At 45.2% G+C, this 144,179-nt stretch overlaps 1 long non-coding RNA gene across 1 annotated transcript; it reads right to left on the bottom strand.

The window, feature by feature from the left end:
* Positions 1-27,635: 27,635 nt before the first annotated feature.
* Positions 27,636-94,888, bottom strand: LOC149872011 (uncharacterized). Its single transcript, XR_016440573.1, has 3 exons — positions 94,750-94,888; positions 93,334-93,435; positions 27,636-27,763 (listed from the first exon to the last, which is right to left on the bottom strand). It is a non-coding gene; the product is annotated as an uncharacterized LOC149872011 (long non-coding RNA).
* Positions 94,889-144,179: the final 49,291 nt, after the last annotated feature.

Below are 144,179 nucleotides of genomic sequence, written 5' to 3'. Positions count from 1 at the left end.
GAAGATATTGAACAGTGTGGTCCTGAGGACCAAGCACTGTGGAACCCCACTGCCCAAGTCCCTCCAGGTCAAAAATGACCCATCCACCACCACTCTCTGTGTGTGGCCCTCCAGCCAGTTGGCGACCCATTTGACTGCGTGGGCGACGACACCACAGTCTCCCAGTTTCTTAATGAGAACAGGGTGAGAGACAGTGTTGAAGGCCTTCCGAAAGTCTGGGAAGACTATGTCCACTGCTACCCGTGCATCTAAGGATTTGGTGATCTGGTTGTAGAAGGCCACCAGGTTGGTCTGACAGGACCTGCTGTTAATGAACCTGTGTTGGTTGGCCCTACACATAATCTCCCCTGCTGGCCCCATTGACATGTGCCAGAATAATTCTCTCAAAAAGCTTACCCAGGATTGAGGCAAGACTAACTGGCCTATAGTTCCCCGGGTCCTTCTTTCTCCCTTTTTTGAAGATGGGAACCACACTGGCCCTCTTCCAGTCCTCTGGCACCACACCAGAGCACCACGAGTGCTCATAAAGCTGTGCCAGGGGTCCCGCAATGACCTCAGACAATTCCCTCAGTACTCGTGGGTGGAGATCATCTGGACCAGCTGATTTGAATACATCCAGTCTCTCCAGAAGTTCCCTAACTAACCCTTGGCCCAGGTGCACCTCCCTTGTGGTCTGAGGGGGGCCCAGAGGGGAGTTGGCTGTTCCGGTCCCTGCTTAGGAAAATGGAGGCAAAGAAATCGTTAAATATGTTAGCTTTGTCGTCTGGTGTGATGAACAAATTTCCTAGCTTGTCCTGCAGGGGCCCTACGCTACCCGGAACCTTCTTTTTGCCCCGTATGTATTTAAAAAAGGACTTCTTGTTGTCCTTTTTCCAGGAAGCTAGTCCCAGTTCTATGTCCGCCTTGGCCTTCCTGACTGCCCCCCTGTATCCCTGAACAACCACAGTATAATCCTCCCTGGTGATGGCCCCTCCCTTCCATTGGGTGTGTGCCTCCCTTTTAGCTAGGAGATATTCTATCCCCCTCCAGGTGACCCAAGGGGCCTATCAGGGAACACAGAGGGTGAGTTTCCGGGGCCTGATTGGTGAGGAAAGGGAGTCCTCCAATCATCTTTGCCCTTTCAAAACCCCTGGCCTAAGTCACTGCCAGCTAGCCCGTCACATGTGCAGGGACAGAGTCAAGATCCTGTGTTTGGGAAAGGAAGGTGGGTGATAGCTACCTATCCTGGACTGTGAGTTGATCCTTGATGGCCAGTTGGGGTCTTCTCCAGTGAGGTGTTGTCCAGAGGGGGTCGCCAGCAGGACCTCTGGATGGATAGGTGTTGTGGCATAGTGCTGGTCCAGATGGTGGGGGTGTCCCAAGGAGGTCAGACCTTACCACCCCTTTTATAGGGGTGGGCTACCTGTATCTCTTATGGGAGGGACATGTACAGGTAAGGACAGTGCTGGTGTACTGAGCATGTGTACTCTAGTCAAGGATGTGGAGTTCTAGGTGTCTGTGTTGCATTAGTGGGTTGACTGATTTCTGTAAGGTCTTTGTTTTTCAAATGCTGGGTTTCTTTTCTGTCCCTGGGTGAGGTCCAGGGTTCCTGGGTGAGTCAATGCAAGGCAATGGTCCAGTCATTGAGTTGATTATTCAGTAGAGGCTAGCTACCATTGTATCTCAAGCACCCTCCTTCATCCCTATGCATTCAGGAACCAATTTACATGAGACTGGTTAGACATGAGTCATAGGTTACAACATAGGTTATACCTAGGCAGAGGACGCAAGATGGAGGCTTGACATACAAAATGGAAACTTGACATTACTTTACAGACACAGGCCTAAAACATATCAATTCAATATAAAACAATAAAAATCAATGCAATCATAACAGGAACATAATATAATACAATATAAAACAGTAAACATCAATACAAACATAATAGAGCACTATTTACAATATCAAAAGGGGCTTATTAATATGTAGGAGTATAAGAACTTAGCTTACCTAGTATTACTTGTAATCACTTATAAAGGGATAGAGAAGGCAGAGAGAAAGTCAGAAATGGTTAGGGGAAGGAGTGTATTTTTAAATTAAAAAAACAAAAACGGCGGGGTTTTGCTACATACTGACTAAGAACTACAGACGGCAGCATTGAACAGATGGAAAACTAAATGGGAGATAAAATTCAGTGTTGATAAGTATAAAGTGGTGCATCTGGGCAAAAATAACCCAGACTATACCTATACTGTGATGAACTCTACATTAGCTGTTACCACACAGGAAAGAGATCTAGCAGTCATTGCGGACAGTTCACTAAAAACATCGTGCGGACAGTTCACTAAAAACATCGGGTCAGTGCCCAGTAGCTGTCAAAAAAGCATATAAAATTATTAAGAATGGGACTGTAAATACAAAGTAAACAAAATATTATTATGTCCCTTTATAAATCCATGGTGTGTCCACTAGGGCTGTGCAAAATGACACTGTTCCATTTTGACTTGCATTTTGATGTTTTGACGGAACAGCCTTTCATTTTGAATTTTGTTTCGATTCAAAACAGCTGTTCCGTTCCATTTTATCGAAACAGTTTTGCTGTTTTGACCGTGTTTCAATGTTTCGTCCATAGACTATAATGGGCAAGCTTGAAACAGCCTATAACTTTGTCATTTCTGGCCTGATTTGGATGAAACTTGCAGAAATGGTAGCCGTTTCTGAGGGCATAAAGTCTGCCTTTAAGGGGATAGGTGCAGGGGCTTCAGGGAAATTGCACTTCAAACTCTTGAAAGCAAAAAACTCATGCCAAGTGTATATGTTAAGCCACAGCAGGGTCAAAACTGCAGGTATGCTGGCCCCCACTGAGGGCACAAAGCCTGCCAAGTTTCAAGGAGATAGGTGGAGGGGCTTGGGGGAAACTGCACCTCAAGCTGCGGACAAGCCAAACTCGTGACATGGGTGACACTGTGTCTGTTACGGCGCAGCAGGGTTAAAACTGCAGGCCTGCTAGCCCCTGCTGAGGCCACAAAATCTGCCAGCTGTCAAGGAGATCGGTGCAGGGACTTCTGGGTTCTGGGGCCCTGCACCTCTGGCTGCTGACAGGCACAACTCATGACATGGGTGGGTGACACTGTGTGTGTGCTAAGGTTCGCCCTCACTCAGCTGACACCAAGGCAGAGAGCAGGGCAGTTCAAACAATGCTGCCTTTTATGCAGTTTTTCCATCCCACCCCCAGAGCACCGGGATTGGAAGAGACCTCAGGGAAGGAATACAGTCACTGGCCAGCTACACAGCCAATAATGAGAGCGGGTCTTCCCCCCTCTTTCCCCTCCTCCCCCTTACTTCAGTTTCTGTTTCCCTGCAGTGTCACCCTGCAGCTTGAGCTTCGAAACTTAAAATGTTTTGAAAATTTCAAAACATTTCAACTTGTCTCTTTTCGTTTTGAGGCTGTTTTGAAGCGCTCTGTTTCATTTCAGTTTCACTGTTCCGAGCTCAAAATGAGTTGAAACAGTGTCGAAACAAAACTGCCGGTGAAATTTTGCACAGCCCTAGTGTCCACACCTTGAATACTGTGCCCAGTTCTCATCCTCACACCTCAAAAAGGATATAGAAGAAATAGAGGTGTAGAGAAGGGCAGCAAGGATGATTACTGGGTTATGGAGGCACTTCCACATGAGGAGAGACTAAAGAGACTAGGCCTATTCAGTTTAGAAAAAAGACACTGGAGCGGGGGGACATGATAAGGGTTTACAAAATGCTAAATGGTGAAGAGAAAGTAAATAGGCATTTATTATTTACTGCCTCGCACAATACTAGAACTAGGGGTTATAAAATTAAACTAATAGGTAATCAGTTTTAAACTAACAAAGGGAAGTTCTTTATACAATGAGTAGCATGGAAATCATTGCCACCAGATGTAGTGGAAGCTGACATTCAAAAAGGGATTGGACAAATTGTTGGAGGAAAGGTGCATTAGTATCTGTAGAGTAAGGGAGTTAGGGATACAGCCTCTGAATCAGAACTTCCTAGACCTGAAATGCTGGAGGCTTCAAGTGAGAGAGGAACAGTGGAAAAAAACCCTGGCCATATACTGTTCACTCTCCCTTCCAGCATCTGGTCTCTGCTTCTGTGTGACACAGGATATTGGGCAAGATGGACCTGTTGTTAGAAATAGAATATTGCTAGAAATGCGCAGCTTGCATCTTGCACCTGATAAGTAAGAAATACTGCCAAGGACTTTTTCTTTCCCAGCCTTGCTACAGCCTTTCTTATGCTAATTGCAGTTTCTCCCCCTCACCTGCCTTAAGTCTTTATCATGCGGATTGCAGGAGCCAAAATTCAATTATCTGTGTCCTTGAAAAGTGGGGGGGAAAGTAAACTTTTGGTGACCTGTTGTAGTTTCTGAGCATGCTTAATTAGCTGATGCATATTTACTTCTCCGCCCTGCATACTTAAGTAGTTAATTATACTATACATGCGATGTATGTAGTGATGTAACTTACATGTATGTTTGTATGAAACGGAAGTAAGCTGTAAGAGTTCCTGTTTCTGCACATGTGCCCAGGAGAGAGAAGATAAATTTCGCTTGCGAATACCAGTGCGGGGTCAGAGTAATCTGAATACCTGACTCTGCTCTGACCTTTGTTTGCAAACAAATGCCACCTTTGTGCCGTTTAATATATGTGTGTCTGTGATTTTTTGTAGGCCTCCAGAGAAACGAACCGCTTTATGCATCACTGTGGTCTGACCTAGTAAATAGCATTTCTTATGTTCTTAATTGCTGTGGCAGTTCTGGTTGCTGTGTCCTTCTGGCCATTGAATCTATTCAATGATTTTAGTGCCAGGAGAGAATTAGTGGGCTGATTAAATTGACAGGGGATAGGAAGGAATGCTGGAGGACTGGTGAGTGGGCCTGGGGTGGTAGTTGGATTTGAGAAACGAAGAGATGTCTTCTCTTTCCTGCCTTCTGCTTTTTGGACTGTCAAACAGGAAGGTGTTGATTAGTTTTAGTAGAGTGACCAGCCTGTTATTAAAAAAGAGTAATTAAAACAGTAATCCCACTGCTACATGCCACAATATATTTGCACCTTAAAGCAAAGAATGACAGCATGAAGTGGACTATACCATGTGCTCTCTGCAAAACCAAACCAAACCCTGCAGCTGTGATTGGAAAGAAATCTCAAGGCAGTTCAAAGAATTTTTAAAAATCCATTTGGAAGGGAATCTTTTCTAGAGAAGGCTTAGTTTTTTGTCATGTTCCTTTGCTTTAGGAAAACTGAACCATCTCTTTACCACATCAATCATTTTGGAGACAAAAAAGGCCATTTCTTACACATTTAAATTCTATATCGGGGTTGGCAACCTTTTACTATACTACCTGCAACACAGCTCTTGTCACAGGCCATCCTGCCCCAGCACTCCCTAGGGCATTCAACAGATGTTTCTAGGAAGACACGACTTTGGGGATGCCTCCTTCGTCACAACACAGAGACTACACTGAATGCATTAGGCAATTGGTCTCTGGAGAAGCTTTTTCTGCCACTATGGCTGGAACATGCTACTAATTCCCTGAGCTGCTGCAGGCCAAATCAAATGTATTCGCATGCTAACACCAAGGCTGTGACATTCTAGAGTGTTATCCAGTTTTTCAGCAGCAATTTTCCACTGCAAAATATTGCATTTGCATTTTCAGGCATGCAGGCCTACATGAGAAGTATGTCTAACTACAAAAAATATTGTCCACAATGTATAGTAGTTCATGGATAATTTAGATGGTTACATTGTTGAGTGCCTCATGTGGGGATTATACCAGGGTCTCCAGAGGGGGAACCCCCCCCAAAACAGCACAAGTTGAGTAGCTGAGGGTTCTAGTTATGGGCAAGTACAGGCTTAGCTCCTCTGCTTCCACAGCTTGTGGGAACCAACATGCATCTGGAGGAAGGGAGTGGGAGGCAGAGACAGAAGAGGGAACAAGAAGGTGGAGCATGAGCCTGGGACAAGCTGCTTTTTAATGTGACCAGTTTATTTTGGAAACTAATCACTATTTCATGAAGGTCCAATCTGCAATATGGACTCAAACAAAAACCCAATTCTGGAACTGTCTCAGAAAAAACCAGATGGGTAGCAACCTAATATGCAATGGAGTAGTTAAAAAGGGTTGTTGTATTACTTAGCTGTTTGTGGTACAAAATACTGATTTGTTACAGCTCAGGCACCGAATGAAGGAGATCTTGGTCAAGTTTCTTGGCTTTGGTTGATTACTGAACAACAGGCAGTAACAGGAATCTAAAAAAATGAAGCAATGAAAAATTCTGCCAGAGCTGAAACCCCCTGGGAACCTGGAGAACAAATGGAGAAGAATTAAAGATGCTGAATTCTGTCTTTGCAAGCATGGATGCCAGAAAAAAAAGGCAGACTGCCAAAACCCCACCTTTTTCTGACTTGACTGATTTAGTTAACTTGGGCAGAGAAGGTTGAGAAATGCTGTTCTAGGTTATTCTCACTTTTGTGAGCGAGGTGTAAGAGGACTGGTCTTTACAGCAAATCCATTTTCACTAGACAAGGCATATGTGACATCATAATGTCTGATGTTTAAGCAGTTTGCAGTGAAATACAAGTTTAGTGTACTAAGAACTCTAATTATCCCCAAACCAATGAATTACTCAGTAAAGGGCATCAGAACAATACTGCCAGCGCCTACTGAAAATAGGTTGTGGAATCACACTGTAATCTGTGTTTAGCACTGTTTCAATCACAGAACTGCACCGGTGATGCATGAGTTGTCACTTGGTGACATTTTGTTTAGCTGAAAACCAGAATGCCTATACTATTAGAAACCAATGTCAGAATCACTGCAGACTTTCATATATATAAAGAGACAGAAAAGGCAAAATAAAAATCAGCCAGGAAGATTCAGGGTTGTAGAAGCTGTCACTATTTCATGAAAATACTGGGTATTTTTAGTTGAAAACAATGGCCACAAATAGCAGTGACATCATTAGATGGAGCCCTGCAGTCCTATGAGGCAAACTGCAGATGAATAGGTATCTCCTATTTTCAAATACCAGAAGGGTGGGAGATAAGTGGCACTGTCAGCAATTTTGCTTAGGAGTGTGCCAACAATAATTATAGAAACCACTAACCCTGAGGAAATTGGCACATCCAGATCTAATGGACTTGCTGCTATCTAACACAGGTCCTAAAGTGTCCTGGGGAGACCTGCAGGTCTGTGAGATGCCTTGGCCTAACTGAATGTTTTTTAGGTAGCAAGCTGTTTCACGTATTTTAAACTTCCATATGAAGATAATGTGATTGTTATGTTTGGCTGGGGCCAGAAGATGTGGGGAGTTTGATCTTTCAGAAGCTCTCACAAGGGAGTCATTTGGAAGTGATGTGTTGTGTAGAGCCTCACATTGCACAAACCTGACCAGCTAGAATCTAGACTTTGGATACCAAATGAACCATCAGACCTCTATAAAACTGCTTTGCTCTGAGTGATTACAGAACAGCTCGAGATGGATCAGCGAGTTCAAAAGTGTTTTCAGGAGTTTCAGATGTATCCCTAAAATAATAAACTGAAAGCTTGTCCCAAAATCTGAACAAAGATAATGTCTGATAACCTTTTCTTTTCAGGGAATCTAGTACCGGCCTAATTTTTCAGGTAATTGAGAAATTGTGTGAACTGAACTAATATTGGTTGCTAATACTGATGCCTGGCAGCTTATTGTCCATTATAACACAGTCCTTTCAGTTGTTTATAGCTTTGCCAACTTTTAACAGTTTGGGTTGAAATTTTCCATCCTAGGGATATGGGTGAGTTGAGGGATTTGTCCAAATTATAATCCTTTAAATTTCCATAGTTTCACTTAGACTTTGGCAGGCAAGTTTCTGATGATTTTTATCTATTCTGGGTCTTATTCCAGTCTAAAACTGCATGGACTTAGCAGAACTTTCCCTTTTTCTCTGGGTCAACACTGTGCTTCTGGGAACCATTAAGTAAAGGGTTTCTGACTCCAGCAGTGCTCAAAGAGGGTAATGGACAAGAGGCTAAAGCAGGGGTGGGCAATTATTTCAGGTGGAGGGCTACTTAACAAGTTTTAGCAAGCTGTTGAGGGCCACATGGGTAGCCCCGCCCCTTGACAAATGCTGCACCCCCTGGTCACCATCTTGGGATTGGAAGTCCCACCCTCTAACCCCCAACCTTTGCCACCAGAAGTCCCTCCCCTTGCTCCCAGAAATATTCCTTTCAGCAAGGGGTTTTGCCATGTTGGAACCAGAAAAATACAAATTTTTATTCTAAAAAAATGAACATGTACAAGATTCATTAATTTGATTAAAAAATATTTTTGTCCCAATTTACATGTGTTTGTCTAGTGTATAAAGAGGTGATTGCACAACAGCTTAAAATGAAGTCTTACTCTTGTATACTGTGGGAGGCATGGGGGTGGGTATAGATTTGTGGGGGAGGGTGAATAGGTATGGCAGATAGGTGTGGGGTGAGGGAGCATGTGGGTGTAGATATGTGGGGTGTGGGTGGGTATGGGGTTTGTAGGGGGTTGTGTGGGGAGGGAGGGTGGCTGGGGTGTGCGTATGTGGGTCTGTGTTGTATGGCAGTGCAAGGGGAGTGTGGGTACATGTGTATAGATTCATAGGTGTAGGGTCAGAAGGGATCTTCTAGTCTGACCCCCTGCCATGGGCAGGAGAGAAAATTGGGCTCAAATGACCCCAGCCAGGTATAGAAACATAGAATCATAGAAGTAGGGTCAGCAGGGACCTTGTAGATCTTCAAGTCCAACCTCCTGCCTGGGCAGAAGAAAAAATGGGCTCAAATGACTCCAGCCAGGTAGGCATCAAGCCTCTTCTTAAAGACCCCCAGGGTAGGATCCAGCACCATTTCCCTTGGAAGTTGATTCCAGATCCTAGCAGCCCTAACTGTGAAGTAGTTCTTATAGATGTCTAATCTAAACCTACTCTCCAACAACTTGTGGCCGTTATTCCTTGTTATGCCAGGGGGCACTAGGGACCCCTCGGGCTCTGCGGCCCCTCCACTGGGCACCTCAGAGATGGCCACCCAGACGGAGCCCATGGTTCTGGGCTCCACGCAGACGGAGCCCCTGGCTCTTTGCTGCGGGGGCTGCCTGTCCCTTTTTCAGGCTCTGAGGCCCGGGAGCATGGCCACCTCCCCTTGCGGGGTCTGCTCCCTACTGGGGTCTCTGGTGCACCAGCTGGAGGAGCTCCAGGCCACAGTCCAGAGACTGCATGCCATCAGGGACTGTGAGCAGGAGATAGACTCCTACTGCCAGACTGTCCCCCGGGAGCCGCAGGGGAGAGCTCCATTTCCCTCCGCGACTAAGGAGGACTCTGGGACCTCCCGCTCTGCCCAGTCAGGGGCATGGACCAAGGTGGTCAAGGGCCCCAAGGCCCGCCGCACCAAGGCCCCTGCCCTGCCGGAGCTTAGCAACAGGTTCGCACCTCTTGCAGCCCCGGCAGAGCCCACGCAGTTGCCAGCTCCCGCAGGCAACCCAGGCTCGACCGCAGCTACTGGCCCCGCTCTCCCTAAGAAAAAGCGTAAAGTTTTTGTTGTGGGAGACTCCATCCTGCGGGGCACTGAGGGGGCAATCTGCCGCCCCGGCCCCTTAGCCCAGGAAGTTTGCTGACTCCCGGGGCCCACATCCGAGACATTGCGGAGAGGATCCCGCAGCTCCTCTGGCCCACAGACCACTACCCCGTGCTCTTTATTCATGTGGGCACCAATGACACAGCTCGGAGCACCCCCAGCCAGGTCATGAGGCGCTACAGGGAGTTGGGAGCGGGGCTTAGGGGTCTGGGAGCTCAGGTGGTGTTTTCGTCGATCCTCCCAGTCTCGGGCTATGGGCTGAGGAGGGAGAGGAGGATCCACGCGGTGAACCAAAGACTGCGGCGCTGGTCTTTATCGGGAAGGCTTTGGCTTCCATGACCACAGCCTGCTCTTTGGAGAGAGAGGCAGCGAGCTGCTGGGAAGAGATGGCCTCCACCTCTCTCCCCTGGGGAGGAGGCTCTTCTCAGCCAGGCTGGCTGACCTGCTCCACCAGGCTTTAAACTAAGCCTGCTGGAGGATGGGGGGACTACTGCCCCTGCTGGCCCGCTGAACGGCCCTTGCAAAGCCAGTGGACCAAGGCACTTAAGGGGGCACTTAAGGGAGCCCACCCCTGCCCCAGCCCTGGCACAATCTGTGGGCAGGGCAAGAGCCCCCAAGGGCACACTTGCCTGCCTGTACACTAATGCCAGGAGCCTGGGCAACAAGCAGGACGAGCTTGTCCTCCTGCTCAGTGCAAAGAAATATGATGTCATTGGGATAACGGAGACCTGGTGGGACTCCACCCATGACTGGACCACGGGTATACAGGGCTATACCCTATACAGGAGGGATCGTGTTGGCAAAAGGGGCGGGGGTGTAGCTCTCTATGTGAAGGAAAGCTACATGTCCCTGCAAGCTGATGTTGGCGACCGGCATGGACAGCTAGAGACCCTCTGGGTAAAAATTCGTGGGGAATTCGGCACAGGGGACACAACGGTGGGAGTCTACTACAGACCTCCCACTCAAAGTCCCGAGCTTGACCAGGAGTTCGGCCGGGAACTGACTGAGGCCGCTTGCTCCAGGACCTTGGTTGTCATGGGTGACTTCAATTACCCGGACATCTCGTGGGAAGATCACTCAGCTAAATCTGAGCGGGCGCAAAGCTTTCTCTCATGCGTTGATGACCTCTACCTGACTCAAGAAGTCTATGGGCCAATGAGAGGCAAAGCGCTGCTTGACCTGCTACTGGCTACGGGGGACGACCTAGTGATTGATGGGAAGTTGGGTGACAGCGACCACGAGCTGATCACCTTCACCATCCGCTGTAAAGCTGGCAAGTCAGTCAGCAACACAGAAGTCCTTGACTTCAGAAAAGCTGACTTTGACAAGCTCAAGAGGATAGTCGGTCAGGCCCTCAGGGACCATGACCCCAGGGATTGGGAGTTCAAGAAGAGTGGTTGCTTCTCAAGGAAGCGATCCTCAGTGCACAAGCTAAATCTATTCCAACACGGAGGAGAGGCAGCAAGAAGGCACAGCAGCCCCCCTGGCTCTCCAGAGACCTAGCGGACCTACTGTGGCTAAAAAGGAAAGCCTACAAAGGATGGAGGACGGGATTCACCTCCAAGGAGGATTACTCCGCACTGGTCCAGTCCTGCAGGGACCAAACCAGGAAAGCCAAGGCTGCAACTGAACTCCAACTAGCTTCAGGCATCAAGGACAACAAAAAGTCCTTTTTCAGATATGTGGGGAGCCGGAGGAAAAGCAAGGGCAATGTTGGACCCCTGCTAAACCAGATGGGGCAACTGACAACTGACGCCCAGGAAAAAGCCAACCTATTAAATAGGTATTTTGCATCAGTCTTTCAGCAGTCCCATGGGACGCCCATGCCTGCTATGGGACAGGGAGATCCGGGTGATGGGGATCCCCTACCCTCCATCAATGCTGACCTCGTGAAGGAACACCTTGAGAAGCTGGATACCTTCAAGTCAGCTGGCCCTGCCAATCTGCACCCCAGGGTACTCAAGATGCTGGCGAGCGTCATAGCCCAGCCCCTGCCACGGATCTTTGAAAACTCCTGGTGCTCTGGTGTAGTGCCCGAAGACTGGAAGAAGGCCAATGTGGTGCCGATCTTCAAGAAAGGGAGGAGAGTGGATCTGGCTAACTACAGGCCCATTAGCCTGACTTCTATCCTGGGGAAGATCTTAGAAAAGTTTATTAAGGAGGCCATCCTTGAGGGACTGGCCCAGGATAACATTCTAAGGGACAGCCAGCACGGGTTTGTTGTGGGTAGGTCTTGTTTGACCAATCTCATTTCCTTCTATGACCAGGTGACCTATCACCTGGACAAGGGAGAAGAGATTGATGTCATATATCTTGACTTCAAAAAAGCTTTTGATCTGGTATCCCATGATCACCTCTTGGCCAAACTGGCCAGTTGTGGCCTTGGCTCCATCACGATCCGCTGGCTGGGAAATTGGCTTCGTGGTCGGACCCAGAGGGTTGTGATTGATGGCAGTCACTCATCGTGGTGCCCTGTGACCAGTGGGGTCCCTCAGGGCTCTGTCCTGGGACCCATACTGTTCAACATCTTCATTAATGATGTGGACATTGGAGTCAGGCGTGGACTGGCCAAGTTCGCTGATGACACCAAACTTTGGGGCAAAGCATCCACGTCAGAAGATAGGTGGGTGATCCAGGCTGACCTGGACAAGCTCAGCAAATGGGCAGACGAGAACCTCATGGTGTTTAACACCGAAAAATGCAAGGTTCTCCACCTTGGGAGGAAAAACCTGCAGCACCCTTATAGGCTCGGCAGTGCTACGTTGGTTAGCACTACAGAAGAAAAAGACTTGGGGGTCATCATTGACCACAAGATGAACATGAGCCTGCAATGCGATGCTGCGGCTAGTAAAGCGACCAAAATGCTGGCGTGCATCCATAGATGCTTCTCGAGCAAATCCCGGGATGTCATTCTCCCCTTGTACTCGGCCTTGGTGAGGCTGCAGCTGGAGTACTGCATCCAGTTTTGGGCTCCACAATTCAAAAAGGATGTGGAGAAGCTTGAGAGAGTCCAGAGGAGAGCCACGCACATGATCAGAGGTCAGGAAAACAGATCTTATGATGACCAGCTGAGAGCCATGGGACTCTTTAGCCTGGAAAAGCACAGGCTCAGGGGTGATCTGGTGGCCACCTATAAGTTTATCAGAGGTGACCACCAGGATCTGGGGGAACGTCTGTTCACCAGAGCGCCCCAAGGGATGACGAGGTCGAATGGTCACAAACTCCTGCAAGACCGTTTCAGGCTGGACATAAGGAAGAATTTCTTTACTGTCCGAGCCCCCAAGGTCTGGAACAGTCTGCCAGCGGAGGTGGTTCAAGCACCTACATTGAACACCTTCAAGAGTAAATTGGATGCTTATCTTGCTGGGATCCTATGACCCCAGCTGACTTCCTGCCCTTTGGGCAGGGGGCTGGACTCGATCTCCCGAGGTCCCTTCCAGCCCTAATGTCTATGAAATCTATGAAACAAGGTCTCTCCAAAAACGCTTCTGGTCCTGCCTAGTGAGTTTATAGATGGTCACCAGGTCCCCCTTCAGCCTTCGCCTGTGAAGGCTGAACAGGTTCAGGTCCAGCAGTCTCTCATTGTAGGATCTGCCCTGTTGTCCCCGGTTCATGCAGGTGGCCCTCCTCTGGACCCTCTCAATGTTGTCCACATCCCTCCTGAAATGGGGCGCGCAGAACTGGACACACTACTCCAGCTGTGGGCTGACCAGTGTCACGTACAGGGGGAGGATCACCTCCTTGGCCCTGCTTGAGATGCTCCTGTGGATGCATGACAAGGTCCGGTTAGCCCTGCCAACCGTGACCTCACGTTGTCGGCCCATGTTCATCTTGGAGTCAGTAATGACTCCAAGATCCCTTTCTCCCTCCATGCTCTCAAGAAGGGAGTTTCCCATCTTATAAGTGTGCTGCTGGTTACTACTGCCCAAGTGTAGTACGTTGCACTTGTCAGTATTGAAACCCATCCTGTTTATGTTAGCCCACCCTTGCAACCTAAATCAGGTCTTGCTGTAGTCTTTCCCTCCCTACTAGCATGCTCACCTCACCCCAAATTTTGGTATCATCAGCAAATTTAAACAGGTTGCTTTTCACCCCGTCGTTCACATTGCTGATAAAGACATTGAACAGTGCGGGCCCAAAGACTGAGCCCTGGGGGACTCCGCTGCCCACTTCCCCCACAGGTTGAATATGACCCATCCACCACCACCCTCTGAGTACTACCCTTGAGCCAATCTGCAATCCATCTGACTGTGTAGGCATCAATGCCACAGTTGCCTAGTTTTTTAATGAGGATGGGGTGGGAGACAGTGTCAAAGGCCTTGCTGAAGTCCAGAAAGACTACATTCACAGCGACACCTGCATCCAATGCTTTTGTGACCTGATCGTAAAAGGCAATCAGGTTGGTCTGACATGACCTGCCCCTAATGAAACCATGCTGGTTGCCCTTTAGCATCATCCCTGAACCTGGCCTATCGCAGATGTGCTCCTTGATGATCTTCTCAAAGAGTTTCCCTAGGATTGAGATAAGACTGATGGGCCTATAGTTGTCTGGGTCCTCCCTCCTTCCTCTTTTAAAGATGGGGACCACCTTGGCTATCTTCCAGTTATCTAGCACCTGGCTTGAGCACCACAAGCGCTTGTAAAGCCGTGGCAAGGGTCCTGCAATAACCCCTGCTAGCTCCCTCACCACCTTGGGGTGGAGAGCATCTGGACCCGCTGATTTGAACACGTCCAGCTCCTCCAGAAGCTCTCTAACCTGGTCCTCCCCAACCTGAGGTCTGGAGGTGTTACCCTTGAGTCCGTCTTGCATCACGGTGGGGAAGTCCCAGTCCCTGCCCAAGAAAATGGAGGTGAAGAATTGGTTAAAGAGTTCTGCTTTCTCCTCTGGTGCAACCACCAGATTGCCCAGAGAATCTTGCAGGAGGCCCACATTACCCAGTGCTTTCTTCATCCTACCTATATATTTGAAAAAGGACCTTTTATTATCTTTGATCTTGGACACTAGTCCTAGTTCTATGTCCGCCTTAGCTTTTCTGACAGCCCCCCTACAGGCCTGAGCAGAGGAGGTAGACTCCTCTTTGGAGATAGCACCCCGCTTCCACTGGGTGTATGCTGCCTTTTTGGCAATCAGGCATTCCCAGATGCCCTTGGTGAGCCATGGGGGCTTTTGGGCACTCTTGCCCCCTGTGAGGGAGTCGGGCCTAGGAGCGGCTGTGAACTCCCTAGCGCTCCCTACCATCACGTTACGGTGAGCTCAGCACCCTCAGAATCTCGCCCGCCATGACTTTGATGACAAATAAGTTGTATGGGAGGCTGCCTCTGTTTCCCTAGTTGATGGTACCGATGTTCCTGCCCCTACTCTGAAATGGGGTATTTCTATGCGCCCCACCTTAAGGGCTATGCGTGCCTCCAAACCTCCCCTTCAGCATGCCCCAAGCCTCACAGGTGTTCTGGGGGACGTTTGTATGGTCCCTCGCCCCTCGGGTGCCCTCGTTCTCTCTCTCGGGCACCCTGGGCTCCTCGCCCACCTGGCGCCCCCTTGGGCCAGGCTCCTATCTCCAGCCCGCTCCCTGTGCCCTGGGCCTGTCTCACCGGCGTCTGGCTAATAGCTGGTGCCCCTTGGGTCTGGCTCGCTACCGCCGCCTTAATCCCGGCGCCCTTGGGTCTGGCTCGCTACCGCCGCCTTAATCCCGGCGCCCTTGGGTCTGGCTCGCTACCGCCGCCTTAATCCCGGCGCCCTTGGGTCTGGCTCGCTACCGCCGCCTTAATCCCGGCGCCCTTGGGTCTGGCTCGCTACCGCCGCCTTAATCCCGGCGCCCTTGGGTCTGGCTCGCTACCGCCGCCTTAATCCCGGCGCCCTTGGGTCTGGCTCGCTACCGCCGCCTTAATCCCGGCGCCCTTGGGTCTGGCTCGCTACCGCCGCCTTAATCCCGGCGCCCTTGGGTCTGGCTCGCTACCGCCGCCTTAATCCCGGCGCCCTTGGGTCTGGCTCGCTACCGCCGCCTTAATCCCGGCGCCCTTGGGTCTGGCTCGCTACCGCCGCCTTAATCCCGGCGCCCTTGGGTCTGGCTCGCTACCGCCGCCTTAATCCCGGCGCCCTTGGGTCTGGCTCGCTACCGCCGCCTTAATCCCGGCGCCCTTGGGTCTGGCTCGCTACCGCCGCCTTAATCCCGGCGCCCTTGGGTCTGGCTCGCTACCGCCGCCTTAATCCCGGCGCCCTTGGGTCTGGCTCGCTACCGCCGCCTTAATCCCGGCGCCCTTGGGTCTGGCTCGCTACCGCCGCCTTAATCACCGAGCGCCCTTGGGTCTGGCTCGCTACCTCGCTTGTTCTGCCCCGCTCTGGGGCCTTGCCCTCTCTAGGGCCGCAACACCGAGCGCCTCGCGCTCTGTCTCTGCCTCGCTCTGGGGCTTGCCCTCTCTAGGGCCGCCACTGAGCGCCTTGCGCCCTCTCTCTGCCCCGCTCTGGGGCCTTGCCCTCTCTAGGGCCGCCACTGAGCGCCTCGCGCCCTCTCTCTGCCCCGCTCTGGGGCCTTGCCCTCTCTAGGGCCGCCACCGAGCACCTCGCGCCCTCTCTCTGCCCCGCTCTGGGGCCTTGCCCTCTCTAGGGCCACCACCGAGCGCCGAGCGCCCTCTCTCTGCCCCGCTCTGGGGCCTTGCCCTCTCTAGGGCCGACCACCGAGCGCCGAGCGCCCTCTCTCTGCCCCGCTCTGGGGCCTTGCCCTCTCTAGGGCCGACACCGAGCGCCCTCTCTCTGCCCCACTCTGGGGCCTTGCCTTCTTTAGGGCCGACACCGCGCTCCGCATGCTAGGGGCACAGGCGATTGCTGCTGTGCCTGTCCCCTTGACCCTTCTCTGGGTCCGGTTGCCACACTGGGCAAAATACCGCCCTTATGGGCTGGGGTCTGCAACCCCGCACACCGCTCCTCCCTGGCACAATACGGTGCCTCTCTGGCACCGACAATAGTGCCCCGCTGGCACTGTGCCCCTACTGGGCACCAGGAACCCCCAAGCTGCTGGGGAGCCCCTGTGAGGCCTCCTCGCTCCCCTACAGCCTTACCGGGTCCTCCAGTGCAAACTGTAACATAAGCTCAAGCCACCTGGCTATAACATAAATCACACAGAGTCTCCCTGCTCCGAACATAACACAAGCCCCACCAAGGCTCTCAAGCCTACCTCCCTTTAGGGCGTTCTTGTTCCCTGCATCATTGCAGCCGGTTAGCGTGGTAAGGCTGCAACCACTAACTCAGGCCACTCAGCTCAGCCGCAGAACTCCTGCTCCCGTGGCAGCCAGAAGGGAACTGCAAGGCAGGCTCTGGCCTAAGCTGTTTATAAAGGCCCGGCCCTGCCCCTTTCTGGCCATGTGACCCGCCTGGTCGCCCTGGTAACCGGCACCTGAGCTGCCTGGGTGATTGGCAGCTCTGCCAATCACACTCAGTCACGGGGCACTTACGTGACTCCGTGACACCCCCCTTGCTTCTTGTTGGGATGGTCACCCCTTGGGCCCTGAGTATCATCTACTTAAGGAACGACCACTCATCTTGGGGACTGAGTTCACCTGCTCTCAGGAACCCCAGCGCCTCTCCCACTAATCTGCTCAACTCGTTGAAGTTGGCCGTCTTGAAGTCTAGGGCTACCACCTTGCTGCAGGCCCTTGACACCCTGCGCTGGATGGTGAATTCCAGCAAGCGATGATTGCTATCACCCAGGTGGTCAAGAACCTGGAGGCCCCTTACCAGGTCATTGCCTGTGGCCAGGACCTGGTCCAACAGGGCATTTCCTCTGGTGGGACTGTGAACTTCCTGAATCAGGTAGAGGTCCTGTATCTCGGCCAGGAACCTCCTGGAATGGTCTGACCTGGCTGACTGTTCCTCCCAGCAGATATCTGGGTAATTTAAAACACCCATGACAACTACATCCTTTGCCTTAAGTGCTTCTGCAAGCTGGCCCAAAAATTCCCGGTCCAGCTCCTCCCCTTGGTTGGGGGGTCTGTAGTAGACCCCCACCGTTAGATCCCTCTCCCCACGGCCCCTTGTATCTTTACCCAGAGCACTTCAGCTTGCCCCTCCTTTGACTCTGTTCTTCTGGCAGAGGATGTGTATTGCTCCTTGACATAGAGTGCCACACCCCCACCTTTCCTTCCTTCCCTATCCTGCCTGTAAAGCCTATAGCCTCTAATGCTAACTGCCCAGTCATGGGATGAATCCCACCACGTTTCAGTAAGCCCTATTATGTCTGGGTCTGAACTGGATATTCTGAGGGCGAGTTCCTCCTGTTTGTTCCCCATATACGAGCATTGGTATATAGGCATTTAAGGCTTTGCCTACCTGTGTGTGCCACCCCCCAATTTGGGAGACTGTCTGGACCCCTTTTTCTTACCTGGGCACTCCTTGCATTTGTCACCTGTTTTGCTTGGGTGGTGTCTCCTCGTCTTCCTGCGGCCCCCTCCCCCTGGCGATGCTAGTTTAAAGCTCGCCGTATGAGATCAGCCAATCTGGAAGAGAAGACACGCTTGCCTTTGGGGGAGAGGTGAAGCCCATCCCACCCCAGCAAGTCCACCGCCTGAAAACATGGGTCATTATCTAGGAACCCAAGGCCTGCCTGGCAGCACCAACTGCATAAGCGCCGGCTGACCTCACCAATGCAGGCCTCGTGTCGCTGTCCCCACCTACTCACGGGGTGAGTGCTTAGCGGGGTGTGCTTGTGGGACTCACCCTATGCACACTCTCTCTCCTTCCCTCCTTGCTCCCTCTCTCCCCATTCCTCATTACAAAAACACACACACATGCACAGACACAGACGCACACTATCTCTCCTTCCCTCATTGCACAGACACACAGACTATCACACACACACACTGTGTGCCTCTCTTACTACACACACACACACGCCTGCTGTCTTCCCACTCCTGGCCCTGGGGTACTGGCACAGCCCCTGCAGGCAGCCGGGAACAGATAAATATTTTCTTTTAAACTTTTTAGGTCCCTCACAGGGTGGATAGTATGGCCTGGCAGGCTGAATCCAGCCTGCAGGCCATATTTTGCCTGCCCCGGGCTAAAGATTGGGGAAAGAAAGGGGAGTAGGATGGGAGGGGATGCAAAAAATCAGGTTGTGGGGGAATTTTCAGGGAGAGAAAGTACAGAGGGCAGTAAGCAGGAAGTATAAAAGCAAAAGGGCTGGGAAAATGGTGCAAGCAGAACTGGATTGATGCATTGTCAAACTAGGCCCATGCCTAGAATCCTGAGTGAAGAAGGGGCCCAACTGGGTTTATTTTACATATTATAATTATTAAGTGAAAAAATAGGGGCCCACAAGTTTGTTTGCCTGGGGCCTGTTAAAGGGTTAATCCGGCTCTGGGTGCAAGGGAGTGTGGAGAAGTAGATAGGCACAGAAAGGGGGTAGGTGCAGAAGTGGAAGGTGGCTAGGCCAAGGCATGGTTTCAAGGTCCAGGAAGCATGCACTACCATATGGAACTGGACTTTTGCTTCTATTGCAGAGTTGCATTGTGTGATGTTACATTACTTAGACTATTTGCGGTTGGCCACTAAAATTGTATTTCTCATTTTTGAGTGCCTAATTTGAGATATGATACTATACTTGCAAAAGCATTCAGATTTGCAGCTGAAGTCAAAGGGAGCAGCTGTGAACATATAATTGGGCTACAGCAGTAAGGACCAACTTTTTTGGCAGGCACGTCACGAACTACGGCACATGCCACAGGTTGGCTACCTCTGTCCTATACAAATCTGAATACTGAGACAAATCAACCTGTATGTCACAAGTTGGGCACTCAAAATAAATGGTCACTTCTGACAGTTTTGATTTAAATTCTTTGGCTTTTTTTTCTAGCTATGAAAAGAGGATGACATCAGCCAAGCTCACAGGAGCATGAATTTGTAATTTTGAAGTATTCTGATACTATGTGGGGAGAGCATTATTGCAATTCCCACGGGGAAATGTGCACGTCTGTTTTTGGTGCAGGGTTTGAATAGTTCATGAACTGTGCCTACGGGTCAGAAGATGGGAGTACAAAAAGAGACAGAAAAACAAAACTGAATTACTGCTCATTTACTGAATAAATTGAGTTATGTGAAAAAATACTATGTTGTTGTAAAAATAAAAATGGAATCCTAATATGCCTGTACAAGGGTGGGTGGATGGGTGGGGGAAATAAAGTTTCATGGGCATTAAGGTTGCTTTATTTGGCAATCTTAATGTTCTTGAGAGATTATCAGCGAAGAGCAGGGTCTTTAGGAGCAAGAAAGGGAATGAACCTTTCCTGGGGTCTAGTTACTGCTTCCAATAGCAGGAATCCTAATGACTGAGGTTTAGGGTGGAAGATTGGAGCACCTACTTTTTCTATCTCCCCCTTCCACATTCCTTATAGCTGGTAGGGTCCTTTCACAACTGTGGGAGTTTTATATTACATTAGTCATCTTTTTCCTGTGTCAGTATGCCAATAACTGTGGGGATATTTGTCACTGTATTATGTATGCAAGACAGGGTCATAGAGTAGACTACAGTATGATTTAAATGTATTTATTTTATTAGTGAATTTACTGCATGATCTTTACTTGCATACAAAATTAGCTGAAACTGCATTAACACCTGAGTATTGTTTTTAAAATTAAACTGGCCTCCATGCATGACTGCTAAGCTACTCACTGCAATGTCATTGACACTCCTTGGGAAAGTAAAATAGGGACAGTGGCATGCACAGTTTAATAAGGAACTGCCTATTTTTGTGACCTGAACATTTTCCTCTTATAGTTTTCAAAGTTTAAGAGGATCCTGAGGCTTTTCCAGTGCATTCGAAATCCTTTCTAGTTTTTGCTTTCCTTCCCCACCAAGAAAAAGCTGTGGTGAAGGGTAGTGGGAGGGGTGAAGGAAGGAAACAAAAGGCTTACAAAACTAGGATAACATCCACACTGCACCTGGATTGTGATTACAATGTATATTGATTGACATCTAAGATAGCTCCAGGTAGCTCCGGCTCGGGCCTCCGGAACTGTAGCACATAATCATTTCCTCACCACACCACAGCTCTGATTCCTAGCACATTTCCTAGTTTACAAGATCAAGCATGCTTCATTATTTGAATTGGGGGTTGCTGTCTAGCAGGGAAAATATGATTCTGTTAGTACTAAACAATGAATCACCCTTGGAAACCTTTATCTTAGCTGGACTTCTTAGCTGGGCTAGGCCTAGTGATATGGGAAGTTATGCATATTCCACTAATATTATAGAAAGTCCAAGACTGTGTAAGTTAATGATCAGTTAAAAGTTTTTTCTTCAATCAGCTGTAAACCTCAGTTCTTATCCTGTGAAGACTTAAGAATGAGCTTAACTTTACATGCATGGTAGATGCTTTAGTGCCCATTGAAAATGATGGCAGGATTTCTGTTGGCTTTAATAAGTATTGGATCAGGCTTGTGTGTAATCCTGCTGTCTTCAGAGTAAATAGTTAAGGGTGTGAAGTTCAGTATACATATAATTCTTTCCAGGATCAAGGCCAATATTGCCATCTCATTCATTATTATTATGGAGAGGAAGTGGAAGGTGTCCATACAATTGTTTTAAGACTAAATTTCAGTTGTAAAAGTATTTGTGGAAAAGCTGACTCTGGAACAAGCCTAAAATGTACAATAGTCTATGTAGAGTTTGAAGACTTTGGTTGGTCATAAATGTCATTCAAAGTCTCTCATATAGCAAATTTCTCTTCCCAGCAAATATTAATATGGAACTTTATAATATTAAAATATAATGTAAAACCAGAAAGAAGCAAATTTACCTAACAAGAACAATTTAAAATAAATATGCATTCATGGACCTGTACCATTCCAAGCTAGGACAAGAAGAGATTAGCTTATGCTTCTGGGACTATGGAAAAAGGACTGACCTGTTTTCTGCCAGTTCTGAGGGGAGTACACTGTCATTTAGGCTAGGGACCGACATTAAAAAAGCCTGAACTTGAATTGATTCAGTCTTTGCAGGTTAGTTTAACCTGGCTAGGCTAAACCAGTTTGTAACTGCAGAGACATCTCCTCTGGACTGAGGAAATTCAGGCACATGCCTGAAGTGGCTCAGGCTAGAAGCTGGGGGTAGGGGGGAGGACACTAGAGAAGCCCTCCTTTCCCTTGTACAGTGCTGAGCCGAGCAGGATGCAGGTGGATCCCCCCCTCCTTGATAATAGAGCATTTATCAGCGCTCTTATCAGCATGTAACACTTCTTCAGAAAACAAAGTCCCACTCATTAGTTCAAGCTCTTTGTAAACAACTTTTTGCAAGCAAGGATGGGAGGGTCCTTACCAGCTGGCCTGTTGACTAGCTCCAAAAAGCCCTAAAGACATTGTCCTGTCTGCCTTACACAAACACCTCTCAGCATGAGGTAGCATATTACATGCTGGCTATGGTCTGTGCTGTGGGAGGGATCCCTGCTTCAGCTGCGAGGAGCGAGGTGGGGGAGCAGGAGGAAGCCAGGCAGATGCTGCTCTGCCTGAAAGTCTCTTCCAGAACTGCAGCCAGGGAGCAGATGGGAAGGGCCAGCTTCGCTGTGGAGAAAAGAGTCCCACCCAGCCCAGAGACCATGCTGGGTTGCTGGGGGAGACTGGTTTGACTTAAACCAAGAAGGGGTCTGGGACAGACATTGCATAAACCAGTTTGACCCGAATCAGGTAAGTCTGGTACTACATTCAACCAGATTTATCTCAAACTGGTTTCAGCCATTTTCAAATTAGTTTATTTGCACTGAATGTCTGTTCTGTTACAGATTTAAACCCATTTCTGATGACTTAAACCAGTTTATGTGTAACGTCTGCCCCTAGCCTTGGATAACGAAGGGGGGGGTGTGAAAAAGGAGGAAGCTAGTTAAATTGCTGTTTGCACAGTCATGCAAATCTCTAGTCAGTGCTGGAAGAAATAAATGATTGGCCTGGTTAGTTCTCAAGGATGAGTTTGGTGAGGGAAGCCATTTGATTCTATATAAGGAAAAGGGAGCCGATAATATTTAGTCAGACCATGGGGGAAAAATGAGTTTAAGTATGTTTTGTCTCTTGAATAAAGATATGATTTCTGTGGGTGTTTGCCCTTCTCTTGTGACCTATATACCAAAGGCAAAGGACTGTTTTTCTGTGTTAGGAGCGTAAAAAGTAGAAAGAAAGTCAACTGAATCTGTGTGTGTCCATATCTCAGGGCACTTACCCCACTGTATTTTGGTGATGCGGGGTGGTGGAGATTTTTCATTAACAGTGCATCCTTTCAACCGTGACTAAGCATATGGTACTTTTTGTAGTGAGCTTGGCAAATGTTGCAAGTGCTGGCATGCATATTAACATGTAGGTATTTTGGGTTTTATTTTATTTGCTTGCTAGACAGCAGAAGACTAAAATTTTGGTTCTCTGCCTACTGTTGTACAGAAAAATCTTTCTGTTTCTGTCTTTAAGGTAAAAATCTTCTTTTCAGTGTACAACCCAACATTTTCTGTATGTTTTAGGGAAATTCATGAAGGGGTAGGTTTAAGCTCCTCTTTCTATTAACTGTTCCAAGGCTGCTACTGCCACACTGGTGTTATTGCCAATTGGTAAGTAATTTGCCAAACTGCCTATTTAATACTGTCTTCACTCAGGCATAACCTCTCAGCTGCAGGTAAAGGTCAGGTGAGTAGTAAGTAAGGGTGTGCAAAATGGACCATATTTGATTTGGATTCAGACTCAGCCCAAATTGGGGACAGTGATTCAATTAATTGATTCTGATTACTGTCCTGATTTGATTTGGCCGAATCCTAATCTGAAGATTTGATGCTGATTCGTAGAATCAGCAATTTGGCCACATACACAGCTTTAAATGTTTTTTTCTACATACCTTGAGGTACCAGGCACGGTTGATAAATGCTGTGATGATGGGGCACATGGAGCATCCCACAGGAGTGGCGGGGGGGCATGCTTAGCAGCAAACCCAGAAGTGCACTGGAAGTACTTCTGGTCTACTTTTGGGTCAGCCATCAAGCACATGGGGGATGCCACCCCCACACCTCCCTGGGTTGGCATTTGGCCACGGGGGGACCCTGGGTGCCTCTCCCCAGACTCAGGAGGCACCAGGTGCCAAGCTGGGGGGGTAAGGAGGTTCTCTGCACGCTCCCCGGTGGACCCAGAAGTGGACCAGAAGCACTGCCAAACACACTGGGGGTCCCCCCACCCCCTGTGCTCCTGTGGGACACTCCATCCACCCCAGCATTGCAGCATTCACGAGCTGCCTGGTACCTTGAGTTATGTAGGAAAAACATTTAAAGGTGTGTCTATGTCCATATAATTGAATATCTCTGAATCAATTTGGAAGGTTCTGTATTGATTTGAAGAGATTAAAGGGTCTCCTGATTCAATTCAGATTTGGAGATTCAGCTGCTGAATGGGGCCGAATCTCTGACAAATTGAATTAGTGACCGAAGCTTTGCACAGCCCTAGCAGTAAGTATCACAGAAGCTCCAAATTATAGATTCATAGATTGTAGAGGGCTAGAAGGAATCGTGCAAGATCATTGGATCCAGCCCCCCTGCACTAGGCAGGAAAGACAACTGGGGTCAAGTGACCCAATCGAAGTGACTGTCCAGTCTCCTTTTGAAGATTTCCAGCGTAGGTGGTTGCACTACCTCTGGAGGGAGCTTATGCTACACTCTGGACACCCTAACTGTGAAGAAGTTTTTCCTAGTGTTAAGCCTGAAACAGTTTTCCAGGAGTTTGTAACCATTACTCCTGGTTTTCCCCAAGGGTGCCCTGGTGAACAGTTTTAGCGTAAGAAGGGAGGATTGCCCAATAAAAGGTCATATTGTGTGATATAGAAATAGTTGAATTTTCAGGAGTTGTTCTTAATTTGAGAAGGCCTAATAATGTGCTAGGTGCTGTACACAGGTCTGCTCCCAGAAGCTTGATTATTGGGTAGAGGAGGACAAGTTTCACAGGGAGACTAGTGGGAATGTTCACTTTAAAAATATTTCCTAAGCAAATAAACAACAACTAGATGCTTCCTTCAAACCACAGACTGAACAAAGGCTAGAGTAATATTCATGTCTGTGGGAGGTTCAGTTTACCTTTCTTCAGAAGTTTCTTTGAACGTTCTGTGTTGCTAGCAGATGGATGGTGCTTGAACTCCAGGAGAGGCTAAGCTCATGGTATTCTCAAGTGAAAACAGGAAATACTGGACATGTAGTTTGCCAGATTTGTTCTTCTGAGACTTCAGCAAATCTTAGATTGGGTTCTGCCATTTTTAAACCAGTCTGTGTGCTGAACGTCTGTTCTGTTATAGACCAGTTTTGTGTGCTGAACTTTTGTTCTGTTATGGGCACAGACTGGTTTCTGATCGCTTATATTGGTAAAAGTGTAATGTCTGTACCTGGCCTATACCAGAGGGAATGATAAATTGTAACATGAGGTGTGTTTACATTGCAGCACTATGGTGCTTAGGTCATTCTGCTGAAGCAGTAAGTCTCATCTCTCTACTACTCTCTCTTTTCTGTCTTTTCTGTGTCGACCTTGGAAATGAGGGTGTGAAGATCATAGAATATAGAAGTAGTGTCGATCCCTTTCTGCCTCCGTGCTCTCAAGAAGGGAGTTTCCCATCTTATAAGTGTGCTGCTGGTTACTACTGCCCAAGTGCAGCACCTTGCACTTGTCAGTATTGAAACACCTCCTGTTTTTGTTAGCCCACCCCTGCAACCTAATCAGGTCTTGCTGCAGTCTTTCCCTCCCTACTAGAGTGCTCACCTCACCCCACATTTTGGTATCATCAGCAAATTTAAACAGGTTGCTTTTCACCCCGTCATTCACATTGCTGATAAAGACATTGAACAGTGCGGGCCCAGGGACCGAGCCCTGGGGGACTCTGCTGCCCACTTCCCCTCAGGTCAAATAACAAGATGCTAGAGGGCAACCCTGGCTACCACTCCTGAGTACACTGGAACCCTTGAGTATGCTGTCAGAGGCATCCCCAGGGGGTCCTCACTACCTCATTTCTGGGGTTGGTGTGGTTGAAGCAGAGGTGAGTGGGACTTATTGCTTTGGGAAAATGAGCTTGCTGATGTGCTGTGGCCAGGTCCTAGTAGGTTAAGTATAATTGGGGAGGGGTTAAAACTCCCACCTTGTTTCTGGAGAGTCCCAAGTCAGGATGTGCCTTGAGAGAGAAGGTAGGGAACAGCCCCTGCCAGGCATTTACCATTTCCCTCCTCACCACTGGAGTGGCAGAGGGTGTAGCCAGCCCTAGCAGTAGCCTCAAGCAAACAGAGATGGAGTGGGGTTTAATTCCCCCCTCCCTCCCTTGTCTCACTGGCACAGGCCCCAGGTCTGCCTGGCCTGGGAGGAGCATCCTATGTCAGTGGTGGCAGGGTCATGGCCAGATGCCAGTTGGCATTGTCCCCTGAGGCAAAGCGGGCAGGGAGGGGGTTTATTCCCCCTTCATCCCCTCTCTCCCTGGGAGACTACAGGTGGGGTCTTCCAGCCCCGGCTGCTGTCTTCACCACTCGCACCCAGTGAGACAGACCCTGGCTGGAGTTCCCTGGAGAGAGGGGGAAGTAAACCCCTGCCCTGCCCCTTTCACTTCAGGGAGCCATGCCAGCCAGTTTCTGACCATGTCTCTGTCTCTGCCCCTGCTGCTGGAGTGGTAAGGGGGGAGGGATCCTGACACAAACTGCTGTACCCTGCTCAGGCAGACTCTGCTACATTGGTGGGACAGGGAAGGAAGGGAGGGGGGAATTAAACTTGTATCTGCCATGTGTTCACTTGAAGCTGTTGCCAGGGCTGGCCATGCCCCTCACCATTTGAGCAGCAAGCAGGACAAAATGCCTGACATGGGCTGCTGCGCCCCTGCCTGGCAGACCCCAGCTGGGGTCTGCGCTGGTGGGACAGGGGAGGGAGGGGGGAATAAACCCCTTCCCTGCCCCTTTTGCCTTACGGGGGCTGGCATCTGGCTATGCCTCTGCCCGTGCTCTGGCTAGAGAGCAAAGGAGTGGGGCCATCCCTGCTTCACTGGAACAGATAGCACAGCCCAGCCCACAGCTGAAAAGCATGCTGGGATACTGGGGGATTGTGGTTTAGCTTAAACCAGGAAGGGGTCTGAGACAGAAGTTCCATAAACTAGTTTAACCTCAGTCAGTTGAGGCTGATACTACATTCAACCAGGTTTATCTCAGACTGGCTTTGGCCATTTTGAAACTGGTTTATGTGCACTGAATGTCTGTTCTGTTACAGGTTTAAACCAGTTCCTGATCACTTAAACTGGTTTATGTGTAACTTCTGTCCCTAGCCATGATGCTGTTTTGGCACCCTACTTTACCTGACTGCATGACTTCATCCTTAACCCACAAGGGGCTTGTAATAGTGCCAAAGCATACTTCGGGGCCACACAGCAGTAAATCTGAAGGGTCTGGAGCAGAACATGTCCTGTAATAGTGTGACGAAGAACCAACTGAAAACTATCTTCTTCAGGCAACCTACTCATCCTTGTCAAAACTCATGCAGTTCTAGCCGGGTGGTATTCATGTGGAGGAGCGTCATGGTATGTGTTAGAAGCATACAGAAAACCCCCTGCTGCAGTTTCAAAGTGAATAGAAAATTACCTCTAGAGCTGGACAAATACAACACTTTGTGATTGAATGGGAAAACCAAAGAAGAAAGAAAATAATTTGAAAAACTTTGCTTGTCCTAAAATATATTTTTTCATGTTTTGAAATCACATTAGTCTGTATTTGTTCCCAGAGCTGTGTTGGTGAGATTTAGTCTGTTGGGTGGTGGTGGAAATCACCTGCTGCTACTGACTAGGTAACAAAATTTTTCTAGATCAATTCAGAATTTTATGATGGCCTTGGTGAACATGAAATGATCTTTGGTGGGTTGTAACCCAAAATAGAGTTAGTTGCAGCCTCAATCTAGTATTGAAGGTGGGACTGGAGACAGGGGCAATAGAAAGCATTCTACAGTTGTAGATTGATCATTTATTTCAGTTGTTTGAATCTGAAGAATATCTTTCTTCAGAGATAAAAACTATTTTGGTGGTCCATCCTTAGAGGCTGATAAAACTTGAGGCTTTAGCAAAAATGCATGAAATTATTAGTCTTCCATTCTTGATAGATAGTGATCCCTGCATGTTCTCGAGTGGCTTCATTCACTTAGATATGAACTGTGACAGCTGTAGTGAAAGGGGAGATAGTCAGAGCATTAGTGATGGATTAATCTGACAGACCAAAGTATGCAGAATTTTAAAGTTATGTTTAGTGGCTAAGAGGAACGCAAAATGTTTCACTGAATCCAAAAAGCTTGTGTTACATGATTGCTGGTATATGAACCCTCAACACCTCCAATTGGTTACAGAGATTTTCTTTTTGTGAAAAGTTCTCAAATATAATGCTTTCTTCCAATAACTTCACTAATGATGTGAGCAGATAAAACTGAAAAACATCTTAAGTGTACTTGGCAAAAAAGCAGGTTAAGAATCCCATTTACCTACAAATAGGCAACATTATATGTTCTCTTCATTAGGAGGCCTATTCATTTCAGTCTGTTAGCAGAACGGCAACTTCAATTAGTCATTGCTGAGCTGAAGTACTTTGACAAAGTATCCTCTGCTATATTTGATATAACCATTTTCTTATCTGATTATTATCAGACATCCTTACTTACTGAAAATTAGCTATAAGCATTATGGATCTATAATCCTGTTAGCCAAAAATGCCCTGCTGCAATAACGTGCAATAAAGCCAGTAAGTCAATGAATGACTTCATTAGTTACTGGGGTCGCCATTACTGTCTGCTTATCATAAAGGCATTATCTAGTAATGGGAGCATAAAACTAGAAGATGGGAATTCCTGAGTAGTGTTACCTGGAAAATAAGATTTTCAGTTTGTGAAAAATCTGGAGGTTAGAATTTTTTTTCAATGAAAATGAGTTCAAGGAACTTGGCACTAACTTGGTCTCCAGTTTCAAGTCCCTGCTGTGGAACAGGACTATAGAATAAATATGGCTAAATATAGACAGTCAGAAAGCCCAAGGTGGAATCAATTCCATCCTTGCAGGTTAGTCTAAGCTGCATAGATTGAACTGATAACGCAAGTAAACAGACATTCACTTCTGCTTCCGGAAATTCAGCCACATGCCTGCATTGGCCTAGGCCAGAAGCTGGACAGCTCTAGAATATGTCTCTGTGCTCAGCCAGAACAGACACCTTGGGCCAAGGCTAGCCCACCCACCCTGCAACAGGCAGTTTTTAGGGGAGGTGCAAGGATCCGGGGATGCTTGGGAACAGTGAGTTAACTTGAAAACTGGAGGGTTTATGGAACAGAAGTTCCATAAACCCATTTTTGCTAAATCAGTTAAGTCTGATACTACAACCATCCAGGTTTATCTTAAACTGGTTTTGGCCATTTTGAAAGTGGTTTATGTACACTGAAATTCTGTTGTGTTACTGATTTAAATCAGTTTCCATTCACTTATACAAGATTGTGTCCTTAGGACACCCCATGTATAGTTCAGCCCCAGAGGACTTCCTTGTCTAGTAAATAATTTATGTAAAGCAGAACAGTACCACGGAAAGAGACTGACTGTATAGCCTGGCAGTTAAGGCATTTAACTACGGCATGGGAGACCTGGGTTCAGTCTTGGTTCTCTAAATCACTGATTCTCCGCCTGTTTTAGATTCTAGGAAATCCTCCATAACTTTTTGGAATTTAGTGGCACCTTATTTAAAAAGTAACTCATTTCTTATAGTGCTTACCTTCTCGTACCCTGTGGGACCCTTAATAGGGTCTTATGGGGTGGTAGAGCACCCCTGAGAGCATGATGAGAGATGGTACAGCTCAGTGCTGGCAAGGGCTGCTCAGTAAGGCAGGGGAGGCTGCTTGGGGAGATTGGCGTAGTTCATTAGACCTTTGAAGAAGGCAGCTGCCCCTGCAGGAGGCGGAAGTGGATGACGGTGGTTTCTGGTGCAGAGGCTGGTGCCAGGTGAAGGCAGGGGACTTGAGGCGGGACAATGCTGGGCCTCACTCCTACTTCTGTCTGCCCCCTCTCTACCTGAGGGGATGAGTTATAGCCCCTGCTACCAAGGTTCCCTCTAAGGTGCGCATGTGCGTGGCCACGCACAACTAAAAGTCAGGCCGTGCACAGCCTTTTCAAGGCCGCACACCAGGAGAGGCTGGGGCCCGAGCCTGGCACGGGCTCTGCCTGCTCCAGGGAAGTGCTCCACTCCCCTGCATCAGGGCCGGGAAGTGGATCATTTCCCCAGAGCCGGCAGAGCCCGCGCCAGCCCCCCACCCCAGCCTCCATCCCTGCCTTGCCTCACCTTGGGGAGGAGCCACTGCCTGCTCCGAGTGAGGCTCCATCAGCTCTGGGACACTGCTCCACTCCCCTGCATGGCTCCCAGATCCAGCCCCCAGATCCAGCCTCTGGCCCCAGCTCCAGCCCCAGCCTCTTGGCTCCAGCCCCTGGCCTCCAGCCCCCAGCCCCCTTTGATAAGTGTCCCACACTGAACTGAGGCAGTGCACTCATGAGCCGAGGTGGCGCACTCACGGACAGCTACCTCTTAGAGGGAACATTGCCTGCCACTAGGGCTGCTCCTTCAGGGGCTTGAATACCAGTGAGCAGAACCACCACCCCCTGTGGTCCTTCCCACTGGTTCTGGGAGCATGGAAGGAGCACAGAAACAAGCCAAGCTGAAAAACCCACAGCTCCACAGCCCTACACCTGTCCACCCTCTCACTCACAGCAGACTGCAAGGGCACCTGGACGGTTGGCACAACAGATGCAGAAGCTATGCTTTTCAGCCAGCTTTCTTTCCTTACTCGAGCCATGCTTCTGGAGCTGGTGGGAGGGAGCATGGGGAATGTTGCCAGGATGCTAGGAACCATGGTGCAAGGATGCAGGAGCTGCAGGAGAATTGATGCACCTTCTTACATAACAATGCAGGCAGGCAGTTCTTTCTGCTGCAGCTATTTCCTGGTTTATATTTGATGTGCCTCCTGAAAACTGAGGCACATGGGGCAGTTTCAACCATTGGGACCAGTGGTGATACCAGCATTGCAGCACCCTTACAAATTTTTGTAGCACCCTGCTTGAGAATTACTGGGCTATGCTAGTTGGTTATTTAAAAAGTGATGCTTCTGCTGAAGGGCCTCAGTGTGGTGGCCCAAGCCTGCTGCTGTGAAACTCAGTGAATGAACTGTGGCAGGAATCAAAGGAAAACGGAACAAGGCACTTCTCAGCTTGAGGCAATGCAAGGAAGATTAAAATTTAAATGTGCCTGTTAATTTTCTCTTAGGATGTTGGTGACACATCCTACACACACTATGTATTATGTTAGCAGCTTAATGAAACAAAGGGCTTGATCTTCAGCTGGCACAAAGAGTGATCTTATAGTTTTTACAAATAATTTTTTTTATTATTTTAGAGAATTAAGTTGTTTTATGGAATAACTTTCTGTTATTTAGATTTTTGTGTGGACAGTTCATTTTTTAAAAATCCTCAAGAACCTTTCAGATAAAAACCTGAACTTAATGTTTTTGTTCTCTAGCAGGATATTGAGCTGTCTGTCACAAAGGAATAAAGTATTCTCATTAAAATAAAATTATTTTAGATATTTATTCATTTTGTTCAGTATTTAGTACACTGAGCCACATTTATGAATTTCACAAATACCTTATTAATTTCTATCAAGGTCCATACTGTGCCTATGTTTTGAGGTCTACACTTCAGTTTGCAAAGGAAATCTAGAAAACTTTGGAAAATATTTTTGGGACTTTGAACAACATGGGTACATACAGAAATTTGGGGGAGTTTAGAGGGAGATTAGATCAAGTTAAAAATGGCCATCCAATCTAAGGTAAGTTGGGATGGTGAAGGGGCGAGTGGGGGAGCTTGGGGCAAGTGTAGGGCTTGGAGATTGGCACTTAGATCAACCTAACTAGAGATCTAAGTGCAAGGTCTGCCCCTGGGTGAACTAAGTTAGATTGAGTTGCAATTTTTAACATGAACTAACTTCCCTGAGCATCTGCATACCCCATGTGTGGAAAGTGGCTCATGATACAGGTGTATCATGGGACATGGTGACTAGATTGTGCTCGAAGAGAAAGGTGACTCTGGGTATTTCTTGAATTCATGCATCATGTGAAAACATAAGTTCTGACAAGTAAAGTGTTTATTTATAAAATATATTTTTGATTAAAATACTGTTGCATATTATGTAGGTATGGTATATCAGCAGCCATTCAATGTTAAAGTAAATCTTCCTGATATTAAAAATACTGAAAAGCACTAGATCTTAAATACCATTCATTTTAAAATAGTCACATTTCTGTGCCTGTATTTACTATTAACACAGGAAATAAATTGTGCCTTTGACCTACACAACAGCATTTTTCTCAAATGTTTTCATGGTGTAGTATTTTTAACTTGTATATCTTCCAAGGCTGAGATTTAAAATAGTAACTGGACATGATGCAACAGGTTGCCAATTAATTAAAAAACAGAAGTAGCCAGCATAGTGCAAAGGCTCTGCACAGAGTTGCAGAACTATTCTGTTGACTCAGCCTGGCATCCAGATCAGGTGGGTTCTATTAACAGCAGCAAATAATATTCAAAGATAAATGAATAGGTAGGAAGCCTAATGCTGAGGTCAAAGGTATATATTTGGAGCGTGAGTTCACAATAACAGCAAACTCTAGGTTGAAGGTAAATTTGGGTCATTCCTAGTATGAGATTTTCAGACAAATCCCTGTCCTCAGCATTTCCCTGTTGTTTAGCTGAATACACAAATACAGAATCTGGGTGATAAATGGCTAGGTTGTAGCACTCTGGGGAAGGATATTGGGGTTTTTCTGGATCAAAGACTCAACATCGGTCTGAAGTGTGATATAGCTGCAAAACAGGTGAATACATTTTTGGGCTGCATCAACAGGTGTATTAGGTATAAGAGTCAGGATGTGATAGTGCCACTTTATTCAGCAGTTTTTAGGCCTCATCTAGAGTATTGTGTGTAATTCTAGGCTTCACGTTTTAAAAAACAGGATGTGGAGAAGTGAGTAAAAGAGTCTAAAGGTAGGGAACAAACATGATAACAGGCTTGGAAGGCAAGCCAGATGGAGAGGTGAGAGAACTAACCATGTTTAGCTTGCAGAAAAGGCAGTTAAGGGGGACATGATAGCAGTCTTCAAATAATCTGAAGGCCTGCAAAAAGAAGAGAGAGAACACTTTTTTTTCTCCCTTGCTGCAGAGAGCAGAGACAGCAATGGCAGAAGTTGCAGCAAAGTAGGCTTAGACTGCCTAGAGAAGTAGTGAAAGTTTCTTCATAGTATCATAGTTTGTAGGGTCAGAAGGAACACAAGCAGATCATCAAGTCCGACTCCCTGCCTTGGCAGGAAAAAGTATTGGGGTCAAATGACCCCAGCAAGGTGTTTGTCCAGCCTTGTCTTAAAGACCCCCAGAGTAGGAGCCTGCACCACTTCGCTTGGATCCACGTCCCAGTTGGTTCCACATCCCAGCGACCCTGACAGTGAAGTGGCACTTCCTAATGTCTAGTCTGAATCTACCCTCTGCCATCTTGTGACCGTTATTTCTAGTCACTCTTGGTACTGCTTGGGGGAACAGGGACTCCCCCAGTGCCTGCTGGTCCCCTCTGACTAGTTTATAACAGGCCACTAGATCCCCCCTCAGCCTTTTCTTGTGGAGGCTGAACAGGTTCAGGTCCCATAGCCTCTCCTCATAGGGCCTGCCCTGATGCCCCCTGATCATGCGAGTGGCCCTCCTCTGGACCCTCTCCATGCTGTCCACATCCCTCCTGAAATGCGGCGCCCAGAACTGGATGCAGTACTCCAACTGCGGCCTGACCAGTGCCGCATAGAGGGGGAGGATCACCTCCTTGGACCTGCTTGTTTTGCATCTGTGGATGCATGACAAGGTGCGGTTGGCCTTCCTGACTGCCTCCCCACACTGCCGGCCCATGTTCATCCTGGCATCAATGATGACTCCAAGATCCTTTTCTGCCTCTGTACTGACGAGGGAGTTCCCCAGCTTGTAGGTATCAGTAGATTGTTCCTCCCCAGGTGCATCACCTTGCACTTGTCAGTGTTGAAACCCATCCTGTTCTCATCCGCCCACCCCTGTAACCTGTCTAGGTCCTATTGCAAACTATTCCTCCCATCTAGTGTGCTCACATCCCCCCACATCTTAGCGTCATCAGCAAATTTGAACAGGGGGCTTTTTACCCCCTCGTCCAAGTCACTGATGAAGACGTTGAACAGTGCGGGCCTGAGGACTGAGCCCTGGGGGACCCCACTGCCCACATCCCTCCAGGTCGAAAATGACCCATCCACCACCACTCTCTGGGTGCGGCCCTCCAGCCAGTTGGTGACCCATTTGACTGTGTAGGTGTTGATGCCACAGTCTCCTAGTTTTTTAATGAGAAGGGGGTGAGAGACAGTGTCGAAGGCCTTCCTAAGGTCCAGAAAGACTGTCTACTGCTACTTCTGCATCTAAGGATTTTGTGACCTGGTCATTTAAGGCCACCAGGCTGGTCTGATTGGACCTGCCTCTAATGAACCCATGTTGGTTGCCCCTAAGCATAAGTTCCCCCGCTGGCTTCTCGTGACATGTGCCAGAATAATTCTCTCAAAAAACTTAACCAGGATCGAGGTAAGACTAACTGGCTTATAGTTTCCTGGGTCCTCCTTCCTCCCTTTTTTGAAGATGGGAACAATGTTGGTCCTCTTCCAGTCCTGTGGCACCACACCAGAGCACCATGAGTAGAGCCATGCCAGGGGTCCCGCAACGACCTCAGTTAATTCCCTCAGCACTCTGGGGTGGAGATCGTGCAGACCAGTTGATTTAAATACGTCCAGTCCCTCGAGAAATTCCCTGACTAGATGCTCGCTGACCCTTGGCCTAGGTTCGCCTCTCCTGTGGCCTGAAGGGGTCCCAGTGGGGGTGCTGATCCGGTCTCTGCTTAGGAAAATGGAGGCAAAGAAGTTGTTAAATAGGTTAGCTTTGTCATCTGGTGTGACGACCAGATTTCCTAGTGTGTCTTGCAGGGGCCCACCTTACCTGGTACCATCTTTTTGCCCCCTATGTATTTAAAAAAGGACTTCTTGTTGTCCTTGATCCGGGTTGCTAGTCCCAGTTCCATCTCCGCCTTGGCCTTCCTGACCACCCCCCTGCAGCCCCGAGCAACCGCAGTATAGTCCTCCCTCGTGATGGCCCCTCCCTTCCATTGGGTGTATGCTTCCCTTTTAGCTAGGAGACATTCCCAGATGCTTTTGGGGGCTTTTGCGCCCTCCTGCCCCCTTTGATCCGTGTTGGAATTATTGGATCATCTCTTCAAGGAGCGACCATTCTTCTTAGACACCTGACTCCCTTCCCCTCCAGGACCTCAGTGCCTCCTTGACTATTCTCCTTAGCTCATTGAAATCCACCCTTCTGCAATCTAGGGATGCTGCCTTGCTGCAGGCCTTTGCCACCTTGCGCTAGATGGTGAGTTCCAGTAAGCGATGATCACTGTTGCCGAGCACTCACAGCCCCCTCACCTCTTCATTGCAAGTTTTCAAAAAGAGGTTGAGTAATCATTGGTCATAAGTAATTTAGGAATAGCAATGCCTGGAGTGTGCTATGAAGAGCAATAGTAGGAAGTCTAGAAGATCCCCATGCATGCACTTCTCAGAGACCATGAGAAGAGCTCTGCAGCTTAGATCAAGTGGCAGTTGGAGAGGGCTGTGTTCAGCAGTGAGAGACGGGGGTGGAGCACCACAACTGGTTTATATATGAAAAAGGATTAAAGGGATGAGCTGTACTTGTGGTCCCTAGTTTCAATACGAAATGGAGGGTGTTTGGTAGGGTGTACAAAACTGGCTCTATTTGATTCAGATTTGGCCTGAATCAGGGACAGTGATTTGATTCGTTGATTCAGATTACAGTTCCTGATTCTGTTTGGCGGAAGCCAAATCTGAAGATTTGATGCTGAATTGGAGAATCAGTGATTTGGACATAGACACAGCTTTAAATGTTTTTTCTACATACCTTGAGGTACCAGCATGGCTTGTGAATGCTACAATGCTGGGGTTGATGGAGCATCCCACAGGAGTGTGGAGGGGGGCACTGACATACTCGGTGGTGAACCCAGCAGTGGACCGGAAGTACTTCTGGTTCACTTCTGGATCCTCTTCTGCCCTCCCTCCTCCCCTGTTTGCCCCCTGGTTCAGCAGTCAGCCATGGGGGGACCCAGGATGCATCAGTTGCCAAGTGGAGGGGCATGGGGTGACCCCCCAGCGCACTCCCTGGCAGACCTGGAAGTGCTTCTGGTCCACTTCTGGGTCTGCTGCTGAGTGCACTGGGGAGTCCCCCACACTTCTGTGGGACACTCCATGTAACCCAGCTTCACACCACTCATGAGTTGCCTGCTACCTAGAGGTATGTAGAAAAAACATTTAAAGCTGTGTCTATGTCTGAATTACTGAATCTCTCCAAATCAATTCAGAGGGTTCTGATTTGATTTGGAGAGATTAAAGGTTCCTCTGATTTGATTCAGATCCAGAGGTTCAGCTCTGAATTAGTCCAAATCTCCACCATATCAAATCAGGGAACGAAGCTTCGCACAGCCCTAGTGTTTGGTTAGCTCATGTTTCTGGACTTTGCTGTTGCCACATGGGTCTAGGAAGGAATTTTTCCCATTCCTGTTGCCGTGGATATTCGGCTCTCTTTTCACTTTTCTCAGATGGCTGGGGATTTTGCCTGGGTTGTGTTGATGCTCCTGCTGGGGCTGAAAAACCCAGATGTCCTTGGCAAGATGGTCTTATACCTCCACTCGGGGATAGATCAATCACCACATTTGGGATCAGGAAGGAATTTTACCCAGAAATAAATTTTATGAATCTCACAGAGAGCCTAAGGCCATGTACACGACATGGGATTTAATGAAGACCGCCGCAGAATTTAAATGCGCCTTTTTTTGTTGTGGTATACTTCTGTTTGTATGACATGGTGTTCATGTTTGCATAATGTTTTTGGAATTTTTTTTCAAACAGTGGCTTGCTGTTTGGCTTGTGCCCCTGTTCTCCCCCTGCCCCACTCTCCCCCCCACCTGTGTAGCCCGCAAAGCAGAATGGGCTCATTCAGATGTGGGTGACAGTGCATAATGCTCTCCTCCCGCAAACCACTGTAGACAGACCCAGATTTTTTAAAGTGTAAAAGACAAAAATAATTTATTTTGAAACAAAGCATTCCCTAGCTGTTGTTCTAAGCAATGTATTGTGCAAAACAATATCGCACAAGGGCTGTCCGACCAACCTCTCCTTGAGGGTATCTCCTTGGTCCCTGTGCTGCTACCCCACGTCGCTGCTGTCTTTCCACCACTTGTAGCACTTCTTGTTCCCATGAGTCCTTGAAAACCTCTCCTTGGCGCTCACAGATATTGTGCAGCATACAGGTTGCCACAATAAAAGGCATTAGATTTCCTTCATCCATGTCGAGCTGGTACATAAGCACCCTCCATCGTCCATTCAGTCATCCAAACACACGTTCATCCACCGTCCTGCAACTGCTGAGCTGGTAGTTAAAAAACAGCTTCTGTGGGTCTGTGATGTTCCCTCCATAAGGCTTTGCGAACCAGGGCTTTAGAGGGTAGGCAGCTTCTGCTAGTATGCCAGGGGGAACGGTGACACCATGGATCACTCTCTCCTCCACGCTGGGTGCGTAGTGTTCTTTTTCCACAATGTCAGCCAGAGGTGAGTTTCGGAACACACGTGCATAATGCGCACTACCAGCCCACCCTGTTTTGTGAACTAGCCCCCGCGGTCCACCATGGCTTGCAGGATCACAGAGGCATATCCTTTCCTCTTAGTGTAAAGTCTCTTGCTCCCTGCAGGGCATAGCACTGGGATGTGAGTGCTGTCTAAAGCCCCCATGCAGTTTAGTAACCCCTTCTCATTAATGCCATCCATCACTTGCTGTGGATTCATCAGGTGGATAACTTTGATAGAAACTATGTTCATAAGCAGCTGGCATACCTCCTGCCACACTGTGCAGGCAGCCACGCCAAACTGGTTGGCAATGTAGCAGAGGCTGGCTAGCTTCACGATGGCCATTGCAACCCTTTGGTTTGGTGGGATGACCTAACACATGTTTTTGTCCTGCCTTGTGATGCGTTGGCCCAGCATTGAGATGATATGGTAGAATGTCTCCCTTTTCATTCTGCACATCTCCAGCCACTGCTGATCATTCCAGGTGGTCAGAATGATTCGCTCCCACCAGTCTGAGCTGCTCTCATGGGCCCACACTGTGTGGGTTCTGCTGGTTCTCCTGATCTGGACCTGAGGGGGCTCCAACCTAGCATGGGGGGCCCCACCTGAGCGGGCCTCCTTTGGCTGTCCCCCTCCCCCAGTCCTGCTGGGTGGGACATTTTCAGAACCCAGGAAGGGGGTTCAGGATGCCTCCCCCCCTCCACCCCTCTCCCACACCCACCCACCAGCTCCCTGGGGGCCCACTTCCTCCCACCTTCTGTACTTAAGCTCTGTGCCCAGGAAATATTTCAAAGATACAGTGCAATGGAGTGTGAGGAGCATGGCCTGACTCAGCCAGCTAGCTGAGTTGGACCACTGATCTGGACATGAGGGGGCCCCAACCTAGCGTGGGGGGCCCACACCAGAGGGGGGCTTCTTTGGCTGGGGTCCCAATGTAGGCCCCCAGCTGACAGCTCTCCATTGCATCTGTGTATCTTTGGAATCTTTGCTGGGGTGAAGCTTGCTGGTTGGGTAGTAGGCAGGTTCTTCAGCTTACTTCGTACCCTCCACCTGTTTACTGGCCATGTCCTTCATCAGCAGGAGCTGAGGCAACAGCGGTTGCCCTGTACTGTACTCCTCTCTCTTGCTAACCTTCTTTAGTTGCTGGAAAAGACCTCTGTGTTCTGGGTAGTAGGCTCTTCACCCCACTTGCCCTGTACCTTTATAAGACACCTCTTACTTTAGTATGTGTGCCTTTACTAATCCTTTACCAATCTTGCTACAAAGCCATGTTCTCCTGGCCATTCTTCTTGCATCCTTGTATCTCTGCAATCCCATTGGAAGAAAGCTTCCCAGCAGGCAGTTCTTAACTGCAGAAAATCACTACATACAATCCCAATAGACTACTGTAGCATGTGTGCTTTTACCAGTCCTTTACCAATCTTGCTACAAAGCTGTGTTCTCCTGGCCATTCTTCTTCTTGGTTCCTGGCCAAGATCTCTTCTCCCCACTTGCCCTGTGCCTATTATGACACCTCTCTGTTGCACCCTAGTAACTTTAGAATCCTTGCTGGGGAAAGGCTTGCTGTGCAGGCAGGGAATGGGGAATACCCTGCCTGCTCCCACCTTTCTTAACAGCAGTGTCAGAAGCTGAGGCTTGCCCTCTCCTCCATTGCATGCTTGGAACCTACTTGCCTCTTGGAATGGTGCTCTGGGCACACTACATCCTTAGCACCTCCTTCATGGTTACTGGCCATGTCGTTTCCCCCCCCCACACACACACATGTAAACACCATGTATCTAATAATAATGCTCGTAATAGATTATTGTAGTATGTACGCCTTTACATATGTGTCTTTAACAATCATTTTTGCTGCAGTGCAGTTTTTCCAATAACTGAAAACTTGTAGTAGGCTCTTCAGCCCAATTTTCTCCCTCCTCCTGCTTACTGGCTATGTACTGCATCAGTACCAGTCTTGTTCACAGTTTGGCACAAGCAACACCTCTCTGTTCCTTAATATCATGTAAAAAATTCTTCTTGGTTGGAAAAGACCTCCCCTCTGTGATGCTCATTGACTACTGTAGCATGTCTGGTTATGTGTGGTTTTAAAAATAATTCTTGCTATAGTAGTCTATGGGGATTATATTAGATTAGGCCACTGATGTAGAACTGAGGGGGCCTCAACTTAGCATGGAGGGGCCCACTTGAGAGGCCCTCCTTTGGCTGGGACTCCCCTTGCCAGATCATGATGGATGGGACATTTTCAGTAACCGGGAAGGGGGTGCAGAATACCTCCTTCCCTCCACTCCTCTCCCCTACCCACCCACATCCCTGGGGGCCTCCTCACTCCCTCACTGCCTCCCTATGCATGGCTGTAGTGTAAATTGTATTGTGATTTCTCAGTGGAATTGGTTGCAATTCAATTTATTGTGAAAATGGAATAAAGATGAGGAAGAAAAAATTATGATTTGTACTTTCTTCTGCTTGATTTCATGAACCTGGGAGGGAGGGGGGCTGGGGGTTTGCAGGTGGCCGGGGGGAGGTGGGTGAGTGCTGTTGCTTCCCTGGCTGGACACAAACACATATTTCAGAGTGGTTGGCCTCCCCTTCACAGGCACCTCTCAATAATATATCTGGGAATAGCCATCTGATGCAAAATGTCTGGGTAATCAGACACATATGTGTGGCTATGCATCCAGAGACAGAGTACCTCTGGATGTGCAAATACCAAAAATGCACTGTATGTCCAAAAAAGCCAGGTGATCAGGGAAAAAGAGAATCTGTCAAGGTCTAGGACAAGCAGGGCAGCTATTGCAATGCTTACAGAATGCTCTTTGCATGCAGCATGAGCAGTTATGCTATGAGGAAGTTATACAAAGAAGAAATGTCTAGACAAGGCCAGATACCCCCTCCAGCTTCTGCTCGGCTCCTGCTACTCTTCTGAAGGTACAAACCTGATTCTTACTAGTTCCCTTGTAAACATCTGCCTCTGCCTGCACACTTGAAATGACCAGGCTCTATTTGAGAGGAGGGAGAGGGTTGAAGTGGGAGGTGGAGTGGTCTGCAGGATTTATTTTTTAGAAAACGATGCACATTGCAAAGAAAACATTATTTGTAAAAAAACCCAAAAACTTTTTGCATTGCACCTCCCATAGCAGCCTGCCTGCAAAGAAGCTGTTTTTGACCCCCGCCCCGCCCCATGGCAACCATGCATTATAATGAACTTTAAGGACTTAATAAAGACTTGCTAAAGGCTAAAGGGGATGTCTTTTTCTTATAGGACATATGTTATGGGACTGCACCCTAGCTAGCACTTAACAAATACTAGCAAAAGCAACTCTTCACCCTGAAAATCTTTGCAAGTGGTTTGAGTAATATAATGCAACCTCCCCCCTCCCCCTCCCCGGCCCCAGGCACAGCATCCATGCCACTGAGGTGGGTGTGGTCAAACAAACCCAAACCTCCCAAAGAAAGAATGACACATCCATCATTGTAATAGTAGAACAAAAAGGTTTACTGAAATTATTATGAAACAAATATAAATAATAACTATGTGCAAATTGACATATTAAAATAAAATACATACAAAATACTACAGAAATAGAACAAAAGTCTTCAAAAAAATGTCAAAAAAGCCCAAATGGTGTTTAGTCGATCTCAGAAATCTCACTGGCCTGTGGGCTCTTCCTGGAAAGTTCCAACCATGAAAGCTTTCTGGTGGAGAAAGAAGAAGAGGAAGAGGGGGAGCTTGGTGTACAGCTGAAAAAAAATGGACTTTGCCAAGCCCCCCAGTCCCCCCCGCCACAGGATCAGTGGGACATATTACCAAAATATAATCCAGGATGCTGCATACCCTGGGTACCAAGTCTGGCATCTTGGACTCACAGCTCTGGAATGGAATGTGATGCAAGTTCAGGTTGCAATATTGAAGGAAGTCATATAACCACTCACTTCCTCCAACAAAGTTTGAAAAGATATAGTTGCAGAAAAATTACCATTTTCCTGGTACTACTGAAGCCGTTGCAGACATCAGGAGCCATGGCCACTGCACTGGCAGTCGACAGGGTGTGAAGGGGGCACAGCAGGTAGAGGGTACAGAGAGAGGTGAGGTTGAAGGACAGGAGGGTACGTGGGTGGTGGTGGTGGTAACACATAGACTATAGGTGCCAGAACAAGTAAGAGGAGGTAGAGAATGAAATTTCTCTGACCCATGATTTTTCTTTTGATTGAGAAAGTAATAAAAGTAAGGTTAAGGATAAGTGAAGTTGAAGGTTAAAGACAGGCAAACAAACAAACAAACAAGGGAGCACACATGTCCCAACATGACCTGCCTGCGGAGGAGGGAAGGGTGAGGGAGAAGGGAGGGGTGAAGAGTGAGGTGTGAAGGAGGGTTAAAAAAAAGCAACGAAGCACCACCTACAGGCCTCTCACGGCAAGTGGGATTAATTACAAGTCTTCGGAGTCTCTGCCTGTTTGTAGCAACAAAATCAACACATGGAGCGCCGTAGCATGAAAGTGACTCACACTGAGCCCCCTGTGAGCAGTGTTAGCGTATGGTGCTAAATGGACTTTAAAATGGCGGAAAATCCCTGGTCATGCGAACACAAATGCAGTTGCATCAGCATAAATGGGAAATTTCATTTCATGTACACACGCCCTAACTGCCTAAACTGGTTTGTACTATGGGAGCTGGGTACCTAAAAGTTAGTCATTGTAGTGGTTGGCTTTGCAGCATCTCTTTGGATCCAGCCCTTAGCCAGCTCTGCCCTGTCCCGTTCAAAATTGTGTATGTACTGATGCAAAGGATTAGTCACTCAAACAGTTTCTGAAAATTATTTCTGAAAGAAGTATTGGTTTATCCTTGATGAGAATAGTACTAAAAGTGTGAAATGAACCATACAGAGAAGGTACTTAATATTGGTCAAAACTGAACTATCCCCAGAGAAAATCAAATGTTAAAAATCCAATAACCAATTAAGGCTGTACATGCCAATCTGTAGCAAATGTTAATGGCTCAGTGTGATCTGCCCTTTTGCTCTGGTACCTGCATGATCTCAGGAAAAGCAGTGAAGCTCAAGAAGATGTGAAGTTCTAATGTGCCTAGCACATTTCAAGGTAAAATACCATACTTATTGTGGGTATGAGCCATATGGGATGGATCCAAATTGGTGTAGTAAATAATGGTGTAATAATAATACCTCATGATTTGTCACAAGGACAAAACAATGGTCAGTGAGATGTTTGAGCAAATTAAATATTTGCCCAGATGCTAGCTGACAAGGGGTTGACTGGAGAGAGGCAATTAGCCATGTTAGTCTGAAGTCAGGCAGTAGGCACAGTAGATATGCACCTTATATATACATATATGTGTGTGCACATGTGTGTATACATATATGTATATGTATATGTTAATGTGTGTGTATATATCTTAGTGACTCCATATATAGAGGACAAGCTTTTGTGAACTCAAGTTCACTTAGAATTATAGAAGCATAGAAAATTAGGGTTAGAAGGGACCTCAGGAGGTCACCTTATAGTCCAACTGCCTGCTCAATACAGGACCAGCCTGAATTAGATCATCCCAGCCAAGACTTTGTCTAGCTGGATCTTAAAAACCTCCAAGGATGGAGACTCCATAACCTCTCTGGGTAACCAGTGTTTTACTATCCTCCTAGTGAGAAACTTCTTCCTAATAGCTAACCTAAAACTCCCTTGCTACAATTTGAGACTGTTGCTCCTTGTTCTGTCATCTGCCACCTCAGAGAACAGCCTAGCGCCATCCTCTTTGGACCCCCCCCCCCACTTCAGGTAGTTGAAGGCTACTGTTAAATCCCCTCTAAGTTTTCTGTTTTCCAGATTAAATAAGCCCAGTTCCCTCAGCTTGTCCTCAGAAGTCATGTGCCTGAGCCCCTTAACCATTTTTGTTGCTCTCTGCTGGACTTTCTCCACTTTATGTACATCCTTTCTGTAGTGGGGGCCCCAAATCTAGACACAGTACTCCAGTTGTGGGTTCACCAGTGCTGAAAATAGTACTTCATCAGAAGCTGTGAAAGGACAGCATAGAACAATGTATGAAGTGGAGTGAGAGATGCGAGTACAAAAGGTGTGAGAAGAGGGAGACTTGGAAAGAAGGGGTGGGGAAAGTGGGAAGGAGAGGGACAATGCTGGGAGAAGTCAACATGCACCAGCGTACAGCATCTGCTGCCCCAGCAGAAGAAAAGGAAAATAAAAAAAGAAACAAATAAAGAAAAATCAACATAAAAAATTATGAGAGAGAGGGGTCATAGAACAGGAGCAAAAAAGAAGAATATTTCTTAATTGAGCCAGGCAAACAGAAACAAGATTAATGGCATTGCCTTCAACTCTATGAATATGAGCTCTCCTCCTTGCAGAGATCTATGCCTGTATAAGGTGACCATGTCAGAGTGAATAATAAATCTAACTGACATTATAGGCAGTTACTTTAGTTTACAGCTTTAATGGAATTGCCACAAAAAAGTAATATTATTATTGTGCTTTTCCTTTTGGAAGCAGACAATGCTGACAGCCAATTCATTGCTGATTTATGAAAGGTGCATGTAGAGAGGAGGGACTTGGCTTTGATGCCTTTTTTAGTTCTGGCAGCAGGGAGTTTAACAAATGTATCAGCAGCTCAGATTCCTTTTTCACACATGATTACTTTCTGTCCTTTGAAATTTGTATCTTCCAAAGGGCACAGGCCTCGTGTTGTGCAGGGTGCTTCTTTTTATACCAAAAATTGACTTTGCTCTTGCCTGCTTGCCTTTTCCCAGCTGATGTGCTGAACACTCAAAAGTAATTTTGTATATGCCCCCACATTGGCTTTTCCCAACAGTCACCAAAATTTGCCAATATGTTTCTTTTTACTTTATTTTAAACTATCTATTGGTGGTTCTCTATACTTTGCAAAACAATTAGGAGTTGTCTTGAACCATTAGGAGCAAGAGGTGTGTGTGTATGAATAAAATGATTAGAAATACATGGGTACATGTACAGGCAATCCCCGCTTAATGCTGTTTCGCTATAGCAATCATTTTACATTGATACCCGATTCCACTTAGTGCTCAGCAAGTTTCATTATCACACTCATGGGCATTGTACAGCTGGCACTGAAACTGATGCTAATCCTGGCAGCCTGGATTCTGGTGATTTTGGTGGCTTTAGAAAGTGAAAGTGAAAGTTGGTTTTGTTTACCACTTGGTTTCATTTAATGCTTGGTTTTTCAGGCACCAATTAAGAGTGCTAAGCAGGGGTTGCCTGTACACAAGCACAGAGGCTGCTCTGATATACTGGAATTCCAGTGTATTGGAGCAGACTTGAATAATCTAGGGTTTTTTAATCACATCTGTTTTAAAATCTCATTATAGACTGTGCAGTGTTTCAATGTAGTAAAGCCAGCATCTAAATTATTGAATTATTCTCTGTCTTATTGACTATGGCTGGATACCTTAGGAGAAATGAGACTCAGGGTGAATTCAGCTGTTTAATACCTGATTAAACACTACCACTTGGTACATTTAGATCACAGCTAATAGCCAGATTAAAACCAATGGCCAAGAGGTGAATAGACCTTTGGAAATGATAGTAAATTTATCTACAAAAAGGATCCAACAGCTTGTTAACAGTGATTTATTTTCCTTTGTATTTTCAGCAAACTGTGCATTAGAAAACTTCAGTAGAAAACATTTTTATCAGTTCTAAGACTAAAGCAAAGTTTTATGGCTGTGTTATAAATCACTGGAAATACTGTATACATAATACAACCCTTGGTATAGCAACGTGAACAGCATTCCAACACTACGATATTTGAATGTTTATTACTGGTGAAATATCAAGGTCATATTTAGATGCAGGAATGTTGCATAATGACTTTTGTCCCTTAGTGAAGCATGTTGTTCTAGCTGAAAAAAGAGAACTTTAGGAAACCAAGAAAATTGCTGGTGGAACATTTTCCGTTACTGGATGTCCAAATATGTTTGTTTACAACAAAAAAACAAAAAAGAACAAAACAAAACATGCTGCATGGGAAACTCCCTTCTTGAGAACACGGAGGCAGAAAGGGATCTTGGAGTCATTATTGACTCCAAGATGAACATGGGCCGACAATGCGAGGTCACGGTTGGCAGGGCTAACTGGACCTTGTCGTGCATCCACAGGTGCATCTCGAGTAGGGCCAAGGAGGTGATCCGTCCCCTCTATGCGGCACTGGTCAGGCCGCAGCTGGAGTACTGTGTCCAGTTCTGGGCACCGCACTTCAGGAGGGATGTGGACAACATTGAGAGGGTCCAGAGGAGGGCCACCTGCATGATCCGGGGACAACAGGGCAGACCCTACAATGAGAGACTGCGGGACCTGAACCTGTTCAGCCTTCACAAGAGAAGACTGAGGGGGGACCTGGTGACCGTCTATAAACTCACTAGGGGGGACTAGGAGGGTTTGGGAGAGACCTTGTTTCACCTACTGCCCCCTGGTATAACAAGGAATAACGGCCACAAGTTGTTGGAAAGTAGGTTTAGATTAGACATCTGTAAGAACTACTTTACAGTCAGGGCAGCTAGGACCTGGAACCAACTTCCAAGGGAAGCGGTGTTGGCTCCTACTCTGGGGGTCTTTAAGAGGAGGCTTGATGGCTACCTGGGTGGAATCATCTGAGTCCAGTTTTTTCTCCTGCCCAGGCAAGGGGTCGGACCTGAAGATCTACAAGATCCCTTCCAACCCTACTTTTATGATTCTGTGTATCAGTTCTCAATCCCTCTTCATTCATACATTTAAATTCATGGCTAACTTTAAGGCATATGGGAATACTTTACTTAGATATGTGGTTACGTATCTTCCTGAAAGGGGACATGAGTATCTATATCTTGTGATGAAAGATGAATGACATTTGAAGGTGAAATAGATCCCTCAATAGACTGAATTCAAGGGGGACTTTTCATGAATAAAGTAACTTATGTCGACTAACATTTACAGGATCATTGAGAAACATTGCAGCCTGTGGCTGGGTGATCTGAATGCTGGGAGACTTGAAGTCTGCTTACTCATTGTTTTACTGCTAACTCACTGTATGATATTAAGGATGTTAAGTTCACGTTTCTGTCTGTAGATACCACCTTTCTAAAGTGGAGGTAGTAAGACTTAGCTAGTTATCTTCAAAGTTTGCTGAAAGTGTCAGTATCTGCTCAGTGCTTTGAAGCGCTGTAAAAATATTTTTTTACGTTCTATTTTTTACATTTGAAATTTTAGGCCAGGTACACACATTATACATTTACTAGTATAAGTGATCAGGAACTGGTCTATATCTGTAACAGAACAGAAGTTCAGCACACAAAACCACTCTATGCCCATAAAAGAACAGAAGTTTGGTGCCTTCGAGATAAGGTCAGCACTCCAAAAATATTCAGCAATGGCTTCCCACAGGGAAGTGTTCTGGCAACCAACACTTTTTAACTCCCACATATGTGGTATGCCCTACACATCATTGTGGAAAACTATCTACACTGATGATATCGCTTTGACCACACAAGCAAAATCTTTTTAGGATACTGAAGCCACACTGAACTCTCATTTATCAGTAATGGCTATATATTTCCATATGTGTAGACGACTGTAAGCAAATGAGTTAATTTAATGAGATGTCTTGCTTACATTACCATTGGGATTTGGTGCTTACTAGCCTCAAGGTCCCAGCAGGTCTTTTAACTGAAGTTTCTCTCAGCACGTCTGCCCTATCTCGGCTGCCATAACTTGTACCAAAAGAATGAGGGAGGCTTGCTGGCCTAAAAGGCTGTTTATTTTTTCTTGGCTATGATTTCTATGCATGTCCTGTTCTGTTTGTTTGGGGGTTACCAATAGACCAAAGCAATGATCTGTCTGGCTAGGATTTGGTCCTGTATATATTATCATTCAGGGGATGACTGTCACCCTATATTCAGCTTTTGCTTCCTGGGAAGGAACAGCTTAATTGTCTCCAGCAATGGGGATCCCTGTCTCAGGTTTGCCCCTATTTATCCTTAATATTGTCCTTAGGTGGGCTGCAGGACAATTGGTTTCTCACAGATCCCCAGTCCTGCAACTCCACCACTCACGGTTAGTTATCTTCGGGCTCTGCAGGCTTTCTGGGTTTGAGTAACTGGTAACTCTCTGAGCCCTGCCATGGTGTTTTCATTCTTCCAGATTCAGGTGAGTAGAGAGACTCTTCTGAGCCTCACAAGGAGAGAGTTCCCTATTCTCCTCCTTTGCCCCTTCTGGGACATAGTCCAAGTATTTTTTGTTATTGTTGTTTACTCCTTCTGGTTCTCTCCCTGTCTTCATTGTTCCATAGTTTCATAGTAGGTAGGGTCGGAAGGGACCTAACCAGATCATCAAGTCCAATCCCCTGCCATGGGCAGGAAAGAATGCTGGGTCAAACGACACTGGCTAGGTAAATGTCTAGCCTCCTTTTGAAGACCCCCAGGGTAGGAGTGAGCACCACTTCCCTCGGAAGTTGGTTCCAGCTCCTAGCCACTGTGACTGTGAAGTAGCGCCTCCTGATATCTAGCCTGAATCTACTCTTGGTCAACTTATGACTGTTATTCCTTGTTACTCCCAGTAGCTCTTTGGGGGAACAGGAATTCTCGCATAGCCTGCTGGTACCCCTTGGCCAGTTTGTAGATGGCCACCAGATCCCCTCCCAGACTTCTCTTGTGGAGGCTGAACAGGTTCAGGTCCCATAGCCTCTCCTTGTAGGGCCTGCCTTGCTGCCCTCTGATCATGCAAGTGGCCCTCCTCTGGACCCTCTCGATGCTGGCCACATCCTTCCTGAAGTGCAATGCCCATAACTGGATGCAGTACTCCAGCTGCAGCCTGACCAGTGTCACATAGAGGGGGAAGATCACCTCTTTGGACCTGCTCATGATGCATCTATGGATGCATGACAAGGTGCAGTTAACCTTCCTGACCACGTCCCCACATTGGTGGCCCATGTTCATTTTGGAAACAATAATGATTCCAAGATCCTTTTCTGCCTCTATGCTGATGAGAAGGGAGTTCCCCAGCCTGTAGGTATGGTGCTGGTTCTTCCTCCCCAGGTGCATCACTTTGCACTTGTCGGTATTGAAACCCATCCTGTTCTCATCCTCCCACCCCTGTAACCTGTCCAGATCTATTTGCAGCCTGTTCCTCTCCTCCAGTGTGCCCACTTCTCTCCACATCTTAGCGTCATCCATGAATTTGAACAAGGTGCTGATGAAGATGTTGAACAGTGCGGGCCCAAGGACCAAGCCCTGGGGGACCCACTGCCCACATCCCTCCAGGTCGAAAAAGACCCATCCACCACCACTCTTTGGATGTGGCCCTCCAGCCAATTTGTGACCCATCTGACTGTAGGCATCAATGCCACAGTTGCCTAATTTCTTAATAAGAATGGGATGAGAGATGGTGACTAAGGCCTTCCTAAAGTCCAGGAAGACTATGTCCACTGCTACCCTTGCATCTAAGGATTTTGTGACCTGGTCATAGAAGGCCACCAGGTTGGTCTGACAGGACCTGCCTCTAATGAACCCATATTGGTTGCCCCTAAGAATGATCTCCCTTGCTGGTCCCTCGCAGATGTGCTCCTGGATAATTTTCTCAAAGACCTTCCCCAGGACCGAGGTAAGATTAATGGACCTGTAGTTTCCTGGGTCCTCCTTCCTCTCTTTTTTGAAAATGGAGACCACATTGGCCCTTTTCCAGTCCTCCAGCACCTCTCCAGAGCACCATGAGTGCTTGTAAAGCTGTTCCAGGGGTCCATCAATGACCTCTGCTAATTCCCTCAGCACTCTGGGGTGGAGATCGTCAGGACCTGCTGATCTGAACATGTCTACTCCCACCAGAAGTTCCCTGACTAGGTCCTCACTGACCCTGGGCCTGGCAGCACCCCACGCAGTTGTTGCTGGGCATGTTTTTAAACTGCTGTCTGTCATGCGCACACTCAACCAGAACTGAGAGGAGCTGATAAATCTTGGCATCTGTGATCTCCCTGTATCCTGTTCTTTCCCTTCTTGTCTGCAGTGAGGTAAGTGTTTGTGCTTGGAGCAATTTCTCCTGGACTCCTTATAGTCTTTGGGGCCCTTTTCCCAGGTCCATCTTTAGGGTGGGCAGCATGATTCTTGCTGTCACAGTGACCAAATCCAATCAAGTTCATCATCTCCACATTCTATCTTGACAATCACAGAGTACATAACACCCTCAATGTTACCTTCTGAGGAGAAAGTATGTCATGACTCAACTCCTAACTACCTTGGGGTGACCCTTGACCGCTCCCTAACCTACCGTTATCACCTCTGAAAGACTTCCATGACAACAAAGGTATAAGTGAACATGATCCAAAAGCTCACTAGCACAAGCTGGGGTGCAAAAGCTGCTGTCCTCCACACTTCTACCATAGCCCTGGTGTTCCCAACGACTGAGTACGGTGAAGCCATCTGGGCTTGAAGTTGACATACCAGGCTTATCAGCACACAACTCTACTCAGTAATGAGGATTATCTCTGGAACTTTGATATCAACTCCAGTGCAGTGGCTACCAGTACTTTGAAACATTGCTCCTCCCTCTATTTGATGGGATGCAGCAACATACTGAAGAATAATGCATTTCAATAGTAATCCACACCTTCCCATCCATAGAGACCTTCAATATTTCCCAGATCATCACACAATTTCACAAAAACCTTTTGGACATGAACAGAACACCTTCTATACCACAACACTGAAGTATCTTGGAAGAAAGCTTGGGCAGAAAACAGTGTCCCAAATAAACACCTTGTCTCTGACCCAATGATGCAACAACAAGGCTTCAATCTTCCACTTAATAGGATATGCACTGGACATGTTCGGTGTGGCCACCTGATGTACAAGTGTCACCAGAAACCTTGCCTGACTGCAACTGTGGAGACCCTGACCAAATCATGGAGCACATAATAACATCTTGCCCCAGATATAAGTTTGAGGGTGACATCCTGGAGTTACACTAGCTTTCCAGCAGGACATTGGTCTGGTTGGGGAATTTGGAATTTAAACTGTGACAATAGCTCTTGCTTCTAAAGCCATATGAAAGAAGTCTGGCACACATAGACTGGTTTAAAAGTGGTGGAACACAGTCTAAGATTGCCCCACCCCCAAGGGCAAACGTGTGTTCTTTTCAGTACCAGTGTAAATTATGCTGCTTACAGAAAACTGTAATTTAGATTGATTCCACCTCAGTTTTTTTTAATGTATGTACCTAGCCTTAGTAGTCATAGAAAGTGCTAGATTGACAGCTCTCAAGAACGTTGTACTTTGACCACAGAACAAGGCAGCTTGGACAGAAACAATAGAAAATTTCTTAGATAGACAGGTAGTTGAGTGGAAATCACTGGCAGCATAGCTGGGAGCCCCTCAAGTTTATTCCATCCTTGGCCTTTGTTTTTAGACTGCAAGCAAGCTTGTCAGTTTTGGTGGTTTTTAAGATGCTGAGAAATGGCTTGAAGCCAAACTTATTTCATGTAGTCTGCCAAGCAATTGTCAGATGATAGTGACTTTAAATACCTATCAACCTGAGCTGAATTTAAACCACTGACTTATAGGTGAAAGGATATTTTCCTTATCAGTCCTCTAAGCAGTAATCATATTTCCTCAGCCTAATTGGGGAAATAGGTTTTACCAACCTAATTGGCAGTTTAAAAACTTTAGAGAATATTATCTTGTAAATGCAGAGTTCTTTTCTTTTAATATTACTAATTGCTGTTTTTAATTATGCTGAATGACTTAAAGGGGGAAAAAACAAAGATTTTAGTCATGTCAGAATATATTGTAAATATGAATTTGTCATGTATACAGTCTATTGCACTCTCCCCATTTCTAACATACTCTACTGTGCTAAATATTATCAGCTTCCTTCAAATTAATTATCAGGCACCATAGCTTTGTTACCATCACTGACTCCTTTCCTTTCCATTTTAATTGCAGAGTTATGCAGCAATTTTCTTTGTTTGGGAGATTGTGGGAAGTTAATTTTGGATTTTGGCCAAAATGTTGTCCAACATTCAGGACTAAGACTCTTGTTCTAAAGTTTAAAATGTTGTGGACAATTGAAAACCTTGGGGACAGAATTAATGATATTTCTGTTGTAGTGAAAGAACATTTTTATTGCTTTTTCTGAATGCTCATTATTTTTGGTCTTTTCTTGGAATCATAAGGTTCCATGGAATCTCAGCCGCATCCACATGAGCATAGACATTTGTTTCCCAGGGACATGAAGCAGTGGTGCACCTTGTGCTGCTGCTACTTGTTCCTGGGGAATGCCTGTGCTATGCGCCTTCTGGTACATGGCAGATTACCCTAGGTGGGGTAGGGGATGCTGGGGCCAGCACTGAGCTAGCCTTAGCAGCCTTACATGGGATCCTGGGGGCCTCCTGGAGCTATAGCAGCAGTGACACTGCTGGTGAGAGCCTGGCTCTGGATTGTGGCTTTGGCTTTTCAGGCTCCTGTTTTGGGCTGCCCGCATGTGCACTGCTCTGCTTTTTTGGTTTTTGTGTACTTTTTTTTGACTCCAGGAGATCCTAGGATCAACCCTCCCCTCCCCCCACGCTGCTACCTGGCAGTGTGGAGAACAGAATGTATGATATGTGGTGCCATACATCTGCAATACCACATACCACACGGCCATGCTCGTCTGGATGCGCTCTTAGAGGTCATCTAGTCCAACAACTTGCACATTTAGGAACCACTCCAGACAGATACTTATCCAGCCTCATTTTGAAAGTGTTCAGTGAAGGAGATTTCACAGCTTGCTTAGATGCGTTCTTCTGTTGTCCTACTGTTCTTACAGTTAAGTAGTTTTTCCTGAGGTTCAATCTAAATGTTCCTGTCATTTAAAAACATTGCCCTGATCTCTGTGCAAGGGGAAAGTTTTTCTTCTCTTCTTTTTGGAAGCCTTTCAAATACTAGAAAATTGCTGTGGTGTCCATGCTGCCCCCTCTTCCTTAATCGCCTTTTCTTTAGATTAACCATACATTATTCTCTTAATCTTTTATTGGGTGGCTTCCATTCCAATCCCTTTATCAACTTTGTTTCTTTTTTGGATCCTTTCCAGTTTCTCTTCATCCTTCTTAAAATATGATGCCCAGAATTGGCATAATATTTGTACTAGGTTATGACTAATTAGTGGTGCTGCCTTGTCGCAGACCTCTCAGGTGCCCTGCGACTGAGAGCAGAAACGGCTCCGGTGAGACCCCTAGTGGCGGAAAGGGGGAAGCTCAGCTGCCAGTCACCAGGACTGACCAGGTGCTGGTTGCCCTAGCAACCAGGGAAACCTAGAGACAGGAAGGGGCAGAGCTTAGCTCTTCTTAAGCCCAGGCAGAAGGTCAGGAGGGCAGTTTCCCTCCGGCGGCCGAGGGAGGAGGAACTCAGCCAGCACAAAGGGGAGAACTCTGACGGTGGGAACATCCCTGGGTTCCTGCTGGGGGTTGATGCACTCTCTGTCTCTGGTAGAGATGGATTCTTATTTTTGACCAGAATGGTCTAGCTTTTATGTTGTAGCCCGTGGGCTTTGTGTTCTTGTGTTTATTGTTTTGACTGGAGGACCGGGTGAGGCTATTAGGGGTTGGAGGAGGCCTCATAGGGACTCCACAGTAGCGTGGAGGTTCCTGGCGCTGGAGAGGGCGCAGCGTTGTTTGGGGCATGTGGGCCCCAGCCTCGGAGTTAGAGGGCAGCGAGGAGCCCCGACTGAAGGGAGCAGCGAGGAGCCCGGAGTTGGCACAGGCGAGAAGTCCCAAAACGGGTAGTGCGGGACAGGCTAGAGGGTGCCGGTAGGGTTGCGGGCTGTGAAATGAGCTAGAGGGCGCCAGTGAGGGTGCAGTCTGAGGGATAAGCCAGAGAGCATCTGCGCGGTGCAGAGAATGGGACAGACCTGAACAACACCAGATACATCTGTGAGGCTTGGGCTGTGTTTAAGGGGAGGAAAGGAGCCGCAGATAGTGCCTCAGGCACCGAAACAGAAAATAGGCAGCCTCCCGTTTGATTAAGATCTTCCAATCAAGCAAATAGCAACAAGGCATGGCAGGCGAGAAGGTGGGCGGTTGGCCCTGGATCGGTGTTGCGGGACCATGAATAGACAGCCCTGGGGAGGCACAACTGTCACATGCCTCCTCCCAAATCTTGCTTATAAAACTTCTGTTAATGCAGCACAATCTGCTTTTTTATGATATTATCTCATTACTGATTCATCCACCACAGCCCAAATCATTTTCAGCAATGCTACTGCTTACCAGTTTCCCCAATTCTGTATTTGTGGATTTGTATTTACTCCCTGAGGTGTAACACTTTACATTTATCTTTGTTGATTTTAGTTTCTTGTTTGTAGCCCCTTTCTCAAATTTATTATTATATTTTTAAATTCCACTGTTTATCCTTCAAAGTGTTTGCTACTCCTCCTCAGTTTTAATAAAAGTATTAAACAACATTGGATCCAGAACTGATCCCTGTGGAACTCAACTTGAGACTCCTGCCATTCTGCAACTGGTCTGTTTCAGTGATGCTCATTTCTCCAGTTTACTAAAGAATGTCATATAAGACAGTATCAAAAGTATTGCTAAAATCCAGATGTATTATTTCCCCTGTATTCCCCTCAGCCACAAAACTAGAAGAAAGGTTTTCAAAGAATATCAAGTTGATTTGGTGCAACTTGATAGCAGATTCATCTTAGTTGGTAGTGATCACTCCATCCTCCTCCAGATGTTTACATACTGAATATTTTATACTTTGCTCTAGTTAGTTTTTAGATCTGGAAGTTATATTGACTGCTCTAAACTTTTCCAAGTTCTCCTCTTTTCCTCTTTTCAAAGTTGGGTATAATATTATCTCTATTCCAGTCTTCTGGCATGTTGATTTTGTCATCCATGACTTTGCTAATATTGCCAGTGGCTCCCAGATTTCTTTAATATACACAGTCTGTTCAGGCATGTGTATTACACATTAAGTTAGCTAAATGACTTCAATAATTGCATAATGTTTAATTTTGGACATATATGAACAAACCTGGGCTGAGTGTTGTATTTAGGGGTAGAATTCTTTAAACTGTGGCTACCAAGAGGGCATGTCTACACGTCCATTTATACTGGCTTAAATTTACTGTGAAGTAAGCAGCAATAGGCTGGTGTTTACACATGCAGGCATTAAAGCACATTAATGCTGTGTGTGGACTAACTTGGGACTCAAGGTAGTCCCAAGTCGGTCTACACATATATAGTGTTACTGCGCAGTAAGGCATCTATATGTGCGTTACTGCAGAGTAACTAATCAGCTTAAACTTGATACCTGCATGATGTAGGTATCAAATTTACCCTCAAGGTGGCATAAATTGCCACGTTTACTGCGCAGTACAGGCAGTATGTCTATGTGTAGACATACACCCATACTGTGCAGTAATTTCAGTTACTGTGCAGTAAATGTGCATGTGTAGGCATGCCATGTATGTATTGCAGCGTTTACTCCCTTGATAGTCCCATTGAATCATCTGTAATTTTTCCCTTAGGTCACAGTTATGCAATGGCCTTTGCATGAGCTGATCAGGGTTTAACTCTTTGAAGTATGAAAGCCTCAAATTGCAATGAACAGCATCAAAGTTTTCTTTTGGAGTTACTGCATCATTTAAAGTACTATTGCATTCTTCCCACTTCTGATGAACATCAAAACAGTACTATATTCCTCAAATTTAATAAACAGAGATTCTACCGACATGATAAAAATAATGAAACCACTGGGTGAGTCTACATTAGATGCTGACTGCACAGTAGCTGAAAAATACTGTTCAGTAGCCTATTACAGCACGGAGAGTGCTAATACACTACTTGGCAGTGTTATTAGGTTACTGCGCAGTAGCGTCACCTAAAAGATGCTTGCTGGCACTACTGAGCAGTAACTCCAGTTACTGCATATTTATTTAGTACTTGCTAATAAAAGGACTGTGCAGTAGCATCTCTTATAGATATTCCCAGGGTGTATTATGCTGATTTTCACTGGTGTAATTCAAGCACCTAGACATATAATATGATGGTTATGTAATTAATATCATATTTTTTGTTTACATGCTGTGATACAATTAAGTCCCCACAGAGATGCATGCCATAGGTACAACTGAAATGGATGAGCTTAATGTTTTAAGATATTTGCTTTTCATTACTATGTTGTATAATTTTGCACATAAAATTTTATGGAATTAATTTAACGCCAGTTTCTGCAGATGAAAGTAGCAATAACTATTTTGTTAATTTAAAAATGTTAAAGAAAAAAGAAGAATTTTGAGGTCTTTGGTTTGTAAAAGCTAAAAACTTGATACAAAATATACATTTTTATATCTAAAAATCTTTCAGGGACTAAATCATTTAAGTTAAGGCTCCAATCCGCTGCTTTTGGGGTGAATGGCAAAATTCACATTGACTTTTCTTTCATCTCTCTCTTCAGTCTCCAGTGTTCAGCTGGAAGTATATGAAAGGCTTTTAGTTCTCAAACCAGCCCATTAAGTTGAGGGAAAGTCTCTCCAGAAGATTAATTGTTTCTGTTGCAGGAAGTGATCAAGATGTGCTGGATCTAAATGGAGACAGTGGAATGTCTACTCTTGTCATTGCAGTTGTGTGTGATCTGCTGAGTTTGTGGCACCAGTTCTAAGTTAAGATGACAATACATTGACTGAAACACAGGTAGCCAGTGTCATCAGGGCTAAATAACAAAAAGAGGAAGTTCTGGGCCAGGAGACAGGCAGACATTCTTGGATGATCAACTCCTTATCCAGAACAGTTTGCAAATGCCTAGGACTAGATAGATATAACTATATCAAACAAGCACATACTTTTTAGGGTGGTAAGGAAGCTGTAATACAGCAGCATATGGAGTTTGCAGTAATTTGATTTATTTCAATAGAGTAAGGCCTATTTTAAGAAAATCTTAACAAAATGAGCCCCCTTGCTTGAAGCACCTAGCTTCAAAGAGAGAATCACTTTGAGCCAACAGTGTCTAGAATATCTTTGCTACCCAGCAAAAGGGGACAGCCAGATTGTTCAGGCGAGGGGAAAAAGGAAAAGAAAGGAAGAACCTCAAAGTCCTGTCACACATTCAAATTAAAGCTGGATAGAAACCAACTCTAAAGTTGTTACGCATTTTCAAACACTAACTTTGTAGTTGGTTGGCTCTTTTTTATAGCTGTGTGCACATTTTTATGGTGTGATAATTACTTTGTACATGTGGCCAGTCTAACTTTATTACATGATTAACCAGTTCAATGTACAATATATGTAATGTATGGCAGGGGCCTAGGAGGGGACAAAGTGCCAGGTTAATCCATTAAATCAGTGGTTCTCAACCTTTTTTGTACCAGGACCCATTTATAAACATTGAAGGCCAGTTCTGATCCAGTGCCCCTCTTTCCTGACCCATTGCCCCCTGGCCCTAGGCCGCAGCTCTCCAATGTGTGGAGCAGGGAATGGTGTGTGGGGAATGGGGAGCCCCAAGCAGCCCCTTGCAGGCTGGAACTGTACCAGACTGCAAAGGAAAACCCATGGTTTCCACCTTTTTCTCCTTTAAATGAGAATCCATTTTAAAGTTTGTGGATCCATTTTTAAAGATTGTTCGTGACACTTTCATATATTCTTGTGACCCACTTTCTGGTTGTGACCCACAGGTTGAGAAATCCTGCATTAAACTACCTTGGTACTGGAAACGAATGGCAGGCCACAGGCTAACCGTTTAAGGAATGTGCTGCATTCCAGATTGTAACTAGGGTTGTGAGAAGCTTGGGTGCTGATTTGGAGGAGATTCGGCCTGTTTCGGTGGCCAAATCTCTAATCCAAATTGAATCAGGGGACCAATTAATAGGTCCAAATCAATTTGAAGCTCTCTGAGCTGATTCAGAAAAGATTCAGAGAGCTTTGGCAATTTGGGCAGTCCCCACTAGCTGCAGCAGGGAGATGGACCTGGACTACATGCTGGTAAGTAGGGGCCAGGGAGGGGTCCTGGAGAAGGGGGGAGGTAACCATGGGGAGGACCCCCACCAGGCCCCATCCCCTGCCTGCTACCCAACCTCCCTGAGTGCCCCCTGGCCCCTGCCCACTCTCCAGCCTCCTCCCACCTGTCCCACCCAGCCCCAATCCCAGTAGTTTAAAAAAACCCCTCTACTTACCAGGTGCTGCCAGGTCAGGGGGTGATCCCTGGTGCCCCCCACTGCCCCGTGCTTCATGGGGGACTCTGCCATGAGCCCCCCACTCCCCACATGGCTGCCTCATCCACCCCAGCTTCCAACCCTTTAAAAAAAAAATAGGAAAGAAAGAAACCCCAGGCTCACCAGCTCCTGCAGCAGCCTCAGGGCTTCTGGAGGGTCATGCATGGGACAGTGGGGGGCAGCAGGATCACCCCCCAGCAGGAAATGGTAAGTCTGGGGTTTGTTTGTTTGTTTTTTAAAGGGCTGGGAGCTGGGCTGGGCAGGGCAGCCAAGTGGGGGGTTTGGGAGAGTGGGTGGGGGCTGGGAACCTGTGGCAGAGCCCCCCATGTGGTGTGGGGCAGTGGGGGACAGCGGGGATCATCACGCGCCTGGCAGGATCCGGTGAGTGCAGCTTTTAGGGGGGCTAGGAGCTGGAACCAACTTCCTAGGGAAGTGGTGCTGGCTCCTACCCTGGGGATCTTTAAGAAGAGGCTTGATGACTACCTAGCTGGATTCATTTAAGTCCAGTCTTTTCTCCTGCCCAGGCGGGGGGTCAGACTTAGAGATCTACAAGGTCCCTTCCGACCCTACTTCTATGATTCTATGATTCTGTGCTTTTCTTTTCCATAGAGCCAGGAACAGGGGCGGGCGGGGCAGCCATTGAGAGTGGGCAGAGATTCAGCTGAATTGATTCGGGACAGTGATTCGAATCACCAAATTGAATCACTGTCCCCTGAATCTGCCAAATCCAAATCTGAAGCTAATACTAGCCACTTTGCACAGGCCTAATTGTAACCTATTTTCTTTGAAATGGAAAGACTTCTTAACAGAGAATACTGGATGAGCTAAATATTTAACCTGAAGAATGTTTTGCAGTCAAAAGCTTGTCTAACTCTATTGCAACCATGCAGTTTTTGGAAAAAAAGTAACACCCCAAAAAATCCTTTCTTGTGTTTAAACTGGAGCATAAATAGTCTTTGGAAAGATGTTCTCTAATGTTGTTGATCCTATAATACATTTGCATTTTCCAAAAAAAAAAGAAAAATTGTGACAGACTAACTTTTTAAGTCTGTTAAAAAAAAAAAAAAAGAAAATTATTACATTGTCAAAGATTTAAAAAAACCCCAAACTTTTCCTTACCATGAAAGGATGAAGATTCCCCACACCCTGCTATTACTCTCTCTACCCTTTATTGCTTTTTTTCTCCATGACATCTCTCACACCTCACAAGAACGGTTTCACTGAAAGGCTGCTCTACTGAAGCTGTAGTGGCTATTTAAAAAAAATAAATTATTAAGGTTCCTACCTAAAAGACTTAGCAGGTATGAGCAACTAAAAGCCAAAGTGAAGCAGTCAGTTTCATACTTATTACTATCAATTGTAAAGCTTTTATGCTTCATTCATCTGTCAGTCAGACAACACAGTTAACAAGAGATCTAACCTTAAGAAGATTTTTGATTGACAGGGAAGTTTGTTGTACTTAACTATTGTGTCATATTTCTGTATATCAAGACTTTTTACTGACACTTCCTATTTCTCTTGCAATCTCAGAAGAAAACTTAAAAGACTACAAGCATATCATTCTGAGGGTACAAAAGTCTGCTTCACTATACTATTCCCCATTTTTAAAGAGGAAAATTAAATAATTATCCTGATGGTTGAAATTGAACCCTTTGCTGAATTGTAGTTACAGAAATAGTGTGCTTAGGCCCTATAAGAAACTAAATGTAAAAGTAAAATGATTTTTCAGAACAGCTTCTAAAGCCAGATTTTGTCCTTGAGTCACATGGTTGGAGAGCAGAGAGGATTTTCTCTGCCTCAGCAGTCTAACCACTCATTTATCCTCTCTTTAGCTATCCTATCTTTTCTTTCATCTCACCATTGCTAAGTCTTATAAAAGAGACTGGGAAGCAGGTGGTTGTCAAATCAAGGCTGAAGCACAGCTGATACTGTTCCTAAATAGTGATGATAAAACTGCCAAATTCACTTCCAAGGGCACGATTTCTGTAATCAGAGGACAAGTTGTCCCAAGATCTGTAATCTGGTATCTTGACAAAATTGCCTTATTAAAATGCAAAATCTTGAATTCTCCATCAGAGTTAGTCTTTTTTTCCATAGTATCTTGACCCTTCTGGGTAATTTTGCTCCATTTTTCTGTTCAACTCTCACTGGAAAAGGCGTGGAGACACCAAGCAACAACTGCGCACCCGAATGAGCACACACCAGAAATGTATCAAAGACAACAACAGAACACGACCTGTCTCCAGTCTCTCAGGCCTGATCCTCAAAGGGAATTTACAAACCACTTTTCACAGATAAGCATGATGCATCCATTTCCATTTTCAATGACTGGCTTTCTTGCCTGCATTGCATGCCAGCCTCTGGCTTCTTTACTATTCCTTCTATCCAGGAACAGCACACACACAAACTGCAGGTGCTTCCTCAGCCTGACAAAGGGTATTTCAAGCTCAAAGCCGGTATCCCAGGCAGCTAAGCTGAGCTCACCTGGAGCCTCACAACTCCACTGCAACCAGCAAGCTTCAGGCCTGTCAAAGACGTGATGGATCTGGGCTTTCCCCAGCTAGGATTGTGTGCATGCATGTGGTGGCTGGCAGTTATGGCACCTCCTACTCTCCTTTCATCTTAGTCCTGGCATTTCCTGGGGCTGGCATGCTGCCAGCAGTCCCACCAGGCCTGGCAGAGTGCAGTTTTAGTGGTCATGTCCAGGACCTGGGGCCTCCTCCTTTCCCAGCTCATTCCCCCAAGTTCATACTGGCACAGAAGCTCAAGAGGAACACGTTCTTCCCCTGCTGGCTGGTAATGCAGTGAGTGCCTCCTCCATCTCTGAGAGTGGGGCATTAAATGGATTTTAAAAAATGAAAACACGAAATAGGTGCAGATAGAGTGAGGAGGGTGATATTCACCCTATCTGCACCTGGAGCTTGGGGAACCCTGGCAGTGGGAGTTCACCTTGAGGAACAACACCTACTCCACCAAACTAGGATCTAAGAAGGTGCGGTGGGGTGTCACTACATCCCCAGCAATGCTGAACACCCTCTCACTTTGAACATTAGTTGGTGGACAGGACAGGTGTTCCTGGGCAACTATGGCTGGATCTGGCCACATCTGGCTGTGGCTTGTCCACTAGGCCAAGGGGTTGCACAGCAGCAGCTCCACATCCTTGGCACGATATGCAGCCACCAAGGCCTGAGCACTGCCTACCTGATAGTGGGGTCTGGTGCTTCTCAACTCCACCATGGAAGCCATGCCCTTGGCCCGCATTGGAAGCAATTGTGGTGTAGAAGGAGACTGACTGGTGGGTGGCGTGTTAGACTGGGACAGTGGATCCACCTCTTCTGTGCCCCCTTTCTCTGCCTTTCTGCCTCCCTGACTTTCTTTACCAGTACCTCCATCCACTGATTCAGGCTTCGGCTACTGCCCTTCACCCTCAGGCCACACATGGAGGCCAGCACATGGACTGTACTGGACCACAGGGGATCAAGCCATTTCTTGATGCCCTCCTTCAGCTGCCTCACCAGTGCCTGCATGTCTGGTGACAGTGACTTGCCCCAGCCACGAACATTGATTCCCTTGAGCTTCTCCATTTGGCTTTGAAGTTCCCTCACTACAGGGATCACCTGGGTAAGGAGAGCATCACCAGTGCTGAAGGTCTTTGAGGCCTCAAGGAAGGGATTGAGGACCACCAAGATCTGGGAGATGGTATCCCACTCAGCTCTGTTACGGGCCTGCTGATCCCAATCTCCCTGAGTAAGGCCATCTCAGAGATGGCCTTCTGTTGCTCCACCAGCCTCTTGAGCGTCAGGTATGTGGAGTTCCATTGAGTCTCCACATCTTGTACAGTTTTGTGCTGCGGGGTGTTCAGCTCTGCTTGTTTGTCCCGCAGCATCTTGTCCCCCTTGATACTCTGGTGGAAGTAGCCTGCCACCCTCCTACATTTTGAAATGAGCTGGCTGGTGGTGTTGGCACCATCACCAGCAGCCCTGTCCCCCTCCAAGGTGTCTCTGACAATGAGGTGGGACTTGTGTGCCACACAGTGGATGCCAACAAAGTTGGCATCATGGACTGCCTTAACCATATCAGCCCCATTGTTGGTGATCATGAACCCACAGGTGAGCTCAGCCTGCCTAATGAGTCACCCCTGCACCAAGCATTTCATGGCCCCCATGATCTCTGTTGCCATGTGAAACTCATCCATCACCAAAGGAGAGATCACCAATGGCCTGACTGATTGCTTCAGTGCCCTGTGAGGGAGAGGTATGCATGATCTCCACCCCGGCTGCTCCAGATGTCCAAGGTGAAGTGTAAGGCCGCCTGTGGACCTGCCTTGCACAGCTCCTCCCTCAAGTACTCTTTGCATGCCTCATACAGGAAGGGTACCACCAACCTGCTGAAGGCGTTGTGTGCAGGCACGTGGTAGGATGGGGCCACAAGTGCCATGAGCTGCCTGAACCCTGGCTGCTCAACTAAGAAGAGCTGGCCACTCACAGCAAGCATCTCCCCAATGCTGTAGGTGAGCTCGCTCACCCTTGCAATGTTCTCCCCTTTCTGTCTGCCTTTCCCCCAGTGTTCCAGGGTGGCTTGCCTCTGCTTTGTGGGGATGGGGTCTTTGGAGCAAGAGGTGGACTTCTCTTTGGGCATGCTCCCACTGGTGCCAGGCTGAGGAGGAGCAAGGACAAGGGGATCATGCGTGTGGAGATGCTAGAGAGAAAGAGAGAGAGACCCCGGTTGGGGGTGAAAGCTGGGATCGAAGCCTGGGGCGCATTAGACTAAGGGCATTAGGGGTCAGGAGAGCGTGGGACTTCCCCCTCTATGGGCATTCCCTGTCTAGTCTTTTTTTGTCGCCAAGTTCTCTTGGCAGTTGCAGTAGCAGCGTCTTGGGTTTGGTTTTAAGACCAGGTCACTTTAGGGTGAGGGGCTTGCGGAGAAGGTGTCACTCATATTCCCCTTTAGAATAGGTCCATTGTTGGCCCTAGCGAGAGTGGGTCAGCATAGCCCTCAGCACTAGGCTAAGGTAGACGGGACTTCGTCCATTAACGAGGACACAATGGCAAGGGGATTTGAAGTGGGCAGCACAAAGCATCGAGGAAGACAGGCCCAAGGGCCAGCAGTGACCAGCCCTTCCAGGTCCAGCCAGGGTCCTCACTGGCCAAAGGAGCGGCAGAGATCCAGAGATCCAGGGAAGACATCAGCAGGGGGTGTCGGCAAGAAAGGATTAGGAGGCCCATCTTCAAGATTGGTGCATGGCCGGGGTGTAGGGAAGGTTGGAGCCCCGTGAACGCCCACTGAGATGCGGGACTGCACTGCAGGTATCCTCCGAGGGGAGCCCCTCCACTGAAATAACACTCAAAGTCATGGCAGGTGAGTTTGGGGGTCACCTTAAAGTCATTCAAGGTACCCTCTGGGGTCTACATGAAGGCCCCTGGTGGTCCAGACCAGCGGCTTGGGCAAAGGCAGCGCGAGAATGTACCATCGAAAGGAGATGGGCACAGAGTGGTGCATTGGCTGGGAACAAGAAGAGCCCCAACTTGGCGACTTACACCAATATGCAACCAGCAGCCATGGCCCCTGCGGACATTCTTGGGCAGAACCTACAGGTTCTGACTCAAATCCTGGACTCGCAACAATAGATGATGGGCCACCAGCAAGGCCCCTGGCAGGCCAGAGTGGTGGGTCAGGTGAAGGCAGCGTGAGAACGTACCATCAAAAGGAGACGGGCACAGTTTCATTTTGAGTTTCAAAACAGCATTGAAACAAAACAGCCGGTGATTTTGCTAAGCCTAATAACTATAACATTTTACTTTTAAGCTAAAGTAGGTCATTCTTAACTAGAGCAAGTAGTAAAAGTGATTGATTATCATCTTTGCTTTCCCTAAGAGCTATTATGGTGTTCTCTGGCTGATTTATACTTTGCATCTCAAGTGAAGACTTTCAAGTTTTGGCTCAATTAATAAAATTTTACTGAATATGGCATCTTGACACTTGCATATTGATGCTTGCAGATGTCAGTCAGATTACAGATAAATATATGTAATTGGTAAGAGCCTATTTAATTGAAAATATTGTACATTACCTTTTCCAAATGCCTTTCTTAGTTTGTCTTTTGTCTTATTATTTATAAAAGTAATGTTCCTTGACATTTCCTATTATGAAACATTGTGTTCAGTTGTTTCTAAATTTTCTAGTTCTTAATCGTTTCAGCCTACATTTTTCAGTTGGGTGTCTACCTGGGGCAGACTTTTTGAAAAATTTTGACTGAAACAGTGGAAGCATTTCTGAGAATGAGGCTGAGGAAAAATCATAGTTTTCCCCATTTTAAAAATAATTCTAGTGATCTTTGTGAGAAAGTCTTCCTGCTTTGGAGCAGGTATTTGAAATTTGTTCGACAGTGTGTCTGTCTTGCCATGAAAATGACCCAAATTTAGGCAAGTAATAATGTCTTTGAAAGTGAATCTCACATCAAATACTTTAAGATAGAGACTTCTTTGATTTTAGCTGCTGTAATCAGTGGTTCTATAATCACAAAGCATGCTTAAAATCAGATGAGGAGGGGAGAGACAGGGCTTAGATTAGTTTATATGGTGCAAATCTATCCTGCTTTCCTTTGACTCTAGACATAGCTCACTATGGGTGTATACATGTCTGAGCTGACTTAAAATAAGGTGACTTAACTAAATTGACTTAAGTTTAGCATGTTGGAGCATGCACACTTATAGCCAGGCCTGTTCCTCAGGGGGCAAGGTGAATCAGGGCAAGCACCCTGGGTCCTGCACTTTGTGGGGGTCCTGCAGAGCTGGGTGGAGCAATGGTGGCGTGAAGCTGGGTGGAGCAGTAGCTCCATGTCCAGCTGCTCGCTACCCCTCCGCCCCCCACTTCCACTGTCAATGGTAGCATAGCGGCAGCTTTTTCAGGTCTGGGGCCCATGAGATTGGAGCAGGGGTGGGGCACCACATGGGCTGGTTTACCCCGTGCCCCGCACCCTGCTTGGGTCACCTCTGCTTATAGTTCCTTGACATGGTGACAGCCACCTTGTGATACATGGCAATGTTAACTAATGAATCTCAAGATAATACACCTCAGAGTTGTATTGTCTTGTGCCAAATTTAAGTCGATTCTGCTCCACATGTATGTATGCTGTGACAGTTAAGTTGACTTAAAAAAGTTAAGTTGACTTAACTGTCAGAAAGTTAGTGCATATGTATGCATTTGCCTCTCTGCTTAAGGAGAGGAAGAGCCAGTATTTGGGAATGGACAAAGCTGGTAAGGTAGAATGGTGTGGAAGAGAACTGACAATGGTAAGATAAGGAGCCAAATAAATAGTTGCATACAAAAGACAATCTGCACACAGGTACACATTTGTTCTTTGCTCTGTTTTAAAGAAGGTGGCATTAGAGGGTCTTTTGGCTTTATTTTTAATTCACTGAGTAATGCAGACAAGTTCAACATGTTGAACAAACAGCTGCTATGATGGCCAATTTGAAATGCCACAGGTGTGTTTCTTAACTCAGAGAGCAGTGGGATCTAAATATCTGGCTTTTGGGCTTCAGGGAGGCATTTTCCCTTCACTCAGGATAAGTGCTTATGCCTGTTCTTTCAAAACCTCAGAAAGATTAGACCTTACTTTCAAAACATGTGGAGGATGAGGTGCTGGCTTGAAGAATGTTTTACATATTTAATATTAAATAGTCATATAAATTGCAGAGTCCCTGGAGAAAACAATGGAACCCAGGTCTCTCCAGGGATACATTTTTGTTAGTTGTGCTTGTAGTTGTAAGCTGTTTTTGGTGCAAGGGATAGCAGAAAGCCAATAGTACTCCTGTCCCTCAAAGAGGAGGTAAATTCATTCAAAGGAGTTTGGTGCACCTGAAGATTGTTTTGCCACTGAAGTTAGATAGATTACCTTACTACTTCACAGTGGTGTAAGTAGGATGGGGCAATCAAGGCAGTTGCCCAGGTCACCCCTGGGGTGGGCTGAAAAAAACCTACTGTTACTGCAGCTGTATGATCATGCTGGTTTCAAGGTAGCAGCAGGAATTCACTGTTGCCCCAGTATATCATGGCTGCCTCAGGTACCTGGCTGTGTTGTAATATCTCTGCTACTTCACCACATCTTCCTGATTTCTAATGTTTTAACTTTATTTGGTAGTCTCACCTGATCGTCATACAGTTTACTTATCTGCAAATGTCATCTCCCTATTTGCTTTAGGAAAAACACAGGCTATTCCTGCTTTCTAGATAATTATGGCATTTGAACATCCTATTATAGGATAATTTTTTAGTTTATGATCTAAATTATTTATGTGAAGTAGATAAATACGTAGTAAAGCACATAGTTGTGTTTTCTGAGGAACTCCTGTGACAGTTTTAATTGCCTGTCCTTATTTTAATTACATTTCCTTTTCTGTATTGTCATGCCAGTTATGTATTCATCTTGTTCCCTTCCATCTAATTTTCTCTCCACACAATAAAAGTGCTTGATTTCTACAGAATGTATTTAAATGAGACTAAAGCTTTCTTGCATGTGACACATCCAGAAATTGCACATTTTGCAAAGTATTTGAAAACAGTTCACGCTAAGTAGTCTATATTAATATAACGTCCCAATAATTTTACATTTAAATATTGTCACACCAGACCTAATAGTTCTTAAAGCTGTTTTTTTTCCCTTTAGGTGCTTTAAGCCATTTAAAAAAAATCTGTAAATCTGAGCCCTTGTCTCCTCTCCTATATAGATTGGGCACTTCCTCTCTAATTGAAGGTACTATTCAATTCCTGCTGAAGTCATGGGAGACTTTCTATTGACTTGAGCAAGAGTCAGAATTATTCCCATATTTGTTTATCTGAAACATTACCACCATGGAGCCACACTAGTATTTTAAGGTAATTCATGAATGCATACTCATTTACAGGAGAGCAGTGGTAAGCAGGCCCTTAACATTTTGTAATAATCCATATTTGTTATTTCAATAATTTTTCCCAAGCTCCTTTTGGACAATAATGTTTGTTGGACAGGTTATATCAGTAGTATGATACATAATCCATGCGTGGACCCTGAGGTGGTGCAGGGTCACTTGGAGGAACTGGATGCCTGGCAGGCCCGGATGAGCTCCATCCGAGGGTACTGAAGGCACTGGCCGACATCATTGCAGAGCCACTGGCGGGAATATTTGAACACTCGTGGCGCACGGGTCAAGTCCCGGAGGACTGGAAAAGGGCCAATGTGGTTCCCATTTTCAAGAAGGGGAGGAAGGAGGACCCGGGTAACTATAGGCCAGTCAGTCTCACCTCCATCCTTGGCAAAATCTTTGAGAAAATTATCAAGGCTCACATTTGTGAGAGCCCGGCAGGACAAATTATGCTGAGGGGAAACCAGCACGGGTTCGTGGCAGGTAGATCGTGCCTGACCAATCTAGTCTCTTTTTATGACCAGGTCACAAAACGCCTCGACGCAGGAGGAGGGGTGGATGTCGTATACTTGGACTTCAGGAAGGCCTTTGACACGGTATCCCACCCCATACTGGTGAACAAGTTAAGGGGCTGTGACTTGGATGACTGCACAGTCCGGTGGGTGGAGAATTGGCTGGAGGGCCGCACCCAGAGAGTTGTGGTGGATGGGTCGGTTTCGACCTGGAAGAGTGTGGGCAGTGGGGTCCCGCAGGGCTCGGTGCTTGGACCGATACTCTTTAATGTCTTCATCAGCGACTTGGACGAGGGGGTGAAATGTACTCTGTCCAAGTTTGCAGATGACACTAAGCTATGGGGCGAAGTGGACACGCCGGAGGGCAGGGAACAGCTGCAAGCAGACCTGGACAGGTTAGACAAGTGGGCAGAAAACAACAGAATGCAGTTCAACAAGGAGAAATGCAAAGCGCTGCATCTAGGGAGGAAAAATGTCCAGCACACCTACAGCCTAGGAAATGACCTGCTGGGTGGCACGGAAGTGGAAAGGGATCTTGGAGTCCTAGTAGACTCCAAGATGAACATGAGTCGGCAGTGTGACGAAACCATCAGAAAAGCCAATGGCACTTTATCGTGCATCAGCAGATGCATGACAAATAGGTCCAAGGAGGTGATGCTTCCCCTCTATCGGGCGCTGGTCAGACCGCAGCTGAAGTACTGCGTGCAGTTCTGGGCGCCGCACTTCAAGAAAGATGCGGATAACCTGGAGAGGGTCCAGAGAAGGGCCACTCGTATGGTTAAGGGCCTGCAGGCCAAGCCCTATGAGGAGAGATTAGAGGAACTGGACCTTTTCAGCCTCCGCAAGAGAAGGTTGAGAGGCGACCTGGTGGCTGGTGGTTCGTCAGGGGGGCACAGAAGGGAATTGGTGAGTATTTATTCACCAAGGCGCCCCTGGGGGTTACAAGAAATAATGGCCACAAGCTGGAGGAGAGCGGATTTAGATTAGATATTAGGAGGAACTTCTTCACAGTTCGAGTGGCCAAGGTCTGGAACGGGCTCCCAAGGGAGGTGGTGCTCTCCCCTACCCTGGGGGTATTCAAGAGAAGGTTGGATGTGTATCTAGCTGGGGTAATGTAGGCCCGGCACTCTTTCCTGCTTATGCAGGGGGTCGGACTCGATGATCTATTGAGGTCCCTTCCGACCCTAGCATCTATGAATCTATGAATCTATAAGTAAATGTTAACACCTTTGTACATAAGGTACATCTCTACCCCTGCTTTCTGCATGTAATGTTGGTTCAATTAAATCTTCTACCAAATATATAATTAATTTACTAGTTAAATATTTATGTAGCACTAAAAAGGTATACAGATGCAAGAACATATGGAGTGACTTAAAGGTGAAGGCAAGGAACTTGGGATTTGATGCAATAAAAGACAAGAAGCCAATGAAGACGTTCTCAAGAATGAGGGTAGCAATTTGACATAGAGTAGCAGGAAAAATAGATTAATTTAGGAAGTAGTACTTTGGATAAACCAGTGGTTAGAGCTGCACAAACAAAGTGACCAAATGGAAAGAAGCTTAATCTGAAATGCTCAAGTCGATAAGGCTGATCCTAAAAACAAAACTGACTGAACACTTGGAAGTTTGAAAGTGCAAGGCCAGATTCTCTCCTATGCTGGAGCTTATTCACTAGAGAGATAGAACTGGATTCCTACTTTTCGGAATTAGGTCTATCCCAACAAGGATTTAATATGCTCTTGAGCAGCTAAGTTCCAACCCTGAATCTTTTGAGCCATAGTCATGATATGCCACTAGTGTTGGGGTGGTAGAGGCACTGAACCCATATGTGCTACAAGGAATTTCACTGGGATTTTATTGAATTAACACAAATATGAGCTCAGCACACCCAGACTGAGATCAGACATTTCCTTAGAAACAAACTAAGTAACTGATTTAACTCACTTCTACTGTAATGTATTTTGTAAGATAATTTTTATATAAAATACATTCTGTATCTGTAGACATTCCAGAATTGTTTTTCCCCATCCTTTGACATAATTTAGTAAACATAATTACTGTTCTCTTATAAAATTTAGCTAGGCTATAGGTTTTATATCCTGTATAACCTTTTAAAAAATTGGTGTAGGGGGAACTCTGTAAGGAAAAAATACCCATTAACTGCTGCTGAGAAAAACTTGTTCAGTACCTACAACAAGATGGCTGTATACATCTCAGGTTTTGTTGTGTTGTGATATTGCTTTGCTAGTTTATAATCTGTGTTAAAGACCAGTCCTTTATACCTTGTGTTAAAGACCAGTCCTGTTCCTTTTCCAAAGTTCGGATTAAATAACTGGGGACAATCTGCTGCTGCTGAGCATGGACAGTGCTAGAATAATTATGTTGAAGAGGGCAGAGTTTGGAAACATTGAAACCTTAAGGACTTAAGTAGGGCTAGTAGGAAAAAAAACTATGATAAAAATGGAGAGGGAAGGGAGAGAGTGAGAAAAGGAAAAAGAAAATAACAATAAAAGATGAGGGAGAAGTTGGTGCAGGGAGAAAATGAAGAAATAATAGATGTAATAATAAGCTACATGGAAATAAACTGTAAAAGGGCTGTTTAGCCCTTTTAAACTGCTGTTTAGGTGACACTCCTAATTGGGGAAACAGGGGTGGGGAAGGACTAAAGTTATAAGCTGAAAATGTAATTGATTCTGCTAGCAAGCAATTGGGAACATGCATAATATGGTTAAAGGTAATTACTTTGAATATATATTTTGCATTAAGGTGCACATACAGTCTATCAAGTGTAGTTTATGGGGGAGGAAAAAGGCAAAAAGCCAAGCAAAAAACCTCAGAGTGGACATTACTGAAAGGCAGGAAGTGGAAGTGGAAGTGGAAGCTTGAGGCAAAGACCTTGTCTTAGTTTCTATAAATGATGCCCCATAAACATGTAACAGGCAGTTTATGGGGCACTTACCTTGCGAGCGTCTTGTATCAGGCTCTGCCTGAATGCTTGAGGGAGTTTGTCCCAGCAGGGACACTGCATTTGTAGACTGGTATTATCCCCAGCAAGGAGGTGCAAGATTCAAAAATCAGTTAGGGAGCCTGGGAAAATTGCAGCCCAGAGACTGACTGGGCAGCTCCTCTTAAAACTGGAGTGTCACTTCACCCCCCGGGGGGTGGAGGGGGTGGGGGAGAAAAGAAGCGCGCGCTGAGTGGAAGGGCTGGGAACAGCTGGCAGTGTGGTCCCACCCCCTGAGTGACTGCCAAACCCTTTGTGGGTGGGCTGGAGGCCAGTGGAGCACCTGAAGGATCGACCAGGAGAGAGCAGATGCCTAGAACGAGCATGCGGAGTTTGTGAGCCAGCTTCACAAATTCCTTGGGGTGGGGACATAGCCTCAGGAGGCCCCTACAGTGCAGGATGGTGATTCCCCGCTAGGCTTGGAGACTTGGGGGGTCGGTGAAAGTGTGATCAATGCCCTGTGTGAGTGGTTGGAGAAAGGACTGTGGCAGGACTGGGTCAGCTTGGTGGAAAGAGATGCAAGCTAGGGACAATCCCCAGGATGCCTGTGTGGGCTAAGACCCAGGGAAGTACAACCTGAGGGGAAGCCTCGGTGTGCTTGAGTGCCTAAAGGGAAAGTGAGCCCAGCAGTGCTGCTTGGTCTGCCAGTGGCAGCTTGCTTTCCCTTTGCATTTTTAACTGCATAAACAGCTCTGTGGGCCTAAGTTATTAGCTTTGTATTCGTTAACTTGATCATCCCTTAAGCTATAAACTGTTATTCTTGTATAAACTCATCCTGGTACATTGTAAATAGAGCGTTTCAAACTTTTGATATTATTTAATGTTCACTTGCATATAGCAATTACCTCCTGCATATAATTAAATTCTGTAAATTACTTATTTCTGAGCCTACAAGGTCTTATCATTGTAAAGGGAGCATCTCCTCTTAGGGAGCCTCTGGCCACTCCTAGGTGAGCTGAGCAGGGAGTAAAGCTACCTGGCACCAGCATTCCCTTTAAGCTGTGTGGCATGCGTGGCTGCATAGGCATGCCTGGCAGCGCAGCATGAGTGTGTCTGCATGGCCGCACACACCACACAGCTTAGAGGGAATGCTGCCTGGCACCCTAGACCTGAAAAAATTGGAGACAGCCATGGTTAGAACCAGGTGCCGAGGGTTACCAACATCTATCTTTATGTTGTCTGATTCACATTATCGATCCAATCTAGCTTTTTATACTGTGTCTGTTATCATGCTATCTGAATGCCAATCCTGTTTTAGAATAAAAAAAAATCAATGCACATCAAGTAAGAAAAATGGAGCCAGCTTGAAATCAGGACATATTGGGACACCTAAATCAAGCTGGTCCTTGTATTGGCTGCTTGCAGAAGTGAACACCCCCCTCCCAAAAAACAAAAATGTGCTTTACTGAAAGAAGCAATAGGTTAGTTCGACCTGGCTCCACATATCTATATAGCTTGGGTACTTCAGTGGGGCTTTTTGGCACTTTTATCTAAAGCTGATTCAATCAGCTTTAGGTATAAGCACCAACAAAGCCCCACTAAAGTGCCTGATCTACATAGATGCTGCAGAGCCAGATCAAACTAATGCGCTGCCTCTTCTGGGCATGTGCTGGGCTTGGTGCAGGAGCATGCAGAGTTTAAAGTAAAGCACTTTTTTGTTTTCAGGTCTGCAAGCAGCCTTATGAAATCTAAGAAAGAAAAGCAATGCAAAACTCTAGAATTCTTGATTCAGGGATGATACCTGTCATTAGACCAACTAAGAAATCCCAAAACAGCTACCAAATACAACCCTAGGAAAGAAAAGGAAGTGAAAAGCATCCTGGGATCCATGCAGTGTATTTTTAGGTCATTGCATGGAATTTGCTCACACAAAACTGTCCAAAAAAGCTCAAGTTTGGCCAAAAAATCCTGGTTTGTAATTCAAAGATATTAAACCAGAAGCTTAGAGTCTGCCTATGCCTGATGAAGGGTGTTTGTGCCTGAAAGCTTGCAAAAAAGTTTTTTCCAACTTTTTAGTTGGTCCCATAAAAGATATCACATCTACCTGAAAGACCTTGTCTGCCTACCTCCTTAGACCAACACAGTTATAACCAACAACGCTGAGATAAAAAGGAAGCTCTTTTAAAGAGTTGTTCAAACAACGCTACTATGATGTGTGCTTCTGAAGTCTTCTTTCTGCAAAACTAGTGGATGCTAAGTGTCAGATAGTGAAAAATGTTCTGCATAAAGAACATACAAGCCTTAGGTTAGTTTCATTACTGAATTGAAATATCACTGAAATAGAAACTACAGAGAGACAAGAATTGAACTTTAGAGCTGAATATTTCCAAATTATTGGTGTTTTAAAAATCTATAGCCAGATCTGAAATTTGGAATAATGCCAAATCAAACCTGTATGTAAGTGTGCAAGGGACATAAAATTTTTATTAATTTTACAATATCATTTGTCTCCAGATCACGCTTTAAGAATTTTTAGATTTAAAATATGGCACTCATATTATAAACCAAAACATTTTCTTTCCCACAGGTTTAATGTATTAAGGTGTGTAGATTATTCAGTATCCACAGAATACAAATTAACTGTTAAAGACTGCAGGATTTATACAGCAATAAAATGATTTATGAGCTTCTTGTATATTATACTTTCAAAGAACAATCAGTATGATAAAAAAAAGCAAAATTTACCTGTAGTTATTACCAGCCAGTATTATCTGAGATACTGAAAGTTCTTTCAAAGAAAAGTGAGGGCTGTAGAGTCATAGATAACCACTAAACAGTAACTTTTGGAAAAACCCACCTTATAATGTTTTACTTTACTATTTCTTCACTAGAACAGGGATGGGGAATACTCTGAGCAATACTGCATGTCTCAAGTAAAATCCAAATCCAACACACTAATGATTGTCCACTGACATTAACTATGTGAAAAGATTTAATTTGACTCTCGTGTGTTATGCTGATAGATGGGAATACCTCCCCTCCCCCAATATCACACACTTTTAAAATGATGGGACAGTTGGTGCCTTAAGGAAATGTTAGAGTATTTCTGGGATTTGAGATCTAATATATCTTGGTAGATGGTTTCTTTTGGATGAATATCTTTAATTGAGGTAAAAGAAAGGGAAGTGGAACAAGAGAGCAGCCTAGCTAGACAGCAATCTCTTCAGTGAAACTCAGAAAGGAGTCCTGCAAAAAGTGAAAATGTGGTCATATTAAGAATTTCACGTGTGTGCAGGGAAAAAAATTAGGAAGGCCCTGGCATGATCTGAGATACAACTGGCAATGGACAAAAATACAATGAAAAGGGATTCAGTTTGGTCCTGGCTCCGGCACGAGATGCACGGGCGGAAGCCTGTTGTGCCCGTGAGCCCCAGGACCAAGGTTCCCTTTAAGCTGCGTGCATGTGTGGCCATGCACAGTTAAAAATCTTGCCATGCAACAACTTTTTAATGCCGCATACCTGCCCAGAGAGGAGCTAGGCATGGAGTGTGGTGGAGGCACCAAGGCTGGCATGGGACGCTTACAGAGGTAAGCTCCTCACTCCTCATGCAGGGTAGGCAGCGGCTCCTCCCTGAGGTGAGGTGAGGCAAAGTAGGGGTGGGGACGGGGGCTGGGGCTGGGGCTGGCGGCTGGCGCAGGCTCTGCTGGCTCCAGGGAACTGCTCTGCACTCCCCATCACTTCGGGGAGTGAGGAGGCACATGGCATCAGGGCTGGGGAGTTGAGCAGTTCCCCAGAGCTGGCAGAGCCTGTGCCAGCCCCCTCCCCCATCCCTGCCTTGCCTCACCTCAGGGGGGAGCCACTGCCTGCCCAGTGTGAGGAATGAGGAGCTTATGTTTGGTAAGTGCCCTACGCCAGCCCCGGGTATCTCCCTTTCAGTTCAATCAATTGGAGATGCTGCCTTTTCTTAAACCAACAAGATTTTTGTTAAAAAAAAAATTGTTAAAGAGAGTGAGCACACTTTGTCTCTGCTGGGTGATTTTCTGGTTTCTTCAGTTCTTACTGATGATTTATCCAAAGAAGGCATTAAACAGCAAGTGACTGTTGGAGTGGCAGCTCTGCGCCCAGGTCACTGCCTTGGGGAACACATACACACGTCTTGCAAGCTGTGCATCCCATGGCTCTCGGCTGCATTGGGGTGCATCTCCCTTGCACTGGGAAGAGTTCACAAGTTTGGCAAGCTCAGAACTAGAACAAGGGTTGTATTGCCATCTATCAATTGATTGTGTCCAGCCCATGGCTGGGCCACAGCATCAATTTTACCAATTGATTGTGTTCAGCCCATGGTTGCCCCACAGCACTCCACTATGTTGCTCTGGGCACCAGTTAGCATGGAGAAGGTTGGTGGCTGAGCCATGCCTGCTCCCACCTGGATACTAACTGTGGGACACTTACCAGTGGACCATGCCGAAAGGGGGAGGCAGGACCGAAGTGGTGATCTCATGGACCGAAGCGACACGCTCATGGACTGAAGTGGCGTACTCATGGACCACTACTTTGTAGAGGGAACATTGCCCAGGACCCTCTGGGCTCCTAAAGACCCTGACCCATGGGATTTTTCAGCCTGGAGAAGCGAAGGCTTAGGGGTGACTTGGTGGCAGCCTATATGTACTTAAGGGATGTGCATCAGGATGTGGGGGAACACCTGTACACTAGAGCAGCACAAGGGGTGACAAGGTCCAATGGTCACAAACTCCTCCAAGACCATTTTAGGCTGGACATAAGGAAAAACTTCTTTACTGTCTGAGCCCCCAAGGCCTGGAATAGACTCCTCCCAGAGGTGGTGCAAGCATCTGCTCTGGAATTTTTTAAGAAATATTTAGATGCTTATCTTGCTGGGATCCTTGGCATCTAGCTGACTTTCTGCTGCTTGGGCAGGGGGCTGGATCTGATGATCTTGCGAGGTCCCTTCCAGCCCTAATGTCCATGAAATCTATGAAATATGTAAAAAATAAGAGGAAGAACAAAGAAACTTTGGGTCCCTTAAGGAACAGAGAAGGCAACCTAGTTATGGATATGTAATAGGACCCCATCTCTGAAGGTGGCTATGGTGCCCTCTGGCTGCCACACAGATCATATATCTCTTTCTGGTTCCTAACAGGCTGTGGTTCTGTCTTTACCTGCTACATGGTGATGGTGAATAAATATCAAATTGGAAAACCGCCCTCAGAATACTAGACTGAGTCTTGAGGTATCTCACTCCAGCCTCCTCATCACTGGCCTGCCTCACTGTGGCCTGAAGTTTGACTACTAATTCTAATCAGGGCATCTCTCCCATTAATTAACCCTGTGAATCCACTCACATGAAGTCCCCTGTGAGAAGGCTCAGCTGGGGCATAGGTTCCTCCTTACCAGTCAGTAGGCTTATTGTATTGGAGTATGTCCATCTCTGGTCTCCATGTGCAGCCTGCTTCCCTGTAGGCAAGCTTATACCTCTGTAGTCTGCCTCCCTGCAGCCTTTACACTGCATTCATAAAACCATAGAAAATTAGAGTTGAAAGGGACCTCAGGAGATTATCTTGTCTAATCCCTTGTTCAGATCAAGACCATCCCCAACCAGATCATCCCAGCCAAAGCTTTGTCTAGCTAGGTTTTAAAAAACTCCAAGGATGGAGAGTCCACAACCTCTCTGGTAACCTGTTCCAATGTTTTAATACCCTCCTAGTAAGAAAATTCTTCCTAATATCTAACCTGAAGTTTCTTTGCTGCAACTTGAAACTGTTGCTCCTTGTTCTGTCATCTGCCACCACTGAGAACAGTCTAGCTCCATTCTCTTTCAGACGTCAGTTCAGGTAGTTAAAGGCTGCTATCAAATCTCTCTTCGGTCTTCTCTTCTGCCAACTAAATAAGCCCAGTTCCCTCTGTCAAGGTGACTGAAGTCTTCCATGACAGCTAGGGCTTGTGATTGGGAAAATTCTGGTAGCTGTTTGAAGAAAGCCTCATCCAACACTTTCTCCTGGCCTGGTTGTCTATGGCAACGCCCCACCACAACATCACCCTTGTTGCTCTCCTCTCTAACCTTACCCCAGAGACTTTCAACAGGCCTATCTCCAGTTTCAGAATGGAGCTCTGAGTAGTTATATGGCTCTTTTACATAAAGTGCAACTCCTCCTCTTCTCCCCGGCTGTCCTTCCCGAACAGTTTGTACCCATTCACGACAGTGCTCCAGTCATGTGAGCTCCTACCAAGTCTCTGTTATTCCCATCATATCATAGTTCTGTGACTGTGCAAGGACTTCCAATTCTTCCTGCTTTTGTCCCAGTCTCCATGCATTCATGCACAGGCACCTAAAGTAACTAGATGATTGCTCTGATTTGTTAGGAAGTATGATAACACCTCCCTTGTTGCCCCTTCCTCCTTGTTCTTCCTTCCAGTCTCCTTCTTTCCCATTTACTCCAGGGCTTTTGTCTCCACCCCCCACGAACCTAATTTAAAGCTGTCCTTATTAGCTTAGTGAGCCTGTCTGTGAAGATGCTCTTCCCCCTTTGTCAAGTGGATCTCATCTCTTCCCAGCAATCCTTTCTCTTGGAGCAACATCCCATGGTTGAAGAAGCCAAATCCCTGGTTGCGATACCACCTGTACAGCCAGGTATTGATCTGCAGGATGCACCCATTCCTGCCTGGGCCCTTTCCCTTGACCGGAAGAGTCGAAGAGAACACCACCTGAGCTCCAGACCCCTTCACCTTTGTACCTCTAGCCCCATAGTCACTTTTGATCGCAGTCTCCCCTGCCAGTATCATTAGTGCTGCATGAATGAGTTGCATGGGCTAGTAGCCAGCGGGCTGAATGAGCCTCAGTAAGCCCTCCATGACATCCAGGGTGAGGCCAAGTAGCTGACTTCCCAAGATAACAGGTCAGGTCAGCAGATGGCTCTCTCCATCCCACAGAAGGGAGTCTCCAACCATCACTACCCATTGCTTCTTATTAGTGGCTGTTGTCTTGATCTTTCCCACCTTGGTGAGGCCTGGTTTGTTAGGTCTGGATTGATTAGTTGAACTGTTTCACTGGTGGGAAAGAAAAAGGATTTGGGGAGGGGAAGAGGGACAAGACACTTGGAGCAGATGTGAGGATGAGTCCATCTGAGGGAGTTGGAGCAGAGCAGAAAGAAGGTTCTAACATAGTTGCCAATTGAACTGGAGTGAAGAATCTGTTTGGAGAAACTTCACATCTGGTAGATCTGAACAGAGATGTAAGAAGCGGGTTCTGTGTTTTGGATGACAGCAGTAGCAGGGACAGCAGCAGCAGGGACAGCAGCAGGGACAAGTGCCACAGTTGCCTACCTCTACTGAAACTGGGGTTTGAACTCTATTAATGTTTAAGCCTCTCTCTGTGCAAATGCATTGGTATGACTAACATTAGAATAAATGTAATCAAATCAATAATATTCAAAGGAATAATTAAATATAATTTCCTATATGGTATAATTTGTGATGAAAATTATTGACACGCCACATAAGGATATTGTCAGTTGCAAAACAGGAGGTTAAACATTTGAATTTGAGTATAATCTCTTCACCAATAAGTAGGATGTCAGTACTGAAGTGTAGATGCCATTTACTGAATGTGATGTACAAAATTTGGGGACAGTGAAAAGAAAAGTAACTGGCTTCATACAATTTATGTGTAGTACAGAATGGTAGAGATTAATTACCTTAAAACAAGAGTATTAAAAAGATAAATGGTAGAGATTAATTACCTTAAAACAAGAGTATTAAAAAGATAAACTTTAATTAGATTGTCAGTTCTGCAGTATGAAAAGGTTTGTACTGTACAGGTTAGAGCTGCCATTGGTGGCAAAAACCTTATTGTTTCAGTCCGCACAGCAATTAAGGTATAAAACACTCTCTTGACACTGTCTTACTAACTAAACTTGAGAGGCAGTCACCCTATGCTGGGGACTGGGGGTTGGGGATGTTGGCTTAAACATTACTGTGAATATGGAGAGCGGTTTTGACTTTTTGAGTTTCCTTTCTTTTCCAAATGTTGAAGCAGAGTTGTAACATTGCCTCGACAAGGGTAATTTATCTATTGCCACACAGTCCTGCACTTATACACAATGTAAAGGCAGTTTTGGAATAAATCAATACACTGGGGAAGGGAAGTGTCCTTACGTATTTGTGGTGGGACTGATGCCTCTCTGCCACCTTTTTTCTTGATCACAGTGCCTCCTTTTTCTTTTATAATAACACATTTGTCAAAGGAGACACTGATCTACGTGTCAAGCTGCTTCATAGTTTATAATCAATAGGAGATTCTTTGATCTAGAAAAAAAGGATATTTTAATCAGCACTAAATAACAGCTGTCCTTAAGTATTTTAAAAATAAAACTAATAGGACATTTTAACTATTCTTTAATGACATTTCAGTAAAAGAAATTCATAATAAATTAAACAAAATAACACTACTATAAAAAGGAAAATACCCCAAATAAAATTTCTGATAATTTTCCAAAAGTTGAAATTAACATTTTGTTTCAAAGTATATTTTTCATGGTGATATTCATCAAAAGCAATATGTTACTCAAACATTTTGATTTTGATAAAACAGAATTTTTCAGTGGAATATTTAAAAAAATGTTTTTCAAATTGTGCTCTTCCAGACAGTTCCTAAACAAATGCTTGCAAAAAGCCATATCTCAGAAGTAGTAGTACCTGAAGTGAATGAACCTGTACTTTTCATCAGTTTTTTGGATTGTGAGGATCTCATTTCCAGGTCCTGTTTGAGTTAATAAAGAACTGGATCTGTTCTTTAATATGATTGTTCATCCTTTCTCCTGATCCCCTAATATGAGGTCGATAAGGTGTCATGTAATGGCAGCCTGCTTTAGCTAGGAAGTATCAGAAAGATTAAAGAATGTTGAGGGAACTGGCAAACACTAGCCCCCCGAACTTTTGTTACTGATGGAAGGTGTTACCACTGATTATTATGAATTTGGATTGTGGCAGCACCAAAAAGCCTATTTTAGGATAGGTGGCCCCCGTGTGCTATGTCCTGTATAAAGGCAACCCTCCCAAGGTTTAGCCCACTGGTGAGCAATCTTTTTTTCCTGGTGGCCTGGATGGGCACTGCCTGGTCTGTCTGTGGGCTGGATCCAGCCAGTGGTACCAATTCAGCACTCAGGGCAGGCACTGTAGGGCCCTAGCTGGATGCATGGAGGGGGTGGGGGGCTGTCCAGCCCCAATCTGGCATTGCTGGGGGAAGGGGCATGGCCCAGTGCCATGTGTGGGAGGAGCCATGGCCTAGTCCTATGGGAGAAAGGGGGCATGGCCCAGCCCTCACCCAGGCCTACAGGGGGAAGGGGATGTAAGCTGGATTCAACTTACTATGCAGCTTGAAATTTGGGAATTTGGTAGTTAGAGAGGGTGTCCATAATAACTGCCACCACTCACCCTCTGCCAAATTTCCTGACCTGCAGGGAGTCCCGCAGGCTGTATCACATGGGTCTGGAGCAGAGGTTGAGCTTAGTTTAGCTCAGTAGGCTAGTGGTTAGGTGGCTTACTTAAGAAGGAAGAGACTTGGGTTCCAAGCCCCCATCACCCAGATGGAGTATGAATGTTCATCCACTTGATTTGCAGGATAGTGCTCTGGTCACAAGATAGGTGTATACACCCCTGCCCCCCACCTGTCTTTTTAAGATGAGCTGCTGGGTAGCCAAGAAAAGGAGATACGAAGGACTAGGAGGAAATGGACAAGCTAAAGGGTATCCAGCTCAGCAAAACAGTGCCTTCTCTGGCAGGGTTCAGGTACTGGTTTCTAGCCTGGACCCTTGCTCCTAATGGAGTAGAGGCTTCCTAACTCCTCTCGGCTCATTTTATCCAATGAGAAAGTTGCAGTGGCTCAGCTTCAAGAATGAAATAGGATTCTGCATGAAGAGGTACTCCCTGTCCTTAAAGTATAGAGACAAGATTCTATAAATGATTTTGACTAACAAGAGAAGGAAAAGAGAAATAGTCTGAATGGAAATACCATCATGTGGTCACATGGGTTGATAATGCACTGTTGGGTAGGTCTTGTGTATTCCTTATACAGTGAAAATCTATTCCTTCATTTATATGTTTGCAAATAGATAAGAATAGATTCCAAATAAGTGAAACTAGGAATAACTGTTATTGAAGTTAAAAAGACAATGTTTTAATCTCTCCTCCCCCCCCCTTTTTTTCCTATTCTCTTTTCATTGCTTAGGGTAAATGATCACCTGATAAGATAGAGATGTCTTTCATTTATATTTGTGAATACTGTTCACTGCTTTTAACAGAGTGGATTAGGCAAGATTGTTAAAGTTGTAGCAATTATTGTTATTTATTCATTATAGTTACTGACTGTGTATATTTCAAGAATAATACAGAATTTCTAAAATTTCTCACAAGAGACTTTTAAAAAACTGATTATTATTGTGTACTTAATCAGTTGTTTAAACCAAATAGCACATAATAAATCTGAAGGTTGAAAGTTCATAAATGTCTTTGCTCCCAATAGCGATGTTAAAACAAATACAGACGTGCAGATATGTGATATAGACTGAAGATGGCTATCCTAAAGTGGAGGATTCTGCACCCATGTTTTATTCCCTAACATATTTCTTCAATAGCATTTTTTGCAGTCTATCTTTTTGTTTGCTAGCAGATACAGATTGGGACGCTGTTTAAACCCACTTCAGTTGCCCTTCACATTTCTGTAGAGTTTTACCTTTGAGACTTGTAAGTGTTCCATTCTTCTAGGATATTTTCACAGTCCATTGTACTCCAGGCATCAAGATGGTGATCAGCAATCATTCAAAGCCCAGGAGTCCGAAGTATCTGAAATCTAACTGTCAGCACTGGGAAGAGGCTCACATTACACAACAGAGCAACCAGTGCCAAATGGTTCTCGAGAGACTCTTAATTATACAGTTTCCCATGTCTACTTTTTCTTTATGCTGGGTGTGCTGAACATATTTTTGCTACCTTGATAACATTTGTTTCAAAACCAGACAGCCTAAAAAACCTATGGCTTTAAAGCACTACCCTCCCTCTCCCCCACTGGAAGTTTATAAAGCTATATCAATTCTAAAATGAAAGAATAAAAAAATTGTGTAGAATCCTCCAGTTTAGCATAGACTGTCTTCACACCTATATCACACATGGATGAATCTAGGGTTTTGAAAAGGAGCGTGCAGATGGTGTGGTGTATCATCATATACAGGAAAATATGTATTTTCCTCAAGTTTAAAAGAAACTAGAAGTTTTAATAATAAGGAAGGGGTATAGGGCTATATTATTCAGTTTAAAATTAGAGCAAAAGCAAATATAAATGTATTGGAATGTACAGTAATTTGGTACTTATATTATGTATTAAAACCACAACAAACAAATCAAAATATGGTGTTTCATTAACCCTGCAGTCATTAGAATGAAATAGATATATCTTTTTCAGATTCATAAAACAAAATCAAGCCTTCTTGAGCTTCTTGACAGTGCATCCAATTCTTCACTGAAAGTTATTTCCACACCTGAGTTAATGTTTTTAGATAGAGTTGAAAACAGTCTACAGAGTTGTGACATAAGAGCTACATTACCAGAACCAGCTAACAGACAGCAGAATTGTAGAAGAAAGGTTAACTTCATTGGTTGAACATCAAGACCATTGAAAAGGAAAGAGAGTCAATTAGCAGCTATGGACCGAAGCATTTAGAAGAAATCCAGTAGATTATAATGAACCACTCTGTCCCTGTTGTCTGAATAGAAACACTATTAGGCAGTTGATTTTAAACTTTGGGTGGGCCAGGAATCAAAGGAGGGTATGACTGAACAATTGCACCCCTCTGGCTCTGCCCCTGGTATCACATATCTGCATATCTCTGTGCTTGTTTTAACATCACCGTTGGGAGCACATACTATTTATGGCCCTTTAAACATTAGATTTATTATATGCTATTTGGTTTAGGAAACCAACTGAGTACACAGTTATAATCAAAGTCCTAAAAATCCTCATGAAAGGCACAAACAGACTTGTTTCAGTGGTGAAGAGAGGATAGCAATTTTCCCTTGCCTATCAGACACCACAGGGTACAAACAGATGTTGTCTTTGTGCTAACACAAAAAATGTTACGGTGGCACAAACCCAAGTGAACAGGCATCTTAGCCCTTTGTCACACCACAGATGCCCACATTTGTGATGGCAACAGTTTCTAGTCACAATTTATGCTGCCTTTTTGCAGCCAGTCACTTTGCTTAAGCCAGGAAAACCTGGACAGCCCAGGTCAACCTGGACTCCCTGTGCACCCCAAGCAGGCACTCCTGAGACTTCAGGGACATGATCCAGGGTGCCCTAAGATTTCCCCTGCAGGGGTGCAGTCGCTCCCTGGGTGTGCCCCGCCCCCCATGCTTGCAAACATGTCCTTCAAAACCCTTCACAGAGTGGATTTCTGTGGCATGCAGATTATGCTGTCATGTCATGACTCAAAACATGGGACCCATGGCCATTGGCCTTCAGCTGGTGGCACACAGCCTGCCGGGCCCAATGGTGCATGGCTCCTTGTCCATGTGTCATCAGGCAGACCAACCAGCTCTGTGCCTGCCTGCAGTGCTGCAAGCCCCACATGCTGGCACATGGGGGGTGGTGGGAGGAGGGACCCATACACATCCCCACAAACCCCACATATTCCCTTACCCACATCCCATACACAACTACCCCAAACACCAACACCCCTTCATAACCCGCCCCCACAAACTGTTATAAAATGTGTTACATAGTTGTATAAAAGGAAAGTACCCAAATATATTTTTAAAGAAGGTTTAAATAGTGTTATATTTAGTTTTTGTTTAAAGTAAGTAATTTTGCATAATTTTGAATTTTTCTGTGCATAATTCTCTGGGATGTAATTACCTCTCACAGGCAGGTCCAGACCCCAAAAAGATATATTCTAGAGTTTGCCCTTTCTTGTAGAGTTTTAGGAGAGCAAGGGATAGTCCAAATCTTTTTAAAAGGTTGTCCACAGTTAGTAGCATTTCAAGGCTCTTTAAATGAGCCTTTAACATTACTGCCTAACAAAAATCATGCAATTCTTTGTTAAGTTTTAAGGTTAACACACCCACAACACATAAGGTTCACCATTGGTGTGTCTGGTCAGCGTTGCACTCTAAATAATGAATTCTGCTAGTAAGAGGAGTAATCTGATGATATATTGCACTAATATCCTTGCTCCTCCCAGGATACTGTTCATCACCTTAAGCAAACAAAAAAAATTCCACGATTTTGTAGCAACAAATGATATACTTGGCAAGAGGAGCATTTACTTCAGTTGCAGTAGGGAAAGAGTCAAGCTGTTCATTACCAAAGCATTCGTTCTGATTTATGTGACAAAGTGCCCCACCTGACTTGTACAAACAAAAACCAGGGCATCATCTGAGGAAAGTGATTATCTCTTGCTATTACAAACATCTTTCCTTCTCAAACTTTCTGCAATTTATTTTATAAGTTATTTCTCAAGAGTGTGACATAATTGGCTTTGTATAATTTTGTTTGCTCCATATTTTACCAGAGATATGCTGTAATGGTGTTTTTTTAACATATATTTCATTAAGACTACATTTTATTCAGGTTCATATGCACCTATTCTGGGAACATAAAGTGTAGAATCAATTCAAAATATCTCTTAATGTGCTGATTTCATGTGATTTTTTTAGTATGTGTATTAATCTTTTTTTCTGGTCTTAATCCAAAGGAGGTAAGGAATGTAGTTATACCCAAGAGCCACTAAAAGCATATGTAGATGGACAATTTGGATATTACTATATGTATCTATAGCAGTCACTAAGATTAGATTAATTAAATTAAATTAGCTAGCTGAGGTTCTTGTAGTGGTCTGGAGGTTAGTATGGATCAATTTACCCCATTTCTCAGGTGGGTATTGTAGCTGTTGTAGCAGCAAAACTGCTAATTTAAAGCTAGCTTGGGTGTGTTTGTTCAACACTGCTGTCACTGTGATTACAGTTTACAAGAACCCTTAATGGTGCATTTATGAAATTAATAAAATATTCTTGATATTTATAATACATGCAGACATGGGTTGACTTAGGGATGCACCAGTACAGGCTAAGGGAGGACTGGCTAGGCAGCAGCTCTGCAGAAAAGGACCTGGGGCTTACAGTGGACAATAAGCTGAATATGAGCCAACAGTGTGCCTTTGTTGAAAAGAAGGTTAGCTGCATGCCGGGTTGCACTGGTAGTTATGTTACCAGCAGGTCAAGGGAAATGATTATTCCCCTCTATTCAGCACTGGTAAGGCCACATCTGGAGTACTGTATTCAGTTTTAGGCCCCCCACTACAGAAAGGATGTGGATAAATTGGAGAAAGTCCAGTGGAGGGCAACCAAAATGGTGAGGGGGCTGGGGCACATGACTTATGCGGAGAGGCTGAGGGAACTGGACTTACTTAGACTGCAGAAGAGAAGACTGAAGGGGGATTTAATAGCAGCCTTTAACTACTTGAAGGAGGGTTCAAAAGAGGATGGAGCTAGACCACAGGTGGGCAAAATATGACCTGTGGGTCAGATGTAACCCACCAGGCAATTCTATCTGATGTGTGGGGCCACTAAAAATTTAGAAAATTAGTATTTCTCTGCTTCTGGCTGCCTGTCAAATGACAGGAGCCAGGGCCAGTAGGACCCAGGGGAAGCCAGCAGCAGGATGCAGGCAGCCCAGCCCTGCCCCACCTCCAGCCATTTCCCTGCCTTCCTGCCCCTGCACTGCTCCAGCATCATGTGGCTCCCAACTGCATCAGTGGACTGGGAAGCACAGGGCTGCTACAGTACTGGAGGTGGAGGGTGATGTGTGTGTGTGTGTGTGTGTGGAGGGAGTGTATGACTGTGTATTCATAAGGTGACTCCTACATGAATGCCCCACCATACAAATACACCCCCCCCTCTGTACTGTTACATCCACACCTCCTCACTTCCACATCCACACATCCAGACCCCCACATCCACACCTCCTCACACATCTCAGCCGGCCTTCCCCCACAAACCCCATACCCTACATATCCACAAATCCATACATACATCCCATGTATGTGTGTGTGGAGGGAGTGTATGTCTGTGTTCATAGGTTGACTCCCATATGAACTCCCCACCACACAAATACACCCACCCCCTCTGCACTTCCACCTCCAAACATCCACACATCTACATCCACACATCCAGACCCCAACATCCACACCTCCTCACACACCCCAGCTGCCCTCTCCCCACAAACCCCATACCCTACATATCCACACATCATGCTCCCCACACCCACACCTATCCACCCTCCCACACATTCACATGCTCCCCTACACACACACCCATAGCCCTCCACAAACGTATACTGACCCACATGCCTGACTCCCCCCACAATATACAAGAGTAAGATTTAATTTTAGGCTATTATATACAATCATCTCTATGAATACTACACAAACATGTAACCAGGACAAAAATATTTTTTAAAAATCAAATTAATGAATGTTTTAGATGTTCACTTTTTAGAATATAATTTTTTTTTTGGGGGGGGGGGGTGGTTCAGAGATGGCGAAGCCCCTTGCTGAAAGGAGGACTTTTGAGGGCAAGGGGAGGGATTTCTGTTGGTAAAGGTCAGGGGTTAGGGGATGTGACTTCTGGTCATAAGATGGTGACTACGGGTTGGGGCACCTGTCAAGGGGCAGGGCTTACCATGCGGCCCTTGACAGCTTGCCAAAACCCAGTATGTGGCTTTCCATTCAAAATAATTGCCTGACCCTGAGCTAGACTGTTCTCAGTGTTGGCAGATGACAGAACAAGGTGCAATGGTCTTGAGTTGCAGCAAAGGAAGTTTAGGTTGGATATTAGGAAAAACTTTTTCACTAGGAGGGTGGTAAAGCACTGGAATGGATTACCTAGAGAGGTGGTGGAATCTCCATCTTTGGAAGCTTTTAAGACCTGGTTTGACAAAGCCCTGGACAGGAATTAGTTTAGGATGGTCCTGCTTGGAGCAGGATGTTAGACTAGATGACCTCCTGAGGTCCCTTCTGACCCTAATTTTCTACAGTCCTATGACTCTAAAAGCAAATGGTCATTCATAAAAATAAATATCCATTTATTTGTGCATTTAGATGGTTTGTAAAGTTACGGTAATCATGTATAAGTTAGGCATGGAATTGTATACAAGTTAAAAAATCAGTACACACAAACCATATGTAGTTACAGGAGACTTATGGAAGTTCCAAGAATGTTTCACCTTGTATCTACAATCATATGAAAACTGAGTAAAGCTCTATATTTTTATTCTATTGTGTACTGAATCATAATTGGTATGTAAATTAAGAACTCTGAACATGGCTATAATATAAAAGTTAGTGTGTGATATTTTGGCAGAAATACCAAAAAGAAAGTAGATGATGAAAAGACTTCTGAGAGGGCCACTGTCACTGGATGATACTTAAACCTAGTGCAATCTATGAGTCATCTTTCCCCAATTGTTTTTACTATATCTCAAGGGTAGTATTAGGGGGAAATGCTTTAGGAAGACTCATCTAGCTTGGAAAAAGATTGCAAGGATTCACCACAAACCCTCTTTTCATTCTCAGAAGAAAACCTATTTTCTTAGATCTGTTCCTAAAAACGACTTGAGAAACGCACAGTATTATATTGCCTACATGAGACTAGATTTTTTAATATGGCCTCTGTTTTGGATACTCAATGTTCAGATATATTGGACTGATTTCCAGAAATGCTAAGCAGGTACAGCTCCCGTTGACTACCATGGGAATAGTCATTGTTCTGCCTCTAGTCTTCTCTACACAGTAGACACTTCTACATAAGATGTTTACAGCAGAACCAATTAATTAGCTCCACAGTAAATGTCTCAGTGTCCACACAAGCATTCCTATTAGGGCACAGGAAACTAATAAAATTCGCAGCAGGGTTATACTTGTAAATACAGGTAAGACCCTCTTCAGAGGGTTTTTTTTGTGTGTGTAGACTTGGATGGCTGGGGCATGAGAGTACTTCAATGCTGTAGATACCTACTATTTAGCCTCAGACTAAAGCATTCTTGTGCCCCAGCCAGCCCCTCCCCAGTACCTTGAGCGCAGTCGGAACAGCCCTGGACTAGCAGGCTGACTCCCAGGACCTCCTGCCAGCCAGGGCTGCTCAACCAGGCCAGAGTTAATTATGTACATTCAAATGGTGTGCCTGGGAGCAAAAACATTCTGAGCAATAAGCTCCAAAGTTTATTCATGTGCACTAATTGCATGTGTAGATGTGTCCAATTTTGTAGGATGTGTCAGTGTTGCCGTGAAGAGTCATTGTGCTCCCCAAGGTAGGCTCTTACGCAGCCATGCAAAGACAGGAGAGAGCATTTGGTGCACTGTTCAATCCTACATGCCTATGTAATGCATCATCTTTAAAGCATTAATTTCCCTTCTGCCCTTCTTGTGTTCCAGTCTGTGTATTTGCTCAAAAGGATATAGAGAGTGAGCAGTGGTTTGGCAGACAGCCACATAAAATGGCTTAAAGATTAATTAATAGGAATTAGACCCAGAACAATCCCCCTGATCTGTCCTGCAGTTGTGAATCAGCCCCTAAAGTTCACAGGTTTCACATTTTTACAGATACTGAATTTTATCTTCGGGACATAACACCAAACACCATTCTCCTTCTGTTTCCTCCTGCTCTGAACACACATGGTCTGACTTCAGGAAAACAAGAAGAGAGGGGGATTTGTAACTCCTGAATTATTAAATTAACTGGAAGCTGGACTAAAAATAGATCCATAGATCCAATTCGAAATTAAAAAAAAGTCACCAGTTTGAATATGTTCAGAAATGTAAGTTTAGAAAGACACAGGGTCAGTAGCCAGGAAAAGCAGTAAGTCTGCCTTTCTGGACTTCTCTCACTTGACTTTTTATCTTTTTTTGCTGTAGAGTTGTCAATTCCTTCTTGACTCACAATGCAAGCCCTTTTTCCCACGTCACCTCCCATGCTTGGGAGGAGTTCCAAGCATAACTAATGCAATAGCCTCCTTCAAATACCTCCTGAACAATCTCCTTTGTTATGGCTCCTACAAAAGACTCAACCATGGGTACAGTTCTGGAGTCCTGACACTTTCGTAGAATACTTTGACCAATATTATCTTACTTCCTTTTACTTACAGGCCTGTCTGACTGTGATCTATTTTCTCTTTCTTTGTATTTAGATAACAAGCTTCTTGGGATGGGGACCAAGTTTTTGTTTCGTGTTTGTACAGTACCTAGCCCCATTGAGTCATTTTTTGTGACTGTGACTATTAAATGCTAAGCTAATACAAATAATAAAGAAAGATATAATGCATTAATTTTAGCTGTATGATATGTTGTATCCATACAGAACAAATAGTTATGACTTTACATTCTTTATATGTACTCTTCTATATAAGGAGAAGGTAGAAAACACTATTTGTTGCAGAGACCATGATCAAATGATTAAGAAAAATAGAAGATTTGTAAATTATACATGACAGAGATAGGTAGTCAACAATAAAGTGAAAGAAGAAAGGGGAATAGCAAAGGGTCAGTCATAGTCCATGCCCAACTGTAGTAGGCACTGTGCAAACACTTAACAAACAGATATTCCTTAGCTCCAGATGGGTGAGAAATCTGTCCCAGAGACAGGCAAAAATACGGAGAGTGTCTAAAATGGGTGCTCCTCTTTTCAGAAAGAAAAAGAAATGCTTCTTTTACTTTGTTGTCATCTTTGCATTTTTAAAATGTTTCTCATAATACAATACCAGGCATAATGAAGAAAAAAAAGATCAGTCTTTGCACTAACTGAATAGTGACAGTTAAGGATCTTGTTCTGCTGCCTGTGAATCATATGCAAATTTTATTTTCACTTTTGTCTATAACAGACAAAATATGTTCTTACTATATTTCATGCATATTATGAACACTGAAATTTTCAGTAGCTGGTTTTTGGAAACGTGCATAAGGTATGTGAGAAAATACAGTGTAGGCAGTCCTCAATTTATGTCATTCCAAGTTATGCTGAACAGCACTTACGACATTTGTAAATCAACACCCTGTTTCAAGGTTCTGGTGCTGGTTTCACCTTTACAATGCTGGACACCGTTGTGTGCAGCTGGTAAGTCTGTTGTGGTGGGGAGGAGAGGGGAGGGAAGAGGTGTAGGGAGGCAGATCAATGCCCCCGCAGTGAGGGAGGGATTGTGGCTGGGGCTGAGACAAGTGCTGCCCAGCAGGGGTAGGGGGAGGTGCAGGGAGGTGGGTGAGGTATCTCCCGCCAATGCATGCTGCAGGTCTGGGAGGGTATGGGGGGGAGGGGCACATGCCCCAGATCTCTGTGGGGTGGCCAGGGCTGTGCACCAAGTGGAAGGCGCTGGGAGGGGGCTCTGCCCTGCTGCCACTTGTTCAGCCAGGGTTGAGGGGGCCGTGGGCCGGAGGAACGACTTTTTCCGGGTGGGCATGGTGATGCTGGGGGGGAGTGCTACCCTGCTGCCATTTGCCGAATACATTAATGTGGCTATATTAATCATCTATAATTGATTGAGTATAAAATTCTGGGTTATTTTTGGTGAAAATAGGGTACCAGGCCTTGGTTCAGGAACCGATCCCCTATTTATAACATTGTTCCTATGGGAAAATTGGTTCCAAGTTACAACGTTTTGACTTAAGATGCGGTTTTCGGGAACCAATTGTGTTGTAATACTGCTAGTATTTGGCGTTTTTCTAAATCTCCAGACAGGACCTTCATTTCAATAAAACGCCCTTTTGGACCCAATGTCTGCAGAGAAATGTATTAAAGTTGTTAGTCTTGTTCTTGCTTTAAAATACTTACCATATTCTGTTTAAATTTCTCATGATTTGGGGGAGGGCATTACACTCAATATTTTTAAATGTATGGGTGTGGCCAAATTAGTTTTTCATTTAATGGAAACAGAGCCAGACTGCAATTCTTCTCATCTAGCCCTATGAGAAATAGAGAGCTTGTAAATAGAACAGAAATACAGTGTTGGAGCCAAGCAAGGCCATTGTTTTTGGCTGGCTGTTGTTTTTACATATGCCCCTCTAGTTGGTGCATATTCTCTCATACTTTCCCTTCTTTGCAGAAGACATGGCATAATGAATATCCTCTCACTGCTCAGAAGTTATTCTCATGGGCTTGGCATGGAACAGGTTGTATTCTGAAGCATGAACAAATAATTAAATGCCCACCTTTTGACCAGTCCATAGAAGCAGCCTATTAAGCTGCAAATTTGATCTAACCTGTCAACCAGCTCATATAGTTAAGAGCATGTTTCCCATTTTTCCCCTGTTGTGATATACCAGCTTGCCTTGAATAGAAACATTAACATTCCCTGCAGTAGAATTCCTCTCAAAGCTGTATTCACGCCTACCTCCATTTCTGCAAATTGCTTGCCCACTCAGTACTGCCCAGGTACTTGAATTAGCTAGTATAACTATGACCACAGGAAAGAAATGCTTGTATTTCACCTAATCACAGGTCTCTATTTCAGAACTCAGCCTCCAGAGCATTCAAACAACACTGTTCAGAAGCACTTCAAAATTAAAAATTAGAATGGTGGGGCTTGTATTTCACTGTGCACTGCTGTTGTAGCTAAACAGACCTCAGACAATCCTTAGCAAGTCTGTGGGAGCTGACAGTTCTCTGCACCACAGAACTATCCCAAATACAAGATAGAATAAATTATAATAATAAAAGAAAGAATGGGATACTTTAATATAAAATACAAGGTTTGAGATGAAGTTAATCATTGGTTTTGTGTAATAAAGTCAGAACCTTGGTCAATGCTAATATTTTAATGGCTTAATTTAGTAAAATTATAGTAACAACATGGAACTGAGACTTTCATGGACCTCATAGCATGAAATGCACTTATTATTTGCCAGAGATTTCCTGCTGTTTATGCCCCTCCAAAAAAACCATTTTTCTGTTTTATACACCTTCACTTTTGGAAGTCATCATCATTTTACTACCTGCCTTCTTGTGGACCAGACAGAACTTGTGCTAGTTCATTAATCCTGCTCCTCAAGCTTCAGTAACATGAGACATTGTTAAATCATATTCCTCATCCTTGCTCATTTAAACAGTGCTTTTTGCCCTCACCGTCTTTGGCTCTCTCCACAATGTACTTCTTGGCTACAGGTAGCATTGTGTGACTGCATTCTTATGAAACCCCAGGATAATGGTATAAGGCAGGGGTGGACAATTATTTTGGGCAGAGGGCCACTTACTGAGTTTTGGCAAGCCATTGAGGGCCACATGACAGGCAGCCAGGGGCAGATAAATATTACTTTTCTAAATTTTTTAGGGGTCCTGTGGGCTGGATAGAATGGCCTGTCAGGCTGCATCCAGCCCTTGGGCTGCATTTTGCCCACCTCTGGTATAAGGCCTTTGCCAAGCTTTAAACAATTCTTACACCTTCATCATCAAATCAACTTCAGTACCACACTATGTTCTGTAACTCATAGCCAGCAATTCATTTTAACAATTTCATGCATGTGTTGCAATATCTCATTTAATACAAATATTTTCACTTTCACTTAGTTTTCTTCAGTTGGCACTAATCATCTCCGCACATAGTTCACAATTTATTTCCTAATTTGTTCTTGAAAGACGTAGACTAGAAGTGTTTTTCAAGAAGCTTACATATCAGGTGTGATATCAGCAGATAACCAGTAGGTGTTAAATATTGTTAAGTGTTAGATATTATTGTCTTTGAGTTTTAGTGAGACTTGGCAAAGAATATAAGCTTGGAAAGGTTCCTGGGTTACTGAGTTCAACCTCTGGCTCTTGCAGACGCATCATAATCTTATTAACTGGTCAAGATTATCTCAAAAGCAGTAAGTGGTTTTATTAATTCTGCTTTTATTAGAAAACTGTCTCTGTTCTTTATTTCTTGCATGGCTAGAAACTTTCTTTGAATTTCCAACCTAAATTTATTCATTGCTAGTGTATACCCATTTATCCTGGTGTCAATATTGCCCTTTGCCTTAAATACTGTAACTAACTCATTTCTTATGTTAGTGTTAAGTTTGCCGGTGTGTTTGTAGGCAGCTGTCATACACCTTTTTTGGCTTTCATTTTTCTAGGCTAACCAAGTCAATCTTTTTTAGTTTCATCTCATGAAGAAAATTCTCCATTCCCCTTATCATTCTAGTTGCCCTTTCCTGCACCTTTTTTAGTCTGAGTTCATCTTTCTTCAGCAAGGGTGGTCATGGTGTGACTCCAGGAAGGCTGCACTGGTGCACTTGCAACCCAACTTTGATCCTTGCTCCATTCAAAGTTTAAAGCTAACCCACTGGCAGTGGCAGCAGCACTTCTATTCAGGCAGCAGTAAGAGTCAATTGACTTAATGGTTCACTATAATTTGCTTGATTTTTCCTAAACTCTTCATTCTGCAGGTGTTAACTACCCTCTTCCTTTTTAAATGGTCTTTAATGGTTTTAGCTATATTTCTTCAAAAGTGCTGTCTGTTTCCCTGGTCCTAGTCATGTAGCTCCCATTTAACAGCATTGTAGACTGTTTTTTAACTCTAAATAAAAACGTGGTGTGGAAATATTAATCCAGGTGAACATTAGTTTAGGCATGGAAATCCCTTTAAATTAAGCATTTGGGGCACTGTCGAGGTGCTCAGGAAGGTTTAATTTTGTTTTTTTAATCTGAAAGAGATGACATTTAACTATAGGACTAATAATACAACACCTTTGGATGCTTAGTTTATTGTGTTTTTATACAGTATATAATATCCAGTGTAGGAAAGTAATGCACATTTCAAGAGGTCTTGGGGTTTTTTTGCCTCAACCTTAAATTGACTATAACTCTAGGCCCCTACTTATTAGTGAAGTGTCTAGTTTCTTTTTAACTGGAGAAAAATGTGTATTGTCTTATATGTGATGATGCACTACGCCATCTTCATCTCCCTATTCAAAATCCTAGATCAGCACCTGGGTGACCAGAACTGTACATGGTACTCCAGATATGGCCTTCCCAGTTCCTTGTACAATGACATAAATACAGTAAAATCCCAGAATTCTATGTGCTGGAATATTCTATTAACTGGAATTTATGGCCAGCTGGCTGGCTGGACCCAAGGGACAGTGAGGAAAGATTGCATGCAGTGGCTGCCGCCACCACCACCCACCACACTGCACTGCTGCTGCTCTGCATGCAGCCGCCACCCCCTCTTCCCTCCTCTCCCCCCCGTGTTATCTGCCTCAGATAACCAGAATTTTTATATAATTGGCACCCAGCATTCCCTGCTCATGCCGGATAACAGGGATATTACTGTACTTTCCTATCTGCCCTGAAAAACACATCAACTGCTAAACCCTAAGACTGTATTTACTCATACCATGTTTTTGGCTTCAACACAGTAGTGGCTCCTCCTCCTTCTCCTATTGACTAGTACACATAGGTCATCTCCTTAGTTGTTTTTAAATCCTGAACTCCCAGCCTGCCAGAGAAATTAAAGGGAAAATATTATTCAAAATATTGTTCTTGTGTCCCCAAAAGCATGGAGAAAAACATATTAAAAAAAGGGCCCCATCAACAAGACTTCCGCAACAATTTGAATACTGGTTTTGTTTGAGTTTAGCAAGTTGTATTGGAAAGCTGCTCAGTTGTCTGAGTAGGTTTTCTAGCACTAAGGCTAGGGACAGACATTCAAAAATCCTAAGCCTGAATTGATTCAATCTTTGCAGGTTAGTCTAACCTGGCTAGGCTAAATCAGTTTTGTAACCAGACAGACATGCCAAAAATTCAGGCACATGCCTGCAGTGGCTCAGGCTAAAATTTGGGGGATGCTAGAGCAGCCCTCCCTTCCCTTGCACAGCACAAAGCTGAGGGGGGCATGGCCAGGCCCTGGCAGGATGCTCTGATTAGCCCAGCAAGGAATTGATAACAGTATTTATCACTCCTAACTCGGTGTTTATCACCCCATTAAGAAAACAACACAGGGACATTACCTGTTGATTCAGCATGGACCAGAGCCAGCATGTGGTCTGCTAACTAACAAACAGACATTTCCTCATCAAGGTGGTGGTGGTTGGGGGGAATTCCTGCTTAGCAGGGAGCAGTGGTGGGGGGTGGAGGGGAGCAGCCTGTAAGTTTCTGGAGCTGCAGCTAGGCAGCAGAGAAGGGCCAGCCCTGCTGTGGAGCAGAGAGCCACACCCAGCCCAGAGAGCATTGCAGGATGCTGGGAGAGTCTGATTTATCTTAAACCAGCAATGGGCCTGGGACAGACAATGCATAAACTGGTTTGAGCCAAATCAGTTAAGTCAGATACTACATTCAACCAGGTTTATCTCAAACCAGTTTCAGCCAGTTTCAAACTGGTTTATGTGCACAGAACTTCTGTTCTGTTACAGGTTTAATCCAGTTTCTGATCATTTAAACCAGTTTGTGTGTAATGTCTGTCTCTAGCCTAAGTGATCTTCCCTTGTTTTAGAGCAGAAATGGAAGAGACAGAAGTGGAAGGGAAAAATGTGGGAAGGAGCCATTTGAGCAGGGGCCATGGAACATCTTTTTGGTTGTGGGGGCAAAACAAACCAACCAACCCACCCTGCCAGCTCCCAATGCCAATTTCTTACCTTACATTTAACTCTTGATGTCATTCTTCCTTATATACATTCTTTGTGGAATACATATAGAGTATAATTGATTATTATTAACACACTACACTAATCACAAAATTATTAAGTTACAAAAATCACACGGTGTGCAGTAGTACAGGAAGAGTAACTGAAAAACATAAAGTTAAAACACTCACTGATATTTGTCAGCTTCTTGCTTGAAAATGTGGAAGTGCCATTTCATTGTCCATGTTATGTCAAACTTTGCAAAGAAAATCCTTCTGTGATTGTTTCATTGTGCAAACTCAGCTGCAATTGCAGTAATGTCTGTCTGTGCAAGGGTCTTCTTGTGTCTATAGGTACACATTAAGTCATTCTATCTCATCTGAGTCATTGTAGATCACAGGTAGTTTTTTTTTAACATGCTGGAATGCAGAAATGCAGGTCTCTGCTGTTGCCGTAGTTACGGGTATTGTGTAGTATAAACAAAGTAGTTGGTGCACCTCTGGCAGTAATGTCTTTGCCACAGGCACCGCATTCATTGCATCTGAGATTGATTTGATGGTCGTTGTCATTGTGGGTTCATTTCCAGACTCTTTTATTGTATCCGGCAACATTTTTAACTACGTATGCAAAATCAAAATCGCTAACATGCAATTCCAAAGTTTTGGGAGCAAACGTGACATTGTCTCCTTTAGCTGCAGTGAGCAAAAGCTTCTCCAGGTCAATTGTCACATCAATGTCTTTCTGATCGAAACAATGAGCCAGTTCTCATGCAAGCAAATCCAAAACTTTGTAATACTGTCTCTTGTAATATTTTGCTTGACTCTGAAAGGTGTAGCCAGCTTCTCCCCCATCTAGCTTTTTGGGGAGCCTCTGGTGCATCTGTCAAACCTGTGGCAGCCTCTGTCACTGACTTGTAGAAATTTTCACCGGCCTGTTTTGCCTGCTGCCATAGAAGAAATCCCTGAGTTAGTTTCACTGCTTTCTGTGCATCCTGTAGTGTTGTGTTAACCCATTGCAATGGTTTGGATAACCGTTCAGTGGCAGAGAAGACAAGGTAGGAAAGACGCAGACCATAAAATGTACTGAATTTTTCTAGCATTGCCAAAGTGCCACAAGCTCTTCTACTACAGTCATTGTGTGACTCCATGTTGATCTGTGTCATTACAGTACAGAGAACACTAGTTATCTATGATGGATTTCACTGCACTGGTGCAGACAAGTCCATCGTGTCAGACAGAGGTTGCACAGGTTTCGACTCTTCAGGGTTAATTCTTTCTTTAAAGACTCAAACAAATGGTTGCACTTTGGGGACTGCTTGATGAGATGAGTCACCTCTAACACCAAGTCCAATGCATCCCGAACCATTTTACAGTTTTTCCCTGCATCTTGCAGGCACAGATTTATACAGTGTGCCAAGCAATGAATATGAATGGCTGCAGGGATTTTTGCTTAAATTGAGCAAGCAACACCACGTATATGACTGAGCATATTAGCTGTACCACCATATACCTGCAGCATATCAAAACATCATATAGCACACTATAGATGGTAGAGGAGCTGGTTTTAGGTAAGTCAAAGAGGCCAGTGAAATCTTCGTGTATTGTGTAATTTTCATTTACCCAGCAAAATAAAGTGACTGGGTGTTCTTTGTTTGCAATATCCCTTGTTTTGTCTGCAAGAATAGAGTAAAATCCTACCTCATGAATCTTTGAAAGCAGTCTTCATAAGATGTCAATTGCAAAGAGATGAATTAATTAGTTGATTACATCATGGGACATGTATTTTTTCTCAGAAAGTCAGTGGCTAAGATCAGGACAATCCTCAGAGTGAAGTTGCATGAGATTATACAGACTGCCACTTTCAGAATCGTGACCCTCTATTGCCAGCCCTTGTCCCATTAGGAAAAGAAGGGATATTAGCTGTTTAATTAGCATTTCTTGTTTACATTTTCGTTGAGCCTTGAGTTGCGAGTCAAGCTGATAGCAATGCTTGGTTGATGTGACATATATGTTTGCATTTGAGTTATGGCTTCCCAGTGACATTTTGTTTTTTCAAGTTCTTGGAAGGATTTGACAGCATGTTTCTGATTCTGAAAACCACTAACAGCAAATGCACCCTCAGTTTTTTTGGTCAGGTTTAGGCCTTTGACTGTACAGAAATGGCACTGTGTGCAGAACAGTTTGCCCTGTGTTTCATACAAAGTTAGTCAATTAAAGTCTTTGAACCAATTCAATTGAACTGATCGAGTTCTCTGTGATGATCCAGTTCCCTATACTTTTTTGGTGCTATCCAGCACTATGGTGTCAGCTGGTTGAAGGGGCCTGGCAAAATCCATGCAGCATTCACTGGAGCAGTCGGTGGCAGCAGCGCAAACCGAGGAGGCAGATTCAACAGCTTCTGTTTTGTTGACCTCATTATGGAGGCCTGTCTTTTCCTTAGTTGATTCAGATAGTGATGCTAGTGGTGCTTGTGTTGTATCTTTATCTCTTTTTTGTTTTGTTTGTTTTTGAAAAAGTCTGTAATGGGTTTGTTTTGTTTCATTTTTTCCCCTGATGTCCTGAATGCATTTTTGTGACGTTACCTGGGATGTATGCATATACAGTTTACATAATGACACGTGTTGGTTGGAAACGTCATGTCAGGCACAAGCAAAGCAGAAGTATAGCTTGCTAGTTAGCTAACTATGCAGTTAAAAAAATAGCTATACAGTTTTAACTGGAATGACAATTGCGCATTTGTGGGTTATATAAATTAATGTGCTAAAAGTTGGTCAGGCCATTGCCCAGGTGGCTCCCCCCCATTCCATGGCCTATGCATTTGAGTGTCAGTCTGCTAAGTTCCTTCTGTCATTGTGAATGTGGTGATATGTCTATTGTGCTATAATATTATAATATGATATTGAACTGCCATATTTTCTTGCACGAATTAAAATGTGCACTTTTCTTTGAAAGGCAGAATGAAGAAAAAAAGATCTTTCCTTGTGGTAAATAATTGAGGAGAGCCAGCTAGGGAGCCCAGCTGTCTAATAAAAGATATCAGATTCATGCAAAGAACCTTGTCTGCCTATGTCCTTAGACTAACATGGCTACTATCTACACCCCAGTAAATTAAAGATCAGCATCCTTTCTCCACTCTACATCAGTAGTGGTTATGGCAAAGTGGCTTTCGTACAATGTGGGAGCTCAAGATCAATAGCTTCTGTGATGGATTGTTCCATAAACTTTCTGTGCGACTTGAAGCAATGTGCTTAACATATTTTTACCCCATCTGTAAAACAGGCACGAAAATGTTCATCTTCTTTTGCAAAGAGCGTTGGGATCTATTGAATCTATCCATTCTAGTACTTACTTGACCCTTATTACCACAGTGTCTCAGATTTATATAATTTTAGTGTATTGTGGCTGTCTTTCTTGTTTGACCTTTAGTGCTTGGTTTCCAGTTTTGACAATGCATTGTTCTTTTGTGACTCACTGTTTCTATTCCTGCACATGTTAGCTGCCTGGCTGGTTTGTATTCTTCATGTGGTTTTGCAGAGTCTGTGTTGGTGAAAGTGCAGATGATGGTCTGCCACTTGTTCCCTGTGGAGTTTGTGGGTTCTACCAAAGTAAATTTAATTTGTACATATTATTTACTCCCACTTGTTTGTGAGCTGTGTGATATTTTGCTTCAGCCTATTTTGTTTTCCATATCGGAAGCCTTTTTATTAATTTATTAATGAAAAATTATCTTAAGTCCCAGCCAGCTCTCAGTGTTAGTGTTCTGGGATGAGATACTACCTTCTTCAGGATGAATTTATCTTAATCCTATCAATATACAATTTATTTTGCCTTTCATGTGTAAAGGGGTGTACTCTCTCTCACATGCTCTCTCTCTCTTTTGCTATCTTTCAGAGAGCAAAAATCAGAGGTATTTTATGAAATTGGAACATTCAGTGCAAAGAATCCCTGGAGGGAAGATGTAATTTTATGGATAAGGGACTATTTTTTGTTCAAAAGTAATCAAACAATATATTAGAAATATATATATATTTTCAGGAAATTTGCATTCTCATAATAATAGTAGCAATTCTGAATTATTCATTTTATATGATTTTTTAAAAGAGATGTTAACCCCCCTTTTTTTTGTTTGTGACCAGTTTGGGAACCAATCACAGTTTTTAGTAATAGATTTATTATTAAGCAAATAGATTGAATGAATAATTTTCAGCTCATGGTTATTTATAAATTACTGTTTTGACAATAAAGTATTCACAGTGCGCTCTTGGTTACTTCAAATCACATGGTATCTGTTTCTTCTCTGTTACCAGAGAACTCAGTTTTTTTTAAATAGAAGAATAATGACTAGTCTTCATTTCATAAAGAGGACTGAATAACATACATTCTTACTCATGTAAGAAACCTTAAAATGGCATTCCCCAAACATTTGTTCTGACAGAAGCCTTCTAGTAATAATATTGTGGATAGGAAGCAATGAGGAATATAAATATAGTTCAATATTAACAATTCAGAAACCGAACATTTTTGTAACACCATTTGCAGGAGCTGACCAGCCTCAGAAATACTATTTTAAGCATTTGCCTTTTTATTTTGAGAGAGAAAGCCTGGAATTGAATTACATTAACTTCTGATTGTACTGTGTGTCTATAAACAATAATATGTTGTCATTCTCTCAATACTGCAATCATTCAGTTAGTACTTGACCCCTTACATGGTTGTCATGCCAAATCTTTTGTTCCTCTTTGTCTACAAATGGATTCACAGTTCTGACCGTACCTATCTTTCCTTTGCATTAATAATAGGATGAATATAGTAGCAGTCTAGTGCAAGCCATCAACAGTGAGCATGCATAACACTAAAATGGCTGACTTCTAGCCACAGCAAATCAACCATGTAAGAAACTGTGCAACTCAGGTGGGGAAATTGCAATGGAGAAAGAGAGATGATATTAAGATAAAGTATTTGAGAATAGTCATCAGAAATCCTAGGAAGACAGAAAAAGTTAATAGAGGGGACAAAGAAAAATGGCAGGAAGAAGAGAAAGAGAGCTCTTGGAGTCTTCATTTTTTTTCTATACTGTATAAAGAATGCTGTCTTTCTATTCCTATGCTTGGTATAGGGTAACTAGGGACCTAAACTTAGTCACATTGGATCACTCTTTGGAGATGCTTAATGGTTCAGATTCTCAAGGTGTATTCTTTGGTCAACCACTTTCACAAGTAAATCCCAAATCTGCATATGAGACAGTGCAATTAGGAGTTTTGCTAGGAGACTGCCATATACTGGGGTTTATGAGCATGCCCAGAAGCCTGCTCATATTATCATGCTCAGAACCTAATACGATCACCTAGGAACTCCTGCTCTCTTGTAAACTAGTTTAGCTTTTTAACATTGTTACCTTTAAATTTAAAACTAAAACTGGAATCTTGAATAGCCTAATAAACCAATTGAATTCAATTACATTTCCTGAAATTTGATATACTACATAATGTGCATGTCTATACATACACCCCACTGTTCAGTTGGTGCTGCATGGTTATTTAGTGACTGTCATTTAGTGACACGGTACTGCACAGCCCTGGTGGAACATGGGTTGTTTCTGACCCTACTGCACAGTAGCAATGAGCTACTGTGCAGTAGTGGTGGTGTCATGGTTGCTGCCTGCTGATGCTACCTTGTGTAGCAATGAGCTACATCACCACAGTTCGTCACTACAGCAATGTACCATCTCGTGTATAGAATCATAGAAAATGAGGGCTGGACGGGACGTCAGGAGGTCATCTAGTCTAACCCCCTGCTCAAAGCAGGATCATCCCCAATGAGATCATCCCAGGCACACCTTTGTCTAGCCAGGTCTTAAAAACTTTCAAGGATGAAGAGTCCACAACTTCTCTGGGTAACCTGTTCAAATGTCATACTACCCCCCTAGTGAGAAAATTCTTCCTAATATCTAACTTAAACTTCCCTTGCTGCAACTTGAGACCATTGCTCCTCATTCTGTCATCTGCCATCACTGAGAACAGTCTAGCACCACCCACTTTCAAACCCCATTTCAGGTAGTTCAGGCTGCTATTAAATCCCCTCTCAATCTTCTCTTCTGCAGACAAAATAAAATCAATTTCCTCAGTCTATTAGGGCTGTGCAAAGCTTTGGGTGGTGATTCAATTCAGAGGAGATTCAGCCTGATTTGATTGCTGAATCTCCAAATCTGAAATAAATCATGAGACCGTTTAAAAGCTCCCTGATGGCTGCAGCAGGGAGCTGGAGCCAGACTCCAAGTTGGTAAGTAGGGGTGGGGGAGAGGGGAGGCAACCACGGGGGGACCCCTGTCAGCCCCCATCCCTTCCCTGCTCCCTCAGCCCCCTCTCCCCCATGGCTACCCCAGCTTCTGGCCTTTTAAAAAAAAACAAAAAAAAGAGAAAAACCCCATGACTCACTGTTCCTGCAGCGGCCTCAGGGCTTCAGGGGGCACATGGAAGAGCCTCCTATGCAGTACAGGGCAGTGGGGATTGCCCCCCACCAGGCAGGAATGCTTAGTGCAGGGTTTTCCTTGTTTTTGTTTTTTTTTCTTAAGGGGCTGGAGCTGGGGCAGGCAGGGCATCCATGTATGGGGGATGCTGGGACAGTGGCAGGGGGCTCATGCAGAGCTCTTCATGCAGCATGGGGCAGTGGGGGGCAGCAGGGATTGCCCCCCCAACTGGCAGCACCCGCTGATTTGGGGCCTTCCCCCCTCACCCCAAGTGCCAGGAGCTGGGGCGGGGGGCAGCCATTGCCTGTCTGGGAAAGCAGGCGGGGGATGGGCCTGGCTGATTCAGAGATTTGGAGATTCAGCAGCAGCTGAACTTCTGAATCAGATTCAGTCGAATTGAAATTGGGACAGCATTGAATCACTGTCCCCCAAATCTGCCAAATCTGATGCGAATACTAGCTGCTTCACACAAGCCTACAGCCTATCCTCATAAGTCATGTGCCCCAGCCCTGTCACCATTTCTGTTACCCTCTGCTGGACTCTCCAATTTGTCTACATCCTTTCTGTAGTGGGGGGCATAGAACTGAACACAGTACCCCAGATGTGGCCTCACCAGTGCTGAACAGAGGGGAATAATAATTTCCCTTGACCTGCAGGCAACACTCCTACCGATGCAGCCCAGTATGTAGTTAGCCTTCTTGGTAACAAGGGTACACTGTTGGCTCATATTCAGCTTAATTTCCACTGTAACACCCAGGTCCTTTTCTGCAGAGCTGCTGCCCAGCCAATCAGTCCCTAGCCTGCACCAATGCATGGGATTGTTCCCTCCTAAAGGTAGGACTTTGCATTTGTCCTTGTTGAACCTCATGAGATTTCTTTTGGCCCTATCCTCCAATTTGTCTGGGTCACTCTGAATCCTAGCCCTAACCTCCAGCATACCTACTATTCCCCACAGCTTGGTGTAATCTGCAGTCTTACAGAGGGTGCACTATATGCCATCTTCCAGGTCACTGATGAAGACATTGAACAAAATAAGCCCCAGGACTGTCTCCAGATTTTTAGTGAGCAATCATACAGGTCTTTTACATAAAGTGCAACTTCTCCTCCTCTTCTCCCCTGCCTGTCCTTCCTAAACAGTTTATACTCATCCATGATAGCATTCCAGTCATATGAGCTGTTGCACCAAGTCTCTGTTAACCTCCAGTTCTTTCTGCTTGTTTTCCAAGCTGTCTGCATTTATGTACAGACACCTGAGGTAAATAGCTGATTTGTCAGGAAGACTAAGGCCTCCCCTGTTGCCTCTTCTTCTTGTGCTTCCATCAGCTCACCCACATTGCCAGTTTCCTCAGGGGTTTGGTGTCGACCCCCTAGTAAACCTAGGTTTAAGCCCTTCTAACTAGGTTAGTGTGCCTATCTATGAGGCTGTTCTTCCTTCTTTTCATCAGGTGGATCCCACATTTTCCTATCAATCCTTCTTGGAACAACATCCCATGTTTGAAAAAGCTAGAGCCCTGCTTTTGATACCATCTGTGCAGCCATGCATTGATCTGTAGGATGTGTCCACTCCTGCCTGGCCCCTCCCCTTGATGGGAAGGATTGAGAACACCACCTGAGCCCCTGTCCCTTTACCCTTGCACCCAGAGGTGTACTGTAGTCACTTTTGATTTGACTGGGTCACCCCTACCAATTTTACTGGTGCCCACATGGATGAGCAGCATGGGGTAATAGTCAGAGGGCTGGATGAGTTTCGGTAGTCCCTCCATGACATATCTGATTTGGGCTCCCGGCAAGCAGCAGACCTCCCAAGACAACAGCTCTGGTCAGAAGATGGCCTCCATCCCTCCACAGAAGGGAATCTCCAACCACCACTACCCACTGCTTCCTCTTGGTGGCAGTAATCTTGATCCTCCCAACCTTGGGGACATCTGGCCTTGCCTCTTCCATCTGTGGAGCATACTCCATCTCCTCTGTTGCTAGGGCTCCATATCTGTTCTCCAGGCAAACCACTGCAGGTGGAGAAGAAGCCTTCTGCTTGCTGCCAGAGGTCACAAGCTTCCAGATTCCACCTTCCTAGGAGTTGATGCCCTTTCCCTTCTCTAGCACTGCCTCTGGCAATTCTTCTCGTACAGTCTTAGAGGTCTCCTCCAGCATGGAATTGATGAAGTCCTCCTGGCAGAGGATTCTTCAGAGCCTTACCACTTCCTCCTGCAGCTCTCTTGCCTGCTCCCTGAGGGACACTACCAGAAGGTGCTGCTCACATTGTAGGCACTCTTATGACCACTCATAAGAGGTACTTTTATGACCAAGTAACTAAATCCTTGGATGATGGTGTTGCTGTGGATGTAGTCTTTCTAGACTTTAAGGAGGCCTTTGACACTGTCTCTCACCCCATCCTCATCAATAAATTAAGCAACCGTGGCATTGATGCCTACACAGTTGGATGGGTAAAAATTGGCTGCTGGGGTGCACCCAGAGAGTAGTGGTAGATGGGTTGTACTCAACCTGGCAAGATGTAAGCAGTTGGGTACCCCAGGGCTTGGTCCTCGGGCCCACACTGTTTAACATCTTCATCAGCAACTTGGATGAGGGGGTAGAAAGCATGCTGTCCAAGTTTGCTGGTGACACTAAGATATGGGATGAGGTGGACACACTTGAAGGGAGAGAGAGGCTGCAAATTGATTTAGACAGACTACAAAAGTGGGCAGATGAGAATAGGATGGGTTTCAACGTAGATAAATGCAGGGTGCTGCACCTTGGGAGAAGGAATCCATAGCATATATACAGGCCGGGGAGTTCCCCTCTTGAAAGTACAGAGGCAGAATGGGATCTTGGAGTCATTATTGATTCCAAGATGAACATGAGATGCCAATGCCCTAGCTACTATGAAACTCCCCACCTGGCTGTCACTGGAAGGAACCTTCAAACTTCAGTCTCCACAGCACCAAATCAGGACCTGGGTGGAAGCCTTGGCAATGAGTGGTCCTGCCTGGACAGCTACCTTACAGGTGCAAGCAGAAGATGGCAGTGGCTCTGGCATTGTCATGTCCTCCAGCCATTTCTCTGGATTGCTTAATCCACTGTATTGCAGAGCACGCAGGTGCCCTGCTCCTTAGGGTGGAAACAGCTAGGGAGAGAGCCCTAGCCATGAGTGGGGAGCTCAGGTGCTGGTTACCAGGGAAGCCAGAGAAGTAATGAAGAAGCACAGGTGCAGGTTGCTAGGGCAACTGCTGTGAGTCAGCTGACCAGAAGGGGCAGGGCCTGGCCTATATATAAACCCCAGGGCTGAGGCCAGGAAAGGGAGTTCCCTGCTGGCTGCCAAAGGGGTGGGAACTCTGCCTGAGTGGGGAAAAGAAAGATGCCTGAATGACTGAACAAGGCAATACTGGTGAGAGATGGAGAAACCCTGGAGTGGCTCGAATGTTGTTATAGCCAGATGGCTTAGGTTTATGTTATAGCAGAAGGGATTGAGTCTTCTGTTTACAACCGGTGGTTTGGGTGAGGCTATTAGGGGTTGGATGAGGTCTCATAGGGGACCCATGGTAGCATTAGGCCCCTGGCGCCAGAGAGGGCACAGCATTTTGGGGTGCACTGACCCCAGCTCCAAGAAGGGGAGCGGAGAGTTGGAGGCCAGGTAGGGCCGAGGCCGCCTGAGTCCTGCAGGGGGTTTGAGACCCCGAGGAGGAGAATTGGGGCCAGGCACAGCTACAGCCACCTGAGCCCCAAGGCTGTGGAAGCCCCAGAGCAAGGGGGCAGCGTGGGAAGAGTGCCTGTGAGGCGCAGTTGCGAGACAAAGCTGCAGAAAGCCAGAGCGCTAGAGAGGGTGCAGAGAGAGAGACAGACCAAACAACGTCCAGCACATCTACGAGGCTTGGGGCATGGTACAGGGGCAATGTGTGCTCCAACTGCCCCTGTACCATGCCCCAAGCCTCGGCCGGGGTGCATGGGAACCCCATTAAAAGAACAAAATGAGTGACAGCAGGAGAAAACTGTGTCCAAGAGGATGAAAGGCAGCCTCCCTTTAATATTTAAGATCAAGACACGGCAGGCGAGCTTGGAGGGTGCTTGAAGTAAACTTAGCACTGTAGGGGGCACTAGTGGAGATCATGGCCACTCCTAGGACCCCGCTCTATGACACACTGTCTCTCTCTTCCTGCCCTTCTTTCCAAGCAGACCTTCACTAGTGAACTCCCCTGCAATCTGGCCTGTTCACTGCTCCTTGGTCCTGAAAAGTTCCCTTTTCCTTGTTAACCTGCTTCCTCTCACCAAGCTTAAAATGAAGGAAGGAGAGAGAGTTTCTAGGCAAACTCCCTAGTGAACTCCCCCTTGCTCTGGACTCTAATTAAACAAGGGGCTTAAGTATTGGTCCAACTACTGAGTTTTAGCTACTCACATTTAAATACATGGAGATTAGATACTTTTAATTAAAGAAAGAACTTACCTTAAAAGCTCCCCTTCAAAGAGGAGGGTGGTGAACTGATTTATGGACTGTTTTCAAATTGCAGTTTGGCCCTGTCCACTCCCTCTCTGGTTGTTTGGGGGATCTCCTTTTATACCCTCCTGGGCTTGGATTGGCTCTGTCCCTTTGGTAGGGCTTTTGTCAGACACAGACAGCAATCCCTCAGTAGTGACTCAGCTAGTAGCACTCTCAGCTGCTCTGGGTACACACCCAAACACACAGCCCACCAAAAACATTAATCAAGCCAAACACACAGGTAGCTCTAGCTCACATACCTTTCTGGAGCAGGATCCTGGTGTCTGGTGCCTTCTTCCTTCTTCCTCTTTCTCCCAGATAGTTGCTTGCAGACTTCCCTGTTTCCTGCCCCTGTTTATGCTAAGCCAGCCATTCGCTTATGCAAAGTAACCAGCTTAACTGTGTCATCCATTTTCAAGCAAGTCTGTGTGCTGTGAATGAAGTGAAGTCTTAGGACCGTGGAAGATAGTACAACCTGGGACAGAAAAAAAGACTGGAATGTGAAAGATAACACATAATTGGTAACAGAATCTGAGATGAACATATGCAAAAGGGTAAATGTTGATTGGTGAAGAAGCTTCCAGGCTTTAGTCAAAGTCCATCCATAGACAGAAGAAGTAAGTTCATGGCCTTGGACATGCGCTCATAGCAAAAAGGCATGTAAATGAGTAAAATGCACAGGCAATTCCATGCTAATGAAGTAAACAGTAAATGGAGGCACAGCTTGAAATGGGTGGAACAGAAGGAGGGGCAAAGGAGGGGTGAATGTTAGTGAGCATGGACCAAGGTATATAAAATGTGGAAAAAACTATTCTTCAGTGCAGGTTTGTTGTTTTTTGGGACCTGGTCTGAAGCTGTCTCCATTCTGAATAAAGCTGTTGCAAGCAACGTGTGCTGGTGTTTGCTCACTGCTTGCTCTAGCTAATGAGTAACAGGATCAATGAAAAATTGGATTGCTGTCTCCCTAGTCATTGGGTGCTGCACGGAGTCGGGGGTCTAACAAGTGTGTTCCTTACAGTGCTCTCTTAAATTACCAAAATGGCAATAATTTTATTAATCATTTTCAGAAAGGTTTAATCCAACCTTTAACAAAACAAGCAAGACTATCTTTCTTCAACGAGGAAAATACAGAATGGAATATTTTCTTCTAAGTGTAGATAATAGGACACGCTTATAAACATGTTTTGGGAGGTGGGGAGGGCATTTAATTAGCCCAGCTCCAAGAGCTACATTAATTAAAGTGCCTGAAGAGTCCCATGTTTTGGTGTCCCCATGTTGAAAAATGGTGGTGGAGCACTTTGAACTAAAGGTTATTGAATAAGCTTTAATTTAAAGTACTGCCACCATTTTTCAGTGCAGGGATGCTGATGCACATGATGCTGGAGTCTGCTGGAGCACAATAATTACCACTCTACAGCAGACTCAATATCTGAGGCTCTATAATTACAGCACATCAGAGCAGCCACCCTGCATGTGTATAGAAACCCAATGGTATGTTCTGATGTTGACATCTGTCTATGCAAAGGACAAATCTAGTAAGTACATTAAAAAAATACATCAAGTTCTTTCAAAATCATAATATCATAGTGCTTAGGGTTAGAAGATCATTGGGTCCAACCACCTAAACTGAATATCAGGTCTAACCTTCCGCCCCAGGCAGGAATGAGTGCTAGGGTCATAACACCCCAGACAAATATCTATCTAGCCTCCTCTTGAAGACCCAAAAGGTAAGAGAGAACACCACCTCCCTTGGGAGTCCATTCCAGAGCCTGGCAGCCCTAACCGTGAAGTAATGCCTCCTGATGTCCAGGCTGAACCTTCTTTCTAACAATTTGCAGCCGTTATTCCTAGTAACACCCAGTGGTGCCTGGGGGAACAGAGTCTCACCCACTTTCCACTGGCTCCCCTGATTAGTTTGTAAACGGCCACCAGATCCCCTCTCAGCCTTCTCTTGTGTAGGCTGAATAGATGCAGGCCCTTTAGCCTCTTTTCATAGGGCCTGACCTGCTGCCCCTTGACCAGGTGAGTGGCCCATCTCTGGACTCATAGTTTCATAGTTTCTAGGGTTGGAAGGGACCTGAGTATATCATTTAGTTCGACCCCCTGCCATGGCAGGAAAGCGTACTGGGGTCAAACGACCCCAGCAAGGTGCACATCTAGCCTCTTCTTAAAGACCCCCAGGGTAGGAGCCAGCACCACTTCTCTTGGAAGTAGGTTCCAGATCCTAGCTGCCCTGACTGTGAAGTAGCGCCTCCTGATACCTAGCCTAAATCTACCCTCTGCCAGCTTGTGACCATTATTCCTGGTCACTCCTGGCAATGCTCGGGGGAACAGGGACTTCCCCAGTGCCTGCTGGTCCCCTCTGACTAGTTTGTAACAGGCCACTAGATCCCCCCTCAGCCTTCTCTTCTGGAGGCTGAACAGGTTCAGGTCCTGTAGCCTCTCCTCGTAGGGCCTTCCCTGCTGCCACCTGATCATGCAAGTGGCCCTCCTCTGGACTCTCTCCATGTTGTCTACATCCCTCTTGAAGTGTGGCACCCAGAACTGGATGCAGTACTCCAGCTGTGGCCTGACCAGTGCCGCATAGAGGGGGAATATCACCTCCTTGGACCTGCTCGAGATGCATCTGTGGATGCATGACAAGATATGGTTGGCCTTCCTAACTGCATCCCCACACTGCCGGCCCATGTTCATCTTGGAGTCAATGATGACTCCAAGATCCTTTTCCGACTCTGTACTGACAAGAAGGGAGTTCCCCAACTGTAGGTCTAGTGCTGGTTGTTCCTCCCCAGGTGCATCACTTTGCACTTGTCTGTGTTGAATCCCATCCTATTCTCATCCACCCACCCTTGTAACCTGTCTAGGTCCGATTGTAACCTGTCTAGGTCCGATTGCTCCCTTCTAGTGTGCCCACATCCCCCCACATCTTAGTGTCATCAGAAAATTTGAACAGGGGGCTTTTTACCCCCTCATCCAAGTCACTGATGAAGATGTTGAACAGTGTGGGCCCGAGGACCGAGCCCTGCGGAACCCCACTGCTCACATCCCTCCAAGTCAAAAATTACCTGTCCACCACCACTTTCTGGGTGCGGCCCTCCAGCCAGTTGGCAACCCAATGCTAGCCACATCTTGTAGTGCAGCGCCAAGAACTGGATGCAGTACTCCAACTGCAGCCTGACCAATGCCACATAGAGGGGAAGGATCACCTCCTTGGACCTGCTTGTGATGCATCTGTAGATGCATGACAAGGTGCAGTTAGCCTTAATGAATGCTTCCTCACATTGGTGGTTCATGTTCATCCTGGAGTCAACAGTAACTCCAAGATCCATTTCTGCCTCTGTGTTGACAAGAAGGATGTTCCCCAGCCTATAGGTGTGTTGCTGGTTCCTTTTCCCTAGATGCAGCACCCTGCACTTGTCTGTATTGAATTCCAACCTATTCTCATCCACCCACCTTTGTAACCTGTCTAGATCTAGCTGGATCCTGTCCCCCCCTCCAGCGTGCCTACCTCACCCCATATTTTAGTGTCATTAGTGAATTTGGACGGCATGCTTTCCACACCCACATCCAGATCACTGATAAAAATGTTGAATAGTACAGGCCCCAGAACTGAGCCCTAGGGGACTCCATTGCCCACATTCCTCCAGGTTGAAAATGACCCGTCCACCACCACTCTCTGGGTGTGACCGTCTATCCAATTTGCCACCCATCTGATGGTGTAGGCATCAATGCCACAGTCACTTAGTTTTTTTTGAGAGAATGTGATGAGAGAGTGTTAAAGGACTTCTTAAAGTCCAGGAAGACGACATCCAGTTTGACGCCCTCATCCAGGGACTTTGTGACCTGATCATAAAAGGAAACCAGGTTAGTCAGGCAGGATCTGCCCTCAGTGAACCCATGTTGGTTGCCCCTGAGCATTATCTCCTGTGCTGGGCCCTTGCAGGTGTGTTCTTTGATAATTTTCTCAAAGGTCTTTCCAAGGCCCAAGGTGAGATTGACTGGCTTATAACTGCCTGGGTCCTCCTTCCTCCCTTTTGTGTAAATGGGGACAACATTGGCCCTTTTCCAATCCTCTGGTACCTGGCCAGAGCCCCATGAATGCTCATACAGCTGTGCCGGGGCCCCACTATGATACCTGCCAATTCCCTCAGCACCCTTGTGTGAAGAGCATCTGGACCTGCTGATTTAAAATATGTCCAGCCCCTCCAAAAGTTCCCTAACTAGGTCATCCCTGACCCTAGGCATGGTGATGCCTCCCCTGGGTCCATCCACATTTCTAATGGGGGAAATGTCCTGGTCCCAGTTCAGGAATATGGAGGGAAAGAATACATTAAAGAGGTCAGCTTTTTCATTTGCTGCAATCACCAGATTGCTAAGCCTATTCTGTAGGGGCCTCATGTTATCCGGTGCCTTCATTTTTGCTTCCTATGTATTTGAAAAAGGACTTTTTATTATTCCTAATTCTGGTCACTAGCCCTATCTCCATCTTTGACTTGGCCTTTCTAACAGCCTCCCTGAAGTCATTAGCAATGGAGGTGTAATCATCCTTGGTGATAGCCCCTTGCTTCCACTGCTTGTATGTCTCCTTTTTTGCCCTCAGGCATTCCTGGATGTTTTTGCTGAGCCATGGGGTTTTTTTAGCATTCCTGCCCCCCTAGGTGCACATTGGGACTGACTCCTTTTGAGCCTGGAGGATTGTCTCACTGAGGAGCAACCACCTGTCTTGGACTCCCATCTCATTGAAGCTTTGAGACCCCAATGCCTCTCCTACGAATCTTAGCTCATGCAAATCAGCCCTCCTGAAGTCAAGGACCTTTGCCTTACTGGTTGCTTTCATCACCCTGCTCTGGATAGTAAATTCCAGCAGGTGATGATCACTGTTGCCCAGGTGGTTGAGTACCCACAGACCCCCCCACCAGGTCATTGCTTGTGGCAAGGACCAAGTCCAGCAAGGCATTTCCCCTGGTGGGACTATGTACCTCCTGGGTTAGATGGAGATCCTTTATCCCAGCTATGAACCTATGTGAGCAGTCAGACCTGGCTGACTGCTCCTCCCAGCAGATGTCTGGGTAGTTTAGGTCACCCATGACAATCACATCCCTTGACTTTACAGCCTTCGTGAGCTGACCTGAGAATTCCAGGTCCAGCTTATTCCCCTGTTGAGGTGGTCTGTAGTAGACACCCGCTATCAAGTCCCTCGTGACCCCCTAGCCTTCTTACCCAGAGTGGCTCACTTTGACCCTCCTCGGACCCCATCCTGATCATTGAGGATGCGTATTGCTCTATGTCAAAGAGCACTACACTCCCCGCTTTTTTCCCTGCTCTGTCTCACTTGTACAGCCTGTAGCCCTCAATATTCACTACCCAGCCATTGGTAGAATCCCACTAGGTCTCCATGAGCCCCACTAGGTCTGGGTTTTTGCTAGCTAGCAGGAAGGCTTATTCCCCATACTTTGAGCATTTGTATAGAGGCATTTGAGGCCTCTAGTAGGTTCACGTGCTGCCCCCTTGTTCCTAAGCCTGCCCTGGACCCTGTCACTTACCTGGGTATTACCTGCGTGCATCACCTGGCTTGACTGCAAAGTGTCCTCTTGTTCCCTTGCATCCTGGTCCCCTGGCAAACATAGTTTAAAGCTTGCCGTATGAGATCAGCCAGCCTGGAAGAAAAAACACGCTTACCTTTCAGGGAGAGATGAAGTCCATCCAGTCTGAGCATGTCCTCTGTGTGGAAATGTGGGTCATGGTCCAAGAACTCAAGGCCTGCCTGGTAACACCAGCTCCAAAGCCGTTGTTTGACCTTACCAATGCATACCTCATGCCATCTGTGTCTGCTCACAGGGAGAATAGAAAAGAAAACCACCTGCACCCCCATCTCCTTAAGCTTGGTCCCCAGAGCCTTGTAGTCTCTCATGATGTGTTCTGGGCTGCTCCTGGCTGTGTCATTTGTTTCCACATGGATGAGGACCACGGGGTATTGATCAAATAAAATGTATAGTAAGAATAAAATGTATTCTTTAAGTATAGTATAGGGTCAAGAATACAGTCTAATACTGAAAATACCAATTGTTTTATTGCCAGTTCTAATATATTTGGGATCATTAAATATTTACCATGAAGGTTTCCTATTTAGACTTTAGCTACCTGAATGGTATCTTAAATGAATGGGAGATGTCACTACTTATGATGTAGCTACTCAGTATTTATCAGGAAATTTAATACTCCCATTTCCTTGTAATTAAGCATAGCTGCCACATATTCCATATGTAGTTTATTTTCTATTAACTCCAAAGTCTTTGAACTGCTAGCACTATTAAAGGGAAAACTAACTTGTTAGTGCTGTTGTACTTGTCTCACTTTTAAGCATTCTAATTTCTCCAGAAAAGCACCAAGAGACACTTCATAAGAATGTCCAGATTGCTGATGATTATCCAAAACTGTAATACTCTCATTTAAATCAAATCTATTTAAAAATAGCGCACATTGGTTTTTCCTTTCTTGTTCTTTTAATTTTGGTTGTAGTTTTAATTAAATAATATCATAATGTTAGGCTTGTTAATCACCTATATAGTATACGAAGGTCTGTGGTACTTTACAAAACGTAAAAAGACAAAAGGTAAGTTTTTTAAAAAGTGCTTAAGTGATCAGATTTTTAAGGAGACTTGGGTGCTTCACCATGTAAGCCTTTTGTGTATGGGACTTAAACTTTTAAATCACAAAAACACCTGAGCCTCAGCCACAAAGAATTCATGGTCTCATTTAGATCAGAGTAAGTTATTGAAGTAGTTCATGGCCTAAGAGGTATGGAAATGCCACTGGTAAAGAAGTGAGAGAAGTGCATCACAAAAAAGTGGGCTTAAAGAGCTACTTGAAGAAGGAGAGATTCCTTCCTTTTCATTGTGACAGGTTAACTTTTATTACCCCATCCATGCAGAAACTACTAAAATTTAATTGATCTTTGGGACTGAAGCCAGTATCTACCATTTTATAACAGTGAGGTCATATGTGGGGGCCACCCTTTTTGTCAGAAATGCCACAAATTAGCTCCTTATCCCTCCCTTGTATCACTGATCCCTTTTCTCTGTACAATTTGTTGCTCTGCTTTCTGCTCCCTCTCTTATGCTCTCTGACTAATCTGATGTTCTGCATGCCTTTTCTAATGGTCTGCTTTCTGTTCCCTGCCCAATCTGTCAGTGTACTGTCTGTCCCCTCCCTGATCTTCTTTGTGTTGCACACAGAGTCTGCCCATGCTAATTCTGGCACTCACACTGCAGGTTGCACTTCTGATATAAATCATCTGGTTCACAGATCACTTGATCTCTATTATCAGCATTTCCTTATTTGTATTTGTTATTTTTAGACTGATGCCAATAGAGTGACATATTATCCTTAAGAGATTTAAACTGTCATTCTGAAAAAGATCAGTTAAAATAAGAGTTTACTTAAATCCAACAAAGATTTGGTAAATAAATTGGTGTTGGCCATTGGGATTGACTGAATGAAACAATTTAAGTTGCAGTAATATTTAAAATCTTTGAACTTTGGTAATAAGCTTATAATAACTGAACTCTACATTTCCATATGTTTTAGGGACAGGATGAACATGCATGTTCATGCATAGTTAGGTACAGGCTTTGGGAGGGTGTTTACTATTAAGATAAGTAAATAATGGATGGCTATTTGAAAAGTAATTGTTGTATTTCTGTGTGTGTGATTTCACAAACTGAAGGAATTCGCTATTCCAAATTATTTTAATATAAAGTTTTTTTTCCTACCTGAATATTTTAAAAACCCCTCACAAAGCATTTGTAAAAATGTCCAAGAAAAGCTGCTGAAACATTTCCTTTATTTCATAGATTTTATAGACATCAGGGCTGGAAGGGACCTCAGAAGATTATCGAGTCCAGCCCCCCGCCAGAAGGGCAGGAAGTCAGTTGGGGTCATAGGAACCCAGCACAATAAGCATCCAATTAACTCTTGAAGGTGTTCAATGTAGGTGCTTGAACCACCTCCGCTGGCAGGCTGTTCCAGACCTTGGGGGCTTGGACAGTAAAGAAATTCTTCCTTATGGCCAGCCTGAAATGGTCTTGCAGTAGTTTATAACCATTTCAACTTCGTCTTCCCTTGGGGTGCTCTGGTGAACAAACATTCACCCAGGTACTGGTGGTCACCCCTGATAAACTTATAGGTGGCCATCAGATCACCCCTGAGCCTTTGCTTTTCTGGGCTAAAGAGTCCCATGGCTCTCAACCTGTCGTCATAAGGTCTGTTTTCCTGACCTCTGATCATATGCGTGGCTTTTCTCTGGACTCTCTCAAGCTTCTCCACATCCTTTTTGAATTGTGGAGCCCAAAACTGGACGCAGTACTCCAGCTGCGGCCTCACCAAGGCTGAGTACAAGGGGAGAATGACGTCCTGGGATTTGCTTGAGAAGCATCTATGGATGCAAACCAGCGTTTTGCTCACTTTATTAGCTGCAGCATTGCATTGCAGGCTCATGTTCATCTTGTGGTCAATGATGACCCCCAAGTCTTTTTCTTCTGTAGTGCTATCCAACGTAGCACTGCCGAGCCTATAAGGATGCTGCAGGTTTTTCCTCCCAAGGTGGAGAACCTTGCATTTTTCATTGTTAAACACCACCAGGTTCTCGTCCACCCATTTGCTGAGCCTGTCCAGGTCAGCCTGGATCACCCTCCTGTCATCCTATTAAGTATTGTTTTAGCCTTGTTGAAGTACTTCATCTTACTGAGTGTCAAAATGCTTTGTGCCCTTATTGTTTTGATTTATATAAAACTTAAACCAATAACATTGAATCAAAGCACTTTAATTGCTTTGAAACAAAATATTTCAGTAAGGTCATTATGGTATTTCCAAAATCGATTGCTGGGGATTCAATTCTGAGAGAATTTTTACCTTTCTTTCATCCTAAATTGGAACAGAAATTTCAAAATGTTGGACTTTCTCACTGAAGAGAAATTCTGTGGAATGTCTCAGAGAAGACATTTCCACATTTCAACCAGCTCCCTTTTTAACCATGGTCTACAAACTATTGGAATCTCAAGTTTATATTAATCAGGTTTGAATGCAAAAAAACATTCTTTCTTCTCAGCTGAATTTTGCTTGAGTTTAAGAATGAAAAAATAAATATTTTTATTTTTGTTAAAAGGTTTGTTTTGTAGACTTTGAATTTAAAATAATCTGATATGCAGCATTGGTTAGTGTATTTCAATTGTCTTTTGTATAATTGATAGCTGAATGAAATGGCACAAAATAAAATCTCACAGTAAGATCTTTACACATGGTCTGTGGTGGGAGGGAGGCACTTTAATTAGAGTGCCTCTGAGAGCTGCTTTAATTAAAGCACCCATAGTGTCACTTGTATTCAGTGCCCTGCACTTCAAAATGGCAGTGGGGGTGCTTTGACTAAAGCTAGTTGAACAGGCTTTAGTCAAAGTGCCCTTGCCACCATTTTGAAGCATGGGGATGCTGAATACATGTGACACTGAGGTACCCTCCAGCAGACTCGACTAACTGAGTCTGCTCTGATGTGTGCTATTTAGCATACATTGGAACAGATGTCCAGCGTGTGTATAGGTACCCTCAGTTTAAAATGAGTAAAGCAATGGCTGGCATGCAGATATTCCATCTTGATGTCTGTCAAATCACATTTTTTCTCTGAATTACTGGATGGAGACTTTTAGGTATTATGAAGTCTTAGCAACAGGGCATCAGTTAAAGTTCCAGTGAGAAACTTATTTTATACTGAACACCTCCTGCTATTTGACATAAATGTAGTTACAGTAATTGTCAGCTGTTGCTGAGCATAACAATTAATCAGAATTCCATTCAGATTAGGAGAAAAACAGTCCAGATATGTTACCTTATAGATGATATTTATAGGTATCTGCAACTGTTCAGTTATTAAAATATATACCACCAATGGGACAATGTCTTCCTTCTCAATTAAAATATTTACTCTTCTTGATAATGTCTTACACTCACTGCAGAAGACATTTACAAGCATCTGTCTTTTGAATTATTTAAATGACATCTCAAATTCTGAAAACAACAAAAAATTAAGTATTTTACATTTAACTCATAATGAAACAGGAGCTTTACTTTACATTTTCTAATTGTCAATCTAAATCACAGTTTTTTGTTTGTGGGGGAAGGATCTGAACAGAACTAGAACAAGTAAATTTAGAGTAAAGATACACTATTACAATAAAAAAAAAAAATCGACCTCTGGAACCAGAAACAAGAAACAATAATGACATCGTCTGAGACCAAGACAACTGCCTCTAAGGGAGGACACATAGTAGCTAGGTGTTCAGCTGCCATTCATTGAACCTGAACTAATATTATATCTGTCCAGTACAAGCCATTATGTCATATATTCATGTCCATGGGCATGGACTACCACATAGCCAGTGCACAGAAACCCCTGAGAGATGGTGGGAATTGTTCAGCAGGATTCCAGCTGTGCTTTGCACCTGTGGAGCCAAGTGGGCTCTGGAGCTCTGTCTGGCTCCATACCACAATGGGAGATGGAATTTAGTCTTTTAATGAGCAAATATTTGAAGTAAGGAAAAAATGAGCACTGGGATATTTAAGAAGACTATTTTTAGAAAGCCAGCCTCTCAGGATTTCTCCCTGCTGCTTGTTTTTCTCCATTTATTTTGCTAATTCACCAAGAGTTAAGTGAAATTTTAGAAGTATAGCAAATATGAAGCAATCATATCCCCTAGCAGCCTGACACAGCAGAACTTGAACACATTTTCTGCTCATGGCACGTTTGGAGCCTGCTACCCATTTGTTGCCTCCAACCTCTGGTTTGTGAGTAAGGTGTGGAGAAAATAAATTAACCTGACAAGGCAAAAAAGTGTCTGCCTGCTCATGGTAATGCTTTTCTTGCCCATCTTTTGGGTGATTTTTGCTTTCATGAAGAGATTCTCTCTCTCTCTCCCCTTCCCCACCCCTCCTTACCCTGGCTATAATCTGGCACAGTTTTGCTTCAGTGGTGCTAGGTTTCCCAGTAAGCTTTGGGCAAAAACAGTATGACTGTAGGTCAGAAGAGTTTTCCCCCCACCCCCTCATTGTAGCCTATTGCCTTTAGTTCTTGGCACTTTTTACTCTTGTTCTCAGATCAGTGCTTGCTGACCTTAGGAACCTTCCAGCCAGCAAAGAGTGGATTTGGAAAAACTAAATAACTCTGAAACTTTCCCTTCCCAATGTCAGAAAGCATGTAGGTAAGGAGAATCTCCTTCCCTGCCTGCTCCCCCAGGACAGACAGCCACAACTGCCTGTGTTCCATGGACAGGGAGAGGCAGGAGGGAACCCTGAGAGGCAAGGGGCAGGGGAAATCCAGAAGAGCCCTGGAGGGTAGGGGGAGAAACCCCAGGGGAGGGTGGGGAGGATGGATTCTCATCTTTCAGTCCTCCAAGCCCCTGCTGGTCTGAAGTGTAACTGTTTCAAACGCAAGCTAGTACTAACACCTGTCAACAGTTGTGCAGCTCAGTGTAAGGTGCAACAAGTCCTTTATTCTAACCCTAGATAGAAGGCTTGGGATAATGGAGTAATTAGGTAGAATATTAGCCTATACTTTGTGTTAAAACAAGGAAACCCTTGTGAGAAATCAATTTTCATAGGGTCAAATGTGGGGAGTTTGCTGTTCATGCCGGTACATCAGGGCCAAGCGGAGACAAAAGCTGATACAGTTTATTCTACTGGTTGGAGGGGCTAGCTGGTAACATTTATCTATTAATGCTTCTGGACAAGACTTAGGCTGGATGAGGAGGGAAAGTTTATGATTGAATAAGATAATTTGACAAATCCAATAAAAATGGTGGCATTCCTTTAGATTAAAAAGGGTTGAATGCAGTCTCTCTATTGATCTTGTGTGGCTGGGACAATATGATAATTCTATCTAATTTCCTAGGAGTACAGCTGTAAATGGATGACTAAGATCGGATATTGATCTGAACCCTAACTCAGAGTGACCTAACATCATTCCAAAAAAGGGCATCTGGATTAGTAAGGTGTTCTATCATGTTTATCTTGTGGTTATATATCTAGAAAAATCTGTCCCGGAGAGATTTGTGTTTGAAATATATTTTCCCCTGAGAAATATCCCTTCCATTTAACAAAATACCCTTGGTATTTATTTGCCAAAAAATGTTTTTCTTTTTAGTGGAGAGCATTAGTTCCAGTTGCATTTTAATATCCAAATACAATTTGCCTCCAACAGAGAATAGTTTAGATTAGATCATAAAACGAATAAAAGACTAAGCTGTAGTGGAGTTTCAAACGACTTAAATTTTTGCTGTGTTGAAGAAAGTTGAAAAGTTTGTACAGTATTAAGAAACCTGATAGTTATGGAATACATTAATATAATAAATTAAGTGATTCTGATGTGCAGTGGATACCGTAGTATGTAAGCCTGGAATGACAAATTGATCTTATATATTCCTATTGCATTTTTTTCTTCAATACACCACATATACATTTTTTTGAAAAATGGTTTATTACTGTTTTTTGTATGTACAATGAGCATGATCAAGAAGTTGAAAGAGTGTTGATGATTCCTTGATAAAAACTTGGTATTTGGAAATAGCTTCTTAAGAGCATTCAACATGTAAAATTAACAACACAATACCAGTTGTTTCTCTAAAGTGTTAATCTGCCTATTGAAATGAATAACATTTGGATGCTACAATGGCAGGAAACATACAAGCATCTAGATGTATAGGTCATAAAAGAAGTTAAATTTCATATGTGAATTTGCTGTTGAAGAGTAAGAGAAGAGCACTTAAAGTTTCTCTTGATATTGAGCTTTCTACAGCATGTTTTCCTTGTTCACATTTATTTTTTGTCTTTGGGTATTATACTCCATGGGCCTGCTTGTTCAGACAACCAATGGAGGTTTTCATAGGTGAAAAGAAATTCAAATCCCTTTGATACTGTGCTCCTATTTGTCTTTGAAAATCACCTTTAAATATTTATTTAAATGCCATCATAATTGACACTGAATGCCATGTATATTAGTCATCTCAGGAATGTGTTTAGTTGCTATGAAGACTGAGCTGCTTTCTGACCTCTAGCTATGGTCTTTCTGTATTATTCTGTATTATGGCTGAGACTTGCTGACAGAAGGTATGGATTCTGTGAATAGAGGAGTTTAATCAGTGCAGAGAGGAGTCTTGCAATATTTGGGAGCGCTTAATCCTTTTAGAGGAAAACCAAAAAGCAAAAATAAACATCCTGGAGTGAACATACTAAAAGAATCGATTTGAAATGGTGCATAGTTCTGTTCTAAAGAATTAAGGGCTACAGCATATCTTTCTACATTAAAGGGAATGAGAGGGGAAAAGACTCTGTAGTAGCTCCATGATGTTCACCACAAGGGGTTTCTAACATGCACTTCAAATCAGGGGAGGTGGTGGGAGGTGAGGTTTAAAGTTATACCGCTCCAGGGCAGATTTACTTCTGATCCATGTTACCTAGCTTGTGTCCCATTAATGTGTGTCCACTAGCCATTAGCCTGTCAAGAATGATGGGGGGGGTGGGGGACGCACATGGACTACTGCCACCCACCATCCCGCACTGCTGACAATCTGCCTCTGGCCCTGTGAGCACCGCCTCCCACTGCTCCACCCTGTGGTGCTGCCACCTCTCAGACATTGCGGCGGGGGGGGAAGGGGGGGGGAAGCTTGCACACAGCAGCGGTAGCCACCACCCAGCACCCCATGCTGCCAGCACTGTATGTTTGGCCATGTGCAATCCCCTCTGCCTCTGGCTGTTCTCAGGGCACTGCTACTGTGCACCCCCCTTTCCACTTCATAGATGCTAGGCTTGGAAAAGACCTCAACAGATCATTGAGTCTAATCCCCTGCCTAGGTAGAAAAGCGTGCTGGGGTCAGATGACCCCATCCAGATGCTTATCCTGCCTTCTCTTAAAAACCTCCAAGGTAGGGAGGAGCACGACCTCCCTTGGAAGCCCATTCTAAATTTTGGCCATCCTTACCATGAAGAAGTTATTTCTGATATCTAGCATAAATTTGCTCTCTGTCAGTTTGTGACCATTGTTCCTTGTTATCCCAAGAGGCATCCTGGTGAACAGAGCATCTCTGATCCCTTGCTGTATCCCCCTAATGAATTTGTAGGTGGCCAGAAGATTACCTCTCAGCCTTCTGTTGCGGAGGCTGAAAAGGTCCAGGTTCCTCAGTCTCTCCTCATAGGGCTTGTCTTGTAAGCCCCTAACAATATGAGTGGCCCTCCTCTGGACCCTCTTGAGTCTATCAACTCCTTCTTAAAGTATGGCTTCCAAAATCGGACACAGTATTCCAACTGCAGTCTGATCAGTGCCTCAGAGAGGAAGTATCGCCTCCTTGGATCTATTTGTCATGCATCTGCTGATGCATGATGAAGTGCTTCCCTCCCCACCTTCTCCCTGCCACCTCCCCCTCCCTGCTGGCTTTTTTGGGGGCCCAGCAGCAGTGAAGCCAGAGCAGGGTATGGTGGGGTGCGAGAGTCAAGGCCAGCACTGTGCCATCAGCACCCCACGATGCTGTCTCAAAGAAGCAGGGCTGGTGGGTGGTGAGGCCAGAGGTGCTGGCTTGATGCCTCGCTGTTCCCCTCTGCCTCCAAGAAACAGGGCCGGGGATTGGGGGAGGGGGAACCAAGGCCAGCACCACTGGTCTCGCCCCCCACTCCAGTCCTTCAGTCCCTGCTGTCATGACAGTCCTCTGCTGTGTGTGTCTGTCTGTGCAGAGCACTCCAGTTGGTTTAGTCAGCATTGTGATTGGCTGCTGAGACAACAAATCAGACTGTGAATAAGGTGTTATGGAGAGACAGACAGACAAAGGCTTTTATTAATTAGAATTCCCCACAGATGATCCAGCCAAGTTGCAGTCCTTCAGCATCCCAGGATGCAGTGTCCCCTCCCCCACCCTCTTGTTCTGTGTAGACAAACTTTTCACTCCCCGAACTCTGTCCAGTGGGGTGGTTCTGGCACCAAGTCAGCTTTCCCTCCTGTTTCCACAAGTGTCACCTTCCCCACTCTCCAGGAGTGCAACCCCCTACAAACAGCCTGCAGAGCACGTGCCAGCTAGCCAGGTTGTAGGGCACAGATGGATCCCGGAGTAGGGTCAAGCAGGGAGGGATAAAGAACAAGGTAGGATTAGGTCCCCATGAGTTGGGGTTTCCTTTCTGGGGCAGGGGTAGTAGTGCACCTAAAATCACTTTCCCACCTCTCAGCCACCCCAGGAAGCATGACAAGTACCCCATATACTCCAATCCCAAATTCTAATTTTTTAAAACATGAGACCTTCTTTAACTTACTTCCTTTTTATTTCTTTTAATTTTTTTCTTTTTGTTTACTACTTTATTTCATCTTTCAGTGGTTGACTTTCACCACCCTTCTCCCACCCCCATTTCTTTTCCACCATACATTTCATGGCCCCCCCCCATTAACGTTTCACTTCCAATCTTCATGTTTTCACTCCCTCAGTCCATCTCTCTCATACCCCAGGCTAGAACCAGGATAATGCCAAGTCATAGCTGTGCCAGTACGGGACAAAGAGAGAAGGGTTTTTTGCCTTAAACTGACAGCTTCAGACTTAAGCTAGCACTAACACCAATCAACATTTGAGTAGCTTGAAGTGCAACAAGTAACAAGGCCCTTAGTGTAGATCTTCTTTTTTCTCAGTGGCAGTCTGATTCTTCAGTTCTTACAATACTCACTTTTGCCCTACTTGTGCCATGCTTACACTTCCCTTGAAGCATAAAATCTACTGGTACTCATGAACACTTGCCCAGTTTAAAGACAACTATGCTATATGGTGCAACTGTTTCCTAGTCTTGTCTTGTTCCTTTTACACTTGGCACACACTTGTAAAAAAGCTAGAGAACTCTGCCTCCAATGAACATGTTCAGATGTGCTTCCATAGACTCCTGGAAAAAGGAAGAATGTATATTATGTTGGCACTTATGCTCTTTTTCCTTTTGTTGTTTCAGAGGAGGGAAGCATAGGGTCTGAAGAATGTATCTAGATATGTCCTTTGATTATGAAAAGCAGGAACTTGCTATGCCACATTTTCTTAAAAATGGAGAATGTTGTTATTTAGGAGTAGGAAAAACAAATTATAGTATGTATATATTGTTTTCCCCTTTGAGATTTGATTTTAAACAGAATCATAAAGCAAGGACTTTAGGAGAAGGATTTCATTTGAGTTTATAGACTGTGAGGCATTACGTTCTTGAGGCATACATTGATTTCACTACTCTGCATTTAAATGAAATTTTCTATTTTGAATAACATTTTAACTCGGAATCAGAGAAAACTGATTTCATTCAACAAAGCAAGAGTTGCCTTTACCAACAGAAACAGCAATGGTAACATGATGGAGAATTAAAGGACAGAAACAGTAACATGAAATAAAAATATTCAGGTTAAACAGTTAAATTCACTAATGTGCAAGCATAAAGAGGAGGAATAGGAGCTTACAACCTTCTGGTTCATTACCCAGTAGGCAACCCCCTAAACTAGACAGCCAGGATACCTGCCCAGGCTTTCCAGACTAACATGCAGACATTTGCCCACCAGCACCCCACACTTAAAAAAAAAAAAAATTGTAACCCTTGACGGATGGCCCTGTGCCCTGCAAGAAGAGGCCAGGGACAGCTACAAACATCCCCCCCATTTCCCTACCTGCATCATGCACAGCCCAGAGATGCAACAGAAGGCCTCTAGGGCCTGGTTTCTTCATGCTCGGGCCTCACCTGCCTCACCTGCCCCAAAACCAAAAAGAAGAATAAAGAGCCAATTTCACCCCACCATCTTCCCCTTCCACAGAGACACTTTCAGTGCTGCAATGGAAGCATGGGCCTAAATCTGGGCCCCAGTGTGGCATGTTGAACCCCAAAGGAGTTTGACATGTCATGCCAAGGCCATGAGCCTTGCCACCCCGAAGCCATGACACTTCTCTGATTACTTCTGGAGCCCATGGAAGCTTCCATGTGTTATGGTGAAATTATTTTTTTTTGTCTACACTGATCCAGCCAGGAGGGGCCATGTCCCCATACCCAGGCTTGAGCTTGCAACTTTCTTGCTCACTATCTAGCAGGCAAGCCCCTAAGCTAGAAAGCAAGGAGAACTTCCCACAGTCCCTGCTGTGCCAGGACCAAAATCACATGCAGGTGTTTGCCAACCAGCACTCCACATTAAAAAAATAAAATAAAATAAAATTCAAACCCTTTATGGATGGCCCTGTGCCCTGCAAAAAGAGGCCAGGTGCAGCCACAAACTTCCCCTTTTCCCTTCCTGTTTCATGCACAGCCCAGGGAAACAAGAAAAAACCTCCAGGGCTGCTGGTTTCTGCTTGCTCGGGCCTCAACTGTCTCAACTGCCCCAAAATTAAAAAAGACGAAAGAAAGCCTATTTCGGCCCACCATCTTCCCCTTTCACAGAGACACTCTTAGTGCTCTGAATAAAGCAGGGGTCTAAATATGGGCCTTAGCATGGCATGTCAAACCCCAAAGGGGTTGGGTATGTCCCACTGAGGCCATGAACCTTGGCTCCCCAGAGCCCTGCCACTTCTCCGATTGCTTCCATGTGTGGTAGTGAAAAAAACTTTTCCCCACACTGATCCATCCAGGAGGGCCTATGGCCCCATACCCAGGCTTGAATTTACAACCTTCCGTCTCATAGCCACCAGGGAAGCCCCAAAGCTAGAAAGCCAGGAGACCTGCCCAGGATTTCCACAGTCCCAGCCTGCACCAGAACAAAAATCACATGCAGGCATTTGCCAAACAGCACCCCACACTTAAAAAAATAAAATAAAAATACAAATAAAAATTCAAACCCTTCATGGATGGCTCTGTGCCCTGCAAGAGGAGGCTGGGGCAGCCACAAATATCCCCCTTTCCCTGCCTGCTTCATGCACTGCCCAGAGACGCAACAAAAAGCCTCTAGGACTGCTGGTTTCTACATGCTTGGACCTCAACTGTCTCCCCTGCCCCAAAATTCAAAGAGAAAAAAAGCCAATTTCACCCCACCATGGAAAAAAATCACTGTCTATGGCTAGAATAGCTGAACACCCTATACAAGAATCCAGAGGGAACTCTATGATGTGAACATGCAGAATTTCTAGTCTTTAATATTTTTTCTTGTCTAGTTGGTGCCTCTTGCCTTTTATTTACTTATTTATTCACACTCATTGAACAGAGTAAATTTAATGAGTATCAAACAAATCTTTTTTTTTTAAAGTGTTCAATCCCTATTCCCTTGTAAAAATGTTCAGTCCCCCATTCATAGAAAGACACTGAATGTGTATGAGGTGTATAGGTTGGTCTAAGGACATAAGCAGACTATGTTCTTTGGGTAGTCTGCAGACACAAATGCAGATGCTTCCTTAGCCTGATGAAGGGTATTTGTACCTGAAAACTTGCAAAGAAGACTTTTTCCAAGTATTTGAGTTGAGCTAATAAAAGGTATCAGATTTACCCAGAGCACCTTGTCTGAATATATGTGAGGCTTTTATGTTAATAGGTATCATTGTTACCTGTGTAGAGCAGCAGCAGATCAGTCCTTAAATAAAAAGAGGGAGCTGCATGGTGTGTTTAAGTGAAAGGAGTATGGGAAGTCTTGTTGCAAAGCTTAGAAGGAAGAAATTGATATAGGAGGGGCTGAGTGAAATATGGATTTGGAAATACAAGGATTTGAAGCAGTTGGGTTTCTAAGTGTCATTATAGCTAATTAAAATGTTTCTAAACAGCCAATTTTTTGTCCAATGTGCCGTGGAGTATGTGCTTGGGGAGGATTGTTATTACCCATGCTAGTAACCAGAATTTATAAGAGACAACAAGGAGATGGAGTCCTTCCAGAGTAAAGTAATTAGTGAAGACTTTGCTGTAAGGAAGATAGTGTTTTTCCTTGTCTATTAAATTGGAAAGGCAAGTATTTCAGTGAGAAGCTGGACTGGAGAAGAGCCAGCCTAGGAGAAAAGGGATAGTTCTAGGATTTTCTGGAGAAGAAAGCCTGAAGGAAAATGAAGGTCTTAAGAAGTGCAATGTTCAGCTGGACCAGTTCACAGAAAGTGGATTAGGTCTGACAAGTTATAAAAGGAATCAGACTTCAGGGAGACATCCTGATGTTTGCCAGTAGAGCTGATTAGGATTTTTTTTTTTTTTGACAAAATGAGTCTCTCTGGGGAGATTTGCTGCTCCCCCAAAAGAAAAAATCTTTGTGCAAACACATCAGTTTGCATCAAACTTTTTTGTTGAGGAAGGTTTCACAGATCAAAGCAAAAAATGGACAGAGACCCCATACTAGTGAATAAATGGTCAGGACACTTTCCTGGGATGTGGGGGATACAAGTCCCTCCTTTTCCTGATTAAGCTGCATAACTTGAACCTGCGTCTTCCAAATCCAGGATGAGTGCCCCAACCATCAGATCACTAGACTGTCATAGTCAATGAATATTTAATAACTCTAGAAAGTACAACAGCTGCAACAAAAAAAGATTGAGACAGCCACCCCTAAATAGCCAGTAGCCCAGTGATCAGGGCATTCATATATCCTGAATATCACATCCAGAATGCACACTATTCTTTAATACCATAATGCAGGGGAAATTTGTTTCTCATCCTAGCTGCAGGACATCAAGCCTGTTCTGCCCTCACTATGTGGGCTCCTCAATGAGCACCGTGTAGTTCCAGATTTTAGTCCTCCTCCACAAAGCCCCAAGACTATCCACAGTGGCAAGGTGGGCATCCTCGCTAGCCGAAGCTAGCTTCCAACCTGCCTCTAGGCATGCCACCCACCTGTCTCACCCACCATGCCATGTTGGAATAATAATATACTGTAAAATAAGGTGAGTGGCTGCCCATTACTGCACCCCCATATTTGGGGGTGTCCGTGGCTCCATACCTCCCCTACACTGCGGCCCAGGCATCACAGATGGCATCCAGATGTTAGTGCCCACAGCCTACAGCTGGAGCATGCTTAGGCCATGCTGTCAGGCCTCAGTCACACACACAGTCAAGCCACCCACTTCTCACTTGGGCCTCATTTACTCCACCCACTCTCACAGGGTCTTATTTTCGTGTCGATAACTTATGCTGCCTTGCTCCCTCTTGAAGCAGGCATCCTTTGGCCATAGGCTTAGCTAGTCCATTCCTTGGGTGGCAGACATATCATCTGTTGGGCCTTTCCCTCAACCCTTACCAGGGTAGTGGCCAATCAATTACCTGACTGGGTCTAAGCACACTCAGGCCCCTTTTGGGGTAACACTCAGGGTCTGTATGTATACTGGGCCCTCAGCCCTCTATTTCGTCTCCCCCTCTATTCAGGGTTCCATTCCATCCCTTTTACTCAGGGTCTCAGGGTTTTCCTCCTCAGGTGGGCTCAGGTGGCCATAGCCATGCCTGGCCCCCTCTACCTCCATTGTCAACTGACCCACCCAAAGGTGGGAGCTGGGATTAAGGTGCCCCAACCCACCTTTCACTGGGGTGGTAACTGCCCTGGCATTTTCTGGGGGCTCCTGTGCTAGTGAGAGCCCCACCAGGCCACCCACTCCTGACAGGGTGCAATTTTACATCATGCCCAGGACCAGGTGCCTCCTAAACCATCCCTTACAGCTCCTCCCTTACCTCCAGATAATACTAACAGCCTTATAGCCAGGCAGCAAAATGCCCTGTTTATGTGGGCAGCCCTGAATCCAAAATGGCTGCTCTCATCAGGCACCTGCCGACTGCTGGCTTCAGGGCCTTAAAGTGGCAGGTACAAACTGCCCTGCCACACGCACCATGGTAGCAGCCTATCCCAGCCAGAATATCCCTGGCATTCCTCACCTGCTCACCTATCCTCCTGATGGAAATATAACAGGAGTTATTACCCATAGGGCCCACTCTCAAGCATGTGAGAAACCAATATCTTGAGAACAGCCACTATGTCTACGTGTGCTTTTGCACATGCCTAAATTTAATGTGTATTTGTCTATTATGCATTAAAGCTAGTTAGGAGTGTGTCTACATGTGCACAAAATAATACATATTAGCATAGGTATGCAGACTCACTCAGGACTAAAGTTACTCCCAAGTCAATGGACATACAGGGAGCATCCAGACAAGTCTGTACATGCCTTTTGCAGCATCTCAAACCCCTCTGAGATGCTGGAAGAGGCACATGTAGGAACAGGAAAAGGTTCCCCCGCTGCAAGTTTGCAGCATGGTAGCACAATTAGACCCCTAGATATCCAGGAGACAAAAAAAAAAAAAAAAAAAGAGGTAAAAAAAAATGGGGTAGGGCATGGTTCCAGACTGTGCCCTGAGACAACTGGAGGCTGGGTCCTCCACAGAGATGCTCTAGCTGCCAGAGCATTTCTGTGGTTGGCCCTTGTCATGGTGCTGAAGCATGCTGCCTGCCCACGCAGGGCAGGCTGCAAGCCAGGAGCAGGGCTCCAGAGCTGGTAAGTAAGGGGTTGGGGGGGCTGGACGAGGGAGGAGGGGACTATGGGGGGACTCCTGTTGGCCCCTCCCACCCCCCAGCCCCACAATCCCTGCCCCACCTGCTCCCCATGCCCCCCTATCCCTTCCCTGCTCAGCCCTACCCCCATGCCTCCCAAACCCCCATGATCCTGTTGCCGGCACAAGGTGCCCGAGGGAGGCAACAGTTGGGTTCGTTGCCTGGTGTGCGTCGCGCCAAATAAACACACTGGGGGAGAAGCAGACAGAGTTTATTTGAGCTCAAGTAAAAGGCACAGGGAGACTGTTTTGTCTCAAATCCTGCACCCCTAACCCTGCAACAGCGAGATCTTTATACCCCGGTCAGTTTCGCTGTCAGTGTTTTTCTGCCCGCTAGCCCCCTGCCTCTCTCCTCCCTCCTCCCTTCTCTCTCCCAGCAGTGCCCTTGCATTCCACAGATAACAGTTTTAGCTCGCCTGCTTTCCAGAAGGACAGGAGATTTGCAGGCGCCAGAGAGAAAGGGTTGCAAAGGTTGGGCAAGGGGGGGCTTTGGCTCATCTGAGCCTGGAGCAGAAGGACTTCATCGACACTCGTGGTCTTCCATCCCTCTGAGTTACCCAGGGTTATGCCCAGTGTCACCAACAGCTTCCCCCTTTGAGAGTACTCAACAAAGTTTTGGCTGAGTTTTCTCATATTCTGAAGACAAAAAGTAATTAAGTGTTTGAGGCAATGCAAGGGTATAATGAGGCGCTCGGGGAGGGGGATGCACAGACTTTGTGCAGGAGGGCGTTACAGCATGCAAATAAGAGGAGAGTAATTAAACACAATACAACACTGGTGATCAGGAGGTTAAGGATGCCTGCTCCTAGGCCTCCGAGGTTGGGCAACTAGCTCCAGAGAGAATCAAAGACAGGGGGTTCATGTTCCTGACTTTTCTACAGCTCAAAAGCCTGTTCAGCTGACAAAATGTGTTTGTTTATACCTTGGGAATTTTCTGGGACATAAGTACAACATTCGTTCTCAATTAAAGCACATACTCCGCCCTGAGAAGCTAAAACATAATCTAGGGCCTGACGGTTTTGAAGAGATAATAAACGAAGTTGATAAATCTCGGAGTTAAGGCTCTTTTCAATAGCTAAAGTGTCATTAGCAAATTTTGTAAGGAACGTAGAAAGTTGACGATATAGCTTGGCTAACCGGCCCACTCTGTACGCCAGGAGAAAGATCATGCCAAGTCTGTCTCGTGATGAATCCAGTTCTTGTGTCTATCGACCTTTGCCGCTGTGTGGGAAACTAGTAGGACAGGGTGAGGTGCTTTCCACTTCTCTTGGAGGGGCTTATCCTTCCAGGTCCGAATGAGCATGGAATCTCCGGCTGTAACGAGTGGACTGGAGCATCCAGCGGAAGAGGCTGCAAGTCTTTAGTGTACCTATGGAGAGAAGAAGGAACAGCAGACAGAGAGCACATATACCATGACAAAATATTACATCCTATTTCCCACTCCCCTGCTAGAACCGGCGTCCCGTTCATAGGCCATGCCCTTCTAAACATAATCTCAAAGGGGCTAAGCCCTAATCTTCCCTTGGGGAGGGCACGGATACGAAGCAAAGCAAGGGGCAAAGCATCAGGCCATCGCAGAGAGGCCTCCTGGCAGATCTTTGATAAATGACGCTTGAGGGTCTGATTTGTACGTTCTACTACACCATTAGCTTGTGGTCGCCATGCAGCATGGAGTTTCCAGGGGATCTGTAAGGCATCTGAGATGTTTTGGATGATCTTTGAAGTGAAATGTGTTCCGTTGTCAGATTCCATCCACTGGGGAAGTCCGAAGCGGGGAATAACTTCCCGGATGAATTTTAGAGCTACAGTCTTGGCTGTACAATTGCGACATGGAAAGGCTTCAGGCCATCCGCTGAATCGATCTATTATAACAAGGAGATACTTAAATCCTTGAGTTTGGGGGAACTCAGTAAAGTCTATTTGCCAAACCAGTCCGGGGCCTGGAGTAGGTTCCAAAGTGGCTGGAGGTGCTGAGAGACTGGGTCGAGGGTTATTCTTTTGACAAATCGAACAGCTGGCTTGTATTTGGGAGGCCAGAGGTCGAAGTCCAGAGGTTAGAAAATATTTGTTCACCAACTGAGTGAGAGCTTCTTTTTCAGCGTGTGTAGTTTGATGTAGCCGTTGCAACACTGGCTGGGTCAGGCTCATTGGTAGGAGGATCCTCCCGTCCGTGGAGCAGAGCCATCCCTTCTTTTCTTGGAGACCAAGCTTGTCGGCTAGTTCTTTTTCTTCATATGAGTACTGGGGATCCGGGAGCTCCCCCACTGATGGAATGAGAGCATGCATAGGGATGTTAGCAGGTCTCAGTGTCCTCAGGGTGGCAGCAATTTTAGCTTCTCTGTCTGTCCGGGCATTACCTCTGGCTATGTCTTGATCCTCTTTCTGATGTGCTTTACAGTGCATTACTGCCACTTCCGAGGGAAGTTGAACAGTTTCCAGGAGTCGGAGAATTTGGGGTCCATACTTCACTGGGGAGCCTTGGGCTGTCAGCAGTCCCCTTTGTTTCCATAGGCCAGCATGAGCATGCAGTACTCCAAAAGCATACCTAGAGTCGGTATAGATGTTGACCCATTTCCCTTTTGATAGTTCTAGCCCCCGGGTCAGGGCCACCAGTTCAGCAAGTTGAGCAGATGTTCCGGCGGGCAAACCCTTGGCCTCAACAATGTCATAGAGGGTCACAACAGCATAGCTTGCCCTCCTTTGCCCTTCTACAACAGTGCTACTGCCATCAGTGTACCACTCACAATCAGCATTCAGAAGTGGCTGATCCTGTAGGTCTGCATGGCTGGAGTACTGTGCATCTATGATGTCTAAACAATCATGCTCTTGTTCTTCCGTTTCAGGTAAGAGAGTAGCCGGGTTGAGGGAGGGGCAGGGCTGCAGAGTCACTTCAGGGTTCTCCAACAGCTTAGCTTGGTACCGAGCCACTCGAGCCTGGGTGAGCCAGAGACCCCCCTTCGCGTCTAGCAGAGCCTGGACCATATGTGGGGTATACACCTGCACAACTCCTCCCAGCGTTAACTTTTCAGCTTCCTCAAGTATTAGGGCAGTTGCCGCAACTGCTCGTAAACACGCTGGCCATCTCTTGGCAACTGGATCAAGCTGTTTGGAGAAATAAGCAACGGGACGTTTCCACGCCCCCAACAAGTGAGTAAGCATTCCCAGAGCCATCCCTTTTCGTTCATGCACATACAATTGGAAAGGTTTAGAAAGGTCCGGTAACCCCAGGGCAGGGGCTTCTATCAGTTTCCTTTTTAGTATCTTAAATGCCTTGTCAGCTTCTGGAGTCCAATAAAAGGGGTCATGGTCTGCCCCTTTCACACAGTCATATAGTGGTTTTGCCCATAGTCCAAATTCAGGGATCCATATTCTGCAAAAAACTGCCATGCCAAGAAACGCCCTGAGCTGCTTACGGTTGCTTGGGATGGGAACCTGGCATATAGCCTCCTTTCGCTCGCTTGAAAGCTGGCGCTCCCCCGTCTTATGTGAAATTCCAGGTATCGTACTTCGGGGAGAGCAATTTGAGCTTTATTTCGAGCCACTCGATATCCTTGAAGTCCAATAAAGTTCAGGAGGCTTACCGTGGCGTTAAGGCAGGAGTTTAAATCTATGGCAGCAATTAATAAATCATCCACATATTGTAACAAGAGAACTTCATGCTCATTATTCCACTCCTCCAAGTCTTTAGCTAAGGACTGGCTGAAAAGGGTAGGAGAGTTCTTAAATCCCTGGGCTAATACTGTCCAACAAAGTTGTTTCTTAACCCTTTTTCTGTCCTCCCATTCAAAAGAGAATATCTCCTGAGAGGGGGGGTCAACTGGAATCGTAAAGAAAGCGTCTTTCAAATCAAGAACTGAGAAATGAGTATACTGCCCCCCCACGGAGGCCAGCAAGGTATACGGGTTTGGGACAAGAGGATGAATAGTTTTAACCCGTTCGTTAACCGCCCTTAGGTCCTGCACCAGTCGATACGTGCCATCAGGCTTCAGTACCGGCAAGATAGGAGTGTTCCAGGCTGACTGACACTCTTGCAGTATGCCGTACTTTAGGAAATGGTCTATAGTCTCCTGCAGTTCCTCTCTGGCTTCCCTTTTGATTGGGTACTGCTTGATTCGTACTGGACCTTTTCCTGGCAGTAGTTGGATATTAATGGGGGTTTGATGTGTAGCCTTTCCAGGGACCCCCTCTGCCCACACCAAAGGGTATACCTGGTCTTCCCACTGGTTCCACTCCTGGGGAGCGTTCATGGCCGAGGGTTCAACTGTGAGGGTCATTATCCATGCATTTTCAGGGGACAATGTGAGGGTTATTTCATCCTGGGTAAAATGCAGTTATGCACCTAATCGACAAAGCAGGTCTCGTCCTAGCAGGGGTGTTGGGCAATCTGGAAGGTAGACCAATTTGTGAGAGAGAGAGCCCGGTCTCCCATAGCACATTCTGCAGGAGCATACACTGGGCACTGAGTCTTTTTTTCCCGTGGCACTCACCACAGTGAGAGAGTCTGCTATGGGAAGTTGAAGAGGTTAATTTACAGAGGTCCGTGCTGCCCCGGAGTCTATCAAAAAATCAATTTCTGAATTCCCCACCCGCATTTTTACTCGGGGTTCCGGGGGTGGGGTGGTCCGTTTCCCCTGGCATCCCTACTCCTGTCCTTCAGCTGCCATTACAGGAGTACAGTCTTTCCCTTTCTCTGGGCATTCATTCTTCCAGTGTCCCTCTTGCCAGCATAAGGCACACTGGTTCCGTCCCAGGTGTCTTTCTTGTGGGCCAAGGCGCCCACGCCCATAACCCCTTATACCTCTGCCTCTCCCACCTTCTTGTGGCCTTTCTCTGACTCCGGCCTGTACTGCTGCTACTAGCATTTGAACTTGTCTCTTGTCCTTTTCTCCTTCTCTGAGAGTATACGCCCTGTTTGCAGTTTCCAGGATTTGTGCTACAGACATACCCATTAAGTCTTCCTTCTTTTGTAACTTCCTCTTTATATCAGGGGCTGCACAGCTAGTAAAAATACCCTTTATAATCACCTCCGTCGCCTGATCATCAGGGTCTGCATTGGTATTTTGCCGAATGGTGTCTCGGATGCGCTGTAGGAATGCAATGGGACTTTCCTTCAGCTCCTGTACTATTTCATACGGCTTTGCCCAGTTATTATGTCGGACAGCCGAGTGCCTGAGCCCATGCATAAGTAATTCTTTGTAAGAGGTAAGATGGGTATGATCCACAGGATTGTTAGGGTCCCATCTAGGGTCTGCTAGGGGAACCACATCTGCCGGAACAGGAACATTGACAGGATCCCTTTCATGCCTCCGCTGTGCTTCCTCCCTTGCTTTGGAAATAACTTGATTCTGCTCTACTTCAGATAATAAGGTTCGCATAAGGATATTACAATCATCCCAGTCAGGCTTGTGACTAGCTAAACATCCCTCAAAGACAGAGATAAACTTACTCGGGCTAGTTGAAAATTCTCCAGCCTGTGCTTTAAAAGCCGCCAGGTCCACGGGTTAAAAGGTACATGGGTGTATACTTGCATGGTCTGAGCTGCACGCCCATCTGCCCCAGGCCGGGCTATTACAGTTTCAGTAAGTAAAGGATAAAATCCCACTGAGGGAGGAATCTCTGGGACTGGGGGCATCTGACCTTTATATGGTGGAGGTGTTAAAGCCGAAGGGGACGCCGACTCTGGCATTACAGTAATGGGGGGGGGAATGCTGAGACTCAGCACTAACAACTACTGATCCTGTCGGAGTCAAATTACACTTCTGCAAAATATCTGTCTTGTTCCATAAAGCCATAAACAATTGTGCATACAAATGTTCATTCCACTTACCCGTCCGCTGACAAAACAGGAGTAATTGGAGAATTGTATTGTAGTTAATTGACCCTTCCGGAGGCCACCTTTCCTGATCCTCCAGTTGATATTGAGGCCATTTCACTGTACAGAACCTTTTAAGATCATTTTTAAACATTAGATCTAACTTAAACAGTTTCCAATTTGTCAGAATGCATTCTATGGGTGTACACCGTACCCTGCCAACCGTACTCTGTCCCTGCCCATACTCTAGGGAGACACTGGGCATCCCCAGGTCCTACAGGGAGACACTGGGCGTCCCCAGGTCTTAACAGACAATGCTCTGAGCTTATCCTACCTTATCCGAGGGACCGGTTCCACACCGTTGCCCATGATCGCTTCTCCACTATTAGAGCGCGTTGCACCGTTGTGCCCTCCGGGGTCGATCAAACCACGTCTCTGCCGAGGCCCCCGATGAAACCACCAGTGCGCGCTGGGCGTCGGTTGTTGCCGCAAGTCGTCGACCCCAGGAGGGATCCGGGCAAGGCGAAATGTTAGCCTCGAGCCCCACGTTGGGCGCCAAAACTGTTGCCGGCACAAGGTGCCCGAGGGAGGCAACAGTTGGGTTCGTTGCCCGGTGTGCGTCGCGCCAAATAAACACACTGGGGGAGAAGCAGACAGAGTTTATTTGAGCTCAAGTAAAAGGCACAGGGAGACTGTATTGTCTCAAATCCTGCACCCCTAGCCCTGCAACAGCAAGATCTTTATACCCCGGTCAGTTTCACTGTCAGTGTTTTTCCGCCCGCTAGCCCCCCGCCTCTCTCCTCCCTCCTCCCTTCTCTCTCCCAGCAGTGCCCTTGCATTCCACAGATAACAGTTTTAGCTCGCCTGCTTTCCAGAAGGACAGGAGATTTGCAGGCGCCAGAGAGAAAGGGTTGCAAAGGTTGGGCAAGGGGGGGGGCTTTGGCTCATCTGAGCCTGGAGCAGAAGGACTTCATCGACACTCATGGTCTTCCATCCCTCTGAGTTACCCAGGGTTATGCCCAGTGTGGACTCCTGCTGGCCCCTCCCACCCCCCAGCCCCACAATCCCTGCCCCACCTGCTTCCCATGCCCCCCTATCCCTTCCCTGCTCAGCCCTACCCCCTCCCTGCTCAGCCCTACCCCCATGCCTCCCAAACCCCCATGATCCCTTCCCAGCCTGGCCCCATCCCCCCACAGCCTTGATCCCTGCCCCCCCCACCCCAGCATCCCCACAATTAAAAAAACAAACAAACAAAACCTCTACTGGCTGTGCAGTCCCCATCCGGGTCTGGCAGGTGTGCAGCAGGTCACAGCTAGGCAGCAGCCCCCACTGCCAGACTGCTGCAGTGAGTAAAGGGTAAAGGAAACTCTCAGGGCTGCTTCAGCAGTCTAGCTGGCACAAGGAGTAGTGTCCCTGGGTACCAATTGCCTGGGCCCCAGAAGCTGCTGAGAGTGAGTAGCCCTGAACTACTTGCCAGGATAGCTTTTTGTACTGATGGGGCCAGGACAGGGCAAATTTTTATACTGCTGGGGACAGCATAGGTGCTGGCCCCAGGGTCTAGCTCCCGCTGGCTGCAGATCTGGTCAGACAGGGTTATTTTGCCCCACATGGCATAATTTGCTCCACAATGAAGTGCACGTCTGAGCATGTGCACTGAGGCAGAAAGCCCCATCTCATATTTGCACCGCTTCTATTTGAGCTGCTGCAAGCACATGTGCTTGTATGTGTGGACATGTCTATATTGTGCTAATATGTCTACACATTCACTGATGTGATTAAAGTATTTGCACCTAAATCGCCATTTTTAAGGCACATTAAGGGCATGCACATGTAGATGCATGCCCTTAATGCAACTTAAATTGGGCTAATATTAATTAAATGTGCACATGTAGACGCACCCAAAAAACATTCTGGGACATCTTCAATGGGAGATGATAGGTGCTTAGAAACATTGTATCTGGACCATCTGATGCCTCAGTGAAGACATATCCCTAATGATTTGGCCTCAAGAGCATGACCACAGACCACAGTTGCTTCCATTCTTCTGAAGCAAGCTTCATTTTGTCTACTGCAAAATGAAGGGGCTGATTTTTTTAAAACTGATTTCACTAATGAAAAAACATAATACTGTAACAAAACAAACTAGCATGCAACATTCCCACTCACCCTGGGAGAGAGCAGAAAATAGACAAGGGACTATATGTAACAGGTGCCAGGCTTATGGCTTAATACATAGCCATCACAGTCAAGGGTAGAGTACAAGAAATTAAATGGAACAGAACAGAACAACTTGGCTGGATGCTTTAGAGGTGACTTGCATGACAATGTGAACTCTGTATTTGGGATAAGCTGCCAGGGACTTTAACTTAGCATGATACTGACTCAAGTTATAGCATCTAGAGGCACTAGTATACTGGGAAATGCATATTTTTTCAATATCTTAATAATCTAATAATTCAATAGTTCTAACATATCAAATCATGTTTCTCTCAGAATGTTTGACTAATGTTATCAGATGTGTGGTAATGGCAATAAAGTGGTGTTGGAACTGATAAATTGGGGAGGTGCATTTTTTCCTTGTGAAAATAGTGCTACCGCTCCACAAAATGGATAAAAAATAATTGTATGATAGGAGAAATCATGAAGACCCAGGCTTTAAGTCAATAAATATTTGAAATTCAGTCTCTTGTGCTTGTTTTTAAAGATGTTAGTCCCACAAGTTCTTAATACAAGCTTATTTCAACAAAACAGCACTAATACTTTCTTAAAAACAAAGTAGAACCTAAGACTTTCTTTACCAGAAGCTGGCACTATAATTTCCAAAATGCACCCCACTGTGTAATACCATAAGCTAGGGGAACATTTCTTTGTGACCTTAGCTGGTGATCAGTTAAATTTCTACTGCATGAGGACAGAGAGTCCTTGTAAAATCTTAATGCATTATTTATAAAGGGAAATGAATTGCAGTGCAATAGAAGCAGGCACTCCTATTTTAAACTGTCTAGGAACTATGTCAGGATTTAGCTTATCCAGAATATGAAACAGTGGGAAGCATTTCTAGTCTTACACACTCATTATCCAAGTCATTGATCTCCATTCCTTTTAACTGCTTTTTTGGCAATAATTGAAATTTTAACATACTGCCTTCCTGTTTTGTTTTAGCAAAAAGGAAATTCTAATAAACTGTTAGTTCATGCTTTTATTCTACCAAACAGTTTAGTTTACTATAAACAGGAGACGACAAGTATTGAGGGCAACTACGAAACTAGCTTTTATGAATATTGTCTGCCAAAATCTACTTAGTTGTATAAGCTAAGAGTAAGTTAGAAAATGAAAGGAATCTGAACCTACTTAGTGCTTCCATTCTGTTTAATGACTAGGCTAGGCTCTGAAAAGTTAGGTTTCTGAGTCTCTAGCAAACTCTCTCACACAGGTCTGCCTTCTCAGCCCTATTATGGTGTTTCCCAGCCAGTTGTGGGAGCCGGGGTTATTAAGATGCCCTGACCTGCCTTTCACTGGGGTGGTAACTGGCCTGGGATTTCCTGGGGGCTCTCACACCACTAACAGCCCCACCAGGCCACCCATCCCTGGCAGATTCATTTCTAGGTCATGCCAAGGACCAAGAGCCTCCAAGCCATCCCCTTAAGTTCTTGCCATTACCTCCTAGTTGTTCCTGCTGCAGCTCAGCTAGGCAATGTTTCTGCCTTGGCTGGCAGCAGCAGACTGCAGCCTTTATATAATAAGTTCCCAAAATGACCATCACCATCAGGCACCTGGTGGATGACCGACCCAGCCCTTAAAGTGGCAGACACCTACAGTGCCCTGCCACAACCATATTGAAGGCTTTTTTAAAATATAAGTATATGACATCAACCATATCTCCCACATCTAAGCAGTTCATTACCTGATCACAGAAGATGACGTTGGTCAGACATGACCTGTCCGGAATGAAACCATGTTGGCTATCCTTCAGCATCATGCCTTCTGCCAGTCTTTCACAAATGAACTTTTTGATAATTTTTTCCAAAATTTTAGCCTACATTGAGGTCAAACTGACTAGCCTATAGTTTCCCAGATCCTCCCTCCTTCCCTCCTTAAAGTTTGGCACCCCATTGACCCTTTTACAGTCTTCTGGGACCTCTCCCAAGCACCATGAGTCTTCAACTACTTTTGTCAATGATCCTGCAATGACTCCAGCCAATTTAATCAGCACTGTCTTGGTGTAGTTTATCTTGTCCTGCCAACTTGAAGACATTCAGCTGCTCTAAGCACTCCTTCACCAGCTCGACATGGACCATTGGTTGACAATCATCCTCCCCTCCCCCACCACATTCAGCCAGTATCCGACCAGGTGGGTGACCACAGTTTATGTACAGGAACACCAACAAAGTATTTCATTAAAGAGTTCAGCTTTCTCCTGACTGTCCCTTACTAGCTGTCATTTCCCATTCTTCAAGTGCCCTGCATTTCCCTTGGTCTTCCTCCTGCTCCCTATATACCTAAAGAAGGACTTCTTATTGTCCTTGATTTTGGTCAGCAGCCTGATCTTGGTTGCTGCCCTTGCCTTCCTTATCCTCTCCATAAATATGGGCTATTCTTGTGTATACCTCCTTGGTGACTACCCATTGTTTTCACCATCTATAAGCCTCCTTATTCTTTTTTAAGCATGCCTTGATTTCTCTGGCAAGCCAACAGGCCTTTCCAGCCCATTTCCGGCATACAGGAATGGACCTTTTCTGCACTCCAATTATCACTTCTTTGAAGAATAACCAACCTTTCTGAACTCCCTTCTCTTCCGGCCCTCATTTTCATATGGTCTCTCTCATTATTTTCCTAAGCTTAATGACATCAGCCTTCCTGAAATCAAGCACCTCTGCCCTACTGGCTGACTTCCCTGCTCTATGATGGATAGTGAATTCTATCATCTCATGATCACTATCCCGCACATTACCCTCAATCCTCAGATCTCCCACCAGGTGCCCAGCCCATCCCCTTGGCTAAAATCAAATCCAGTGAAGTCTTCCCCTTGGTCATCCCATTCACTTCCTGTACTAAATAAAATTCTTCCACGCAGGTCAAAAACCTACATGAGTGGTCAGATCTGGCTGAGTGCTCCTCCCAGCAAATGTCAGGGTCATTAAGGTCATCCATGAAAACCATGTTCCTTGAACATGCGGTCCATCAGTTCTCTAGAAAATTCCATATCAAACTCCTCCACCTGGTTGTTGACACCTACAATCAAGTCCCCATCTCCTTGTCCCGCCCTGTATCTTGACCCACAGGGTATTGAGTTACCTTTCTCTCCAATCAATTTGGGTCTCCAAGGAGGAATAACACTCTTTTACATAGAGTTACAGCACCTCCCTTCCTGATCCCTTCTGTGCAGCCTGTAGCCCTCTATGCATACTGTCCAGTTATGTGTGGCATCCCACCAGATCTCCGTTATTCCAATGAGATCATATTCCCTATTTGCTAGCAGGAGTGCCAATTCCTCCTGATTATTCCCCAGACTCTTAGTGTTTATGTATAGACAGTATACAAGAGTAACTACAATATATAAAAGTAAGACTTTATTTTGAGGTATTATGCAATCATCTTTATATAGGCTCAGAAAAACAAATTATTTTTTGAAATAAAATAAAATAAAATAAAAAAATTTAAATATGTTATAGTAGATCTTTGATTTTTTTAGTATGTGATTTTTTTAAGCTATAATTAGTTAATAGGTTAATAGTTAATAGGTATAATAGTTAATAACCTAAAATGATATCTTCTGAAAGATTTTGCATGTGTGGCTCTTGACAGCTCACCAAAACTCATTAAGTGGCTGTGGCTGTGGTGGTGAGATGTGGGACACCAAGACACAGAGTGGCCCGGAAGCACCAGAAGACCCACACCCCAGGACATGGAGGGAAACCCCAGCATGCCCCTGTAAGTTACTGGTAGGCGTGTTGGCAGCATGGTCTAGGGAAATCCCAGCACCGCTGCCACTGCACTTTATCAGTGCATACTGGAGTGCATCATAAATGCGTGCCCCACCTCAATGGAAGGAACCATGGGAGGAGGGAGCATGGATGGGAAGGAGCTGGCTCCCACTGCAATCTGCCCCAGCAGGGGTGGATGGAAGGAACTGACTTCAGTTCTCCCATGTAAAGACTTTGAAAGTTCTTTTACCTTACCTGTGAGATGACAGATGAAATGCCTGGACCCATTCCTGAGCCAGTTGAGCACTGAGGAGCCCTCACTGATCTGTGGAAGGAAGCAGAAAAACTAAATATGAGTTGTTTGAGGTGGGGAGAAAGGAATCTCCAGCATCCATCAAAGAATGTATAGAACATGCACTTACTGTTAATTTAATGATGAGTTAAACCCCATTATGGGGAGTAGAAGTTTGGATAGAGGTAGCCTGACAGCCCAGAGGACTGAGTTAAATTGGCTGAAAGCTCATACTACGTATGCACCAAGTAACTGGGGACATCGATGGTGCATTTGTGACACTAACAACCTGATTAAGAAGACAACTTTGGGTTGGTGCTAGGATGGGGTGCAAGGCGAGGCAGAGCCCTGAGCAACACTGCTTGACCAAACAGTTAATGATACGTAGAACAGGAAACCTCCCTCTTTTTTAATATGTGACATCAAGGCATGGCAGATGAGACAAGAGTTTGCACTGTTATCAGTTTTGACCTGTGGTCAAACTGTCAGGTACTAAAGGTGGGCACACTGAAGACCACACCTCAAGACATAGATGTCTGACTAGGGTAACTCATGGGCATTTACAGTGGCCCACCGGATGAATTAATTGCCTAGCCCTGCTCTACATAAACAAGACTGACTAAAGATATGAAGGGAAAGAGGCACAGGGAGGGTAAGTAACTTGCCTATGACTGAAGCATGTCATTGGCAGAGCAAGGTCTCCTGATTTATAGGCTTATATGCTATCTCCTTCCCCCAAAACTTTTAAGTTGTTGTATTTCAAGGAGAGGGGCATGTTTTAAAGGGGTGAGATATAGATAACTTATAGCTTATTTTAATGGAACCAGTGAATAAATTACTATTTGTGGCAGAGACAGCAAGATTGCTGTACCATGTCCCAAGCCACAGCTGGCAGGGGCAAAAGTGCCCAAATGGGAAAAAACCCCACAGGTGCCACGGATGCACTTTGTATGCATGTGATGATGCTGATTCGCCAGTGGGGATGGCGAGAAGAAGTCAAAACCCCTGTGAGGCTGCCTGAGAAGGGAAACAGAAGTGGATTCCTGGCAGCCAAAGGAAAGCTGCCGGCCCCGGGAGGGGTGATTGGTGGCAGCTGCCAACAGAGGAGCTGGCACTCCAAGCTGATTCAGAGGAGTCATATGACTTACCTGAAAGAGGGATGTGGAGGTCCAGCTTCAGAAAGTAGAGCCGAGGCACCAGTGGATATTCAGGAGAAGAAGAGAGAGATGACTGGTAAAAAACCATGAGTGAAGGACAGGAAGTGGTTGTTGCTCCTCTTGAATCCTTTTAGGATATACTAGTTTATTTGTACTGAGCCTAAAAAGGCCCAAGTATAGACTGGAACTTGGGACAGGCGAAACAAACCCAGAGTGGGACTGAACTAAACCAAAACAAAATTGCCTCTGTGCAACATGTGTGTGACAATGAGTTGGCGCTAGGCAGACTGTAGGGGAGAAGGAGCCCCAACGTTCTTGCGCTAATAATTAGACCTAACAAGATACCACTATCTTGTGGTCTTGGTAACTGGTCCCAGTGGTCACACTGTCAGTCCACAAGGCTGTGGGTAGCTCTGGGCAATTAGAAAAACATAAGCGAGGCGCTCAAGACAGGTATGGCAAGTTACACTATTTTACTAATATGCAATTGTGCGTATGTGAATGTCTCCTGCATGTGAACACAGCAGTCAGAAATTAGATATTTAGACAGTAAAATCTGGTAGCTCACTATCTTTTTATAAGAACATTCCCTCTGCCCTCCCCACCCCACAACCAGAGAGCACATCAAAAACTAAAATGAGGCTACCCTCTGGCTGAACTAAGAGACTGAAAAGACACCATTGCCATTTTCCCCCACATACAACACACACCTTAAAAAACAAAAACCAAAACCTGACCCAGCTGCTGGGAATTGAGATGTGCATTATAAATAAGGAAGTATAGTAATAGCTACTAAAGTTTGTGCCAGTTGAAATCAAAACTAACTCTGCACACGAATCACAGGGAGCAGAGCAATGAGCAGGCTTAGCTCTCTAGAGGTTGCTGCTCAGCTACTTGTATACAAGGAAAAATATTTTTTTAATTCATTTTGCCTTTCAAAAACAAGATGAATATCTTATTCCAGGATATGTGGTATGCAAGAAAATATGGCATGTTATGTACCATAGAGGCAGACAGGAAATCCTTACTTAATTTTGGAGGGTATGTCCAGATGAACATGGAAGTTTGTTTCTCTGGGGACAAGTAGCAGCAGCACACCTTGTGCCACTGCTACTTGTCTCTGGGGAATGCCCCATGCCACGTGTGCTCTGGCATCCGGCAGGTTACCCCAGGTGGGGTAGGGGAGGTTGGAGCCAGTAACTGTGCTGGCCCCAGCAGCCTTACCTGGGATCCCAAGGGCTGTAGTCATGGCAGAAAGCCTGGCCAGCAGCTGGAATGTGGCTGCAGCTGACCAGGATCCAGTTTTGGGCAGCATGTGCCATATGCGGTGCCCGGCTTTTTTAGCATAGGTTTTTTTGACCCTGTAAAAAAAAAAATCCCCTGTGCTGCAAGGTAGCAGTTCAAGGGTCGCCTGCAATTGTTGGTGTGTGGCACCACAGATGGGTCTGAGGCGCCATATATCACACATCTGTACTTGTCTGGACATGGCCAGTGAGTGCTTACTCCTGTGAGTAGGTTTACTGACTTCAGTGGCACTATTTGTCTAAGTAAATGCTCAGCCTTGTGGGTAAGAGTAGCACCATCTAACTCTTTGTGTTGATACACTGTAAATGTTTAATATTCTTAATAATGACTCATTTCTTTTTTATCTTGCTACAGCATAAGCTGGAAGACATTAGTGCAAGGGTCAAGAAGACCTGAATAATATTTGTGCTCAGTACAGTACAGCTCATTCTTCTTTATCTAAGTGTATTTCTGTATCTGAGGATTTATTCTGAGCATTTTTAAAACAAATGATACACATATGGTGTTTTTCAAAGGAACATAAAAGAAGAAGACAGTCATTGGTGGACTGCAAGGTCATGTGAATGATGGGCATCTCTGAATGTGTACATCTTGTGCCTGGTAAACAATATATTTTAAAAGGGAAAGTTAATAAACATTTTCCACATCTCATTATTTAGTAAAAATTAGCTACATATAGTTTTGCTGACTGTTTGCATCCTCCCTATTTGCTTTATGTAGTAGAAATTGCTTTTTATTGAAAATTACTAAAATATTTTTTGTAATTAGTCAAATATACTTATTTGATTTCAGTGATTTTTCCCCTGTTGAAAACCACGATGAAGGTTTGGTTATGATTTAGACTACGCACTTACAAAAGGGGCTAAAAGAAAATAAGAAACCAGTCTCCCTGTCTATCCTTTATTCCACTTTCTCAGGTTACCTTACCACTTGGAGGAGTGATTATCTATACGCTCTACTGCCTTCTTGAAACAGGTGGGCAGTATAAGGAGCTAATGTAAGAGGGTTGCTACATTATACTGTTTGTAGTACACACCAACTCAACAAAACCCAAGAACTATACAAAGTATTAAGTGCTACTTCCTGTCACTTTGTATATAAACCAACTAGCACTTGCATAAGGAGATATAATAATTCTGTAACAGGAAGAAATTTGGGTGCAGAATAGGCACAGTGACATCTCAAATCCCATTTCACCACTCACTGAACAGTTCAGTTTATCTAGCATGAAAATGATGGCAATAAATTATTATTGGTAGTAAATTAATGCTGTCTGGAGAAGGGGGGATGGAGGCTCATGACTTAGAGATGTGTACGGGTTAATCCAGAAGTGGTGCAGTTAATACACCATGCTTTACAAACAGCTAATCTCAAGTGGAATTGAGCCCCAAATATTTATTTATTAATTTGTTAGGGGCACTCTGTGAAACCCTGATTTATACTGAACTACAGTTTACTCCATGCATAGTCCCAGTGAAGATGTGGGACTACTAGAATAAAAACTTACCCAGGCTATGATTTTTACTGGTTATATGACCAAGGGCAGATCTAGAGTGGGTCTAAGAGGCCACCTTTTGTAACCCACTGTGAGAGTAGCAGGTGGGGAGATTTTTTTTAAAAGCATCCCCCCTCCCTCCACCTCCCTGCTCATTGACACCTCCAGACCTATTCCCTGTTCCCTCAGTCACCACTGCCAACAGTCCCCAGCTGAACCCACCTCCCCATACACCCTGGCTAGAGTGGGACAGGAAAGGCTTTGGAGCTACCCTCCTCCTCTCCCCAAAGTTCAGCTAGATTACCAACTGCAGCGGGCAGGGAAGTGAGAAATAAGAAGCGAGGGGACATGCTGCTGAGAATGGAAGGGAAGGGAGAGGGTACCAAGGCGTAGCACAATTTTTACCTGATTCAGGGACTTAAAAAGTCCCTTTCTGCTATTCCCATGGTATGGTCTGCCCTTTACAAAATCCTGGATCTGCCTATGTGTGTGATCTAGGGCCCTTGGGTCAGCACATGCTAAGAAAATATTTACCTCTCCTTTCTAGCATTGCTAAGAAAAGCTTCATTTTCTGAGTTTAATTTCATCGATCATTAATTTTACCTGAGTAGATAGAGCAGTATCTAAACTCTGGATTTTTCTGAAGTGAATCTATAACTTTCAGTCTTTTATTCATCTGTTTTCACATACTGTATTTACTGCATAACACACAACTTTCCTTCTTAAAATTGGTCTTCTATTGGGGTGCATGCTTTACACAGGGAAGCTGATTTTTTGCCCAAAATAACAGCAGTGTCATTTTTTTTTCTTTCTATTTAGGCAGTGCTGAGAGAGTCAACTAGCTTCATGACTCATCTGTTTGATTTCTGCTTTTCATTGCTTTTCATTCATCAGGTGTTAATAACCCACTCTCCTTTTTAATGGTTCCTGTTAGGGCCATGGAAAGCTTTGGTCCTTAATTTGAGTCGGCAGAGATTTGGCCCGATTTAGTGGCTGGATCTCCAATTCCAAATCAAATCAGGACATCCTTTAATCTCTCTGAATCAAATTGGAACCTTCTGAATCGATTCGGAGAGATTCGGAAAGATTTGGCAATTCAGACATAGACACATATTTAAATGTTTTTTCTACATACCTCTAGATAGTAGGCGGCTCATGAATCCTGTGATGCGGGGGCACAT

This window comes from Crocodylus siamensis, chromosome 2 (assembly GCF_052110815.1).
Source record: "Crocodylus siamensis isolate JL-2025a chromosome 2, ASM5211081v1, whole genome shotgun sequence".
Classification (NCBI taxonomy): Eukaryota; Metazoa; Chordata; order Crocodylia; family Crocodylidae; genus Crocodylus; species Crocodylus siamensis.
This window is presented reverse-complemented; position numbering and strand designations above follow the sequence as displayed.